Source organism: Podarcis melisellensis, assembly GCF_964234715.1.
Source record: "Podarcis melisellensis genome assembly, chromosome: W".
In the NCBI taxonomy this organism is placed as follows: domain Eukaryota; kingdom Metazoa; phylum Chordata; class Lepidosauria; order Squamata; family Lacertidae; genus Podarcis; species Podarcis melisellensis.
In genome coordinates this window covers 21,865,683-22,009,861 of record NC_138535.1, presented here as the reverse complement: position 1 = coordinate 22,009,861, position 144,179 = coordinate 21,865,683, and positions in this window count along the sequence as shown.

The window sequence follows — 144,179 nt, the reverse complement described above, 5'->3', positions numbered from 1 at the left end:
CCCCCTATGAGAAGATGTTTGGCAAGAAACCATACATCAAACACATGAAAATTTTTGGTTCTGACATGTGGGTTCACTCACCACAAAACTCCAAGTTAGACAAGCGTGGATTGCATGGTATCTTTCTAGGTTATCAGAAAGGTTCTTACAGAATAATGATGTCTGACTCTAAGACAATTAAGCTCACAAGAAGTGTTGAGTACAATGCAAAGTGGGGGAGAATGTGGGAATTTTTCAATGTTATCCTGATGACAGTAATGAGACTGAGGATAGTCAAAAGCAGCCACAACAACCCACACCCACTGATGAAGGTTCTGATTCTGAGTCTGAAACTGAATCGGGTGATTCAGAGGATTTCAAGAGTGCGAAAGCCTCTATGCGACCCTCTGAAAGCTCTGATCAAGAATTGGAAGAACCATTGTTCACAATAGGTCACTTTTCTCCTAAGAAGGAAGAGGAAAGTGTTGAGGACTTAAGGCTAATTCGTAGGTCACAGAGAGCCACAAAAGGCAGACCTCCAAAGAGATTTGCTGATGAGTTTGCTAAGATAGCAGTAACAGCTGTTAAAAGCTCCAAGAAGGTATTTGAACCTTCAAGTTTCCAAGAAATCCAGGATTTGGATTCAAAGGAAGCTGAGCCATGGTTAAATGCCATGAAGGCTGAGCTTGATTCCTTAGAAAGGAACAAGACTTGGGAACTAGTTCCAGTAGTTCCAGGAATGAAACTGCTTGGAAGCAAATGGGTCTTCAAAGCGAAGACAGATCAAAATGGCAAGATAGTCAGACACAAAGCCAGATTGGTAGCCAGAGGTTTTGCACAGGTACCAGCTGAAGACTATCACGAGACCTACTCACCCACAGTGAGGTATGAGAGCATTAGGCTTATGCTCAAGCTAGCTGCAGAGGAAAATCTACACATTAGTCACCATGATGTGAATACAGCTTTTTTGTACGGATCTCTAGGTGAATCACTTTATATGCTTCCACCTGATGGCGTACAGGTAAAACAGGGATTTGTTTGTGCTCTGAAGAAGTCCCTTTATGGTCTCAAACAAAGTGCACGGTGTTGGCACACAAAACTCACTGAAGTGTTGTTTTCTCTAGGTTTTCAGCAAGGGAAAGCTGATCCATGTGTATTTGTCAAAGAGGAGGGGCAAAAGAAACTGTATTGTTTGTTTTATGTTGATGATTTATTATTCTTTTGGAAAGATGTCACAATGTACAATAACGCCCTAGCTCAACTGAAAGAGCACTTTGACATGAAAGATCTTGGTGAGGTAAACAACTACCTATCTCTGGAAATAGAGAGAGATCAAGATGGTAACATTCTAGTACACCAGTCACGGAAAATTGCTGATGTGTTAAGCAAACTAAACCTGATGGATGCTAACCCTGTAGACACACCAATGACAACAGGTTATCAGGTAGAAGACACTGAAGAAGCATTTTCTGACACTACACTGTACAGAAGTGTGCTAGGCAAGCTAAACTTCATTGCCAGATGTTCAAGACCTGACATTGCTGTTAGCTGTAATTTGCTAAGCAGACAAGTCAACAATCCTAGTGTTAAGGATTGGAAAGCTCTGAAACGCATAGCGCGCTATTTGAAAGCCACTATGCATTACAGACTGAGATTTAACAATCAGAAGTCTGGTGGTCTTGAGATATTTGCAGATGCAAGTTTTGGAAGTGACACTACAGACAGGAAAAGTACGTCTGGAGTTTGCTATATGTACAATCAGGGTCTTTTTGATTGGTCATGCAAGAAGCAAACAACAGTTAGCTTAAGTACTTGTGAAGCTGAACTGAATGCACTGTCTTATTCACGTAAGGATTGTGAATGGTTGTTACAATTGTGCAAAGATATGAAAATTCCTGTCAAATGTCCAATCCAGGTTTACCAGGACAACAAAGCATGTTTGGCTTTGCTGAATTCTGAAGGTTGTAAGCAAAGCACGAAGCACTTGCAATTGAAGTTGCAACATGCTAGGGAATGTATTCAGAAGGGACTCGTAACGGTGTCCTATATGCCAGGTAATGAAATTCCTGCTGATGTATTGTCCAAGATTGTATCAAGGGATCAACACTGTACCTATGTGCAGAAGTTGGGTTTGTACTGATATTGTACGAACACGCTGCCCAGTGATGTTCACAGAAAGGGGGAGGATGTTGGTTTCTGCTTTCTTCTCTGTGCAGCGAAGTGCTTGTCACGAGACAGGTTGTTTACATTCCACAGTAAATGCACTGTTGGTTTCCCACGGGAAGAGGAGACTGGATGTGACGCACACTGGTTTCCTGTTTTTCACAGTTCTCTCGGAGTTCTTTGTTTTCCGAGGAGAGAGGGGTTGCCTCTCTGCTCTAGCAGAGGCAAGATGCCTGCTTGTAATCTCTCAGCATTGAAGTGTAAATAAACTAAAACTTAAGCATGTAGCATGTACTACTCATTCTTCTGCTGTGTAAAGGACTCTGCACAATCAACAAATACATGCCGTAAACTTAATACCTGTGGTCCATAACTGTTCCCAGTCAGCCATCATAATGTTATGTCCAACATCTTGAGCCCATTTAATCATAGCTGATTTCACCGTTTCATCCTGAGTATTCCATTTCAACAGCAAGTTATACATTCTTGACAAATTCTTAGTTTTAGGATCTAACAATTCTGTTTCCAATTTTGATTTCTCCACCTGAAACCCAATTTTCTTATCCAAATTATAAACCTCCGTTATTTGATAATAATGAAGCCAATCCCATACTTTGTTTTTTAATTTTTCAAAACTCTGCAGCTTTAACCTGTATCCTTCTTGTTCCAATATCTCCCAATATTTCGGCCAATTGGCCTCCATATTGAGCTTTTTCAGAGCCTTTGCTTCCATTGGTGACAACCACCTTGGAGTTTTGTTTTCAAGCAGATCCTTGTATCTTATCCAAACAATAAACAAAGCTTTCCTGACAATATGGTTTTTAAACACTTTATGTGCTTTGACCTTATCATACCACAAGTATGCATGCCAACCAAATACATTATTAAACCCTTCCAAATCCAATACATCAGTGTTTTCAAGAAATAGCCATTCCTTCAGCCAACAAAATGCGGCTGACTGATAATATAGTTTAAGGTCTGGCAGGGCAAAACCACCCCTTTCTTCAGCATCAGTTAGTATTTTAAATTTTATTCGGGGCTTCTTGCCCTGCCAGACAAATCTAGAAATATCTTTCTGCCACTTCTTGAAACATTCCATTTTGTCCAAAATTTGCAATGTTTGAAACAAAAACAACATCCTTGGCAATACATTCATTTTTATCGCTGCAATTCGGCCTAGCAATAAAACTTCAAATTTGACCATATTTCTAAGTCCTTTTTCACTTCCGTCCAACATTTTTCATAATTATCTTTAAATAGGTTCACATTCTTAGCAGTCATGTTAACCCCAAGGTATTTCACTTTCTTAACCAATGTTAATCCTGTCTCTTTCTGAAACCTCTCTCTCTCAACCGGTGTTAGATTTTTCTCTAAGACCTTAGTTTTCAAGTTATTCAACTTAAAACCTGCTACCTGACCAAATTCTTGAATCAATTCCAATACTCTTTTAGTACTAGATTCTGGCTCCTGTAATGTCAATACCAAATCATCCGCAAATGCTTTCAATTTGTACTGTTTAGCTCCGACTTGTATACCTTTAACCAATTGGTCCTTTCTAATCATATTTAGCAAAACCTCCAGGACCGATATAAAAAGCAATGGAGAGAATGGGCACCCCTGTCGTGTTCCTTTCTCAATCTTAAACTCTTCTGTAACTACGTTATTCACAATCAATTTAGCTTTTTGTTCTGAATAAATTGCACCTATACCGTTTTCAAAACCTTGGCCTACCCCCATTCCCTGTAAATTTTTCTTCATAAAACTCCAAGAAATATTGCCGAAGGCTTTCTCCGCGTCCACAAATATCAAAACTGCTTTTGTATTGATATTCACTTGTAATTTTTCTAAGATGTTAATTATATTCCTCGTATTGTCAGACAAGTGTCTCCCCGGGAGAAAGCCCGCTTGGTCTTTATGGCTTTCTTCTACCAATATCTTTCTTAACCTTTTAGCCATGATATCAGCGAAAATTTTGTAATCCACATTGAGCAATGATATAGGGCGGTAGTTCTTAAGCTGTGTCTTCTCAGACTCCGTTTTTGGTATAAGTGTAATATATGCTTCCTTCCACGACTCTGGTGCCTTTCCCCCTTCCAGTATTTCATTGCAGATATCATTTAAAGGCCGTACTAACCATTCTTTCAAGGATCTGTAATATCTTGAGGTCAAGCCGTCCGGCCCTGGGGATTTGCCCGATTGCATGTTCTGAATGGCTCCTTCAACCTCCTGGTCTGTTATTTTATAGTTCAGCATTAGCTTATTTTCTTGAGAGATTTTTTGTAATCCATTTGTTTTCAAAAATCGGTCAATGTCAATTTCTTTCTGAGTCTCTTGTGTATATAAATGTTTAAAATACTTCTGAAAGCACGTCCTAATCTCCACTGGATTCTGTATATTCTTTCCCTCCACTTCCAAATTGGTAATAGTATTAAGCTTTTGTCTTTTTTTCATTTGCCAGGCCAACAATTTCCCACATTTATTTGCTGATTCAAATGTCTTTTGTCTCATCTGTTTGATCTTCCATTTGATTTCCTGATTGATCAGTTTTGTGTATTGTACTTGATATAACCTTTTTAGTCACTTCTTCATTCCTAAACAATGTGTCATTCATCCTTCATCTAAAGGAACCAATTGGTGTTAGTTTCATTTCCATCTTCACCGCATTGTGGTCGGAGCAAGTTTTAGGGCAAATTTCCACTTTTCTAATCTTCGGGGCCAGCCCCCTAGTTAGCCAAATTTGGTCGATTCTTGTCCATGTCATTTTGGCCTCAGAATAGAAAGTTCCTTCTATTCCCATGGGGTTCTTAGTTCTCCAAATGTCAACTATGTCCATATTGTCAGTCATATCAAATTACATCTTTGGTAGTCTACCATCTTTTGTTACTACCTGTCTCTGTGCCTTATCCATATTAGTGGACACTACTCCATTCATATCTCCCATCAAAATCATATTATAGTCCAAATAGTCCATCAGAATCTCGTGTAGCTTCTTGAAAAACTCCGATTTCCCCTCATTTGGTGCATAAATACCTAATATCAAAAATTTCTCTCCCTGTGATTGAATTTCAATTGCAACAAATCTTCCTTGATCATCTTTAAATAAAAATTTCGGTGATAGGCTCTCCTTTGCATAAAGTACTCCTCCTCTTTTCTTTACTTTATATGATGAAATAAATTCATGTCCTAATCTTTTATTACTTAGAATCTTCCTGTGTAGCCTTATCACATGTGTTTCTTGTAAACAAATCAGGTCCAATTGTTCATTTTTTAAAAAATGAAAGACTCTCCGTCTCTTTTCCGGGGAGTTAAGTCCATTCACATGCCAGCTTAATACTTGCAGTGCCATGATGTAGTTACTTTGCTTCTCCTCCTTCAGCACCTAGTAGTTGCTTTAGTTCTAACAATGATGTTGGTTTCCCTCCTTTTGGTGGGCTTCTGTCCAAAACTCCTGGCTCTTTTCCAAGTTCTTTCTGCAGATCTTCTCCGTGGTCTCTCAAAAACTTGTATTTTTCCTCAACTGATCTTATTTTTATCTTCCTTCCTTTAAAGCTAAAGAATAGGCCTTGGGGGAATTCCCACCTGAAGATAATTTTGTTCCTTCTCAGAAGGGCAACCAAATCTCCAAAGTTGGACCTAAGATCCAAAAGATGTTTCGGTATATCTTTAAAGATTTCCACTCTTTACTGCAGAATTGTCAAAGGAGTCTGAAAGTGCAGACCCAAGATTTTATCTCTCTCTTCCTTAGATCAGAGAGTAATCAGACAATCTCTTATTTTAATCTTCTTTCCCCCTCTTCCCAGTCTGAAGGCCCTCACGATTTTAAAGTCTTCTTGTTTCAAATCCGACTTCCAAAACTCTGCAAATTCCTGTGTCAAAAAGTCTATCAAACTGCCCTTCTCCAATTCAGGTACTGCTCTAATCCTTAAGTTCGTCTGTTTTTCCTTGGGTTCAATCATAGAAAGCGTCAATTTCTGATCCTTAATTTGCCTCTCCAAATCTGGGACTTTCTCCGTTTCCAATTGAGTTGTCTTGAATTCCACGGCATCAGCTTTCTTCTTGGCTTCCTCTGCGGTCTGTCGGGTCAGAGTTGATTCCTGCAGCAATTTCTGAATAGATTATGTGTTGGTGTTCACCTTTTGTCCCAAACTATTTAAGCTTTCTGTATTTAAATCAATTTTAGTAGTTGCTGCATCTACCTTCGATTTTGTCTCATCCACTATCACCTTTGTCTCTTCGACCCTCTTATTTGTCTCTTCAGCCCTTTTATTAAGTCTCTCCAAAGATTCATTAATCTTAGCCAATGCAGCCGCCAGAGTATCTTCTGATGACATTCCACTAGGTTTAGGTTGTGATGGTACAGTCACTGATGAAGTGGGAAGGCCAGCAACTGATTGTCTTCGTGCCCAATTCTTCCCAGATCTTGTTGTTTTGTCTGGGAATTGTGAATCTACTTTTTCTCTCCCATCTGCCATAACACTTAAACAATAGAGAGGCTAAGGTCAATCCCAGCTACGCAGTTTGTCTTTACAAGTGGAAAATTCCCCTGGTAACAGTTTAACAGTTTCAGAATCTTCCTCTAGGGGGAAACAGTTGCAATAATCCAGGAAAAACTCTTTTTAAACTCAAGCAATAAAAGAAATAAACAGTTCAAATTTTTGTTACTTTTCAGTTACTTTCCCTCTTTTCAGTTACTTTCCCTCTTTCTTAGCAGCAGCAGAGGAAACTGGCCACAATGTATCTCTCTTGCTGAACTAACTGTCAGCAAGTCCCCTGTTCACAGTCAAAGCTCAGTTCAAAGCACGGCAGTCTTTGTCTATTGGCAGCCGTTCCCAAGGTTAGAGCGGTGAATTTTAGGTTTTCCCCCTCTCTCTTGCAGGTATATACGGTCCAAAACTTCCCCCCTCCTGCCCCTGCTTCCTTGGGGGGGGGGGGGTTACGATATTTTAGTGTTAGAAATTTAGTCCTTTCCAGTCAGTTTTCCCAGGCTTTAGCTTGTTTTCTCTTTGCTTTGATCTATTTACAAAAGAGGAAGGCGGACTTCCTGTTTAAACCTTCCCCACTTCGGTGTCAAATTAAGTCTCTCTTATACTTCCAAATTTCCCCTACTCACAGGTAGTTGCTTTTATAATTTTCACAAGAAGTAGTCAGCGCTCTCCAGTAATGGCTGTGTGGCTTCACTCCGGGGAAGAAGCAATCCATTCACAGCACCGCGCCGCTCACCCGCTTCGCTTCGGAACCCGTAGTCGAGGTTCCCCGCGAATTTGGGGGGCGCAAAGGGTGCCCGCTGAATCCCACGCTCACAGGCTTCGCCTGCCTGTGGTTTTTGAAGGGTCTCCGGTTTCGCCGTAGCTGTAAGACCCGATTCCCCCGAGGCAAATCCCCCCTAGTCAGAAGGATTCCGCCATTACCGATGGCGCTAAATCCGGAAGTCTTATTCTAGCTCTATTTCTTTTATATATATATATATATATATATATATGCAGGTTTTGGTGTCCTCGGGTGTCTTCCCGTGTAAAAGTTGGGGTGTCTAGGCGACGTTTCGACGAGGTCTCACTCGTCATCTTCATGAAGATGACGAGTGAGACCTCGTCGAAACGTCGCCTAGACACCCCAACTTTTACACGGGAAGACACCCGAGGACACCAAAACCTGCATTCCTGTACCCGTGAAAATCTACGAAAGCATATATATATATATATATATATATATATATATATATATATATATATATATATATATATATATATATATATAATTTATTGATTTTCCAAACAGTTATACAATTTTACCCAAAATACAACAAATTGTTTCTTTTTTGAACTTCCTTCAGCGTCTCTGACAATCATCCGTATTTATAACTTTGGTTACACATTCCCTTCTTTCGTATTGCCATTATACTTCCCTTCTCCCACTATTTCATATTAACAATACTTCTCCATTTTTACAGTGCCTCTTGAAATCCCACTAGCGTTGTGTTCACGCCACATATGTTTTTCAGATAATCTACAAACTTTCCCCAGTCTTCGATGAACTTTTGGTCTTTGGTGTATCTGATTTTCCCAGTTAATTTGTCCAATTCCGCATAGTCTGTCATTTTCAGTCTCCATTCTTCTATTTCCTCTTGTTTCCATTTCTGGGCCATCAAGATTCTGGCTGCCGTTACTGCATATTGGAAGAGTTTACAGTCTTTTCTTCTTATATCCTTTCCTACAATCCCTAAAAGAAAGGCCTCCGGGTTTTTTACAAAAGTATATCTTAACATTTTTTTCATTTCATTATATATCATTTCCCAAAAGCTTTTCACTTTCTTACATTCCCACCACACATGAAAAAACGTCCCTTCTTTTTCTTTACATTTCCAACATTTGTTACACGTCTTATACATCTTTGCTAACTTTACAGGTGTGATGTACCATCTGTAAAACATTTTCATAACATTTTCTTTCAATATCGTGCATGCAGTAAATTTTATATTCTCTTTCCACAAGTTTCCCCATTCATCAAATTGGATATTATACCCAAAATCTTTTGCCCACTGTATCATTACCGATTTAACCTCTTAGTCTATTCTAGCTCTATTTCAGGCTTGGCCTGTGTCTCAGCCTTTGTCTCTGTTTCACGCTGTTTCTATGTTTCAGGTTCCGACACTGTTTCAAGCCCTGTATCTGCCTCTGCCTCTGTTTCAGGCTCTGGCACTCTATCAAGCACTGTTTCTGGCTCTGGCTCTCTTTCAGGCTCTGGTTCTGAATTAGGGTTTTGTTCTGGCTCTGGCTGTGTCTCTGGATCTGGCTGTGTCTCTGCTTCAGGCTCCTACGCTGTTTCAAGCACTGTATCAGGCTCTGCCTCTCCCTCTGCCACTGGCTACGTTTAAGCGTCAGGCTCAGTTTCAGACAGTGTCTCTGTTTCAGGATCCAGCACTCTATCAAGCACTATTTCAGACTCAGGCTGTGGATCTCGGCTGTGGCTCTAGGCTCCGTCTGTGGCTCTGGCTCTCTTTCAGGGTCTGGTTCTGAATGAAGATCTGGTTCTGACTCTAATTCAGGGTCTCATGATGGCTCTTCCTCTGCCTCTGACCCAGCTATATTTCAGGGTCTGGCTCTCTTTCAGGCTCTGGTTCTGAATTAGGGTTTTGCTCTGGCTCTGGCTGTGTCTCTGGCTCCGGCTCCAGCTCCGGAACTTTATCAAGTACTGTTGCAGACTCAGGCTGTGGCTCTAGGCTGTGGCTGCAGCTATGTTTTGTGCTCCGGCCCTGTATCAAGCCCTATTTCTGGCTCTGGCTCTGGCACTCTATCAAGGACTGTTTCAGACTCAGGCTGTGGCTGTGGCTCTGCCTCTGTTTCAGGCTCAGGCTCTGTTTGAGGCTGTGTCTCTGCTTCAGGCTCCGGCACTGTATTAAGTACTGTTGTAGACTCAGGCTGTGGCTCTAGGCTGTGGCTGTGGCTGTTGCTCTGGTTCGGGCTGTGGCTCTGTTTCAGGCTCTGGTTCTGAATGAGGGCTTGGTTATGGCACTGATTCAGGGTCTTGCTCTGTCTCTGGCTGTGTCTCTGTTGCACCTCAAACGGTGGTTTGTTGTTGTTGTTATTTTCTTTCTGGGGTGGGACAAATGTTTAGTTGGGGCGGGGATTATTTTAAGTTTAGCATAACTGTTTCTTGCTTTGTTTTTCTTTTACTATTTTTTAGGTTATTGTATAGTTTGTATTTTGCTTTTTAAGGGGAAAGGGTCAGGGCTGCCTGGGAGGGGGCCTCAGCCAACAGAATGGCTGGGGCAGGTTCCCTACGGGGGGATGTATTGGAACACCCAATCTCTGTTATCGCGGGTGGGAGGAGCAGTTGCGCTAAGACCAGACCACGTCTTTACCGAAGATCTGGTTCTGACTCTGATTCTGATTCTCTGATTCTGGCTCTCTATCAAGGGCTGTTTCAGACTCAGGCTGTGGCTGTTGCTCTGGTTCTGGCTCTGGCTCTTTCTCAGGCTCTGGTTCTGAATGAGGGCTTGGTTCCGGCACTGATTCAGGGTCTCGCTCTGGCTCTGGCTCTGGCACTCTATCAAGGACTGTTTCAGACTCAGGCTGTGGCTCTGGCTCTGTTTCCATTCTTACAATGGAATGTACACAAAACAATAATCCTTTCTATATAAATAGCTGTTACAAGAATCATTTATATAGTACACCGTTATTTTGGGCTCCGCCGAGCCTCGGACTTCTCTTCACTTCATTGGTAAGTATCAGATAATTTCTAAAGTTACGTGTTTTATCTCCTTTACATAGTTGCCAAACACTGTTAGAGTTGTTCCAGCCCTGCCAGAGTCATCGAAGTTCTATACCTATCTCTTATATACGTCAGATATTTGTTCCAATTTTCATGAAACGTCTGGTCATCCTGGTCTCTTATTCTTCCTGTTATTCTAGCTAGTTCAGCATAATTTATCATCTTGATCTGCCAGTCATTTATAGTAGGTATTAATTCCATTTTCCAGCTTTGGGCTAACATAGTTCTAGCGGCCGTTGTGGCATATAGAAAAAGATTTTTGTCCTCTTTTGATTTCCTTGCCAACTATTCCTAGCAGGAAAGCTTCAGGCTTTTTGGGAAAAGTATACTTAATTTTTTTTTTTAAGTTCGTTGTAAATCAGTTCCCAAAAGCCTTTTACTTTACTGCATGTCCACCACATATGATAGAACTCACCATCCCCCTCTCCACATTTCCAGCATTTCTTAATCTTCGGTTTATAAATCTTAGCCAATTTCACTGGTGTGAGATGCCACCTATAAATCATCTTCCAGAGGTTCTCCCTTAGTGCCGTACATGCCGTGAATTTCATATTTACATTCCACAATTCTTGCCACTTTACAAAGTCAATTTTGTAACCAATATCTATGGCCCATTTTATCATGGCCTCCTTCACCTCTTTGTCTTTTGTATGTTCAGTTTCTGTTAATTGATTCTCATGGGAAACTTGCAGATTCTGGCTTCAAACAATTAACTCAAGGCAGTGTCAATTTACTCTTGGCAGAAAGCCCAGGTCAGCTTGACCTAGAAACTGCTTACTCTGATTGGTTAACGACCAGCATTCAACTCTTAACTAGGGATTGCTAGCTCAGTTTGATGTGAGGTGTGTTAGGAGTAGAAGTGCTGTGTATGGTTTTGAGAGAGAGAGAAAGAGAGGATTTATTTTGCTTTTATTTGTATGCAGAAACTCTGCTGGTTTTATTTTCTCCTTTTTAATAAATCCTGTAAATAGTTATTCTGAGTCTAGCTGACTAGTCATTACTGCCGCAACTAGCTTCTTCGCTGTGCAGGAAAACTCTGCTACGTTTGGGCTAAAGCCAATAGGGCTATGCCTGACACTTCAAAGTTTCCAAGAGGTTATGGGCATTGTGCTGCCATCCTGAGTTGCGGTGGTGTCAGCATCAACGGCGTTGGTTCCAGTAGTTCCAGAAGTTGTTGTTCCTGGCTGGTTCCTGACCGTGGTGAGCTGGTGACGCAGCGGACAGAAGGACAACAGCTGCAGCGTGTGAGTGCTGGGTGCTGTGGTTCCTGTTTTCTCTCTCGGTGGTTGTGAGTAGCTGGTTCCGGGTTCCAGGGACATCGCTCTCAAGATGGCCTCACAACCAGTTCAGATGGCTTTTGAGCGTCTGAATGACACCAATTACTTGCTGTGGTCGGAACGCATGCAGGCAGTGCTGCAGAGGGATCGTCTCTGGCAAGTGGTGAGTAAGTTTCCTGTGAAGCCTGATGATGAAGACCTCGATAAAGACCAAAGAGCAAGGGCCACAATTGTCTTGGGGCTGGAAGATTCCCAGTTGCCGTATGTGAGGGGAATCAAGACAGCTAGAGGTGTGTGGCAAGCACTTAAAGAACTCCATGTGCGTGAGACAGCAGTTTCCAAGCTGTTCATTCGCAAGGCATTGTACAAGGCAATGTTACAGCCTGGGGTTACAATGCAGGAACACCTACACAGTTTACAGTTAAAGTTTACTGCGCTACAGGAAAGAGACTGTGCGTTAGACCAGCAGGAGAAGGTGGCTATTATTTTGAGCTCTCTCCCGGAAAGCTGGGATAATTTAGTTTTGTCTCTAGAAGGCATACAGGAGAGTGATTTATCAGTCAGTTACGTTACTGGGCGTTTGATTGAAGAATGGCAGAAGAGGCAAGAAAGGTCGGTTGCTGCAGAGGCTTCTACAGGCGGGCGGTTTGGAAGGAGTTCTCATGCCGTGCCAGAGGTGAAGCAAAAGCAGCGTACCGGTGAGGAGTCAGCGTTTGCTGTTAGGCGTTGTTTCCGATGTGGGTCCTCAGCGCATCTAAAACGACAATGTCCGGAGTTGGTCAAGTCTCAGTGGCCGGTGCAGGAGCAGAGACGAGATCAGCAGCAGCGGAAAAAGAAATTCTTCAAACGAAAACAGTCGGCTCAGCTGGTGACCGGCGAGGTCAAGATTGCTGATGAGAAACAAGCGGTCTGGGTGGTCGATTCGGGAGCATCTCGCCACATCGTAAACTCAGATGAATTGTTTGTTTCTAAGAACTCAGCACAGCGCAGCCAGGTGGCTCTAGCAGACGGAAGTACTTCCGAAGTGATTTCAGGGGGTGCAGTTTTTGTTCCTTGTCTTCGTGAATGTCTGCAAAATGTACTTTGTGTGCCTTCATTAAGGAGCAATCTGATGTCTGTAGATTGTTTGCTAAAAGCTGGGTTTAAAGTGTATTTTGAAGGAGACAGTTGCATTATTAAGAAGGCTGGTGAGATTTTAGGCACTGCTAAGTCAGAGGGAGGCTTGTTTTGGCTTAAAGCAGGATCTCAAGTTGCAGCAGTAGTCAGTAAATCTCAGCCTGCAGTGAATAACAAAGCTATACATGACAACTGTGTGCACTTATTGCATAGGAAACTGGGGCATGCTGGCTGGAAAAGTGTACTAAAAATGTCTGAATTGGCTGATGGGGTTGATTTAAAGAGTTGTAACAAGTACCTTGATTGTAATGTGTGTAAAAAGGTTAAAACCCACAGAGTCTCTTACCCCAGAAGTGACAGAGTTAGTGAGTCACCGCTACAGCTGGTTCACATGGACGTAATTGGTCCATTTGCTGTAAGCAGGGGTGGATCGCGTTTTTCACTAACAATTGTGGATGACGCCACACGTTATTCTTGGGTTTTTCCCATGAAGAACAAGGGTGACGTGTTCACTAAGTTTAAAGGCTGGGTGGCATCTGTGGAAAGATTTCTGTCCACTAAACTTAAAAGGATTCAGACGGACAGAGGTGGCGAATTTATGTCAAATGCCTTTAGAGATTGGTTACAGAAGCGTGGCATTGGGCATAGAAAAACAAACGCTTTTTCCCCAGAGGAGAATGGCGTTGCAGAGCGAAAAAACAGATCTTTACAAAATATGATGTTTGCCATGCTTGATGATGCTGATTTGCCCATGTCTTATTGGGGGGAGAGCATGCTCACCGCGTGTTATCTCCAAAATAGGCTCTTTCATCAAACAATAGGTACAACTCCATACTTTAAATTGTTTCAGAAAAAACCCAAAATTGACCATTTGCATGTGTTTGGATCAAAAGTCTGGGTATTAATTCCAAAACAAATGAGAAAGAAGGGAGATCCTAAGACCAAACAGTTAGTGTTTGTGGGCTACCAGGAGCTGGGAAAAGGTTTCCGCTTTGCTGAAGGGACAAATGGCATTGTGATCTCCAGGAATGCCAGTTTTTGTGAACATAGTGGCTGGGAGAGACTACATGCCAATACTGAGGTTTGGTTTGAACCTTCCCAGGAGCTTCATGACTCTGAAGGTAGACACAGGGAGTCAGAGTCTGAGGGGGAGGAAAGTTCAGATAAGAGCTCTCAAGAAAGTGGAGTTAGCCAGAGACCAGTTGCTAAGCAACAAAAGAGAGGTCGTAGTTCTGAAGAGGAAAGTGGGTCAGAAGAAAAATTTTCTCCCAGAAGATCTAAAAGACAAAACAAAGGAGTGCCTCCAGTGCGTTTTTCTCCTGATACTGCAAATGTTTTTAGTGTGATTGCAGAACCCAAGAGTTTTCAGGAGGTGTTAAAGTTACCAAAAGAGGAGGCAGAGCGCTGGAAACAGGCAATGGAGGAAGAGATGTCCTCTCTGAATGAGCACAAGGTTTTTACACCAGTAGCAGCGCCTGAGGGGGCAAAGATTGTAGGCTGCAGGTGGGTGTACAAACTTAAACCTCTGGTGACAGGAGAGTACAAATACAAAGCTCGTTTAGTGGCACAAGGATACTCTCAGAGGCCTGGAAAAGATTATGACGAGACTTTTTCCCCTACTGCTAAGGCGGACAGTGTAAGGCTGATTCTAACGCTTGGAGCAAAGAGAAAACTCCTGTTAAACCATTTTGATATCCAGACTGCATATTTACATGCATCAATATCAGAAGACCTGTATCTAGCCGAACCGCCTGGTTATGAGACAGGTTCCAATAGAGTGTTAAAATTAAACAAAGCTCTATATGGTCTCAAACAGGCTGCAAGATCTTGGAACAAATGTTTCCATGAGGCCTTAGTGTCATTTGGTTTCAAGCAGAGTACAGCTGACAATTGTGTTTATGTACGTGGTACAGGCAGTGATCAAGAGTTTTGTCTGATCTATGTAGATGATGTATTGTATGCCTGCAAAACAGATAAACAAACTAAGAGGTTTGCCAAACAATTGTCCAGTAAGTTCAAAGTGAAAGACTTAGGCCCGGTTAGGACATATCTAGGGTTGGAAGTGTGCTGGGCCCAAGATGGCAGCTGCCTAATTAGTCAGCAGAACAAAGTTAAACAACTACTGACTACATACAGAATGCAGGATTGCAAAGGGGCAGTGGTGCCTATGGATCCAGGTTTCATAAAAACACTTCATACAGATGAGAGTCCTGAATTTGAACATCCTGATGTATATCACTCTGTAATTGGAAGTTTATTGTATCTAGCACAGTGGTCCAGACCTGATATTAGTTATGCAGTAGGCATATTAAGTAGATTGGTCTCAAAACCCACACTAAATGCCTGGAAAGGGGTAAAACAAGTTCTGAGGTATCTCAAACAGACAATTGGCTATATGTTACAATTAAATTCTTCAGAGGATGAAATGTTGAGTTGCTTCTGTGATAGTGACTGGGGAAATTTGCCGGATAGAAAATCTGTCACAGGACTGGTCATAATGGTCGGTGGAGCTTTAATCAGCTGGCGGTCACGCAAGCAAGACGTTGTAAGTGTGTCATCAACGGAATCAGAGTACGCCGCATTGAGTGAATTGTGCAACGAGGTGATTTATTTCAAGCATTTGTTAGCAGATTTAAATGTAAATTGTGGAGAACCAGTACAAGTTTACATTGATAATCAAGCTTGTATAACTTTAAGTAAAACAGAGGGTTTCAAATCACGTTCTAAACATCTCTGTAAAATACCAAAATGTGCGTTGCTGTGTACAAGACAATATAATCACCTGTACTTATGTATCAAGTGAAGAAAATGTAGCAGATGTGTTAACTAAACCATTGGCAAAGGTAAAGAACAAGCGAATGTGCAAGGGTTTAGGTTTGCTGGAAAAATGATCTTCTACATAGGTGTATTTGATGTTAATTGTCCAGCAGAATCTGTGAGGGGGTGTTCAATTTCTGTTAATTGATTCTCATGGGAAACTTGCAGATTCTGGCTTCAAACAATTAACTCAAGGCAGTGTCAATTTACTCTTGGCAGAAAGCCCAGGTCAGCTTGACCTAGAAACTGCTTACTCTGATTGGTTAACGACCAGCATTCAACTCTTAACTAGGGATTGCTAGCTCAGTTTGAGTGAGGTGTGTTAGGAGTAGAAGTGCTGTGTATGGTTTTGAGAGAGAGAGAAAGAGAGGATTTATTTTGCTTTTATTTGTATGCAGAAACTCTGCTGGTTTTATTTTCTCCTTTTTAATAAATCCTGTAAATAGTTATTCTGAGTCTAGCTGACTAGTCATTACTGCCGCAACTAGCTTCTTCGCTGTGCAGGAAAACTCTGCTACGTTTGGGCTAAAGCCAATAGGGCTATGCCTGACACTTCAAAGTTCCAAGATTGTATACCAATCCAGTAAGAGGTCATACATCCTAGATAATGTTTTGTTTTTACCTTCTATGACTTCCACATTAAATTTAGATTTTGTATCTTCAAATCCCAGGTTCTTTTTAACATCTTTTAACAGATCATTCACTTGATGGTATTGCAGCCACCCTGTGAGTACATTCTTTACCTCCTCATAGGGCTTGAGTTTTATGCCCTGATCAGTTTTATTGATAAGATCTTCATAGGTAGCTTTCCCCCCCTCCATGTTAGTTTTTTTTGACAGTTAAGGCATTTATTGGTGAGATCCACCACAGGGTTTTCTTTTCCAGCAGGTTCTTATTTCTTTCCCATACTTGAAATAATGGTCCTCTAATTATATGATTTAGAAAGCCTCTATGAACTTTCACCTTTTCGTACCACAGGTACGAGTGCCACCCGTACCTGTTATCAAAGCACTCTAAATCCAAGGAGGAGTGCTCGCCTTAAGGCCAGGAGAGGCGGGTCTCCTGGGGGCCGGGACCGCCCCTGGCCTCAGAGAAGATAAAGGCCAGTCAGCCCGGTCCCAGGTTGTGGGAGCAACGTCGTTGTTGAGTACCTGTTCCTGCCCGGACCCGACCCTCCAGTGTTCCTGTCCCCGCCCGGCTTCCTGCTTCGGACCTCGCCCCGCTCCTTGTGACCTGTTTCCAGGCTAGTGACCCAGGACCGGACTTTGACTACGCCAACGGTAACCTTCCCCCCGGGACCAGCACAATTTTCATTTTTATATGTGATCTTTTCCCCTGCCAAATGAATCTCACTAAGATCCTTTGCCAATCTTTACACTGTTTTAGTCCTTTCATTACTGGTATAGTTTGAAACAAAAATAACATTCTGGGCAGGACATTCATTTTATGTGATGGGACGATGAGCTGCTTGTGCGTAAAATGCAAGTCCCTCAGAGTTTGATCAGGTTTTCAAACCTCTGCCTGTGACGGAGCCCCTCCAGCATGGCTGCGTCAATCACTAGTAGAATCCGAAAGTGGCTGCTTTCGGAATCGTTTCCAACATAAAAGCTCTTTCACGGAAACACGTCGTCTGGCCTCTCGGCGTGACAGTTTCCGGCGAGGTGTGGGTGTCCCTATAGGAGGTCCTGAGACCTCCCCACTGTTTTCGCTGGAAGCGTCTCTGAGCCATCCCTCCGACTCACTTTCCCTTGGAGTTCTTGCTCGCCCTCTACTGGTTCCCTCTTCCGCTGCTACTCCTCTCTCAACCTCAGTGAGCCTTTGCGCCCCCGGCGCTTTAGATGGCAGTTCCCTGACATCCACCTCCCCTCCAGGGCCCCCTTCACCCCCTCCCGTCTCCTCCCCTACTGGCGGTGAGGAGGTAAAACCCCTGAAAGAACCTCCTTCGTCTTCCGACGTCGCGAACACTTCCCTCCACTTGTTGCTGTTCCTACTCTCTCGGTAATCTTCGTCATCGGAGTCCACTCCCTCTTCCAACTCCGACTCCGCGAACCCTTCCATTTCCTCTTCCTCATCGGTGGTGCCGAAATACTCCCTCCTAAACCTTGCTATCGGCTGAGGTTTCCTCGGGAACCTTTGGTGGAACGTTTCTGTTAAAACCTCGTCATTGACTTCCTCTGCATTCACCCAGGTGTTTTCTGACTCCGGTTCCCCTTCCCACGCCACCAAATACTCCACCTGATTTCCCTTCCACCTGGAATCGAGGATTTCCGCTACATGGTTGCGGCGTTCCCTCTCTTCCAAGGCTGGTCCCCTGACGTACTCCCCTTCACGTCCCCCCCTGTATGGTGACAGTAACGACCTGTGGAACACTGGGTGCAATTTCATGTGGTTGGGTAATCGGAGTTTGAAAGCTACCGGGTTGACCTGCTGAATGACCTCAAAGGGTCCCAATCTTCTGGGCCTCAATTTCTTACAACCCCCTTTGAACGGCAACCCTTGGGTTGACAACCACACTTGATCCCCCACCCTTATGGTTTCACCTTCCCTTCTGTTCTTGTCTGCCTGCTTCTTATATTGTGCCTTAGCCCTTTCTAAGTTGAGCTGGAGCTGATGATGGATCGCTTCCATCTCTTCTACAAAATGTTCAGCCGCTGGGACGCTCCATCTCTCCCCTCCTTCCCCTGGAAATGCCCTGGGGTGACACCCGTAATTAGCCAAAAAGGGACTCATCCCTGTGGACACATTCTCCGCATTATTGTAGGCAAATTCTGCCAACGCCAACTTTTCGACCCAATCGTTCTCTCTGTCATTGACATAACACCTCAGATATTGTTGAAGAATGCCATTTGCTCTTTCCGCCTGCCCGTTGGTTTCAGGGTGCCGGGCAGTTGAAAAATTGACTTCCACGTGCAGCAAGCTCATGAGCTTCCTCCAGAACCTGGAAGTAAATTGTTTGCCGCGATCTGAGATCACCCTCAAGGGAGCCCCGTGCAACCTAAAGATGTGTTCTACAAACAACTTCGCTGTTTCTTCCGCTGTGACTGCATGTGAGCATGCTACAAAGTGGCACATCTTAGTTAACAGGTCTACTACTACCATGATGGCTGTTTTCCCCTTGGACTTTGGCAGATCCGTCATAAAATCTATTGATATCGCTTCCCAAGGCCGTTCTGGTGTGGGTAATGGTTCTAATAACCCTGCCGGCGCCCTTCTTTCCCCTTTGGCTCGCTGACATTGGTCACACCCTCTTACATACTCCCTTACATCTTCCCTCACCTTAGGCCACCAAAATTCCCTGGTAACCAACCACATGGTCTTGTGTTGTCCAAAATGTCCCGCCGTGGGGCTATCATGCAACTGCTTGAGTACTCTCCCCCTCAATTCACCTTCGGGTATATACAGTGCCCCTTTGTAATACAATGCCCCATTTCTTTCCTCAAAACCTCCGGGGCTCTCGCCCTCCCCCCTGAGACCTCTGAGCTTATCCTGGGCATATTCATCATTTTCCGTTTCCTCTACCAGTTCTCGTTGCCCCACCAGCGCCGCCCCACACACCCAGCGGTCCTCAGGGATGACATGTCTCTCTTCGATCACCCCCTCCCCTTCCCAATACTCTGGTTTGCGTGAGAGCGTGTCCGCCCTGACGTTTTCTGGGCCTGGCACATAACAAATTTCAAAGTTGAATTTGGAGAATTCCTGTGCCCATCTCACTTGTCGTTGGTTGAGCACTCGAGCTGTTCTCCAATACTCTAAATTCTTGTGGTCGGTGCACACTTGCACCTTGTGTTGTGCCCCAATTAATAAATGTCTCCACCTCCGGAATGCTTCGTGAATGGCAAGTAGTTCCCTGTCATACACCGTGTAATTCCTCTCGGATTTATTCAGCTTCCGCGAGAAGAAGGCACACGGTCTCCACTCCGACGCACTCCTCCCCGGTTGAAGAAGGACCGCCCCTACCGCCCGGTTGGATGCATCGGTTTCCACTCTCATGGGTTTTCGTAAATCCACATGCAGAAGTTGTTCTTCCGAGGCGAAAGCCCTTTTCAGTTCTTCAAAGGCTCGATCCGCCTCTACCGTCCAAACAAATTTCTTCTTGCTGCTGAGGCAGTCGGTGATGGGCGCCGTCAAGTGGGCAAAGTTCTTGATGAACTTCCGATAAAAGTTCCCAAACCCCAAGAATCTTTGCACGTCCTTCTTGGTCTTCGGTGTCTTCCATTCCAGTACCGCTTGGACCTTGCCTGGATCCATGGCCAATCCCTTGTCTGACAAGCGGTACCCCAGGAATTCCACCTCCTTGGTATGAAACTGGCACTTCTCCAGTTTCACCCACAGCTGGTTGGCTTGCAGCCTGCCCAACACTTCTCGAACGTCCCTCACATGCTGTTCCTCATCTTCCGAATACACCAACACGTCGTCTAAAAAGGCCACACAATTCTTGTAGAGCAAAGGTCCCAGAACGTGGTTTATAAAAGCTTGAAAACACGCGGAGCCCCCTTGTAGACCGAAGGGCATAACGAGGTATTCAAAGGCTCCCAAAGGGGTAAACATGGTGGTCTTCCATTCATCTCCCTTCCTTATGCGTATCAGATTGTACGCCCCCCGCAGGTCCAGCTTTGTAAAAATCTTTCCCTTCCTTACTCTGGTCAAAATGTCATCAATTCGGGGCATAGGGAAAGCCAGGGGCTCCGACACTGCATTGAGGGCCCTAAAGTCACACACCAGTCTCGGTTTGTCTGTGTTCTTTTTGTCCACAAAAAACACTGGGCTGCCCCCCACCGCTCGGGACTCTCTGATGAAACCTCGCTTCAGGTTTTTGTCAATGAACTCCCTCAGCTCCTGCATCTCCCTGTCTGACATGGCGTACAGCTTGCCTACTGGGAGTTGGGCCCCAGGGAGTAGGTTGATTTGACAGTCAAAGGGTCTATGCGGTGGCAGTTTGTCTGCTTCCCTTTCGCTGAATACGTTGCTCAGATCTGCGTATTGCGGGGGCACCTTCCCTTTGTCCATTACTTCCATCCCGGCTAGGGTGACTCTGTCTCCTCCCGAAACCTTCCCCTCCTTGCAGTGTTCTAGGCAATGCGCTGACCCAAAGGAGACCACCCTCTGATGCCAGCCCACTAGCGGATCGTGTAGCGCCAGCCAGCTCATCCCCAAAATGATGGGCGCTCCTCCCAGGATGGCTACATTAAACGCTATCTGTTCGGTGTGCCTTGCCACCCTCATTATCATCGGGACAGTCTGTTGGCTAACTTCTCCTCCCAACAGCTCTCTGCCGTCAATCGTAGTCACCTGCAAGGGGTTACTTAAAGGGATGGTCTGTATCTGGTGCTCAGCTGCAAACTCCTTACTCATGAAATTACAGGAGCTGCCTGAATCCAAAAGCGCCTTGATCTTTAGTGGGTGTCCGTTTGGCAGTTCTAGTAACACCTCTATCACTAAAGCGGGTCTGGGAGGTTCCGGCATGGGCACTTTCACTGCTCTTTGGCCTGGCTGCTGTGCCCCGACGGTGGCAGCCAGGCGTTGGCTTTTACTTGCTCCTTGCCTTCCTCTTCCTTTCCCCCAGCAGCTCCTGCCATCCCTTGCCATTCCTTTCTTTGTGGGCAGACTCTGGCAAAGTGCCCTGGCTGTTGGCAGAGATAACATCTCTTGGCGCTCCTTCCCTCCTTCTTCCGCCCTTCACTGGGATTTGAAACTGCGCGCGCCCGCGCTGTTCCAACTTCCATCGGCTCTGCCGGCGGGAAAGGTGGCTCTGGAATGTCTGGAATGCGGAACTCCCTCCAACGGTCTCCTTTCCCTTCCCGCTTTTCCAAAGCCCTCGCCTCCTGGCGCGCTCCTATGCACAGCGCAGATTTGGTTAACTGATCCATAGACTCCGCCCTGGGCCCCCGGGAAAGCTCATCTTTGACGGTTGAAGAAAGCCCCTCTTCGAAAAGCATTTGGATGGGCTCCGCCGATAGGTCCCACCCCAATTTATGAATCAGCATAGTAAACTCAGTCCAGTACTCACGGACAGATCTGCTTCCTTGCTGGCAAGCCATTAACTGCCTTCGCACCACCCCCTGCTCAATATCGCTGGAAAACATCAGGTCCATGGCACGAAAAAACTTCCTCGTGTCCTTTGGGATCTCATTATTCGCTGCCATCAGGGGTCTAACCCAATCTTTCGCCCCGGATTCGAGATGGCCAATCACAAAAGCCACTCGCGATTCCTCGTCGGGGAAGTCATCAAACTGCAAGTTTAGAGCGTATTGCATCTCTGTTCTAAAGGCATGATAGTTCCTGGGATCCCCCCCGAATTTCTGCACCAATCCTGGCACCTTTCTGGCGAGCGGGGTGGTTTTCTCCTTTCCCTTTTCTGCATCCTGAGCCCTCCTCTCCTCAAGCCTCGCCGTTTGCAGCGCCAACTGGATCTCCAACGCCCTGTACCTTTCTTCCAGGCTTGGACCCCCTCCAGCTGCTCCTGCTCCTCCGGTTCCGGCTGGGTTGCTCATGATGCTTCTCCCTGCACAAGCTGGCTTTCGGAGACTTTCGGATTGCTGTGATGGGACGATGAGCTGCTTGTGCGTAAAATGCAAGTCCCTCAGAGTTTGATCAGGTTTTCAAACCTCTGCCTGTGACGGAGCCCCTCCAGCATGGCTGCGTCAATCACTAGTAGAATCCGAAAGTGGCTGCTTTCGGAATCGTTTCCAACATAAAAGCTCTTTCACGGAAACACGTCGTCTGGCCTCTCGGCGTGACAGTTTCCGGCGAGGTGTGGGTGTCCCTATAGGAGGTCCTGAGACCTCCCCACTGTTTTCGCTGGAAGCGTCTCTGAGCCATCCCTCCGACTCACTTTCCCTTGGAGTTCTTGCTCGCCCTCTACTGGTTCCCTCTTCCGCTGCTACTCCTCTCTCAACCTCAGTGAGCCTTTGCGCCCCCGGCGCTTTAGATGGCAGTTCCCTGACATTTTAATATCCGATATCCTCCCTAAGAAGGAAAGTTTCAATCTCTCCCAGATTTCTAAATCTTTTTTGACACCCTTCCAAGTAGTCTATTAATTATCTTTGTATAAGTTTATATTTTTTGCTGTGATCCACACTCCTAGATATTTTACCTTCTTAGCAACCATAATTCCCGTCCTTTGTTCTATCTCTACTATATCTTCCTTGGTTATATTTTTTGTTATCATTTTAGTCTTATTCCTGTTGAGCTTGAGACCTGCCACTTTTCCAAATTCTTCTAGTTTCTGTAGGGCTTCTTGTAAACTGTTCTTAGGATCTTCCAGTGTTAATATCAGGTTGTCTGCAAATGCTTTTATTTTGAATTCCTTGCTTCCTACCTTAATTCCTTTAACCTCCGGTGTTTCCCTTAACCTTTTATTAAACACTTCCAACACTGTTATAAATAACAAAGGGGATAAGGGACAGCCTTGCCTATTCCCTTTGGTAATATCAAAGGCCTCTGATATATTGTTGTTTATTATAAGTTTGGCTTTTTGCTCTTGATAAATAGCCTCAATACCTTTTCTAAATCCTTCACCAATTCCCATCATTTTTAAATTTTCCTTCATGAAACGCCAGGAGACGTTGTCAAATGCCTTCTCGGCATCAATGAAGATCAGCGCCGCCTGCTTGTCTATTCTACTATGCAGATATTCAATAATGTCTATCACATTTCTTACATTGTCTTTCAATTGTCTCCCCGGGAGGAAACCCGTTTGGTCTTTATGGATTCTCTTATTTAAGACCTTTTTTTAACCTTTCCGCCAATACGTCTGCGAATAGTTTATAGTCATTATTTAATAATGAGATAGGTCTATAGTTTTTTACCTCTAAGCCATCTGTATCTTTTTTAGGGATTAAGGTAATATACGCTTCTTTCCAGGTGTTTGGAATTCTCCCTTCTTTTAGTACATTGTTCATGACTTCACATAGCACTGGGGAAAGTTGATCACTTAATATTTTATAATATTTAGCCGAGATACCATCTGGCCCTGGCACTTTTCCTCTTTTCATTTTTTTTATTGCTTTCCTAATTTCTTCCTCTGTAATTGTCTGATTTAGATATTCTCTTCCTTCAGTCGTGATCTGTTGCAATTGGTATTTTTTTAAGTAATCTTCTATCTCATTATCTATCTCTTTTTCTCTTTTGTATAATTCCTTATAGTATTTCTGAAATATCTTCTTTATCTCTTTTGGGTCCTCCACTATCCTTTCTCCATCCCTTATCTTACATATCGTGTTTTGTTTTTTCCTCTCTCTTAATTGCCACGCCAGGTATTTCCCTATCTTATTTGCTGATTCAAAGTTCTTTTGTTTCATCATTTTGATCCTCCATTCAATCTCCTGGTTCACTATCATAGAAAATTGAGCTTGTAGCATCCTTATGTTTTGTTTTATTATTTCATCTCCTGGTTTAATGGTTAATGGTCTTTCATTCTCCATGAGATGCAATAAGATTTCTTCTTTCCTTTTCTCTTTTTTCTTTTTTAAGATGCTATTTTTCTGGATTAGGAAACCCCTCATGACGGCCTTCCCAGCGCCCCACACCATTTCTAGAGATGTTTCTTTATTCAAATTCCACTTAAAGTATTCCTCAATTGTCTCTTTTGCTTTATTTACTATCTTTTGATCATTGAATAGATTTTCATTCATTTTCCATCTTAATGTCCTAAAGTCTTTTCCTTTTACCTCCATATATACTGGATTGTGATCAGATAGGGTTTGTGGGAGGATTTCCGTCTTAATTACTCTTTGCGCCAATTCCTTCGAAATCCAAATATGGTCTATTCTCCCCCAGCTTTGATTTGGGTTTGAAAAGAAGGTAAATTGTTTTATCGTGGGGTTTTTAAATCTCCAAGCATCAATTAGTCCCAAATTTTCCACTAATTCGAAGAAGGCTTTCGGTAATTTGCCCTCCCTCACTTCCTGTTTTCTTATTGATCTATCCAAGTTTGGGAGAACCACTCCATTAAAGTCCCCCATCAATATCAATTGTTGGTCCATCCTTTCTAACAATTTGTTACCTAGTTCAGAATAGAATGCTGACTTTTTGTCATTGGGTGCATATATCCCAACCACATTTATCTTTTCTCCTTGATTGGGTGATCTGTACTACTATCGTTCTCCCCTCTTCGTCTTTATGTATTAGTTTTGGATCAAGTTTTTCTTTTATATATAATACCACTCCTCTTTTCTTGACATTATCCGATGCTACAAAGTCTAACCCTAATCTCTTATTACTTAAAATTCTTTTATGTTTTCTTGTTACATGAGTTTCTTGTAGACAGATTATGTCAAAGTTCTTTTTAAGCAATACATGAGCAATTTGGTTCCTTTTATTTTTATTGTTTAGCCCATTCACATTCCACAAGGTAATTTTTAAAGTCATTTTTAATGTACAATCAGTAAGTGGTCGAATCTAAGTTAAATCTACTGTTCTTTGTTATCTGTCTCTTCCTCTTCTTTTTCTTCGTCTAATTTTTCCTCCCCTTCTCCCTCTCCACTTCCTTCACCTCCACCCTCTCTTCCCCCATCTGCTCCCCTTCTGGTTCCCACCCTCCCAACCTTCCCAGTTCCTTCTCATATCTTCTTGCAAATTTATCCAATTCCAGAGAGCTGGATAGTTCGAATCTTTTCCCCTTGAAATAGAATGAAATCCCTTCCGGGAATTCCCATCTATTTTGGATCCCGTTCTTCTTCAGTTAGTTAGTTAGTTTTTTATAAACATCTCTCTTACAAAGAAATCTCGAAGGAATCTCTTTAAATATAATAATTGGCTTTCCTTCAATACATAGTTTTTGATTATAGTTTAGCTTTAGTATTTCATTTCTCATATCCAGAGAGTTAAACATGACCAGGACATCTCCTGGCAGTTTCTTCCCTCTGGCTTTGGCTGATTTTGTTTTTATCCGAAAAATATTTGCAACTGAATATCCTATGTCTTCTTCCTTCATATCTAACCAAACTGCCAATTCTCTAACCAATTTAGATCGTATATTTTCATTTGGTTCCTCAGGGATTCCCCTAAATTTCAGGTTTGATTGCTTCTGTCTCATTTGAGTCATCGCCACACTATCCAGTAACTCTTCCTGTATTTTATTTATCTCCTTCACCTCTGTATTAATCCTGTCCATATCTTTCCTATTTTCTTTGATATCTTTTTGAACCCTTTTCATTGAGTCTTCAAGTACTTTGGATCTTAGAGATAAATCTTTTACTTTTCCTGTTAGTTCTCCCACCCCCCCTCTAATCTCTTATTCAATGAGTACTTCCAATAATTTTTTCTCAATATACTGTTCATTATGTTTAAATTCTTTCCTTATTTCAGCCATCAAATTATCATAGTCCTTAATTTCCTTCCCCTCTTTCCCATTTTCTTGTCTGGATGGTCTCCTTTCAGCAGGCGTTCCCGCCCCCTTTTTCATTTTGTATTTCTATTTGTCTTAATTAACTAAAAATAAAAAATAAAAATGAAACAAAAGAGAAAAAAACGTTTTTCCCCACCCCAGGGGTCGCTCAACTGTAGTTAAAAAAATTTCTTTGTTTTCCCAATGTAGTTCCTTTCTGGCCCCACACGGTGGCGCTTTACTTGCATTCACCCTTTTAGTTCTTCAGTATGAAGTCTCTCTCCACGCACAGCTAGGGGACCAGTTAGATGGATCGTTTACAGTCACAAAAAGCAAATGAAGGAGGTGGGGAACATCTAGCTCAATACTTTCCAGGAAGTAGGGATGAAATACGGGGCAGGTTTCGAAGCCAGAACAGAAAAGGTGTGGGGGGGGGAGAGTCAAAATTACACCAACAGATTGCCACGGGAAGGCAGCAGGGTCTAGAGAGAACGTAAAGTCTTGCCAAGGTACTGTGTTTAAGTCTTCTTTTCTTTTCTTTCGACTTAGCCGTTTACTCCCCGTTTTCTGTAGCAATAGATTAAATGTTTAAGGCGCCAAGATTATCTTCTCCTAAATGATTACAGCTGTGTGCCGCTTTAAGAGAAAAACAGGAAATGGAGCACACAATGGCGGCGAGAGGTTCCGCTGTTTTCCAAAGTTCTCCTCTTACAGTTCACTTTCTCCTCCTAGACCTCTCGTCGTATCCGCTCCTCTCAATAACAAACTCAGCTTTCAGTCAATTAAGCACCCCAAATAATAAAGAGAAACAGTTTCAGCTTGAACACATTAGGCGGGGGAGGTATATAGAAAATACAGTAACTCGGAACAAAGTCTCACTTATATATCCTAGACTGGGTAAAAAATTACAGTCCCTTTCGGTCGCTGGCATAGCGCGCTCCGACCAGGACAGAGCAGAAATGTTTCTATCCGCTTTTCAAATATTCAACTGTTTTCAATCAGTCCATTGCCTCAGATTTTTACACTTTGTATCTGAGGTCTCTCCACAATGCCCACTCAGCAGTTACAGTCTTACTCCCTTCTCCTCTCCCAGTCTTCCGTCACACGCCGTTTACTCTTACCGCTGAAGCAAATTCCTTCTTCTTTCATATCATAGTATCTTTGTTCCGCTGGTTTCTTTAACTTAAATTCAATCTGTTATTGATTTAGTTATGACCCAGCTTCTTAATTGTTGTTGGAGGCTTGCCGCTTTCACTCGAAGCCTGAGGCTTCACAACACGGGGTCTGTTGCTTCCCTTTCGTGCTGCAGCTCCAATCCTGTTCTCAAACTTGATTTAAAAAGTCCGAAAAACAGGGGTGCGCCAGCAGCACCACCAGGTACCTGTCCCCCAAGATAACCCTCTTGGGGTTTCGAGGTCCTCAGAGCCTTCGTGACACCTCTAGACCCCCGCATTGTTTGAGACCCCCCCCCCGGAGGGCAGCCTCACACTCCTTTCCTGTGGCTGCGGTTCGCCGGAAGTTGTTAATTTTTTAATAATATATTGCCGGTAGGACGTCTGGCCCTGGTGGCTTTCCAATCTTTGCTTCCTTAATTGCTCTTTGAATTTTGTACGATGTGATAGGGGCATTCAACAGTTCTTTTTGTTCTTTAGCAAGTTTCGGAAGACAGTTCTGTTCTAAATGTTCTTTAACTTCTTCTGTTGTTTCATTTCCTTCCTTATATATTTCTCTAAAGAATTTGAGAAATCGTTTCTTTATTTCTTTAGGGTTCTTCATTATTTTGCCTTCACACTTAACTCTATTTATAAGCCTTTCTGCCTCTCTCTTCTTTAATTGCCATGCTAATAACCAGGCTCAGGTACTGTTTCAGGCTGTGTCTCTGTTTCAGGCTCCGGCGCTGTATCAACCACTGTTGCAGACTCAGGCTGTGGCGCTATGGCTGTCACTGTGGCTCTGGTTCTGTTTCAGGCTCTGGCACTGTATCAAGCACTGTTTCAGGCTCAGGCTCAGGCTCAGGCTTCTGCTCTTTATTAGGCTTTGTCTCAGTCTCCGACGCTGTTCCAAGCCCTGTATATGCCTCTGCCTCTGTTTCAGGCTCTGGCAGTCTATCAAGCACTGTTTCTGGCCCTGGCCCTGGCCCTGATTCTGTATCAAGCCCTATTTCTGGCTCTGGCTCTGGCTCTGGCTCTGGCTCTGGCTCTGGCTCTGGCTCTGGCTCTGGCTCTGGCTCTGGCTCTGGCTCTGGCTCTGGCTCTGAATGCGGGCTTGGTTCTGGCACTGATTCAGGGTCTCGCTCTGGCTCTGGCTCTGGCACTCTATCAAGGACTGTTTCAGACTTAGGCTGTGGCTGTGGCTGTGGCTCTGTTTCCATTCTTACAATGCAATGTACACAAAACAATAATCCTTTCTATATAAATTTTCCAATACATTCTGAAAACATAATAAATCCCTAATTGTTGTCCACCTCCTTTTAGGTCCTCTATCACTCAAATGCTAGCACGGAGTCAAAACTATTATTGTATTTTTTAACATATCTTGTATAACCATCCCATTTTTCTGCAAATTTTTGCTTTGAGATTCCTCTGAGTTTGCTAGTCAATTGAGCCGTCTCCACCAATTCCTGTAATTTGATTTGCCAATCTGTTATTTTTGGAGCCTCGTGATCTTTCCATCCCTTGGCCACAAGTATACGAGCTGCTGCGGTTGCATACAAGAATACCTCTCTTAGATTATTTGGGATCTCTTTATCTAAAATACTTCATAGAAATGCCTCCGTTTTTTTCGTAAAAGTTATCCCCATCATCTTTTTAATTTCATCGTATATCCACCCCCCCAAATCTTAATCTTTTCACAGGTCCACCACATGTGGCTCTCTGTTTCAGCCTCCAACGTTGTTTCAAGCCCTGTATCTGCCTCTGCCTCTGTTTCAGGCTCTGGCACTCTATCAAGCACTGTTTCTGGCTCTGGCTCTCTTTCAGGCTCTGGTTCTGAAGTAGGGTTTTGTTCTGGCTCTGGCTGTGTCTCTGGATCTGGCTGTGTCTCTGCTGCAGGCTCCTATGCTGTATCAAGCACTGTATCAGGCTCTGCCTCTCCCTCTGCCCCTGGCTACGTTTAAGCATCAGGCTCAGTTTCAGATAGTGTCTCTGTTTCAGGATCCAGCACTCTATCAAGCACTATTTCAGACTCAGGCTGTGGATCTCGGCTGTGGCTCTAGGCTCCGTCTGTGGTTCTGGCTGTGGCTCTGGCTCTGTTTCAGGGTCTGGTTCTGAATGAAGATCTGGTTCTGACTCTGATTCAGGGTCTCATGATGGCTCTTCCTCTGCCTCTGACCCAGCTATATTTCAGGGTCTGGCTCTCTTTCAGGCTCTGGTTCTGAATTAGGGTTTTGTTCTGGCTCTGGCTGTGTCTCTGGCTCTGGCTCCAGCTCCAGCTCTGGCACTGTATCAAGTACTGTTGCAGACTCAGGCTGTGGCTCTAGGCTGTGGCTGTTGCTCTGGTTCGGGCTGTGGCTCTTTTTCAGGCTCTGGTTCTGAATGAGGGCTTGGTTATGGCACTGATTCAGGGTCTCGCTCTGTCTCTGGTTGTGTCTCTGTTGCACCTCAAACGGTGGTTTGTTGCAAATTGAAATTATGAGAAGCTTAAAGAGAGTTATGAGAAGCTTAAAGAGTTATGAGAAGCTTAAAGAGAAGGTGCGAGACTGGTTACACTATTTTCAAATAAGAGAGGTGTACAACCAGGACAAAAAAGTGGGTTTCCAGGTGGAAAGATCAAAGTTAGAGACAGAATTGCTAGAACCCAATGCTAAGATTCTATCAAGAATGTATAATTTGCTGCTGAAATGGAACACTGAGGAAGAAACAGTAAAATCGGCAATGATAAAATGGGCACAAGATATAGGATACAATATCATGTTTGCTGACTGGGAGAAGTTGTGGACCACCGGGATTAAATTTACGGCATGTAATGCCCTAAGAGAGAATATTATGAAAATGATGTACAGGTGGTACATGACCCCAGTCAAGCTTGCAAAAATTTATCATTTGCCCGATAATAAATGCTGGAAATGTAAAGAAAATGAAGGTACATTCTTTCACCTTTGGTGGACGTGCCCAAGGATTAAGGTTTTCTGGGAGATGATCTATAATGAATTGAAAAAGGTATTTAAATACACTTTCCCTAAGAAACCAGAGGCCTTTCTCCTGGGCATAGCTGGCCAATTGGTGCCAAAGAAGGATAGAACTTTCTTTATGTACGCTACAGCAGCAGCAAGAATATTTATTGCAAAGCATTGGAAGACACAAGACCTACCCACTCTGGAAGAATGGCAGATGCAAGTAATGGACTACATGGAAATGGTGGAAATGACTGGCAGAATCCGAGACCAGGGAGAAGAGTTGGTGGAAGAAGATTGGAGGAAATTTAAAATTTATTTACAGAAATATTGCAAAATTTTTGAATGTTGATGACATTGAAATGAACTGAAGGGGTTCTAGCAACAAGGTTAAAAATAAGATTGGATTGATAATAGATAAATTAATTGGATATGAATTTGCTGAATTAATTTTCAAAAGGGATACAAAAAAGGGAGACGTGAGGAAGTCAGGAAAATAAGTGAATCGAAGATGAGAAATTAAAAAGAGGGATTTTTGTTTTTTCTTAGTGTTTTTTTCTGCTTTTCTTCTTTTTCTATAAGTTAAATGTCTGTATTTTTTGTATTTTGTAACTTTATATTTTTGCGTATGTGTTTTTTCCTTTTTCTGCTTGTTACTATTCCTTAAACTTAATAAAATATTATTATAAAACAAACAAACAAACGGTGGTTTGTTGTTGTTGTTGTTATTTGCTTTCTGGGGTGGGACAAATGTTTAGTTGGGGCGGGGATTATTTTAAGTTTAGCATAATTGTTTCTTGCTTTGTTTTTCTTTTACTATTTTTTTAGGTTATTGTATAGTTTGTATTTTGCTTTTTAAGGGGAAAGGGTCAGGGCTGCCTGGGAGGGGGCCTCAGCCAACAGAATGGCTGGGGCAGGTTCCCTACGGGGGGATGTATTGGAACACCCAATCTCTGTTATCGCGGGTGGGAGGAGCAGTTGCGCTAAGACCAGACCACGTCTTTACCGAAGATCTGGTTCTGACTCTGATTCTGATTCTCTGATTCTGGCTCTCTATCAAGGGCTGTTTCAGACTCAGGCTGTGGCTGTTGCTCTGGTTCTGGCTCTGGCTCTTTCTCAGGCTCTGGTTCTGAATGAGGGCTTGGTTCTGGCACTGATTCAGGGTCTCGCTCTGGCTCTGGCTCTGGCACTCTATCAAGGACTGTTTCAGACTGTTTCAGAGTGAGGTACCACCTATGAGCCATTTTCATTATGTTCTCTCTTATATTATAGCTGGCTGTAAATTTCAAATTTACATTCCATCAGTTTTCCCCATCTTTTAGCATAATTGGACGGCCCACATCTTGGGCCCACTTTATCATTGAAGCCTTAACCTCCTCATCCATTACTTCGTAGTCTAAAAGAAGTCTATAGATTTTTGCGATTATTTTGGTTTTACTATTCAGTAGTTCTCTATCAAATCTTGAAGGCTCCTTTTCAAAACCTATCTGCTTATCCTGTCTGAACACTTCATTCACCTGGACGTAATCTAGCCAACTAGAAAAGTGATCTTTTATTTTCTCATAACTTATCAATATTATTTGACCCTCCTCCTCCCCCCTTAATATTGTGTTATACGTTATCCAGTTCTCTTTGATGTTGTTCCTTTTTTTAACAGCAATTGCTTCTAGTGGAGAGTTCCATCTTGGGGTTTTCTTTTGTATTTTCCCCATACCTTATTGTAATGGGAATTGGGGTTGCTTGTGCGTAAGCCACAAACTGCTCCAAGCTGGTTGTATGGCTAAACCTTTCCCTGGCTTGACAACGCGGCTGTCTCAGTCACTGGCAGAATCCGTCAGTGGGCGTTTCCTGAATTTCTTCCAACATCAAAGTTCCTTGACTCCAAGTCTCCGCCTAGCTTCTCTGCGCGGAAGCTTTCTGCGCAGCGTAGGCGTGCCAAGCGGAGGTCCTGTGCTCTCCCCGCTGATCTCACTGGAAGAGTCTCGGAGCCTTCCCTCCGAAGTACTTTCAGCCTCCCCTTTCTTCCTGGTGTCACCTTGATTTCCTTCCCCAGCGGAAGCTCTCCCTCTCTCCTTGCTAGTTCCCTCTCCGGCATCATTGGGGAGCCTTACCTCTCCTCTTGGCTCCGATGGCAGTTCCCTGACATCCACCTCCCCCCCAGGGCCCTCCTCTCCCCCCGTCCGTTCCTTGGACGGTGATGCGGGGAATCCCTGGAAGGAACTATCCCCTTCCTCAGATGATTCAAACACCGCTCTCCACCTGCTGCTGTCTCTTTCCGCTGCCCAATCTCCCCAGTCGGATTCCTCTCCCTCGGATACCCCCACTTCCTCCTCTTCGAAGGCTGGAAATCCCATAAACTCTTCTTCATCATCCGTGGTGCCAAATTGCTCCTCCCAGAACCTCCCTAGTGGTTTCGGCTTCCTTGGGAACCTGCGATGAAACTCCTCCTGCAGATACTCATCCTTGATCTCTTCTGCAGGAACCCAAGTGTTTTCCGACTCGGGCTCCCCCTCCCAAGACACCAAATATTCCACCCGTCTCCCTCTCCACCTTGAATCGAGAATTTCCGCGGCTTGACCACTGAGTTCCCTTTCCTCCACCTGTGGGTGCATGGGGATTTCTCTTTCTTGCCCCAGAAATTCCCTCCCTTCCCGGTACGGTGAGAGTAATGACCTGTGGAACACCGGGTGCAGTTTCATGTTGGTGGGCAAGTTGAGTCTAAAGGCCACAGGATTCACCTGTTGTGTTACCTCGAAAGGTCCCAGTCGCCTTGGCCGTAATTTCTTACAAACCCCTTTGAACGGTAGCCCTTGGGTTGACAACCACACCCGGTCCCCAACCCTTATTGTCTCCCCTTCTCTGCAGTGCTTGTCTGCCTGCCTCTTGTACGCTTCCTTCGCCCTCTCCAGGTTAACCTTAAGTTGTTGGTGTAAAGCCTCCATTTCTTCCACAAACTGCTCGGCCGCTGGCACACTCCACCTCCCGTCCCCCTCCCCTGGGAAGGCCCTGGGGTGACACGCGTAATTGGCCATGAACGGACTCATCCCCGTGGACACATGTTCAGCGTTATTGTATGCAAATTCGGCCAGCGCTAGTTTTTCCACCCAATCGTTCTCCCTTTCGTTGACGTAGCAGCGTAGGTACTGTTGGAGTATGCTATTAGCTTTTTCTGCTTGTCCGTTGGTCTCCGGGTGTCTGGCCATCGAGAAGCTCACCTCGACGTCCAGCAGGCTCATGAGCTTCCTCCAGAATCTGGAAGTAAATTGCCTTTCTCTGTCGGACAAAACCCTCAAGGGGGCGCCATGCAACCTGAAGACGTGATCTACAAACAGCCTAGCTGTTTCCTCTGCCGTCACTGCATGCGAGCAAGCAATGAAATGGCACATTTTGGTCAACAAGTCAACTACCACCATGACTGCTGTTTTCCCCCTGGACTTGGGTAAATCGGTCATAAAATCTATGGATACCACCTCCCATGGTCTTTCTGGGGTGGGTAAGGGTTCCAGTAACCCCGCTGGTGCTGCCTTCTCCCCTTTAGCCCGCTGGCAGCGTTCGCACCCCCGTACGTATTTCCGCACATCTTCCCTCACCCTTGGCCACCAGAACTGCTTGGTGACAAGCAACATGGTTTTGTGTTGACCAAAATGCCCCGCCGTGGGGTTGTCATGTAGTTGTTTGAGTACTCTTCTCCTCAAGTCCCCTTCTGGTATGTACAATGCTCCCCTATAGTACAGTGCCCCTTCCTTTTCCTCAAAACCCCCCTGATTTTCTTCTGCGTCTCTGATCTCCCTGATTTTTGTTTGGGCGTACTCGTCATTCCTCGTCAACCCGGCTAGTTCTCGTCTCTCTACCACTACTCCCCCACACACCCCTCGGTCCTCCGGTATCAAATATGGTAGTTCCGGCGCTCCCTCTCCTTCCAAGTACTCCGGTTTCCGGGAGAGGGCGTCTGCTCTGACGTTTTCTTTCCCCGGCACGTACCGAATTTCAAAAAAGAACTTGGAAAACTCCTGTGCCCATCGCACCTGTCTCTGGTTGAGGACTCGTGCAGTCCTCCAATATTCCAGGTTCTTATGGTCCGTGCACACCTGGATCTTGTGTTGCGCGCCTATTAGAAAATGTCTCCAGCGTCGAAAAGCTTCATGAATTGTAAGCAGTTCTCTCCCATCAATGTTCGTTACTTGCAAGGGGTGTTCTAGAGGCACCACGTGGAGCTGGTGTTCTAGTGCAAAATCCCTGCTAAAGAAGTTGCAAGAGCTGCCTGAATCCAGCAATGCCTTCACCTTAATTGGGTGTCCGTTAGGGAGTTCTAGCACCACCTCTATGGCTATGGCTGCCCGGGGGGGGTCTGGCTTGGGCACTTTTACTGGTTGCTCGCCTGGCTGCTGTGCCCGCTCTTCTGCAGCCAAGCATTGGCGTTTCCCTGCTCCTTATTCCCCTCCTCCTCACCACCAGCTGCCCCCACCATTCCTTGCCACGCAAGCGCCATTTTAGTCAGCTGGTCCATCGATTGCGGGCGGGGCAAGCGGGAAAGTTCGTCTTTTACCCAAGGGGATAAGCCTTCCTCAAATAACATCTGCACTGGTTCTGAACCCAGTTCCCTACCGAGTTTGTGGATAAGCATCGCAAATCGCGACCAGTACTCTCTCACTGATTGGTTCCCTTGTTTGCACCCCATCAGTTCCTTGCGCGTCACGCTCTGCTCCACATCACTCGAAAACATATGGTCCATGGCGCTGAATTTTTTTCTCAAATCCTTTAAGGCAGCATTCTCCGATGCCATTAAGGGTCTGATCCATTCTCTGGCATCGCCTTCCAGATGCCCTATCACAAAAGCGACTCTCCCCCCATCGTCTACAAAGTCATCATACTGCAGGTCCAGCGCGTACTGCACCTCTGTCTTAAATGCATCATAATCTCTGGGATTGCCCCCAAACTTCTGCACTAGTCCCGGTACCTTCCTTGCGATGGGGGGTGGGCTTCCCCTGGGCATCCTGAGTCCGCCTTTCATCGAGCCGCGCCGCTAGTAGAGCCAGTTGCTGTTCCAAATCTCTTTTTCTCTCCTCCAGAGTTGGTCCTCCCCTGGCCCCCTCTCCGGCGCCTGCTCCTCCTGTTCGACTCATGATGCTGCCTCTTCTGCTCTGCGCACAAACAACTTAGAAGACTGACGGATTGCTGTAATGGGAATTGGGGTTGCTTGTGCGTAAGCCACAAACTGCTCCAAGCTGGTTGTATGGCTAAACCTTTCCCTGGCTTGACAGCCCTTACAACGCGGCTGTCTCAGTCACTGGCAGAATCCGTCAGTGGGCGTTTCCTGAATTTCTTCCAACATCAAAATTCCTTGACTCCAAGTCTCCGCCTAGCTTCTCTGCGCGGAAGCTTTCTGCGCAGCGTAGGCGTGCCAAGCGGAGGTCCTGTGCTCTCCCCGCTGATCTCACTGGAAGAGTCTCGGAGCCTTCCCTCCGAAGTACTCTCAGCCTCCCTTTTCTTCCTGGTGTCACCTTGATTTCCTTCCCCAGCGGAAGCTCTCCCTCTCTCCTTGCTAGTTCCCTCTGCGGCATCATTGGGGAGCCTTACCTCTCCTCTTGGCTCCGATGGCAGTTCCCTGACACTTATATATAGCATTTCTTATTATATGATTTGAAAAACTCCTATGCGTCTTTATTTTCCCATAATTAAGATAGCCATGCCACCCAAAACGGGTGTCATGACCTTCTAGATCTAAAATATCCCAATTTTTTAATAAATACCAATCTTTCAACCAGAGAAGACATGAGGCTTCGTAATATAGCTTCAAATCCGGTAACCCGTAGCCACCTCTTTCTACAGTATCTATTAATATCTTATGCTTTACTCTTGGTCTTTTACCCTTCCACAAAAATTTAGAAATTTCTTTTTGCCACTTGTTGATACTGCTGGTCTTTCCTGTAATTGGAATCGTTTGGAATAGAAAGAGTAGCTTCGGTAAAACTATCATTTTAATTACCGAAATACGGCCCAGGAATGATAAATTTAACCTTGTCCATGTCTCCAACTGTCTTTTGATATCTTTCCAACAATTGGTATAATTATCTTCATATAAGTTAATATTCTTTGGTGTTATCCATAATCCTAAATACTTGATTTGGGGGTAGATTTTAATGCGTATTATTTGTTCTAATTCTGCTTTTTCATCTGGCAACATATTTTTAACTAATAGTTTTGTCTTGTTTAAATTCATTTTGAACCCCGCAACTTTACCGTAGCCATATATTCTTTCCAACGCCTTTCTTAAACTCTGTTTTGGTTGCTCCGTAGTTATAATTAAATCGTCAGCAAATGCCCTCATTTTGTAACTTCTATTTCCTAGCATAATCCCTTTTATTTCTTTTTCTTCCCTAATTTGTTTACATAAAACTTCCAATGTTAATATGAAAATTAAGGGGGGTAGTGGGCAAACGGAGACGGAATGCCACAGGCGAGACCTGGTCCACGATAGGAAACGGGCCGGTGAAACGGGCGTCCAGCTTCCGCGAAGGTCGAGAGGGGTGGAGGTGGCGAGTGGAGAGCCATACCAGGACACTGACGTGGAGTTCCGGCCCCACCTGGCGGTGGCGGTCAACCTGGGCCTTGTACACCTCCTTGGCCTGGCGCAGTTGCTCCATCAATAGCTGTTGCTGGGACTGGAGCTCCTGAAGGCACTCCGTCACAGCAGGGACCGCGGATGCCGGCAGCACATCCGGAAACAGCTGTGGATGATAACCGTAACTGGCCTGGAATGGGGTCTGCTGGGTGGACGCATTCACCGTGTTGTTGTAGGCGAACTCCGCCAATGCTAGGTGGTCGATCCAGTCATCCTGCTGGTAGCTGCAGTAACACTGGAGGTACTGCTCCAGCACCGCGTTCGCCCGTTCCGTCTGTGGGTGGTAGGCTGATGAGAGACAGACCTCTGTCCCGAGGGTCTGGTGCAAAGCTCGCCAGAACCGGGATGTGAACTAAACGCCCCGGTCGGACACCACACGCACAGGTAGGCCATGCAGGCGGAAGACATGCTGAAGGTACAGCTGAGCGGTTTCCTGAGCTGAGGGTACGGATGGGCAGGGGGCACAGTGCACCATCTTAGTGAAATAGTCGGAAAAAACTAGAAGGCAGGTACAGCCACGAGACGGGGGTAAGTCCACTACAAAGTCCAGAGAAACCGTGTGCCAAGGACGTGGTGGAACTGGCAACGGCTGAAGAAGGCCGGGGGGTCGCCCGGTAGGGCCCTTGGCCTGCCGGCAGACATCACAACCAGCGATGTAGCGAGCCACGTCAGCCTTCAGGCGGGGCCACCAAAACTCACGGCTTACCAGATGGGTGGTCTGATACCGCCCAAAGTGTCCCGTTGCTGGGGCATCATGGGTCATCCGGAGAACCTCAGCCCGCAGTGGCCCTGGCGGGATGTACAGGCGACCGTGGTGCAGCAGAAGGCCCTGATGCAAGAACAGCCCTGGATACTGAGGGCATGACCCTTTGGACAGTTCCCGGAGTCGTTCCTGGGCCCAAGCGTCGACCCGCTGCTGTTCCAGCACCCGAGCCTGCAGTGGCTCAGCCTCCTGGGTGGCCAGGAATGCAGCCGGTGGTAGGATTGTGGTGGGTACTGCTTGCTGTACCGTGTCTGCGTTGTCTTCAGGTTTCCGGGACAGGGCATCCGCCTTCTGGTTTTGGGAGCTAGGGATGTAGCGGATCCGGAACTGGCAACGGGAAAAGAACGCCCACCAGATCTACCTTTGGTTCAGCTTGCGGGTGGTCTGGAGGTACTCCAGGTTCCGGTGGTCGGTTCTCACCTCCACCGGGTGTCGTGCCCCCTCAAGATGGTGGCACCAGACCTCAAAGGCCACCTTGATGGCCAGTAGTTCCCGCTCCCACACGGTATAGTTACGCTCCGCTGGAAGGAGCTGGCGGGAATAGAAGGCGCAGGGTAAGAGTGGCGCATCAGGTCCGTACTGCTGAGACAAGACGGCACCGAGAGCTGTACTGGAGGCGTCTGTCTCTACCACAAAGGGTCGAGAGGGATCAGGATGTTGCAAGATCGGCGCTCTCTGGAAACAGGCCTTCAACCCCTGAAACGCCTCCTCTGCCTCCTTGTCCCAGGAAAACGGCATCTTGGGGCGCAGTAGCCAGGTCAACGGGGTGGTGCGATGAGCATAATCTGCAATGAAGGTCCGGTAATAGTTGGCGAACCCCAGGAATCGCTGTAGGTCCTTGCGGTTCCGAGGTGCTGCCCAATCCTGAACCGCTGCCACCTTCCCAGGATCCATCTGCACCCCATCTGGAGAGAGTCGGTGACCAAGGAAGTCCACTGACCGCTGATGGAACTCGCACTTGCTGAGCTTCGCATACAGGCGGTGCTCCCGCAAGCGCTGCAGCACGGTCCGGACTTGACCCTCATGGCGAGCCGGGTCACGGGAGAAAACCAGAATGTCATCCAAGGACACCACCACGTACTTGTCTAGCAAGTCCTGGAACACGTGGTTGATGTACCGTTGGAACACAGCGGGCGCGTTGCACAATCCGAAGGGCATAACCAGGTATTCGAACTGCCTGTACCAGGTCCCGAATGCTGTCTTCCACTCATCCCCGGCTCGGATCCGAATTAAATTGTAGGCCCCCCCGGAGATCTAGCTTGGTGAACACCTGCGCCCCTTGCACCCGCTCCAGCAACTCCGAAATAAGGGCCAAGGGGTACCGGTCTGGGATGGTAATTTTGTTCAGGGCCCGGTAATCATGGCAAAGGCGAAGCTCCCCACATTTCTTCTTAACGAAGAGCACTGGTGCAGCGGTGGGCGAGGTAGAAGGCCTAATGAAACCACGCTCCAGGTTCTTGCGCAGGAAGTCCTGCAAAGCTTCGCGCTCTGGCTCTGTTAGAGAGTATAAGCGACTCACCAGCAGGGGCGCTCCGGGCTGGAGGTCTATGCCGCAGTCAAAAGACCGATGCGGCGGCAGCTGGTCTGCCCCCCGTTCCTCGAACACGTCGTGATAGTCTCGGTACTCGGCGGGGAGCGTTGATGCAGCCTCCTCAGTGGGCGCAGCTGCTAGCATCTCGGACTGAGCATGGGAACATGGGTCTGGGAAGTGCACAGTCCGTTTGACCCAGTCAATCTGAACATTGTGAGCCTCCAGCCAGTCCATCCCGAGCACCAGGGGGAACCGGGGCATGGAGGCAATGTCCAAAGTTCGCATCTCCCGGTGCTGCTGGAGACACAGGACCAAGGGCTGGGTCTCCTGAGTAATGGCACCTGAACGCAGGAGCCGTCCGTCAATTGCCTCCACCTGTACCGGTTCTGGCTTGTTCTGAAGTGGCACCTGATGTTACGATAATGAAGCAATGCTGCTGCAAAGTCCTAGCTTGAAGAGTAAACGTGATGGGACTGTCTGTGGGAACAGAGGGGCAGTCATTTCACAGTGCGAAGCACCGGAATTACCTCAGAGTGTAATATGAGCTGTACAGGAAGTACAGGAAGTGTTTTGTCTCAACACTGCTGGAGTATGGAGAGAGCAGTCATGTTTTTTGTAACGCTGCAAAGACAGAAATAAAAGCATGTAAATACGTTTCTGTCTATCTCTTTCCCCTGCCAGGGGAAGAGGGGGTGTGTTCTTCTCACATTTGAGAAGAATCGCCGATCGAGACCTTGGCTGCGCTTGCTGGGGAATGCAGCCAGGGAGGTCAACTGGGAATCAAGCCGGGTGCCTGGGACTGCTGCCAGCTTCTCCTGAGAAGGGCTTGAATTTCCCGACAGCTGGTGATGGGCAGCAAAAGCAGCGTCCATATAGGAGCGGGTTGCCCTCGAATCCACCAGAGCATGGGTAAGAATCCAGGGCCCACCTGGAGGGTATAGACATACCGGGACCATAATGTTGGGATACTGCCAGGGAGATAAAGTCCATCTGAGCCCCCAAGCCGGCTGCCGGACGATCCATCGACCTCCCGTAGGTATCAGCAATTAGCGACACGAAGCCTAAGAAATAGCTTGCCACATTCTTGGGCTGGTGCACACTCTGTCAGCAGAATTCACACAGCAAAAGTTGCACTCAGGAGGGTATCATTTAGAATGTTTATTCAGCGTTGGTCAGAACAAAGAAAAGCATGACCGCCTGCTAGCGTGTTCTGGCGCAGAGAGAGAAAAAACGAAAGCAATAGCAAACATAAACATCCTGTAAAAGGAAATGCGCAGACTCTGTGTCTCACAAGCCTGCTCTCTCTTAAGGTGGAACGGAAATATCCTAACATCCTCCCCCTTTCCGTGTAACCTGTAGTACCTGTGGTTCAACCCAATTGCAACCTCTGTACGTAAACCTTAAGTTGTTCTCTGTTAACAACCTTAGACAACAGATCAGCAGAAATTTCATTTCCTGCCATGTAGGACACTTGAATGAGTCCTTTCTGAATACACTCTCTTGCACGATGTAGCTTAATCTGCAAGTACTTGGTTCTTTGCTTGCAACTCTCTGAGTTCAGCAAAGCCAAACAGGATCTATTGTCTTGATACACTTGTATAGGACATTTCACAGAAACCCCAATGTCCTTAAACAGTTGCATCAACCATTCACAATCCATGAGTGAAAATGACAGAGCATTGAGTTCTGCTTCACAGGAACTTAGGCTCACTGTCGTCTGCTTCTTGCACAGCCAGTCAAACAGACAGTGGTTGTACATGTAGCACACTCCAGAAGCGCTTGTACCATCCGTGGTGTCACTTCCAAAACTTGCATCTGCAAAGATTTCAAGACCTCCAGTCTTCTGACTGGTGAACCTCAGCCTGTAGTGCATTGTCCCTTTCAGATAGCGGGCTATGCGCTTCAGAGCTTTCCAATCCTGAACAGTAGGATTGTTAGCATGTCTGCTAAGCAGGTTAGTGCTTACAGCAATGTCAGGTCTTGAGCATCTAGCAATGAAATTCAACTTGCCTAGAATACATCTGTACAGCGTAGTGTCAGAAAACGCTTCATTTTTTTTTAATATAAATTTTTATTAAGGTTTTTTAATACAAATGCATATTTAACAAACCACATTATTTTTATAACATCTTTTCATTACTACTGTGGACTCCCTCACGCCTCCCGCTTCCACTTGTATCGTTATAAAATTGTTTCCAAGCAAATTATCATTTTGTTTACAATCTTAAATCCAAAAATTTAGGTTTAACTCAAATATTGTTTGATGGTAGACAGTTATTTCTACTCTGACATCCTTGTTAACATTCAGCCAAATTACAATACTTTTGTAAGTAAATCTTAAATTTCTTCCAATCTTCTTCAACCTTCTCCTCTCCCAGGTCTCGAATTCTGCCAGGCATCTCAGCTAGTTGCATATAGTCCATCAGCTGCATCTGCCATTCTTCCAGTGTGGGTAGATCTTGAGTTTTCCAGTTCTTAGCGATCAGTATCCTTGCTGCCGTTGTTGCATACATAAAAAATGTTCTGTCCTTCTTTAACACATTCTGGCCGACAATGCCCAGAAGGAAGGCCTCTGGTTTCTTGGTAAAGGTATACTTAAACACCTTTTTCAGCTCATTATATATCATTTCCCAGAAGGCCTTCACTCTAGGTCTTGAGCATCTAGCAATGAAATTCAGCTTGCCTAGAATGCATCTGTACAGCGTAGTGTCAGAAAACGCTTCAGCAGTACTATCTACCTGGTAACCTGTCACCATCGGTGTGTCTGCTGGGTTTGCATCAACCAAATTCAACCTGGTTAATACATCAGCAATTTTCTGTGTTTGGTGTACCAGAAAATTACCTGCTTGGTCCCTCTCCACCTGCAGAGAAAGATAGTTGGATACCTCACCAAGATCCTTCATGTCAAAGTGCTCCTTCAGTTGAGCTAGGGTGCTTTGGTAAAAAGCCTGATTCTTCCAAAACATCAGAAGATCATCAACAAAACATAAACAATACAGTTTGTTTTGCCCCTCCTCCTTGACAAACACACATGGATCAGCTTTGCCCTGGTGAAAACCTAGAGAAAGCAATGTTTCAGTGAGCTTTGTGTTCCAACACCTGGCACTCTGCTTGAGACCATATAAGGATTTCCGCAGTTTACAGACCATTCCCTTCTGTATCTGCATTCCATCAGGTGGAAGCATATACAGCTCCTCCCCCAAAATCCCGTATAAAAAAGCTGTATTAATGTCATGATGGGAAACATGCAGTTTCTCCTCTGCAGCGATCTTGAGCATCAGTCGAATGCTCTCATATTTGACAGTGGGCGAGTAGGTCTCGTGGTAATCCTGTCCTGGTACCTGTGAAAAACCTCTGGCAACCAATCTGGCTTTGTGTCTGACAACCTTGCCATTCTGGTCTGTCTTGGCCTTGAAGACCCATTTGCTGCCAACCAGTCTCATTCCTGGGACTACCGGTACCAATTCCCAAGTTTGGTTCCTATTCAAGGAATCAACTTCAGCCTTCATGGCATTAAGCCAAGGCTCAGCATCTTTAGAGGTTAACTCCTGAACCTCTTTGAAGCTTGAAGGTTCCCACACCTTCTCTGAGCTACTAAGAACAGCAGTTGCTGTCTTAGCAAACTCATCAGCAAATCTCTTTGGAGGTCTGCCTTTGGTCGCCCTTTCAGACCTGCAAACTAGACGTAAGTCTTCTGGACTCATCTTCTCCTTCTTAGGAGAAAAGTGACCAATGGTGAACAGTGGTTCTTCCAGTTCATTGTCAGACGCATCAGATGGTCTGACTGAGGCTTTTGCGCTCTTGTAGTCTGCTGTGTCATCACTGTCACTGACACCAGCAGCAGCGCCACCAACTGAACTGGAATCCGAACTCTGATGATGATGATGATCATCATCATCATCCTCAGCTTCCTCAACATCATCTGCCTTTTTCACATCACCTTCATCCTGCTCTGGGTAACTCTGGAAAATTCCCACATTTCCCCCCCACTTAGGATTGTACTCAACACTCTTGGTGAACTTAATGGACTTAGAGTTAGTCATCCATACCCTGTATGCACCCTTTTCGTACCCCATGAACAAACCATGTGCCCCACACTTCCCAAGCTTGTTGCTTTGTGGGGTGTGTACCCACATGTCAGAACCAAAGATTTTCATGTGCTTGACGTTCGGTTTTTTACCAAACATCTTCTCGTACGGAGTGCAACCTATGGGCGATGACAGTCTCCGATTAACGGTATAAACAACCGTTGACAGAGCTTCCCCCCAAAACTTCTCAGGGAGGTTGGCATCATGCAACAAGGTTTTCAGGCCTTGAAGCAAAGTCTGATTTGCTCGCTCCGCAAGTCCATTCATCCATGGCGATCTAGGCGTTGACAAGTCATGCTGGATTCCCTTCTCAGTCAGGAAAGCTTCAAACTGCTGAGAAGTGAACTCCCCGCCCCGATCGGTAAAAAGACAGCCGATACGTTTACCACGAACATTCTCCAACCAAGCACAGAATGCCTTGAACTTAGGGAATGCTTGCAATTTCTGCTCAAGCATAAACACATGAATGTACCTAGAAAAAGAAACAGCTCTCACGGTTTTTGGAATTTAATCAACAAAAGATCGAGGAAATACCCATTGACGGTTATCCCAGCCCCGACATGGGAACAATTTCTAAGAAAATATTTCTCCCAGACAGATATCTCTAACACTCAATCTGATACTCTTTCAAGTCACTTGCCCATATGGCCAGATACTGACCCGGAGGAAATAGTAGATTTAATTGCTAAACTGAAAACTGATAAAGCCCCAGGGCCCGATCTGATCCCGGCGGAAGCTATTAAACAACACCCAACATGGTGGGCTAAAATTCTTGCAAAAATCTTTGATGCAATCAATGCCACGGGCCAGATACCTAGATCATGGAAGGAGTCCATCATAATTCCTATATATAAAAAAGGACCATCAGAGGACCCAGGAAACTATCGTAACATCAGTTTATTATCAATCATCGGGAAAATCTATACTCGCTTCCTGCTAACCAGACTAACCCAATGGGCCGAAGATTCCAATCTGATAGGTCATGAACAGGTCGGGTTTAGACCAAATCGCGCTTCTATTGACCATGCTATAATTCTATATCATTTGGCGCGGAAGTATTCTTCCCCTACTCATGGTCTTCTATGTGCCGCTTTTATAGACCTGAAGGGTCTATAAAAGGTGAGGAGCAGGCACCCGCTAGGGTGAGGTTAACACCTGAGGGCGATCTCACAAACCCTGTACCAATAAATAAGGGGGTACGACAAGGGTGCATCCTTGCCCCCTATCTTTTTAACCTCTATATTAGTGACATGAGAACGCCCCTAGCTGAGGCCCAAACCTCCATTCATGCACCCAGGCTTGCAGACTATCGCTGCCCCTTATTATTGTACGCTGACGATGCGGTGATCCTCTCTTATTCTCGAATCGGTTTGAGGAGGGCCCTTAAGATTTTTGCGTTATACTGCCAAACAAATTTACTTACTATTAACCATTCCAAATCTAAAGTCCTAATTTTTTCCAGGAGTCGTAAACTGTATAGATGGGAACTCGAGGGGAAGCCAATTGAACAAGTTTACAAATTTCAATATCTAGGAATTTACTTCCAGTATAATATGGGATGGAAAGCGCATATCACATATTTACAAAATAAGGTTAAAGCCCTTATCTATGCTCTATTACGCTTCTTCTTTACGGAGGGGGCTATGCATGTTCCATCTGCCTTAAAAGTTTATAGTGCGAAAGTGGTTGCAACTATGGCCTATGCGGTCCCTTTATAAACCCTTTGTAAACCTCTTGCCTCTGGTGACATTGCAAAATCTTTTTCTAAGACGCCTTTTGAAACTACCCTCCTGTGTAAGCAACTCTGCCATTCGCCTAGAACTTAAGATCCCCTCCCTAGAGATTCTGATGTGGAGACATGACTTTAATTATTGGCTGTCCCTTTGGCATAAATTGCCAAACTACCATCTTATTCAGTGCCTTTGGAGAGATGAATTCACCAGCCCATGGGCAACAAAAATCCATTCCAAACTGTTGTCTTATGGAATCTCTCCTTCCGATATACTTAATTTAGATCTAATTACTGCTAAAAAGGTCATCAAACAAAGATTGGAGGAGGTAGATTTGCAACAAAATCTTACTACAGGTGGAGGTACATGTTCCCCGATAAATCAGGGCATTACATCTATGTCCCAGATACCTCGATATCTGTGTACTTTATCGGCTGCGTCGCATAGACTCGCATTTGTTAGAGCCAGATTTAATGTGTTCCCCTCAAATGTGCTGAGCAATAGATTTTCTAACGGTAAAACCTCTGTTTTATGCGCATGTGACAACAAATCAATAGAATCCCTCTATCATATCTTGTTTAATTGCCCCTTATACATTGTTCCCCGATCAAGGATCCTGAGTTCAATCATTCTGGAAATTGCTGCTAAACCACCTGAATTACATCTAGCCTATCTACTCCAGGACATTGACTCTTATAGAACATTACAGGTTGCTAGATTCCTGATTTCAGTTCTTTCATATAAAAGACTTCATGGAATGCTGCATGACTATTAAAAATCCAGTAAACTCTATGCACCATCTTTATCTTCAAGGCCATAACACGGTACATCTAGAGATTGTAAGTAATGTGAAGGAGATTATGCGTTGAAATATTTTAGTTGATATTTTAGATTGTAAAATGCTATTTTATCTATTGATTTGTTTTACCTTGTGGGCTTATAGCCGAATAAAGTATTATCTATCTGAACATATCTTGTATAACCATCCCATTTTCCTGCAAATTTTTGCTTTGAGATTCCTCTGAGTTTGCTAGTCAATTGAGCCGTCTCCACCAATTCCTGTACGGTAATCTTTTCTTGATCATCTGGAAGGAGTGAGGTACCACCTATGAGCCATTTTCATCATGTTCTCTCTTATATTATAGCTGGCTGTAAATTTCAAATGTACATTCCATCAGTTTTCCCCATCTTTTAGCATAATTGGACGGCCCACATCTTGGGCCCACTTTATCATTGAAGCCTTAACCTCCTCATCCATTACTTCGTAGTCTAAAAGAAGTCTATAGATTTTTGCGGTTATTTTATATATTATATATGTTATATTATATAAATTATATATTATTATATAGATTATATAGATTATATATCTGGAAGACTTTTTTTAATCTTTCGGCTAAAATATTTGCATATAATTTATAATCGTTATTTAGAAGTGTGATAGGCCTATAGTTGTTAATAAGTAGATTGTCCGTTCCCTGTTTTGGAATTAATGCAATAAGGCTGTCTTTCCAAGAATCCGGCATGGTTCCATCTTTTAAGATACTTCTTAATGGGTTAGACAGTAAGTCCTCAATTTTTTAATAATATATTACCGGTAGGCCGTCTGGCCCTGGTGGCTTTCCTATCTTTCCTATCTTTCCTATCTTTGCTTCCTTAATTGCTCTTTGAATTTCGTACGATGTAATAGGGGCAGTGGCGTAGCGTGGGTTGTCAGCACCCGGGGCAAGGCAAGTAATTTGCGCCCCCTAACCCGTGGATTTGCGCCCCCTAACCCTAACCCCCAGATGTTGTGCCCGGTGCGGCCGGCCCCCCCTGCACCCCCACGCTACGCCACTGAATAGGGGCATTCAACAGTTCTTTTTGTTCTTTAGTAAGTTTCGGAAGACAGTTCTGTTCTAAATGTTCTTTAACTTCTTCTGTTGTTTCATTTCTTTTTTTATATATAAATTTTTTTATTGGTTTTTCATTTTAAAACAAGCAAGACAAACAAACACATACAAACATGTATATTTTCATATCCTCCTTTTCATAAGCCTTCTTTCATGAACTTCCCCATACCTCCCCCTCTCTGCATCCTTATTTTACAATTTTTCAGCAACCCCTTGGTCCCATTATATTAATAACTTATTTTTTGAGTTTCATCATAATTTATCAGACAGTTTCAGCTGCAATTCTGCATCTTCCTTCCCCTTGACATTTTAGCACTCAACAATTTTACAACTGTTCTTAAGATAAACTTTAAATTTCTTCCAATCTTCCTCCACCGTCTCTTTCTCTTGGTCCCGGATTCTGCTGGTCATTTCTGCCAATCCCATAAAGTCGATCACTTTCATCTGCCATTCTTCCAGTGTGGGTAATTCTTGCGTCTTCCAATACTTTGCTAGAAGTATCCTTGCTGCTGTGGTAGCGTACATAAAAAAAATCCTATCCTTTCTTGACACCAATTGGTCAACCATGCCCAAGAGAAATGCCTCTGGTTTCTTATGAAAAGTACATTTAAGTATCTTCTTGATTTCATTATAGATCATTTCCCAGAAGGCTTTAATCTTTGGGCAGGTCCACCAAAGGTGGAAGAAAGTACCTTCAATTTCATTACATTTCCAGCATTTATTATTGGGCAAATGATAGATCTTTGCAAGCTTGACTGGAGTCATGTACCACCTATAAATCATTTTCATAATATTTTCTCTTAAGGCATTACATGCCGTAAATTTAATACCGGTGGTCCATAACCGTTCCCAGTCCGCAAACATAATGTCATGACCGATGTCCTGTGCCCATTTAATCATAGCTGATTTGACTGTTTCATCTATTGTATTCCACTTCAGCAACAGATTATACATTCTTGATAAATTCTTAGTATTGGGTTCTAACAGTTCTGTTTCTAATTTAGATTTCTCCACCTGGAAGCCAATTTTCCTGTCTTGTTTAAAGGTCTCCATTATTTGATAATAATGGAGCCAATCTCTTACCTTAGACTTTATTTCTTCAAATCTCTTTAGTTTGAATTTACCACTTTCTTGTTCTAAAATTTCAAAATATTTTGGCCAATTAGATTCCATATTAAGTTTCTTCACTTCTTTAGCCTCCATTGGTGATAACCACCTAGGAGTTTTATTTTCCAACAAATCCTTATATCGAATCCAGACATTATATAATGCTTTCCTAACCACATGATTTTTAAAACCTTTATGAGCTTTAACCTTGTCATACCATATGTAAGCATGCCAACCAAACCTATTGTCAAACCCTTCCAGATCCAAAATATCAGTATTCTCAAGAAGTAGCCAATCCTTCAACCAGCAGAAAGCTGCTGCTTCATAATAAAGTCTTAAGTCCGGCAGGGCAAACCCCCCTCTATCTTTTGCATCAGTTAATATCTTAAATTTTATTCTGGGCTTTTTGCCCTGCCAGACAAATCTAGATATATCTTTCTGCCACTTCTTGAAACAATCTAGTTTATCCACAATCTGTAATGTCTGAAACAAAAATAGCATTCTTGGCAAAACATTCATTTTGATCACCGCAATTCGGCCTAACAAGGAAAGCTTCAATTTCGACCATATTTCTAGATCTTTCTTTACCTCCGTCCAACATTTGTCATAATTGTCCTTAAATAAATTCACATTTTTAGATGTCATGTCAATCCCCAAATATTTCACTTTCTTGGCCACCATCAGCCCAGTTTCACTTTGAAACTTCTCCCTTTCGCCATTTGTTAATTTTTTCCCCAAGACTTTAGTTTTTTGTTTATTCAGTTTAAATCCTGCAACCTGGCCAAAGAATTGAATTAGTTCCAAAACTCTTTTAGTGCTAATGTCTGGCTCTTGTAAAGTCAATACCAGGTCATCTGCAAATGCCTTTAATTTGTACTGTCTGGCTCCGACCCGAATTCCTTTTACCAACTGGTCCCCCCTGATCATATTTAATAAAACCTCCAGGACTGATATAAAGAGTAATGGGGATATTGGGCACCCCTGCCGTGTCCCTTTTTCTATCGGAAGTTCATCAGTCACCACATTATTTACAATTAACTTTGCCTTTTGTTCCAAATATATTGCACCTATACCATTTTCAAACCTTTGGCCTACCCCCCATCCCATGGAGATTCTTCTTCATAAAGTTCCAAGAAATATTATCAAAGGCTTTCTCCGCGTCCACAAATATTAAAACTGCCTTCGTATTGATATTTACTGTCAACATTTCCATAATATCAATTATATTCCTTACATTGTTCGACAAGTATCTTCCCGGGAGAAAGCCTGCCTGGTCTTTATGAATCTCCTCCACCAGCACCTTCTTAAGTCTTTTTGCTAAAATGTCAGCAAATATTTTGTAATCCACATTAAGTAATGATATAGGGCGGTAGTTCTTAATCTGATTTTTTTCAGTTTCAGACTTTGGTATAAGTGTAATAAAAGCTTCTTTCCACGATTCAGGAGCCTTTTCCCCCTCTAATATTTCATTACAAACCTCCTTCAACGGCTGTATTATCCATTCTTTCAAAGCTTTGTAGTATCTGGAGGTTAATCCATCTGGTCCTGGAGATTTACCTAGTTGCATATTCTGAATGGCACCCTCTATTTCTTTATCTGTTATTTTCTCATTTAAAACCAACATACTTTGTTGAGAAATTTTTTGTAGTCCATATTTCTTAAGAAAGTCTTCTATATCTCGTTCATTCTCCGGCCCTTGTGCATATAATCTTCTGAAATAACTCTGAAAACAGTTGCTAATCTCATTTGGTTTGATGATGTTCTTTCCATCCACCTCCAAATTTGTGACTGTATTCAGTTTTTGTCTCTTCTTCAATTGCCATGCGAGTAGTTTCCCACATTTATCTGCTGATTCAAATGTCCTTTGTCTCATTTGCTTAACTTTCCATTCTATCTCTTGATTCATCAGTTCCATATACTGCATCTGGTAAAATTTAATTTCTCTCAGAATCTCATGAGACTTTGGTTTAGACCTCAATCTCTTTTCTCCCTCTTTTATTTTTTCCAGAATCTTATCTTTCTTCTCATTTTGCTTTTTCCTCTTTAAAGTGTTCTGTTGTATTAAAAAACCTCGCATCACGGCTTTACTTGCATCCCAAATCACTCTTTTTTCAACATCCGTCCTCAAATTTATCTCGAAATAATCCTTCAAAGTTTTTTGGGCCTTTTTGTAGATCTCATCGTCTCTAAATAGGGTGTCATTCATTCTCCATCTGAAGGAGCCAGCTGTTGTTAGTTTCATTTCCATCTTCACCGCGTTATGGTCGGAGCATGTCTTTGGGCAGATTTCTACTTTTTTATCCTTGGAGCCATGCCACTCGTAATCCAAATTTGATCAATTCTTGTCCATGTCATTTGTGCCTCGGAAAAGAACGTTCCCTCTCTCTCGAGAGGGTTTCTAGTTCTCCAAATATCTATCAAGTCCAAATTCTCTGTCATTTCAAAAAAAAGTCTTGGGTAATCTCCCATCCTTAGAGACCACCTGTCTTTGTGCTTTGTCCATGTTAGTGGGAACCACACCATTCATGTCTCCTAATAAAATTACCTTATAATCCAGATAGTCCATTAATGTCTCATGCAGTTTCTTAAAGAATTCTGCCTTCCCTTCACTAGGTGCATAAATGCCAACTGTCAAAAAAATTTCTCCCTGGATTTGTATTTCAATTGCCAAAAATCTTCCTTGTTCATCTTTAAAGATCAATTTAGGGGCCAATTTCTCCTTTACATAGATCACCACTCCTCTTTTCTTAACTTTATCCGACGAAATGAATTCCTGTCCTAACCTTTTGTTTATAAGCAATTTTCTATGTGTCCTTGTTATGTGGGTCTCTTGTAAACAAATCCAATCCAATTGTTCTCTTTTCAGAATATGGAAAACTTCGCGCCTTTTTCTGGGAAGGTTCAGTCCATTACAGTTCCAAGTCAAAAATTGCAGAGACATCATTAATTAGTTACCTCCAGCCGCTCCCTGCGGCTGTTCTTCTTCCGTTGGTGATTTAAGTCCAAATGTCAGGTTTCCAAGATCTGTCTCAGAGGTCAATTCTACCACTCCTTTCTGTAGGTCCTCTTCGTTTCTGTCCAGAAATTGTTCTTTATCTTGTACTGTTCTTATCTTGACTTCCTTTCCTTTGTAACTAAAGGACAAACCCTGTGGAAACTCCCACCTGAAAGGAATGTTATTCTGTTTCAGCAGGTAAACCAGGTTCTTATAATGAGATCTAGCCTCCAGAATATATTTCGGGATGTCCTTGTAAATTTGCACAAAAACCTTCTCAATCTCAAGGGTTCTTTGATAGTGTAGATCTAATATTTTATCTCTTTCCTCCTTTGATCTCAAAGTTATCAGGCAATCCCTCGGAATCTTTCTATTCTGCCTTCTCCCCAATCTGAAGGCTGCCGTTATCTTAAAATCTTCCTCCTCTGTGTTTACCTGCCAGAATTCTGAAAGTTCTTTGGTGAGAAAGTCCACTAAGTTGTCCCCCTAACTTTCTGGGACCAATCTAAGTCTTAAATTCCTCTCTTTCCTCTGCATCTCCCATAAAGACAAAGCGGCCTCATGTTCGTCCAACCTCTTACAAACTGGTGCTAATTTTTCCTGTGTATTGTCTGCAGTGGATTTCGCTTCTTCCGCTATTTTTCGGGTTGTTGCATTTTCCTCAATTAATTTATTTATAGTTGCTGTGTTGGATGTTATACTTTTGGTGTTCAAGTCCAATTTTGTAGTAAGTTCTGTCAGCTGTTTGGTATTTTCCGTACTCTGCTTTGTCAGATTTTCTAAAGATTCATTTATCTTAAGCAAAGCTTGTGTCACTGAATCCATCAATATATCTGTCCCTCTTTCCTGTCCTGCTGCGCCTGTTGACAATGTACCTGATGTAGAGCCCCTTTTCTTTTGTGCGGCTTTAGCTTTAGACCTTGTTGCTATCTCCTCTGCTGGGCCGCTCATGTCCCAAGGTCGTTCCCACAGGAGCAGCTTTGAATGGAAAAATCCAGTGACTTGTTTTATTTTATTTTTTTTACAGTCTATGTTGCAACTATTGTCCTTAGGTCCTCTAGAGCAGTGTTTCCCAACCTTGTGCCTCCAGATGTTTTTGGCCTACAACTCCCATCATCCCTGACTAGCAAGACCAGTGGCAAGGGATGATGGGAATTGTAGGCCAAAAACAGCTGGAGGCACAAGGTTGGGAAACACTGCTCTAGAGGGAGCAATTCAATGTATCCACAAGGCAGAGAAAAGACAAAGAAGCCAAAAGTCCCCAAAGAGGAAAATTTTTAACCAGAGTCTTCTAGTTGCAACAAGCTATCAAATTGATCTTTCAGCAAAATCCCAAAGTCACGAAAACCAAGATTGTATCAAATAAAGTCACAGTCTATCCTTTCTGACAGTCCCTGTCAAGTGTTTCACCCAGGCAGCTCGCTCCCAGAGTCAGAGACAGCGGAAAGTTTTTCCCTTTGCTTCCTTTCATGCAGGTTAAATCAAGTTCCCTTTTCTTTCCCCCCTTGCTCCTGCTTGCTGGGGGGGAGGTTCAAACTCAATGCCAGGGTTAAACCACTTTAAAAAGTTCAAAATTACTTCTCCTTCAATTGCAGCTTTAAATTCCGTTGCTTTAAAGATCATGCAGCCGGGGGGGGGGGGAGGCAGACTTCCTTTATTTACCGTCCCCGTTTTCAGCCGAATTTCAAAGAAATTTTATAGTCCCAATAGGTTTCTCAATCCTACTTACGGATGTTGAATTTCAGTCCAAATTTCAGGAAGAAGTCAGCGCTCTCCGCTTGTGGCGACGCGGCTTCACTCCACGGGCTGGGTAGCGACTCTCAGCACCGCGCGATCCCCCAATGCTCCTCCGGAGCCTTTAAAAAGGCTCTTTTGCAGTAAGGGGGGGGGCACAAATGGTGCCCACCAAGTCTCCTTGTTCACAGGCTTCTGCGCCTGTGATTTTAGGGGTCCCCGCTTTGCCGTAGCGGTCAGACCCGAACTCGTGGAGCAGCCCTCTCTCCGGAGATCAGAGAGAGAGCCGCCATTAAGCGCTGGCGCCGAAATGAAATGTTGTTTCATTTCTTTCCTTCTTCTCTAAAGAATTCGAGAAATCGTTTCTCTATTTCTTTAGGGTTGTTTATTATTTTGCCTTCGCACTTAACTCTATTTATAAGCCTTTCTGCCTCTCTCTTCTTTAATTGCCATGCTAATAACCAGGCTCAGGTTCTGTTTCAGGCTGTGTCTCTGTTTCAGGCTCCGGCGCTGTATCAACCACTGTTGCAGACTCAGGCTGTGGCGCTATGGCTGTAGCTGTGGCTCTGGTTCTGTTTCAGGCTCTGGCACTGTATCAAGCACTGTTTCAGGCTCAGGCTCAGGCTTCTGCTCTTTATTAGGCTTTGTCTCAGTCTCCGACGCTGTTTCAAGCCCTGTATCTGCCTCTGCCTCTGTTTCAGGCTCTGGCACTCTATCAAGCACTGTTTCTGGCTCTGGCTCTCTTTCAGGCTCTGGTTCTGAATTAGGGTTTTGTTCTGGCTCTGGCTGTGTCTCTGGCTCTGGCTCCAGCTCCAGCTCCGGCACTGTATCAAGTACTGTTGCAGACTCAGGCTGTGGCTCTAGGCTGTGGCTGCAGCTATGTTTTGCGCTCCGGCTTTGTATCAAGCCCTTTTTCTGGCTCTGGCTCAGGCTCAGGCTCATGGTCTCACTCTGACTCTGCTCTTAGATTACTTCGTAGTCTAAAAGAAGTCTATACATTTTTGCGATTATTTTGGTTTTGTGATAAGGAGACGCTGGAGTCGCTCCAGCACATCATGTTCACTTGCCCCCTGTTCAATGTGCCACGGGCAAATTTGTTGGGATCAATCATACAGAAACTAGAGGGTACCCCACCAAAATTCCACCTTGCCCAAATCTTGCAGGATAAGGATACTCATACGACCCTGAAAGTGGCAAGGTTCCTGGTCGCTGTCCTTACCCAAAAGCGACGCCAAGGAGCACTACAAGCTAACTAAGGCGTAGTATGCCATTCTATTTTATAGTATTTTATTGTTATTGTGGTGTTCTAGCGGCTGTTTTTTTTGTTTGTTTGTTTGTTTGTTTTTTTGTTTTTTTCTTCCCACGTACACAAGCTGTTATTTATGTGTTGTTTTTACTTGTATGGGCCTATGGCCGTAATAAATATTGTTGTTGTTGTTGTATTTTGGTTTTACTATTCAGTAATTCTCTTTCAAATCTTGAAGGCTCCTTTTCAAAACCTATCTGCTTATCCTGTCTGAACACTTCATTCACCTGGAAGTAATCTAGTCAACTAGAAAAGTGACCCGCTCCGATATCTTCCCGCGGGGTGGCCCTCCCAGTCCGATTCCTCTTCCTCTGACGCCTCTCCTCCCTCCTCTTCGGAGGCAGGAAAACCCACAAAATCCTCTTCAAGATTGTCCTTTCAGGGCTCTACCATCGCCATCGATCCCCGGCATTGAATGTGTTGGCCTAGTGTGGGGCTCCGAGGAGAGCTTGGCTGTTTGGCTGGTGAACCGGCCACCTAGCGCACCAGCAGCCACCCTGTCAGGCCTATTGGAGGCGGTGGCTGGCTGGGCCTTGGAGTTCCCTAACCTATTGGTATTGGGGGACTTCAACATCCATGCTGATGCCACTCCCTCCTCACATGCTCTTGACCTGGTGTCTTCCATGGCGACACTAGGGTTCTCCCAGTTTGTTTCGGGCCCCACACATCAAGCAGGCCACACGCTGGATTTGATCTTTGGCGTAGGTATAGATGTGATCATGTCTCCTTCGATGAAACTGCCATGGCCTGATCACTACGCTCTGAAAGCCAGGATTGACTTTCCACCCCCACCCTGCTTAGGTGGCGAGCCAATTTGGGCTCGCCCGCAGAGGCTGATGGACCCTGATAGATTCTGTCAAGCCTTGCAGGACCTTGCTCCCCCTGGCGACTCATTGACTGAGCTTGTTGAGGGCTGGAATATCCAGCTCCTGGCAGCCATTGATGAGATCGCATCTAAGCGCCCTCTGCGACCCCGCAGAAACCGGGCTCCCTGGTTTACCGAAGAGCTCCGGAAAATGAAGCGGGACCTCAGACGGCTAGAGCGAGTATGCCGGGGTGCCCGTGACGGAGCCTCAAGAACATCTTATTGGGCTTTTATGAAAACCTATGAGATGGTGGTGAAGGCTGCTAAGAAGTCTTATTTCTCGGCCTCCATTGCATCCGCTAGCTCTCGCCCGGCACAATTATTTAGTATAATCAGGTCTTTAACGTCCCTTGAGGGACAGCCAAATTTAAATAATAATTTGGCACATAGCTGTGAGGCATTTGCGAGCTTTTTTGCGGAGAAGGTCTTGGTGCTCCGCCATGACCTCCCTGCCAATTTGGATACAATAAAGGAGCTGGAGGCCCCTCGACTGTCCTCGGGTCCAGTATTGGACCACTTCGACCGGATATCCCCAGCCGATGTGGACAGACTCCTCCGAGCTGGAAAGGCCACCACCTGTCCTCTCGACTCGTGCCCGTCTTGGCCGATTAGAGCGTGTCCAGACGAGGTGCGGGCCCTCCTGGGGGATATCATCAATTTGTCCCTTGGCACGGGGACATTCCCTGCAGAACTGAAGGAGGCAGTGGTGCGCCTGCTCTTAAAGAAAACATCATTAGATCCTTTAGATCTATCCAATTACCGCCCGGTTTCAAATCTTCCGTTCCTGGGTAAGGTGATTGAGAGAGCGGTTGCCGAACAGCTTGGTAGGTTTCTGGATGAAACATCGGCTCTGGATCCATTCCAGTCCGGCTTCCGCGCGGGTCATGGGACCGAGATGGCTCTGGTTGCCCTAACAGATGATCTTCGTAGACAGCTGGATTGAGGCGGGTCAGGGCTGCTGATTCTTCTAGATCTGTCAGCAGCTTTCGATATGGGCGATCACGAACTCCTGGACCACCGCCTTGCCGACGTGGGGATTCAGGGCACAGTCCTTCAATGGCTGCGCTCGTTTCTCTCTGGTCGGGGACAGAGGGTGGCGCTTGGGGGGGGAATTGTCATCGCGCCACTCCTTGGTGTGTGGAGTACCTCAGGGTGCAATACTCTCCCCGATGCTTTTCAACATCTTTATGCGCCCCCTCGCCCAGCTTGTCCGGAGTTTTGGGCTGGGTTGCCATCAGTATGCTGATGACACCCAACTCTATCTGTTGATGGATGGCCATCCTGACTCGGCCCCAGACACACTGACCAGATGTTTGGAAGCTGTGGCTGGATGGTTACGAGGGAGCCGGTTGAAGCTAAATCCTTCGAAGACAGAGGTCCTGTGGCTGGGACGGGACGATATGGGATTGGGGGGGGGCAACTCCCATCTCTTGCGGGGGTGCACTTAGTGCCAGCATCATCCGTTAAGAGTTTGGGTGTAATCTTTGACACCTCCCTTTCCATGGAGGTGCAGACTGCAGCTATAACAAAGGCAGCATTTTTTCATCTCTGCCAAGCTAAGCAGTTGGCTCCTTACCTCTCTCGCCCTGACCTAGCCACTGTGATCCATGCGACGGTCACCTCCAGCCTGGATTACTGTAACTCGCTCTACGTGGGGCTGCCCTTGAGACTGACCCAGAAACTCCAGCAGGTGCAGAATGCTGCAGCGAGACTCCTTACGGGGTCTTCGCTGCGAGACCACATTCCCCGGTGCTATACCAGCTGCACTGGCTCCCGGTGGAGTACAGGATCAGGTTTAAGGTGCTGGTTTTAACCTTTAAAGCCCTATACGGCCTAGGACCCTCGTACCTACGGGACCGCCTCTCCTGGTATGCCCCACAGAGAAACTTACGGTCTTCAAATAAAAACATCTTGAAGGTCCCAGGCCACAGAGAAGTTAGGCTGGCCTCAACTAGAGCCAGGGCTTTTTCGGCTGTGGCTCCGATCTTGTGGAACGCTCTGTCACTAGAGACTAGGGCCCTGCGGGACTTGTCATCTTTCCGCAGGGCCTGCAAGACAGAGCTGTTCCACCAGGCCTTTGGCCAGGGCACAGCCTGACTCCTTCCCTCGGCAATCTTCATGGAGCTCTGGCACAATGGTTGCCAGTGGCTTGATTTGAACCAATTTTATAATGAATGATTTTAGAGTGTTGTTCGTGCTGTACTTTTGTACTGTTTTATTGTTGTTAGCCGCCCTGAGCCCGGCTTCGGCTGGGGAGGGCGGGATATAAATAAAATTTATTATTATTATTATTATTATTATTATTATTATTATTATTATTATTCATCTGTGGTTCCAAATTGCTCCTCCCAGAATCTCGCTAGTGGTTTAGGTTTATCTGGGAACAGGCTGTGGAACTCCTCCGCAAGATACCCATCATTGATAGCCTCCGCTGGAACCCACGTGTTTTCTGACTCGGGTTCTCCCTCCCAAGCTACCAAGTACTCCACCTGGCGCCCTCACCATCTTGAATCGAGTATTTCCGTGGCTTGGTTGTGGTGTTCCCAAGTTCATCTTAAGTTCCTGGTGCAAGGCCTCCATTTATTCCACAAACTGCTCTGCCGCAGGTACGCTCCCCCCTTCCTCCCCCCTCCCCGGGAAGGCCCTGGGGTAACACCCATAATTGGCCATGAACGGGCTCATTCCCGTGGAAGCCCGCCTCAACCTGTAGCAAGCCCATGAGCTTCCTCCAGAACCGGGAAGTAAATTGTTTCCCACGATCCGAGATGACCCTCAAGGGAGCCCCATGCAGCCTGAAGATGTGATCTACAAACAACCTGGCTGTTTCCTCTGCCGTTACCGCATGCGAGCAAGCTATGAAATGGCACATTTTTGTTAGCAGATCGACTACTACCATGACTGCTGTCTTCCCCCTTGATTTGGGCAAATCTGTCATAAAATCTATGGATACCACCTCCCAGGGTCTTCCCGGCGTGGGTAAGGGTTCCAGTAACCCTGCGGGTGCAGCCCTCTCCCCCTTTGCCCTCTGGCAGCGGTCGCACCCCCGTACATATTCCCGTACATCTTCCCTTACCCTTGGCCACCAGAACTGCCTGGTGACAAGCAACATGGTTTTGTGTTGACCAAAATGTCCCGCTGTTGGATTGTCGTGGAGTTGTTTGAATACCCTTCCCCTCAAGGTCTCCCCGGTACGTACAGCGCTCCCTTGTAGTACAGTACCCCTTCCTTTTCCTCAAACCCTCCCTGGTTTTCCCTTCCGTTCCGGAGTTCCCTGATTTTTGTTTGAGCGAATTCGTCGTTTCTAGTAAGCCCGGCTAGTTCTCGTTTCCCAACCAACACTCCCCCCCCCCCACACCCATCGGTTCTCGGGGAACACGTGTCTGACTTGCGGCGGTCCCTCTCCTTCCATGTACTCCGGCTTCCGGGAGAGAGCATCTGCTATTACGTTCTCCTCCCCCGGCACGTACCGGATCTCGAAGAAAAACATGGAGAACTCCTGTGCCCATCGAATCTGTCTCTGGTTGAGTACTCGCGCAGTCCTCCAGTATTCCAAGTTCTTGTGATCCGTACACACCTGGATCTCGTGCTGCGCCCCTATTAGCAGATGTCTCCATCGTCAAAATGCTGCATAAATTGCAAGCAGTTTGCGGTCATACACCGTGTAGTTTTGCTCCGACTTGCTCAGCTTCCTCGAGAAAAAGGCGCACGGCCTCCAGCTCTGCTGGGGCCCCGGCTGCAACAGTACCGCTCCGATGGCCCGGTCTGACGCGTCGGTCTCCAGCCTCATTGGCTTCTGCAGATCCACGTGCAGGAGCTGCTCTTCCGAAGCGAACGCCTTCTTCAGCCTTTCGAAGGTTGCTGGCACTTTCTGTCCAGACGAACTTCTTTTTGCTACTGAGACAATCTGTGATAGGCACTGTCAAGTGGGCGAAGTTCCTGATGAACTTCCGGTAGAAGTTGCTGAACCTCTGCCCCTGGCTACGTTTAAGCGTCAGGCTCAGTTTCAGACAGTGTCTCTGTTTCAGGATCCAGCACTCTATCAAGCACTATTTCAGACTCAGGCTGTGGATCTCGGCTGTGGCTCTAGGCTCCGTCTGTGGCTCTGGCTGTGGCTCTGGCTCTCTTTCAGGGTCTGGTTCTGAATGAAGATCTGGTTCTGACTCTGATTCAGGGTCTCATGATGGCTCTTCCTCTGCCTCTGACCCAGCTATATTTCAGGGTCTGGCTCTTTTTCAGGCTCTGGTTCTGAATTAGGGTTTTGCTCTGGCTCTGGCTGTGTCTCTGGCTCTGGCTCCAGCTCCGGCACTGTATCAAGTACTGTTGTAGACTCAGGCTGTGGCTCTAGGCTGTGGCTGTGGCTGTTGCTCTGGTTCGGGCTGTGGCTCTTTTTCAGGCTCTGGTTCTGAATGAGGGCTTGGTTATGGCACTGATTCAGGGTCTCGCTCTGTCTCTGGCTGTGTCTCTGTTGCACCACAAACGGTGGTTTGTTGTTGTTGTTATTTTCTTTCTGGGGTGGGACAAATGTTTAGTTGGGGCGGGGATTATTTTAAGTTTAGCATAATTGTTTCTTGCTTTGTTTTACTTTTACTATTTTTTTAGGTTATTGTATAGTTTGTATTTTGCTTTTTAAGGGGAAAGGGTCAGGGCTGCCTGGGAGGGGGCCTCAGCCAACAGAATGGCTGGGGCAGGTTCCCTACGGGGGGATGTATTGGAACACCCAATCTCTGTTATCGCGGGAGGGAGGAGCAGTTGCGCTAAGACCAGACCACATCTTTACCGAAGATCTGGTTCTGACTCTGATTCTGATTCTCTGATTCTGGCTCTCTATCTGGAAGGAGCCATTTTCATCATGTTCTCTCTTATATTATAGCTGGCTGTAAATTTGAAATTTACATTCCATCAGTTTTCCCCATCTTTTAGCATAATTGGACGGCCCACATCTTGGGCCCACTTTATCATTGAAGCCTTAACCTCCTCATCCATTACTTCGTAGTCTAAAAGAAGTCTATAGATTTTTGCGATTATTTTGGTTTTACTATTCAGTAGTTCTCTATCAAATCTTGAAGGCTGCTTTTCAAAACCTATCTGCTTATCCTGTCTGAACACTTCTGTCAGAGCTGCCTCCAGGTCCCAGCTCACAGAGGACCAACGCTAGCCGGTAGTAATGTACAAAAGTCTTTATTGAGATTCAGTTTCCATTTACAAGCCGCAGCGTGCAGCCCTACGTCTAGACGCTAGATCGGCGAAGCCCCGTCTGAGTCTCCACCCCCTGTACACCAGTTTAAGACTCTCGCTTTACTCCACCTTTTCCGTCTCTCCTTTCTCCTCTGGGTCCTTCTGCCCCCCTGTGTCTCCTCCTTCCTGGACTCTTCTGACGCTGATCCCCCGGACTCCTGTCCCTCCTTTTGGCGGGCTTTAGGACCTGGCTCCCTACCCGGGCTACCCACTGTGCCGCTCGCCTGTACATTTGAACTTGGTGCGCGCGCCCAGTTTCCAACCTTCCTCTCAACCGTTTCCTCTCTCTCGGATGAAGGCGTGTCCAATCCTGACTCATCTCCTCCCGCTGGCGGTGAGCAGCCTGATCCCGATACCTGGGACTCCTCCCCCCTACTGCTCTCTGGTGGGGAAGCTGGTCCTGATTTCCAACTGCTGCTCTCTGAGTCCCCTCTGGTCCCTTCTTCCTGGGGTGTTCCCCTAGGCAACCCCCTTGCTCTGACCATGGGAGCCCCTTTCTGTGAGTCTTCCGATTCGCTGGAAAGACTCAGAGACCTCGGACCACTGTCATCGCTTACGTTCCCTTCGGATTCCTCCCCTTCGCTCTCCATTTCCTCCCTCTCCTATGCCTCTGCTCCTGAGCCCCTGACAACTTCATTCACCTGGACGTAATCTAGCCAACTAGAAAAGTGATCTTTTATTTTCTCATAACTTATCAATATTAGTTGACCCTCCTCCTCCCCCCTTAATATTGTGTTATACGTTATCCAGTTCTCTTTGATGTTGTTCCTTTTTTTAACAGCGATTGCTTCTAGTGGAGAGTTCCATCTTGGGGTTTTCTGTTCCAAATATCTTTTGTATTTTCCCCATACCTTATTGTAATGGGAATCGGGGTTGCTTGTGCGTAAGCCACAAACTGCTCCAAGCTGGTTGTATGGCTAAACCTTTCCCTGGCTTGACAGCCCTTACAACGCGACTGTCTCAGTCACTGGCAGAATCCGTCAGTGGGCGTTTCCTGAATTTCTTCCAACATAAAAATTCCTTGACTCCAAGTCCGCCTAGTCTCTGCGCGGAAGCTTTCTGCGCAGCGTAGGCGTGCCAAGCGGAGGTCCTCTGTGTTACCATAAAGCACCAAAGCTGCAGCAAGCAAAGGCTCTAGCAGCTCAGTCAGCTGCTTGTGGCTGGAAAGCCAAACAGGATGTTTGTGACTGTTGCCATGGGAACAAAGGGGCAGTCCATTCTGTACTGAGCACCGGATGTTAGCTCAGTGTGTGTGTCAGATGACCCGTACTGGAAGTGCATGGGTGGAGTTTATTCTTACTGCTGTGGAGTGCAGACATGTTTCTCTGTACTGATGTAAAGAGACAGAAATAAAGGATGTAAATAGATTTCTGTCTGAATCTTTCCCCTCCCTGGGGGACACCAAAGGGGAGAGAGGAAGAACGGTGTGTTCCTCTCACACATCTGAGATGAATCGCCGAGACCTCGCCTGCTTATCAGCAGAGTGGCGCAGCGGGGAGGTCGACAAGGAATATCTGCCGGTGCCTACGTTGTGGCACATTCCTCTGACCCAGGCAGAATTCCAACAGTGGTAGCAGATGCCGGTTGCTGGTTTCCTCGATCCATGGAAGTCTGCAAAAAGAGTAGCAGAGCTGCTGTTTTCATCCCTCCATGGAAGCCTGAGGTGAGAAAGCTGATCCTCTGCAGCCAGAAGCTGACCAGAAGAAGCTGACAGCCAAAGCCACGGAGCCCAAGGTATGAGATTTTCGGGCTTAAAAGAGTGAACGCAGATTGAGTTATTCTCTGCTTCACGGGGAGCAGCGTTTGGGAAAAACAGCTCCGAGTGGGAAGAGGCTTGCATTCCAGAGATTCTTGTGGTTTCCTGTACAAGGGAAGGAATGCACTGTTGCTAAGCAACGCCCGCCAGTCAAGTGGAAAGTTACTCGAGAGGGCTGGACAGTCAGGCTATGCCTCAGAGAGGCAAAAACAAAGTTTGTTGTGACTAGGCTCTCATGAAGTCCCTTTGGAAAGGGACTTTCCAAAGCAGCTAGCGTTAAGAGCTGCCAGGTGCACAAGAGTGCAAACAAACAAGCTTTTGGATTTTAGAGGCTTGTGTTTGAGAGTTAATGCAAGGACTCAAAAATGGATGCTAAGAAGGGCGGAGGCTTGCCTTCTCCACCCCTCCTGACCAATGACAATTATGCATCTTGGTCTATTAAGATGAAGGCCCTGTTGCAGAATCAGAGACTGTTGATTCTCCAGCTCCGGCACTGTATCAAGTACAGTTGCAGACTCAGGCTGTGGCTCTAGGCTGTGGCTGTTGCTCTGGTTCGGGCTGTGGCTCTTTTTCAGGCTCTGGTTCTGAATGAGGGCTTGGTTATGGCACTGATTCAGGGTCTCGCTCTGTCTCTGGCTGTGTCTCTGTTGCACCTCAAACGGTGGTTTGTTGTTGTTGTTATTTTCTTTCTGGGGTGGGACTGTTCGTGTGAATATAAATCCTGCATCCAGCCAGGCTTCCCTGCGCAGCCTCTGTGTCTCCGAAGCTGGCCTAGCAGGATAGCAGAGTAGCAGCGGTCCTGCGTCCGTGTGAGAAAAAGGGATAAATCAAGTCCAGAGACAGTTCGGTTCTTATCTCTAGTAGCGTTTATTTACAAGCCATAAATCAGTCTCTTTCCATCAGAGCTTTCCGGCATTTCTCTGTGCCAAAAGCACACACAGCCTGCAGCCTTGGAGCTGAGCTGTGTCTCTCAGGCAGAAGCGAAAACAAGTCTGCTCACAGACTGTGACGCACTTCTCTGCGTCAAGCTCCTCCCAGATACAGGACACCACGGAGTTTTAACCCTGTCTGTTCCAAACTCCACACCCCCTCTTGTATTGCATCTGGGGACAATAGCCAACAATGCTTTCCCCATACACAGACCCTCACAGAACTCCTCGTGCTTCTGGAAGGTTAATGGTTTTGTGAAACCATCAGCGAGGTTCTTTGTTGAGGGACAGTATTTCAGAGCAACTAGCCCCTCACGAACGCTCTGACACACATTTTGAAAACGTATGTCCAAATGTTTGGTCCTCACCTTTAATTGCCCCGTCTCAGCCAATTTAAGGCACGGTTGATTGTCTTCATGCACCACAACGGGCAGACAATTCTCTCCACAGATTTCCTCGACCAAACACACATAGAACTCCAGCTCTCTGCAAGCATCTGATAGCGCACTGAACTCAGCTTCAGTAGACGAAAGCGCTATGAGATTTTGCTTCCGGGACCTCCACCCAATCACTGAGTCCCCAAACTTCACCACTAGGCCTGACACTGATCTGCAGTCCTCAGAGTTACCCTAATCTGCGTCCACAAAGCAAGTCAGTTTGACTTCTCCTTGGGCTGGCAACCTAAGACAAAAATCTTTGGTATCTTGCAGGTAATGCAGCACCCGCTTTATACCGTTCCAGACCTGCACACTAGGACTTGAAGCCTCTCTACTGAGCAGATTGACAGCAAATGCAATGTCTGGCCTGCTCCACTGTGACAGATACAACAGACTACCCAGAGCTGACTGAAAGAGTTCAGTATTTTCGAACACCACGCGTTCTACTTGCTGACACTCCTTCACGTATCCAGTCTCCATGGGTGATCTGGCACCTGCACAATCAGACATTCTGAACTTCTCAAGCAACTGTTCAATCTTACCTTTCTGGCAAAGCAAGAAGCTTCCATCACTTGCTTTTGTGATCTGCACGCCTAAATAGGACTTGACATCTCCAAGCTGCTTTAGCTTGAACCGCTTTCCAAGCTCTTTAGCAAACTTCTCCACCTGTTCACCTGTCTGTGTCATGACTAAGATATCATCAACAAACACCTGCACCACTTGCTGTTTTACGCCTGAACCTCTAATGTAAAGACAACTGTCTGCAAGAGATCTCTTAAAACCTAGCTCTTCTAAGGCTTCATGTAGGCACATATTCCAATTCCTGGCAGATTGGCGTAATCCATAGATGGATTTGTGCAACCGCCACACGATGCCTGGCTCACTGACTTCAAACCCTGGAGGAGGAAGCATGTACAACTCCTCCTTGAGATCTGAGTTCAGGTAGGCGACATCTACATCAAAATGGTTCACCTTCCAACCTCTCTGTGCTGCTATCGCCAAAAGCGTTCTTAGAGTCTCCGCTCGTGACGTTGGCGAATACACCTCCGTGAAGTGGACACCCTTTTTCTGTGTGAATCCTCGGGCCACTAATCTCACTTTATACTGTGGTTCTCCCGCTTCTGTGGGTTTCAAACGGTAAACCCACCTGCAACTAACAGCTCTCTGGTTAGCCGGCAGCTGAGTGAGTGAGAACACACCAAGAGACTCCATTGAGTTCATCTCCTTCTGCATCGCCTCACGCCATTTGCTGGCTTCTTCCTGAGGCAACTTTTGAACATCCTCAAAGGATTCAGGTTCACATCTAGCCACACCAACCCAGACACTAGTGGCTTCATACCTTTCAGGTGGCTTTCCCTTGGTTGATCTTGCTGACCTCCTCAGCGTGAATTCTGGAACTGCGCCTGATTCACCTGGATCAGCCCTACTATCCTCTGTGTCTGAAACATCCCCCTCTGACTTGCTGCGCCGTTTTGGGCATACAGCTGGTTCTGCTGGCGAGGATGGTTCACTCCTTAGCTCAGACTTGACAGAAACCTGTGGAGGGGTCCTGGGACTCCCTTTTGGAGCGATACGGAGCCTCCCCCTTGGAGATCCCTGCTCTGGACTCTGTGGCTGTGGACCGTGCATCTCAGCAACAGGTTCAGCCTTGTCCTCCTCCTCTTCCTCACCTGAGTCTAACAGAACATCCGGGTTCCCATGAAGACGTTTCCACCCACTCTGCTCACAAAACTCAGCACTGCCACTAATAAGCAGCTTAGACTGGTTGCCAGTAGGGTATGCAAAATGCCACGCCTTTGAACCCGGCTCATAGCCTACAAAGATCATCTTCCTGGACCTTGGCTCACCCTTTCTGCGCATGGCCTTTGGAATGAGAACCCAAGCCTGAGAACCAAAGACATGAAAGTTGTGTACTTTCGGCTTCTTCTGATGCAACAAGAAATACGGTGTGTTGCCTACACTGGAATTGAACACCCCGTTTTGCAAAAAACATGCTGTCTTATAACTCTCAGCCCAAAAGCGCTGTGGTAAACCCGAGTCTGCCAGCATAGCGTTTGCAGATTCCTGTAGTGTGAGAAACTTTCTCTCTGCAACCCCATTCTGTTGCGGAGAGTGGGGGGTCGTCAGTCGATGACTGATGCCCTTCTGCCTGAAAAACGATTGCAGCGCAGAACCTGTGAACTCCCCCCCCCCCCCGATCAGATTGAAAGGAAATCACCCTGGTAGTGAACTGCAGCTCTATCGCTGTGATCCAATCCCTGATCAGCGCAGCTGCTTCTGACTTACATTTAAGCGCAAAAACCCAAGAAAATTTTGAAAAATCGTCAATCAGAACCAGAATCCATTTTGACCCAGCTAAAGAAGGTGTTGGCATGGGACCTGACAAATCTGCACGCACAAGTTTAAAGTGTTTGCTGGTTCTCCTCTCTGACCTGGGATATGTGCATGTTGTGACCTTCGACTGCTTACAGGCTTGACAATCTAGGTATTTGTCACAAGCCTTGAACCTACAACCAATGGTGTTTTCTGCAGCTTTTCGCACAAGCGACCACCCAGCGTGCCCAAAATTTCGGTACCACATGTGTATACAATAATTGTGTGGTGGGACGTTTGCACACTGCACATGGGCATCTTCAATGGACTCTCCACTAGCCCCATTTTCCACCAGCCCCATTTTTCCACCAGTCCCATTTTCAACAGGCATTTGCACCGGAAAGAGCCTGTCTTTTCGCTCAACACTGTAGACCTTCTTCCCATCCCTGTAAAAGGAGCACAAATTGTTAGAGAACAGAACATCGAACCCATCATCATTTAGTGCTGGCACACTTAAAAGAGAGTGTGCAAGCTCTGGGACCACAAAAGCCTGCACCCAATGATCCAAGAAAGAACAATATAAAAACCCAGATTCAGTCAATGGTCTCTGAGACCCATCTGCTAATTTGACATAGCGTTCAGTTTTAACTGTCTTGCAGTTCCTCAGGAACTCTCTAGATGGCACTAGACTGTGAGAAGCTCCAGAGTCGATAATAAGAGATAAAGTGTCTCTCTGGCTGTTTTCCAAAGCTGCCATGGCGTTGCTCGCACCCCCACCGGTTGCCATGGACACAGCCTCCCCCCGACCAAGGCTTTTGCCTTTTCCCAGAGACGCCGTCGCAGCTGTGAGGTGATAAGACGCCTTGTCTTTGTTTTTCTCCTGGCCTGCCGCTTTCCCACGTCGCTGCTGAGAACCGGCCTTGGGAAACTGCTTTGTTGACATTCCACTCCAGCTGGTGTCCTTGGCAGCCTGGGCTTCAAGTGGATGCTTCCCAGCGCTGTTGGAGGTCGCAGCAAAGCACAAACAACTTTCGGAGACTTTCGCTTTCTCAGAGCTCTTGGATCGGCCTGCACCCCCACTCTTGGGTGCACTGTTGCCTGAGGAACAGCTTGCCACTGCTTTCCTCTTTTCAGCTCTCAGCCTTTCTCCTGTACACAGTCCATCACACAGACGTGTTGAAGCATTGCAACAGCTTCCCAACATAGTGCCAGCCCCCACTGGGCTTTCTGGGCATCCTTCAGCCCCTCCTGGGCTTCCATCCCCTTCTGGTCTGGCTCCCGCTGAGCTTTCACACAGACTCCTCAGCGCCTGCCAGGCGGCCTGGGCCAATTTAATGCCCTCCAGATGAGGCAACAGCAAAGCGTCCAGAGATGCTTGCAACATGCAAAGCTGCCTCTGCTCTCTCTCCTTCAGCAGAGCAGTAGCTAGCGTGGGTGGGGCCGGCTCCTTCTGGACTGGACTCCAGAGCCCTGTGGCCACAAACCACCCCCTGGCTCTTCTTGACCAGGCCTCCCAATTGGCCCCATTTAATCTTTCGAGGGGGATATTGAAACTCTCATGGCCCTGCTGTGCCTGAGCAGCCATCTTCCACCCACCAGGGCTTAAAGCGTACTAACTCTGCCAGCAAGCTGGACCTCCGAAGCAGCCGTCTCTCTTGGCTCTTGGCTCCGATCACCAGCATCTCCCACTGCCCTTCCTGGCAGGAGATCACAGCAACTCAAAGCTGGCAGTCTTCCTCCCTTCTCACACTTGTCAGGAAACACGGAACTTCCATAACCTGTTCGTGTGAATATAAATCCTGCGTCCAGCCAGGCTTCCCTGCGCAGCCTCTGTGTCTCCGAAGCTGGCCTAGCAGGATAGCAGAGTAGCATCGGTCCTGCGTCCGTGTGAGAAAAAGGGATAAATCAAGTCCAGAGACAGTTCGGTTCTTATCTCTAGTAGCGTTTATTTACAAGCCATAAATCAGTCTCTTTCCATCAGAGCTTTCCGGCATTTCTCTGTGCCAAAAGCACACACAGCCTGCAGCCTCGGAGCTGAGCTGTGTCTCTCAGGCAGAAGCGAAAGCAAGTCTGCTCACAGACTGTGACGCACTTCTCTTCGTCAAGCTCCTCCCAGATACAGGACACCACGGAGTTTTAACCCTGTCTGTTCCAAACTCCACAGGGAGAAATGTTTAGTTGGGGCGGGGATTATTTTAAGTTTAGCATAATTGTTTCTTGCTTTCTTTTTCTTTTACTATTTTTTTTTAGGTTATTGTATAATTTGTATTTTGCTTTTTAAGGGGAAAGGGTCAGGGCTGCCTGGGAGGGGGCCTCAGCCAACAGAATGGCTGGGGCAGGTTCCCTACGGGGGATGTATTGGAACACCCAATCTCTGTTATCGCGGGTGGGAGGAGCAGTTGCGCTAAGACCAGACCATGTCTTTACCGAAGACCTGGTTCTGACTCTGATTCTGATTCTCTGATTCTGGCTCTCTATCAAGGGCTGTTTCAGACTCAGGCTGTGGCTATGGCTGTTGCTCTGGTTCTGAATGAGGGCTTGGTTATGGCACTGATTCAGGGTCTCGCTCTGGCTCTGGCTCTGGCACTCTATCAAGGACTGTTTCAGACTTAAGCTGTGGCTGTGGCTCTGGCTCTGTTTCCATTCTTACAATGGAATGTACACAAAACAATAATCCTCTCTTAGATTTTTTGGGATCTCTTTATCTAAAATACTTTATAGAAATGCCTCCTTTTTTTCGTAAAAGTTATCCCCATCATCTTTTTTAATTCATCGTATATCCCCCCCCCACAAATCTTAATCTTTTCACATGTCCACAACATGTGGCTCATGTCACCGTCATTTCCTCCACATCTCCAACAAGCATTCGCCAAATTTTTATACATTCTTGATCATCTGGAAGGAGTGAGGTACCACCTACGAGCCATTTTCATCATGTTCTCTCTTATATTATAACTGGCTGTAAATTTCAAATTTCCATTCCATCAGTTTTCCCCATCTTTTAGCATAATTGGACGGCCCACATCTTGGGCCCACTTTATCATTGAAGCCTTAACCTCCTCATCCATTACTTCGTAGTCTAAAAGAAGTCTATAGATTTTTGCGATTATTTTGGTTTTAGTATTCAGCAGTTCTCTATCAAATCTTGAAGGCTCCTTTTCAAAACCTATCTGCTTATCCTGTCTGAACACTTCATTCACCTGGAAGCAACCTGGAAGTAATTCACCTCCTCCTCCCCCCTTAATATTGTGTTATCTGTAATTGGAATCGTTTGGAATAGAAAGAGTAGCTTCGGTAAAACTATCATTTTAATTACCGAAATACGACCCAGGAATGATAAATTTAACCTTGTCCATGTCTCCAACTGTCTTTTGATATCTTTCCAACAATTGGTATAATTATCTTCATATAAGTTAATATTCTTTGGTGTTATCCATAATCCTAAATACTTGATTTGGGGGTAGATTTTAATCTTAATATTATTTGTTCTAATTCTGCTTTTTCATCTGGCGACATATTTTTAACTAATAGTTTTGTCTTGTTTAAATTCATTTTGAACCCCGCAACTTTACCGTAGCCATATATTCTTTCCAACGCCTTTCTTAAACTCTGTTTTGGTTGCTCCGTAGTTATAATTAAATCGTCAGCAAATGCCCTCATTTTGTAACTTCTATTTCCCAGCATAATCCCTTTTATTTCTTTTTCTTCCCTAATTTGTTTACCTAAAACTTCCAATGTTAATATGAAAATTAAGGGGGATAGTGGGCAACCTTGTCTGACCCCTTTACTGATTTCACACTCCTGTGATAAATTATCATTATGATTTTAGCTTTTTGTTTTGATTATATTGCTTCAGTCCCTTTTATATACTGTACACCAAAATCCATATGGTGTAATAGACCTTTCATAAATTTCCAGGATACCCTGTCGAAAGCTTTTCTGCATCTATAGCCATTAAGACTGCCTTCTTTTCTATTCTTTAGTCTAAATACGCTAATAGGTTTATAATGTTTCTAGTGTTGCTATTGTGCTGGTCCCGGGGGGAAGGTTTTCTTATTCTTTAACCCTGTAAAGCATCATTCATTACATACCAATATACTAACTCCAGAACAATGTTTTTTCATATACTCTTTAGCACAACCCTATTCTTTTAATAATTTCTGGTCCAATTGTCCCCTTATGTAAGCTGTGAGTCTTGTCAGATTTATGTATTCACAAAATTTAATTTGCGGATCTTTCACTGATGGAATTTTTCTGCCTTTCCAGTTTTTAGCTATAAGCATCCTGGCAGCTGTTGTTGCATAACGGAATACTTTCCTTTGATTTTCGGGGATATCATTTGTAATTAAACCTAAAAGGAATGCCTCCGGTTTTTTACTAAAAGATATTTTAAACATCTTTTTGAGTTCTTCATAGATTTCATTCCAGAATTGTTTAATAGGTAGGCATTCCCACCACATGTGAAACATTGTTCCTATTTCTTTTTTACATCTCCAACAGGTATTCGATTTTAATTTGTGAATTTTAGCCAATTTTACTGGAGTTAAGTACCATTGGTACACCATTTTCATAAAATTTTCTCTTATTGTATAACATGCCGTGAATTTAATGTCATATTTCCATAATTTCTCCCATTGGTCCAGCCGAATTACATATCCTATATCACATGCCCATTTGATCATAACTTCTTTTACTTCTTCATCCTTTAATTCCCATTCTAATAATAAATTATACATTTTGGATATATATTTTTTTGAGTTTTGTAATAATACTTTTTGTAATTTTGATTCTTCTTTTTCAAATCCTATTACTTTATCCTGGTTGAATATTTGTGCAATTTGGTGATATTGTAACCATGTGGTACAGTATTGGGTCACCTCATCGTATGGTCTTAGTTTTAATTGGCCCTGTTCTTCCTTTAGGAGCTGCTGGTAAGTTGCCATTCTTCCTATAGTATTTTTCTTTTTAACCGATATTACTTCTAGCGGTGAGACCCACCATGGGGTTTTTGGTTCTAACAACCTTCTATGTCTCACCCAGACCTTGTATAATGCATTTCTAATTACGTGGCTTAGAAATTCTTTATGGACTGCCACTTTGTTATAAATTAGATAGGCATGCCAACCATATCTGTTGTTCCTGTTACCAAAAAGGAGCAATGCAGCAGCGAACAGCAGCTTCAGCAGCTGGCTGGAAAGCCAAACAGGATGTTGATGTTTGTGACTGTTACCATGGGAAGACAGGGGCAGTCCATTCACTGTACTGAGCACCGGATGTTAGCTCAGTGTGTCATCTGACCTGTACTGGAAGTACATGGGTGGAGTCTAATCTCTCTCTGCTGTTGATGTTAAGAGAGTGCAGACATGTTTCTCTGTACTGCTGCAAAAGACAGAAATAAAGGCATGTAAATACATTTCTGTCTGTCTCTTTCCCCTCCCTGGGGATAGCAGGGAGGAGAGTGAAGGAGTGGTGTGTTCTTCTCACGTTTGAGAAGGATCGCCGATTAGAGACCTCGCCTGTTTCCTGCCGGGAGTCGCAGACGGGGAGGTCAACAAGGAAATCAGCCGGGTGCCTGAAGAGTGGCACATTCCTCTGACAAGGCTTGATTCCAACAAATGGTAGCAGGGCCGATGGTTTCGCTCCATGGAAGTCTGCAAAAGGAGGTTGATGGATCGTTTGTCATCCTCTGCACCTAAGGCAAGAAGATAACGTCTGCGTGCAGCCAGAAGCTGAACAGACAGGTGACGGAGCCCCAAGGTATGAGAATTTCGGGCTAAATGTGTGAACGCAGATTGATTTATTCTCTGGTTCACGGGAGCTGCGTTTGGAAAAAAACAGCTCCGAGAGAGAAGGCTTGCATTCCAGGAATTCTTGTGGTTGATAAGGTTTCCTGTTCAAAGAAAGGAATGCACTGTTGCTAAGCAACGGCCGTTAGTAGTGGAAAACTACTGAAAAGGGGCTGGACTGTGAGGACTGTGAGGCTGGGCCTGAGAGAGGCGGAAAAACAATGGAATGTTTTGGCTAGAATCTCACGAGCTCTTGGAAGGGACTTTCCAAAGCAGTCAGCGTTAGAGCTGCCAGGTGCCAAGAGTGTAAACAGCCAGCTATTGGATATTAGCAGGCTTAAGAGCTGCTTGAGAGTGAGAGATGAGTCTTGGATTCAAAATGGATGCCAAGAAGGGGGGAGGCTTGCCTTATCAATCTCCCCTGCCTAGTTATTCATCATGGTCTGGATGGATGACTACCCCAAAAGGGGTGAGCCAAGATGATGCTGGTCAAGTTCCTAAGAGCTCATCGAAAGCTGAGGAGAGCTTTGACCCCAGATGGGGGAGTGAAGGAACTGTTGCTGTTGCTGTTCCTGTACAAGCTGCAATGGATGTTGCTGACAGGGGGAGGGAAGAACGGAGTTCTAATTCCCCCACTGATGTAGCTACTGGAGAGCATGCTGTAGCTTTGAGCGTTGTCCGATGTTACAATTGTGGACAGACTGGGCATCTTCAGCGGAACTGTAAGAAGCCACGTCAGCACAGAGGAGCCAAGGGGGGCTCTGCGAAGTCTGACGCGACAGGCAAAAGTCATACCAAGTCTCAGGCGAAGCCTGCAAAGGCTTTGATGTCGCTAAAAGCCATACCAGAAGTGGGGAACTCTTTTGTTCTGGACACTGGAGCCACCGTCCATATGTGTCCACACAGAGAACTGTTTTCAACGTTTAAGAAGCAAAGCTTCGCTGTGCAACAGGCCAACGGTCAGGAGCTGGAAGCGACCGGGATTGGGACTGTGTATCTTGAGAGTCTGAACTTAACTATAAACAATGTGTACTTGGTTCCAGAGTTGAAGTTCAATCTGCTGAGTGTTTCGCAGATCGCTAAGAACGGACTAAAACTGTCCTATGATGCTGAGAGCTGCAAGATCTACAAAGATGGAGAGTTGTATCTTTCTGCCAGAGAGAAAGATGGACTGTATTTGTTGACTTTTGATCAAAGTGATTACATGAAATGTAATTCTTCTGATTCTAACATGATCTCTCTTGCAGGTGTGACCAAGAAGGACGCCAAGCAGGTGACCACAAGGGTCGATAAGGCATTTCAGCGGGTGTATGCTGATGTGATTGGTCCTCTAGCACCTTCTAGAGGCAATGCAAGATTTTACCTTGTGTGTGTGGATTGTTTCTCAAATTTTGTCTGGATTTATGTGTTAGAGAAACCACAAGAAGCCTTAGAAAGGTTTAGAGAGTTTTGTGACAAGGTTAAAAATATGCATGATGCTAACATTGATTGTCTTTTCACAGATGAGAAGCCAATTTTTCTTTTACAGGATTTTCAGGAGTTCCTGCAGAAGAAAGGGATAAGACACAAGATTGCTGCTTCAGCGGAAGCGTGGAACAGGGGTGTCTGTGTACGGGTGAACAGAGAATTGCAAAACGGGATGCGAGCGCAATTACTTAGTTCACATCTGCCAAATGAGTTCTGGGCGGAGTCGCTAATGTCATATACTTATACGTGGTTGAGAAAGGTTTCAAAAGAGTTGGGAAGTTCTCCTTTTGAGAAACTGTTCCATAGAAAACCTTCTGTTGCCCATTTCAAGGTTTTTGGGTCTCATGTGAGAACAGAAGCTCCAGGTGGGGTAAAGAATGCCAGAGGCATTTTTGTGGGATATGAAAAGGGTCTCTACAGAGTAATTTTGTCTGAATCTGGTCAGGTGATTCTCACAAAATTTCTAGGGAGTGCTCCTGAACAGGAAAGAGTAATTGTTCACACATTTCCCACAGGGGATGATTCGGATGATGATGATGATTTTATTGATTACAGTGGTACTGATGATGACAGTAGTAGCTCAAAGAGCTCAGTTGACACAGTCATTGAGAGGAAATCTCACATAATGGCTAGACCCTCACAGGTGGAGGACGAACCACTGTTTACAATTGGTACTGGTTCTCCAAAGAGTCCGGAGACTGAACCAGTGAGCAGAGAAGATCAGCACCTCATACGTAGGTCTGAGAGAGTCACGAAGGGTGTACCACCCAAGAGGTATTCAAAAGAGTTTGCCAACTTAGCTGTTGCATGTGTTGCTGTTGTAAACAACCGAGGACAGGTTGAAGCTGTGTCTAAGTCAGAGACAAAGACACAACAGAGAGTTGCTAGCCAAGGTAATGCAGATGCACTCATTCCTTGGAAGTCACACAACCAGAGAAGTACACTGGGGAAACCAGTGGCGGGTAGTTCCAAGGGTGGAACTGAAACAACAGAGGAATGTTATATGTATAACAACTGTTTGTTTTCTTCTCTGGATCACGCTTTGCTCGCAGCACGCATTGATTCTTTTGGGGGAGTATGTTACCAAAAAGGAGCAATGCAGCAGCGAGCAGCAGCTTCAGCAGCTGGCTGGAAAGCCAAACAGGATGTTGATGTTTGTGACTGTTACCATGGGAAGAAAGGGGCAGTCCATTCACTGTACTGAGCAACGGATGTTAGCTCGGTGTGTCATCTGACCTGTACTGGAAGTACATGGGTGGAGTCTAATCTCTCTCTGCTGTTGATGTTAAGAGAGTGCAGACATGTTTCTCTGTACTGCTGCAAAAGACTGAAATAATGGCATGTAAATACATTTCTGTCTGTCTCTTTCCCCTCCCTGGGGATAGCAGGGAGGAGAGTGAAGGAGTGGTGTGTTCTTCTCACGTTTGAGAAGGATCGCCGATTAGAGACCTCGCCTGTTTCCTGCCGGGAGTCGCAGACGGGGAGGTCAACAAGGAAATCAGCCGGGTGCCTGAAGAGTGGCACATTCCTCTGACAAGGCTTGATTCCAACAGTTCCATCCTCCAAATCCAAAATGTCACTGTTATCCAATTTGATCCAATCCTTGATCCAAGTAAAGCATGCTGCATCGTAATATAGTTTCAGGTCTGTGTTATAGTTTGTTATAGTTCAGAACTTAACTGGTTAAATTCCCTGGTGTGTGTCACCTGCTGACGTCAGCTTACAGCTGGGCGGAGACAGAAGCTTTTAGAAGCTCAGGAGGAGGAGTTTTTCCCTGTACTTTCACTTCTCTCTGTGTATCTGTGAGAGAGACATGGCTGAAAGAAGCCCTGGTCTTTGTTAGCTGAAATGTTTTAATAAAGAGCTGTAAATAGACGGAGCTGTCTATGTGTGCTTACAAGAAGCAAGACTGCTTTACACGCTGTGTTCTACTCTGCTAAAAGCCGTGACCTGAAGAGACAGCAGGAGTTATTGCGCAGCTTGGGAGGAAGCGTGCCGGACCGCTGGAAGTGATTGATTGGGATTGTAAAGCTGTCTGAAGTCGCGGCTCTATCGATCAAGGGCCAGATCGATATCTATCCGAACAGGTTATGGAAGGTCAGCCAACGCTCGTAAAGCAGTCGGTGTGAGCTCCAGGAATGTCTTTGAAGTCAGCGGTCTGCGGCTGAGGAGCAGAACGGGAGCTGACTGGGTGCCGGAGAGCAAGAATGATTAATTGCCTGCTTCCGAGAGGCAGTGAGAGCTTCTGATACAGAGAGCTGGAGCTAAAAAGCAGCTAAAAGCTGGAAGCTGAGACGCAGCTCAAGACGTTTCTCCACGTAAAGGAAGGCCGGAGTCAGCTGGTACTGAGTAAGTACAGCTTGAGGGGCACCTTGGGAGAACGGGAGAAGATGGCCAAAAGCCAGAATATACCGCTGGAAAAGCTCACTCTAAAGAGTTGGGCAACGTGGTCCAGAAGAATAAGGGGATGGTTCTTGGTTGAAGGCGTCTGGGAAGCAAACCAATGGGAGCCAAAATCACCCCTTAGCCGGCCAGCAGCTGGAGCAGGCGATGCAAGCTGTGGGGCTGTGTTGGCTGAAGATAGCCAGAGGCTGCATCAAGAGCTAGAGATGCTCAAAGCATGCGTTGATGTATCACTGAGGCCTCATTTGGAGGGCGTAACGACAGCGTGGGCTGCCTGGAATTTGCTGAAGGGCTTGTGTGAGGCGTCAGCGAAAGGCCAGAGCCCTGGAGGAAGCCCAGGAGAGGCAGAAGGATGCCCAGAAAGCCCAATGGGGGCTGAGACAGTGTTGTGGAGCTGTTGCAATGCTTCTACACGGCTGTGTGATGGACTGAGTCCTGGAGAGGCTGGACTGGCAGGCCCTGTTCCCGATGTCTTGGCCTCTAGGAGCGCTAGTGAGCAGATCGGGGGGGCGAAGAGTTCCAAAGGCGAGTTTAAAGAACTTTCCCTTTGTGCTGAAGCAGAGAGGAGCTTCAGGGTGGGCCAGGCTGGTGGGAGGCGCCGTTCCAGAAGGAGGAAGGCCAGGCCAGCTGGCAGGAGCCCCGGGCAGTGTTTTTCCACTGGAGTTCAACGTCTGCGTGGCAGTTGCCCCCACCGGAGCAGAGAGCCGATGCAGGATGTTTGCAAAGACTTTTCCCATGGGAATCAGGCGGGTTTCCATGGCAACAGGCCTGGGAAGACAGGCAGGCGTGGAACTGAGCCAGGTGGCCGTGGTAAACAGCAGGGAGAAGAGTCTTATCAGGTTTCTGCGAGTATGGCAGTGTTCGAAGACGGCCGAGTGGAAAATTCCGAGATGGCCTTTGTAATAGACTCTGCAGCTAACCGCAACATGGTTCCAGAGACCCCTGCAGTCGAGAGGTGGAATTGCACGGCAGTTCCGAAGGGACAGACTATTAAGTTCGCAAATGGACAGAAAACTAGAGTTTCCAAGTGCACTAATGCCTTTCTTTCTGTTTTACAGGAGTCGATGGATTTTTGTATTGTTCCAGAGATTCATCACTGTTTGTTATCTGTGCCTTATTTGTTAAGTAAGGGGTTCAAGGTTTGTTTTGAAAATGATGTCTGCACAATCTCCAAAGGGGGGAGGTTACTGGCCAAAGTGCGGAAGGGACAGAATGATCTTTTCATTCTTAAAACGTCTCTTGGAGGTGAGGGGAAGGTTGAGAAAGCACAAGCGTTGCGTGCTACAGTTCCCAACCAGCGTGCTACAATTCCCGCTCATAATGTTACATGTGCATGCGTATGGCATCAGAGAACGATTCACAATCCTTTAGAGGATTTGCAGGCGTTGCCTGAGGTTGTTTCAGGTTGTAAGATTAGAAATTGTCAAAGTGCCATTAATTGTGACACTTGCAAGCAAGCAAAGGTGAGAGGGTGCAGTTACCCAAAGGTGGAACGTGTAGCCACCAAACCTTTTGAGCTGGTACACATAGATTTGTCCAGTCCTGTCAAGGCACAGAGTCTAGGGGGGGCCAGGTTTCTGCTAACCTTTCTGGATGATTTCTCGCAGAATTCCTGGACTCACGGTCTCAAATCCAGGGAGGATGCAGCACAGCTGATCAAGAGCTGGATTGAGGGGGTGGAACAGAGGTTCTCCACCAGGGTTCAAGCGATCATCAGTGACAGAAATGCTGAGTACACTGGTTCTGCTTTGCAGAAGTTCTTTCAGAAGAGAGGGTTACGACACACAGTTATTTCACCCCAGCAAGGGGGGGTGGCAGAGCTGAGGAGTGGAGCTCTGGTTAAGGCTGCACAGGTGATGCTGAAAGAAGCCAGGTTACCTCCTAAGTTTTGGTTGGAGGCTACTAGGGCTGTGTCATTCACCTGGAATAGGACCTACAATTCGCTGGTAGGTGACACACCGTTTTCTCTGTTAAATGGCCGAAAACCCCAGGTTCACTTTCTGCGGACGTTTGGGTCTCCTGTGGTTATCTCTGTGCCTGAGGCTTTGCGAGGGCCAGATGGAGCCAAATTCCAGAAAATGATCTTCTGTGGGTATGAGCCAGAAGCCCGTGCATGGCGGTTTGCCTACCCGTCAGGTGATCAGAGTAAGGTGCTGATCAGTAAACATGCTGAGTTCTTAGAGGAGGATATAAAGTCAAAGACTCCTGTCAGGCGTGATGTTCTCTCAGAATGTCTCTCTGATCCAGAAGACAGTTCTGATGAGGCAGAGGAAGAAGGGGCTGAGGCTGCTGATGACGACCAGGTCACTGACCAGGGTCAAGAGCAGGATGTGGCATCTCCACAAGTTGTTAAGAGAGTGCCCAAAAGTCAGCCTAGTTCTCCTGTGAGTGTGATGGAGAGGATTCGAAGACGCTTTAAGTCAGAAGGAGAGTCCCATGATGCAGAGGACACACCTGCTGATCAAAGTGAGTCAGAGGGAACACCTGAGTTTGTGCCTAGGAGGTCCAGTCGCACAACAAAGGGTATTCCACCAGAGAGGTATCAGGCCACAGGTGCGTGGGTAAGTTTCGCACAGTGCGATTCTGAGAGTTGTGAGGTGGTTCCACAAATGCCAAACAGGTTTGTCAAGGGAAGGCGCAAGGCATTGGGGAAGGGATTGATCTCACAAGGTGTTACTGAAGATGTTGCACAGGTATCACGCAGGGACACAAGGGGGGGTGTTATAGTTCAGAACTTAACTAGTTAAATTCCCTGGTGTGTGTCACCTGCTGACGTCAGCTTACAGCTGGGCGGAGACAGAAGCTTTTAGAAGCTCAGGAGGAGGAGTTTTTCCCTGTACTTTCACTTCTCTCTGTGTATCTGTGAGAGAGACATGGCTGAAAGAAGCCCTGGTCTTTGTTAGCTGAAATGTTTTAATAAAGAGCTGTAAATAGACGGAGCTGTCTATGTGTGCTTACAAGAAGCAAGACTGCTTTACACGCTGTGTTCTACTCTGCTAAAAGCCGTGACCTGAAGAGACAGCAGGAGTTATTGCGCAGCTTGGGAGGAAGCGTGCCGGACTGCTGTAAGTGATTGATTGGGATCGTAAAGCTGTCTGAAGTCGCGGCTCTATCGATCAAGGGCCAGATCGATATCTATCCGAACAGTCTGGGAGTCCAAAACCTCCCCGCTCTTTTATGTCAGTTAATAATTTATGTTTGATCCGTGGCTTTTTGCCTTGCCATATAAACTTTGTTAGGTCCATTTTCCATTTTTTAAAACAATCATCTTTACCTATTATGGGAATCATTTGAAAAAGGAACAGAAGTTTTGGTAAGATATTCATTTTAATAGCCGAAATTCTACCCCAGAGTGTTAATTTCAATATTGTCCAAGTTTCCATTTCTCTTTTTGTTACTTCCCAAATTTTTTTATAATTATCTTCAAACAAATTTATATTTTTCATTGTTATTTGTATACCTGAATATTTCACTTTTTTTACAATTTGTAATCCAAATTTTTCTACCAGTTCCTTTTTCTCTTGATCTCCCATGTTTTTTACCATTAGTTTCGTTTTTTCTTTATTCAAGGCAAAACCTGATACCCATCCAAAGTTTTCCATTTTTTCTAGAGCCTTTGCTATGCTTTCCTGTGGATTTTCCACCATTAAAACTAAATCATCTGCAAATGCCCTTATTTTGTATATTTTCTCTCCTAGGGATATTCCATTTATTTCTTGATCCAATCTGATTTCTTGATTTAATATTTCCAAAACCAAAATGAATAACAAAGGTGAAAGTGGGCACCCTTGCCTGGTGCCCTTCTGTATTTTAAAATAATCAGTCGTGTCATTATTTATTATTATATTTGCTTCTTGTTGTTCATAAATTGCTTTTAACCCTCTTGTGATTTGGTCTCCCATGTCCATCTGGTCTAATAATATTTTTAGAAATTTCCATGATACTTTGTCAAACGCCTTTTCCGCGTCCACAAAAACAAAGGCTACCTTCTTACTTGGTTTCATGTCTAAATACTTGATCATATCAATCACTGTTCTTATATTGTCACTCATTTTCCTGCCCGGCAAGAACCCTGCCTGCTCTTTATTTATACAATCCTGCAAAACTGTCTTTAATCTTGTTGCCAATATTTGTGCATAGATCTTGTAATCATTATTTAGTAATGATATTGGTCTATAATTGGTTATAAACTCTTTATTTCGTCCTTGTTTTGGGATTACTACTATGTGCGCCTGTTTCCAGGTGTTGGGAATCTTCCCGTCTTCTAATATTTTATTTAAGAGTGTCTTCATAGGTGATAATAATGGTTCCTCTAATTTTTTGTAATGTATTGCGGTAAGACCATCTGGGCCTGGGGATTTTCCCAGTTTCATCTTAATTATCGCTTGATGAAGCTCTGTCGTGGTTATTGGGGAGTTTAGCTCTTGAATCTTTTCTTTCTTAATTTTAGGTATATCCTTTCCACATAAATACTCTCTTATTTCAACCTCTGTCTCATTTCCTGCTTCATATAGCTTGTTATAATATTTTGTAAAACACTTTTTAATTTCCTCAGGGTTATCTAAAGTTCTCCCCTCTTCCACTATTTTATCAATCAGTTTTTCCTTTTGTCTCTTTTTCAGTTGCCAGGCTAGCCTCTTTCCGGGTTTATTTGCAAATTCGAACGACCTTTGTTTCATCCATTTAATATTGTCCTCAATTTCACTATTTAATATTGCTGAAGCCTGAGTTTGTAATATTTTTAGTTTTTGGTTTATTAATTCATTTTTTGGTTGTTTTGCTAATAATTTTTCATTTATTCCTATTTCCTTCCTTATTTGTTCCAGTTTTTGCTCTCTGTTTCTTTTCCTTATTGCACTTTGTTGTATGTAAAAGCCTCTTATGAAAGCTTTACTTGCATCCCATATTGTCCTGAAGTCTGTATCCTGTTCTTTATTTAATTCAAAAAATTCTTTCAATAGTTCTTGCGCTTTTTTCACAATCTTTTCGTCATTTAATAATCTTTCATCAAGTCTCCATCTTGTATTAGTTTTCTTGTGTTCCTTTAATTCTAATGTGACTGGGTTGTGATCTGTAATAATTTTGGTCTGTATTTCTGCTTTTTTAATTTTAGTTGTTAAGTTATTTGATACCCATATGCTGTCAATTCTGCCGGCTGATTTTTTAACTTCCGAGAAATGTGTATACTGTCTTTCTCCTGGGTTTTTATATCTCCATGTATCAATCAAATTTAAGTTTTCTACCATCTGAAAGAAGGTGTCTGGGAGTCTGCCTTTTTTGGATTTTCTTTCTCTCTCTGTCTATTGATGTGACAATTCTATTGATGTGACACCATTTAGGTCTCCCGTCAAAATCATTCCCTCTTCTATAAATTCCAGTAAATTAGCTTCTACTTTTCTGAAAAATTCTGTTTTGTTACCATTCGGTGCATAAACTCCTACTATAATTAAATGTTCTTTACCTTTTGTTATTTTTACCCCTAGTATTCTACCCTCATCATCCTTGAAGATTTTTTTTGCGTCTAGTTTAGGGTTCACATAGATCACAATTCCCCTTTTCGTTTTTACATCTGAGGATATAAATTCTTGACCCAATCTCTTATTTTCTAAAACCCTTCTATGGTTTCTAGTCACATGGGTCTCCTGCAAGCATATAATATCCCATTGTTCTTTCCTCAATACATGTTCTATTTTATTTCTCTTCCTCTTATCATTTAGACCGTTAACATTCCAAGATATAATTTTTAGATTCATTAATTTTTATTTATTATCTACAGTAGTTTCGTTGGGTAAGTAAAAAAAAGAAAAGAGAAAAAAGAGAAAAAACTCAGAAATTTTAGGATTTTGATAATCTGCTTCTTCCACTCTCCCCCCCCCCCTTAATACGCGCTTGTCTCTCTATGCTTCTTGTGGTGTCTGCGTTGTTTCCTCTCGCTCCAATGTTGGCTCTCCAGTTAATTCTTTTTTGTACTTCCTCCAGAATTTTCCCAGCTCATCTACTGATTTAAAAGTTTTTCTTCTGTCCTTATATGTGAAGGTGATACCCTCGGGAAATTCCCACCGGAATCTAATCGAATTCTTCTTGAGTGCTTCTGTTACTGTCTTATAATTCTGCCTTTTCTTCAGAATTCTTTTTGGAATTTCCTTAAATATTTTGATAGGCCTATCATCTATTACTAACTTCACTTGTCCTTTTTGATGTAATATTTTGTCCTTTAAAAGTCTTGAGTTGAAAAAAATTAAGCAATCTCCTGGCCCTTTATAAGTGTCCGATCTTTCTGATTTGATCCTGAAAATTTTATCAATATCCAATAGCATCTCTTCTACCTCTACTCCCAACCAGTTTGCAATCTCCTGTGATAGTTTCTCTTGAATTTGTTCATCATGAGTTTGTGGGACGCCTCGGAAGCGAAGGACCATCTCCTTCTGACGCATCTCCATCAATGATATATCATCTAGCAGCTCTTCATGGGCTCTCTTTAGGTCGTTTATTTCTTCCTTCGTTGAGTCTTGTGATTTTTTAATGTCCTTATTTTCCATCTGCAATTTCTTCGTCATTTCCTCTTGTTTGGTAGATTTACTCTTAAGTTCTTGTACAGATTTATCCAGTTCTTTGTTTTTAAGTGAGAGGTCACTTATTTGTGTTGTTAGGTCTATTATTAGCTTTGAGTTTTGTTGGATGTTGCCAGTTAGTATGTCCAACTTATCATTTAGGCTCTTTTCCACCCCCATTATAGGGTCTTTTATGTCAGCATTGGGGTCTGTTTCAGCTGGTGATTGTCTTCTCACTTGTAGACCTGACCCAGATGTCAGTGTAGTTTGGTATTTTTTAGAACCCATATTTGTCATTCTTCCTTTTGGTTCTGATCTAGATGTCTTTATTTCAAACCAAGAATATATATATTCCTAAACTTTGAAAATGCTCTGTTTATAGTCTATAATTTGGTCCTTTTGCCTGATGGGATTGAAAGTCAGTTAAGATTCCGGTGGTTTTACCCTATGTTGTTATCAGTTCATCTCAAATATTTAATTTAAAAAAAAAAAGTCCAAGTTTTTTTAAAAAAATAGTTAAGTCTTTTTAATTACTTTGGCAATTTTAAATTACTTTGGCAATGATCAGAGAAAAAATCCTTCGAAGTACTTAACATCCGTCTTAAGAACTTATTTTCCAGAAGCTGAACTTGGTATTTCAAATGTCCTTTCGTGTATAGCTAGTTTTCTTTATGGTTGTACTTCAAGCCTGTGTCTTAGCAGCGTTTTTTAAATTATGGGAGTAATTTTATTTTCCGCCACTAGGTGGCGCAATTTTCCAATTTACTTGTGAGGTGGTCCTTCTTGTTTTGTTTCTCTAGCCTCTCTTTGTTGCAGTGACGGTTTCCGCCACTATTCTTCTTCCGGCTTTTTCCCTTCTGAGGGCGATGACTCACTCTTCCCCTCCCAGCGCCATTTTCGCCAGCTGCTTTCTTCCCTATTCCAGTCTTTTCCTCCTTCTTTCTCTCCCTTTGTATATCTCTTCCTCTTCCCCTTCCCTTTCACTTCTTTATCTTAATCTTTATCTTCCCACCGCTGCCTGGTCTTCAAATCTTTTCTATTCCTTCTCTTTTTCCACTGTATCCTCCACGTTTCTCCCCCTCCTTTTTCTTTTCCACTCACCCCTTTGTTTTACGCTGATCTCCTTCTTAATGGCCGCTGCTTTGTTGTCACCGCTGCTGCTGCTGCTGCTGCTGCTTGCTATTTCAGCTCCTTGTCTCTCTCAACAGAGCGTCCCCCTGTAGAAGCAGGTACTCAGTATGTCTCAGTTTTTATTTTCTGCCTCTTTACAAGGCTTATTTTCCACAACTTGATAAGTCTCAGAACGCTGAAGCTCCTCTCTCCATTAGCTTTACTGTCCTTTATAATATTAAGTTAGTCCGTACTCCTTTTATTTTAATTTAAGCCAGCATTATTACCTTGTTCCTTCAGGAGTACTCTTGATTTTGCAGTTTTAGTTTGGAGCAGCCTGGTGCTTTCTCATTCGGGTCTCAGGGGCGTCTCACGGTCGGGTGTGCGATCTTTTCTGCGCTGAAGTTCTTCCACCTCCCTGCACTTTTTGTGCTGGGACGGCAGAAAACCCCTTTATGCGCTGCTTGGATCTGTTTTCTGTTATTCTAAAGCACCAATGCTGCAGCAAGCAAAGGCTATAGCAGCCAAGTCTGCTGCTTGTGGCTGGAAAGCCAAACAGGAAGTTTGTGACTGTTGCCATGGGAACAAAGGGGCAGTCCATTCTGTACTGAGCACCGGATGTTAGCTCAGTGGGTTTGTCATATGACCTGTACAGGATGTACATGGGTGGAGTTTTGAGGTTTGAGTTTCTCTCTGTTTGTTGAAGAGAGCAGACATCTTTACTGTATGACTGCTAAAAGACACAAATAAAGACATGTAGATACGTTTCTGTCTGTGTCTGATTCCCCTCCCTGGGGATATGCAGGGAGGAGGAGAAGGAGGAGAAGCAGTTGGTGTGTTTTCCTCACAGCCTGAGGAAAATCGCCGGAACGGACCTCGTATGTTTTATCCAGCCGGGAGTCGCCGGAGGGAGGTCTAAGGAATTCAGCCGGTGCCTGAACATATAGGCACATACCTCTGACTGGGCTTGAATTCTAACTGAATTCTGAATTCAGTCTGGGACCTCCTCTCAGACCTCTTCAGGGTTTGCGTCGCCCTCGCTTCCCCGCCTTTTCATCCCGTAGCCGTGATTGGGAGTGTTCTTACTGCAGCAGAGCGCTTTCCCTGACCCGACGCTGAGCGCACCACGCCAGGAAGTCCTTTTAAGATAGTTCTTAATGGGCCAGACAGTAAGTCCTCAATTTTTTATAATATATTGCCGGTAGGCCGTCTGGCCCTGGTGGCTTTCCTATCTTTGCTTCGTTAACTGCTCTTTGAATTTCGTACGATGTGACAGGGGCATTCAACAGTTCTTTTTGTTCTTTAGTAAGTTTCGGAAGACAGTTCTGTTCTAAATGTTAACTTCTTCTGTTGTTTCATTTCCTTCCTTCTTCCCTAAAGAATTCGAGAAATCGTTTCTCTATTTCTTTAGGGTTGTTTATTATTTTGCCTTCGCACTTAACTCGATTAATAAGCCATTCTGCCTCTCTCTTCTTTAATTGCCATGCTAATAACCAGGCTCAGGTTCTGTTTCAGGCTGTGTCACTGTTTCAGGCTCCGCCGCTGTATCAACCACTGTTGCAGACTCGGGCTGTGGCGCTATGGCTGTAGCTGTGGCTCTGGTTCTGTTTCAGGCTCTGGCACTGTATCAAGCACTGTTTCAGGCTCAGGCTCAGCCTCAAGCTTCTGCTCTTTATTAGGCTTTGTCTCAGTCTTTGACTCTAGCACTTATTCTAGCTCTATTTCAGGCTCGGCCTGTGTCTCAGCCTTTGTCTCTGTTTCACGCTGTTTCTCTGTTTCAGGCTCTGACGCTGTGTCAAGCCCTGTATCTGCCTCTGCCTCTGTTTCAGGCTCTGGTTCTGAATTAGGGTTTTGTTCTGGCTCTGGCTGTGTCTCTGGCTCTGGCTCCAGCTCCAGCTCCAGCTCTGGCACTGTATCAAGTACTGTTGCAGACTCAGGCTGTGGCTCTAGGCTGTGGCTGTGGCTGTTGCTCTGGTTCGGGCTGTGGCTCTTTTTCAGGCTCTGGTTGTGAATGAGGGCTTGGTTATGGCACTGATTCAGGGTCTCGCTCTGTCTTTGGCTGTGTCTCAGTTGCACCTCAAACGGTGGTTTGTTGTTGTTGTTGTTGTTGTTGTTGTTGTTGTTGTTGTTGTTGCTATTTTCTTTCTGGGGTGGGACAAATGTTTAGTTGGGGCGGGGATTATTTTAAGTTTAGCATAATTGTTTCTTGGTTTGTTTTTCTTTTACTATTTCTTTAGGTTATTGTATAGTTTGTATTTTGCTTTTTAAGGGGAAAGGGTCAGGGCTGCCTGGGAGGGGTCCGCAGCCAACAGAATGGCTGGGGCAGGTTCCCTACGGGGGGATGTACTTATCAATATTAGTTGACCCTCCTCCTCCCCCCTTAATATTGTGTGTAATGGTTATATGGGGTTGCTCGTGCGTAAGATGCCACCACTCCTGGCTAGGTAGCCTGGTTAAACCTTTCCTGGCTGTACAGCCCTTCACTTCGTGGCTGTTCAGTCGCTAGCAGAATCCGTCAGTGGGCGTTTCTTGAACTTCTTCCAGCAAAGAAGTTCTTTGACGCCAAGTCTCCACCTACTTTCCCTGCGCGGAAGTCTTCTGCGATTTTCTCCCGTGATTTTCATTCCTACATCTGGTGACCCCGACGTGCCAGATCCCTTACGCAGCCTAGCACCTGTACTTCACTCGACTGGAAAAGTCTCAGCGCGCTACTTCGTGAGTATGGGGGGGGAATTGACTAAATTCCAGAAAATGCATGCTAGAGAATTGCTTTCTTTAGTTAGACAGCGGGTGGTGGGTGTTCAAATTTCTTTAAAAGAAATTGAACAATTGCTTTTGGAGATTGCTTGCCAATGCCCCTCCTACCCTGAAAGTGGGTCCTTGGAGGTAGAGACTTGGCAAAAGATCGGGAAGACCCTCTTTGCAGAACCGAGGGCTCCAATTCATTGTTTGCTCACCTGGCAGAAATGTGCAGCTGCCGTTGCTAAATTAGGACCCCAGGCGTCTCCTTCGGCTCCTGCCCTTCTGGCTGTTGCAGACAATCCCCCCCTCCTTATCCTAAGCTTTTGCCTCCATTGCAGCCTTGCCAACCCCTCCCTACACCTCAGCCCACAAACCCATCCACCCCTGCCCTTCCTCCTTTGCCTGCTTTGCCTGCCACAACCCCTTCGTGCTCTCCTACAGGAGCTGTGCGCACCTCACTTTCCCTGGCTAGGCAGAAAGGAATTCTGTCCTTAGAGGAGGAATCTGTGTGGGCTGGGGAATTGCCTTCTGCTTTCCCTATTAGCTCTTTTGTTAATATTAAACAACAACATTCAGAGCTCTACCATCAATTTATAGATAGATTGAAAGAAGCAGTCACCAGGCAGGTTGATAATACTACAGCCCAGAATGAACTGATGAAAAAATTGGCTTTTGAAAATGCAAACACTGACTGTAAGAAGGCTTTGCAGTCAATCATTAACCGTCCTAAGTACGATCTGAGCCATGCCATGTCCTTGCTTGCCGGAGCCAATCCAAATTTGGCAGCCAACCAAAGTGAATTTAAGCATAGCGCAGTAGCTCTGTCCCGTTGGATGCCCTTACTGTGTTTACTAATGGAGCCCCCTCCAGGGGGGTCATTGCATGGCTACAAAATGATAAATGGCACAGCCTCTACATTCTTCCACAGAAGTTTGCCCAGCATTCTGAGCTGGCAGCTGCTGTTAAAGTTTTGCATCATTTCTCCACGCAGCCAATTCCATGACCCCATACGTGGCTTCCTTTAATGTTATTTGTGCCCGTATGGTGAACTGCACAAAAACCAACAGTGTAAAAATGGGTGAGGCTAATTTCAATTGCTCTGATTATGTAAATATTTCATATATATATAAATACACAGAGCTGCCTGACGGCTGGTTTTGGTCGTGTCCAGGCTTCACGTTTAATTACATTCCTGCAAACATCAGTCATGGCACGCCCTGCTGCTTAAGCCGTATGTCTATTATTTTACCCAAGAAGCATCATTTATCCCGCTCTCGATATCGACGCGCTATAGAATTGAATAATAATTGCGATGATTCTGTCTCTCTCCCTAGCAGATCTGAATATATTTCTCTAGCTGTATCTCTTCTAGGAGTCCCTGGACTGGCTGTCCGGAATAGCAGGAACATTAACTCTTTAGCTTGCTCCGCAGCAAAGGCTCTGAACTTTACATCACAAGCCCTTCATCTTTTGAATAAAGAGCAGAGTGAACTCCAGCATGGCGTCCTGCAGAACCGCGCTGCTATCGATTATCTATTGATGCTCCATCATTACGGATGCGAACAAGTGGAAAACATGTGCTGCTTTAATATCACTGACAATTCTAAGGCTATTCAAAAACAAATCTCTCATTTGCAAAATCTCACACATCACATCAAACAGGATGTTGGTTTTCCTGCTTTCTGGGATTCTTTCACCCAGTGGCTTACTGCTTGGCTGCCAAACCTTACTTGGCTTCGTAATCTCTTTCAATATGCTATTGTCATAATTTGTATATTGATTCTACTATGCTGCTTCCTCCAATGCATTCCTGGCCTCATAAGTCTTTTCTCTCGATTTCTCTCTCCCCCTCAGCCACCCAATAAAATCCTTGCTGCTTATTTTGCAAAATGGCAACACCAACAGTAAACCAAAGGGGAGATATGGGCAGATTTATTTCGAGCATACGTTGGCAAACCACGTATCTTGTAGTATTTTTTGTCCCATCCTCCCTGGCGAATTTATTTTGGGCATTCGCTGGCACACCACTAATCCCGAAATATTTTTGCCTTATTTACCCAGAACGCCTCGCATATAAGAAAAAGAAAGGGGGAGATAAAGGGAAGTTTTCCTTCTGCACATAAGATCATTCCCTCTGCACATAACTGTTGCATTATAGGGATACATAACTGTGGCCTTATGGGAAGTCTTGCTATGGGAAGCATTGCTTCTTTTCTCTTGCATTCTGGGAAGTCTCACTCATAAGCTTTTCTCTGTTTCTGCACACACTGTACGAACCTGTTCCAAACACCAAGACATTCCCTCCTTGCCCAGTTCATCTTAAGATCATGATGACCTGTTCTCAGTGCATAGCTGACCACATCTACGGAACTCGATTGTTATATGTTATGATCAATCATTAGTAATTGTTTTATGCTATATTAATCTTTAGTTATAATTAATTAGGAGGTTTCATGCTTGTCTAGTCCCAACCTTGTTTCCCAGCCTTTAATCTACCAGTGATTAATGTTCACATGTAATTCCCACCCCCACATGTAATTCCCGCCTTGCATTTGCATTAACCAATAGGCAATGAGTTTCTTTGTGTTTGTATCAACCAATCAACCACAAGTACACCTGTGGCAATGTTTTGTGATATTCAATAAAAGAGAGTTCCCGGGACTTCCCGGCAGACGCCTCTCACATGACACCTGCTACTCGTCTCCCGTGATTTTCATTCCTACACCTGTGCTCTCCCCGCTGGTCTCCAGCGAAGAGTCCTGGAGCCCTCTCTCCGATTCCCCCATCCGCCCCCCTTTATCCCTGGTGTTACACTGATTTCCTTCCCCAGCTGCTGAGTCCCCTCTCTCCCTGCTTGTCCCTTCTCCGGCATCGCTTGGGAGCCCTGCCTCCACTTCTGGCTCCGATGTCAGTTCACTGACATCCACCCCCCCAGAACCCCCTCCACCCCCGGCCCGACCTTTTGACCCAACTACGTCCTTTTCCTCAGCCGACGATGCGGGGAATCCCCGGAAGGAGCTGTCGCCGTCCCCTGAGGAATCAAACTCCGCTTCCCACCCGCTCTGATCTCTTCCCACGGGGTGGCCCTCCCAGTCCGATTCCTCTGACGCCTCTCCTCCCTCCTCTTCGGAGGCAGGAAAACCCACAAAATCCTCTTCATCATCTGTGGTTTCAAATTTCGTACGATGTAATAGGGGCAGTGGCGTAGCGTGAGTTGTCAGCACCCGGGGCAAGGCAAGTAATTTGCGCCCCCTAACCCGTGGATTTGCGCCCCCTGACCCTAACCCCCAGGTGTTGTGCCCGGTGCGGCCGGCCCCCCCTGCACCCCCACGCTACGCCACTGAATAGGGGCATTCAACAGTTCTTTTTGTTCTTTAGTAAGTTTCGGAAGACAGTTCTGTTCTAAATGTTGTTTAACTTCTTCTGTTGTTTCATTTCTTTCCTTCTTCTCTAAAGAATTTGAGAAATCGTTTCTCTATTTCTTTAGGGTTGTTTATTATTTTGCCTTCGCACTTAACTCTATTTATAAGCCTTTCTGCCTCTCTCTTCTTTAATTGCCATGCTAATAACCAGGCTCAGGTTCTGTTTCAGGCTGTGTCTCTGTTTCAGGCTCTGGCGCTGTATCAACCACTGTTGCAGACTCAGGCTGTGGCGCTATGGCTGTAGCTGTGGCTCTGGTTCTGTTTCAGGCTCTGGCACTGTATCAAGCACTGTTTCAGGCTCAGGCTCAGGCTTCTGCTCTTTATTAGGCTTTGTCTCAGTCTCCGACGCTGTTTCAAGCCCTGTATCTGCTTCTGCCTCTGTTTCAGGCTCTGGCACTCTATCAAGCACTGTTTCAGGGTCTGGCTCTCTTTCAGGCTCTGGTTCTGAATTAGGGTTTTGTTCTGGCTCTGGCTGTGTCTCTGGCTCTGGCTCCAGCTCCAGCTCCGGCACTGTATCAAGTACTGTTGCAGACTCAGGCTGTGGCTCTAGGCTGTGGCTGCAGCTATGTTTTGCGCTCCGGCCCTGTATCAAGCCCTGTATCTGGCCCTGGCCCTGATTCTGATTCTGTATCAAGCCCTATTTCTGGCTCTGGCTCTGGCTCTGGCTCTGGCTCTGGCTCTGGCTCTGGCTCATGGTCTCACTCTGACTCTGCTCTTAGATTACTTCGTAGTCTAAAAGAAGTCTATACATTCTTGCGATTATTTTGGTTTTACTATTCAGTAGTTCTCTTTCAAATCTTGAAGGCTCCTTTTCAAAACCTATCTGCTTATCCTGTCTGAACACTTCATTCACCTGGAAGTAATCTAGCCTACTAGAAAAGTTATCTTTTATTTTCTCATAACTTATCAATATTAGTTGACCCTCCTCCTCCCCCCTTAATATTGTGTTTAATGGTTATATGGGGTTGCGCTTGGGAGCCCTGCCTCCACTTCTGGCTCCGATGTCAGTTCACTGACATCCACCCTCCCCAGGACCCCCTCCACCCCCGGCAGGACCTTTTGACCCAACTACGTCCTTTTCCTCAGCCGACGTTGCGGGGAATCCCTGGAAGGAGCTGTCGCCATCCCCTGATGATTCAAACTCCGCTTCCCACCCGCTCCGATCTCTTCCCGCCGGGTGGCCCTCCCAGTCCGATTCCTCTGACGCCTCTCCTCCCTCCTCTTCGGAGGCAGGAAAACCCACAAAATCCTCTTCATCATCTGTGGTTCCAAATTGCTCCTCCCAGAATCTCGCTAGTGGTTTAGGTTTATCTGGGAACAGGCTGTGGAACTCCTCCGCAAGATACCCATCATTGATAGCCTCCGCTGGAACCCACGTGTTTTCTGACTCGGGTTCTCCCTCCCAAGCTACCAAGTACTCCACCTGGCGCCCTCACCATCTTGAATCGAGTATTTCCGTGGCTTGGTTGTGGTGTTCCCTCTCCTCTACCTGCGGGTGTGTGGTGACTTCTCCCTCTCGCCCCGGGAATTCCCACCCGTCCCTGTACGGTGAGAGTAGGGACCTATGGAACACCAGGTGTATTTTCATGCTGTCAGGCAACTTGAGCTTGAATGCCACGGGGTTCACCTGCTGTGTTACCTCAAAACGTCCCAGCCGCCTTGGCTGCAACTTCTTACACCCCCCCTACAAGGGTAACCCTTGGGTTGACAACCACACCCGGTCTCCCACCCTTATGGTCTCCCCTTCCCGACGGTGCTTGTCTGCCTGCCTCTTGTAAATTTCCTTGGCCCGTTCCAAGTTCATCTTAAGTTGCTGGTGCAAGGCCTCCATTTCTTCCACAAACTGCTCTGCCGCAGGTACGCTCCCCCCTTCCTCCCCCCTCCCCGGGAAGGCCCTGGGGTGACACCCATAATTGGCCATGAACAGGCTCATTCCCGTGGAAGCCCACCTCGACCTGTAGCAAGCCCATGAGCTTCCTCCAGAACCGGGAAGTAAATTGTTTCCCGCGATCCGAGATGACCCTCAAGGGAGCCCCATGCAGCCTGAAGATGTGATCTACAAACAACCTGGCTGTTTCCTCTGCCGTTACCGCATGCGAGCAAGCTATGAAATGGCACATTTTTGTTAGCAGATCGACTACTACCATGACTGCTGTCTTCCCCCTTGATTTGGGCAAATCTGTCATAAAATCTATGGATACCACCTCCCAGGGTCTTCCCGGCGTGGGTAAGGGTTCCAGTAACCCTGCGGGTGCAGCCCTCTCCCCCTTTGCCCTCTGGCAGCGGTCGCACCCCCGTACATATTCCCGTACATCTTCCCTTACCCTTGGCCACCAGAACTGCCTGGTGACAAGCAACATGGTTTTGTGTTGACCAAAATGTCCCGCTGTTGGGTTGTCGTGGAGTTGTTTGAGTACCCTTCCCCTCAAGGTCTCCCCTGGTACGTACAGCGCTCCCTTGTAGTACAGTACCCCTTCCTTTTCCTCAAACCCTCCCTGGTTTTCCCTTCCGTTCCGGAGTTCCCTGATTTTTGTTTGAGCGAATTCGTCGTTTCTAGTAAGCCCGGCTAGTTCTCGTTTCCCAACCAACACTCCCCCCCCCCACACCCATCGGTTCTCGGGGAACACGTGTCTGACTTCCGGCGGTCTCTCTCCTTCCATGTACTCCGGCTTCCGGGAGAGAGCATCTGCTCTTACGTTCTCCTCCCCCGGCACGTACCGGATCTCGAAGAAAAACTTGGAGAACTCCTGTGCCCATCGAATCTGTCTCTGGTTGAGTACTCGCGCAGTCCTCCAGTATTCCAAGTTCTTGTGATCCGTACACACCTGGATCTCGTGCTGCGCCCCTATTAGCAGATGTCTCCATCGTCGAAATGCTGCATAAATTGCAAGCAGTTCGCGGTCATACACCGTGTAGTTTTGCTCCGACTTGCTCAGCTTCCTCGAGAAAAAGGCGCACGGCCTCCAGCTCTGCTGGGGCCCCGGCTGCAACAGTACCGCTCCGATGGCCCGGTCTGACGCGTCGGTCTCCAGCCTCATTGGCTTCTGCAGATCCACGTGCAGGAGCTGCTCTTCCAAAGCGAACGCCTTCTTCAGCCTTTCGAAGGATTGCTGGGCACTTTCTGTCCAGACGAACTTCTTTTTGCTACTGAGACAATCTGTGATAGGCGCTGTCAAGTGGGCGAAGTTCCTGATGAACTTCCGGTAGAAGTTGCTGAACCTCTGCCCCTGGCTACGTTTAAGCGTCAGGCTCAGTTTCAGACAGTGTCTCTGTTTCAGGATCCAGCACTCTATCAAGCACTATTTCAGACTCAGGCTGTGGCTCTGGCTGTGGCTCTGGCTCTCTTTCAGGGTCTGGTTCTGAATGAAGATCTGGTTCTGACTCTGATTCAGGGTCTCATGATGGCTCTTCCTCTGCCTCTGACCCAGCTATATTTCAGGGTCTGGCTCTTTTTCAGGCTCTGGTTCTGAATTAGGGTTTTGCTCTGGCTCTGGCTGTGTCTCTGGCTCTGGCTCCAGCTCCGGCACTGTATCAAGTACTGTTGTAGACTCAGGCTGTGGCTCTAGGCTGTGGCTGTGGCTGTTGCTCTGGTTCGGGCTGTGGCTCTTTTTCAGGCTCTGGTTCTTAATGAGGGCTTGGTTATGGCACTGATTCAGGGTCTCGCTCTGTCTCTGGCTGTGTCTCTGTTGCACCACAAACGGTGGTTTGTTGTTGTTGTTGTTATTTTCTTTCTGGGGTGGGACAAATGTTTAGTTGGGGCGGGGATTATTTTAAGTTTAGCATAATTGTTTCTTGCTTTGTTTTTCTTTTACTATTTTTTTAGGATATTGTATAGTTTGTATTTTGCTTTTTAAGGGGAAAGGGTCAGGGCTGCCTGGGAGGGGGCCTCAGCCAACAGAATGGCTGGGGCAGGTTCCCTACGGGGGGATGTATTGGAACACCCAATCTCTGTTATCGCGGGTGGGAGGAGCAGTTGCGCTAAGACCAGACCACATCTTTACCGAAGATCTGGTTCTAACTCTGATTCTGATTCTCTGATTCTGGCTCTCTATCTGGAAGGAGCCATTTTCATCATGTTCTCTCTTATATTATAGCTGGCTGTAAATTTGAAATTTACATTCCATCCGTTTTCCCCATCTTTTAGCATAATTGGACGGCCCACATCTTGGGCCCACTTTATCATTGAAGCCTTAATCTCCTCATCCATTACTTTGTAGTCTAAAAGAAGTCTATAGATTTTTGCGATTATTTTGGTTTTACTATTCAGTAGTTCTCTATCAAATCTTGAAGGCTCCTTTTCAAAACCTATCTGCTTATCCTGTCTGAACACTTCATTCACCTGGACGTAATCTAGCCAACTAGAAAAGTGATCTTTTATTTTCTCATAACTTATCAATATTATTTGACCCTCTTCCTCCCCCCTTAATATTGTGTTATACGTTATCCAGTTCTCTTTGATGTTCCTTTTTTTAACAGCGATTGCTTCTAGTGGAGAGTTCCATCTTGGGGTTTTCTGTTCCAAATATCTTTTGTATTTTCCCCATACCTTATTGTAATGGGAATCGGGGTTGCTTGTGCGTAAGCCACAAACTGCTCCAAGCTGGTTGTATGGCTAAACCTTTCCCTGGCTTGACAGCCCTTACAACGCGACTGTCTCAGTCACTGGCAGAATCAGTCAGTGGGCGTTTCCTGAATTTCTTCCAACATAAAAATTCCTTGACTCCAAGTCCGCCTAGTCTCTGCGCGGAAGCTTTCTGCGCAGCGTAGGCGTGCCAAGCGGAGGTCCTCTGTGTTACCATAAAGCACCAAAGCTGCAGCAAGCAAAGGCTCTAGCAGCTCAGTCAGCTGCTTGTGGCTGGAAAGCCAAACAGGATGTTTGTGACTGTTGCCATGAGAACAAAGGGGCAGTCCATTCTGTACTGAGCACCGGATGTTAGCTCAGTGTGTGTGTCAGATGACCCGTACTGGAAGTACATGGGTGGAGTTTATTCTTACTGCTGTGGAGTGCAGACATGTTTCTCTGTACTGATGTAAAGAGACAGAAATAAAGGATGTAAATAGATTTCTGTCTGAATCTTTCCCCTCCCTGGGGGACACCAAAGGGGAGAGAGGAAGAACGGTGTGTTCCTCTCACACATCTGAGATGAATCGCCGAGACCTCGCCTGCTTATCAGCAGAGTGGCGCAGCGGGGAGGTCGACAAGGAATATCTGCCGGTGGCTACGTTGCGGCACATTCCTCTGACCCAGGCAGAATTCCAACAGTGGTAGCAGATGCCGGTTGCTGGTTTCCTCGATCCATGGAAGTCTGCAAAAAGAGTAGCAGAGCTGCTGTTTTCATCACTCCATGGAAGCCTGAGGTGAGAAAGCTGATCCTCTGCAGCCAGAAGCTGACCAGAAGAAGCTGACAGCCAAAGCCACGGAGCCCAAGGTATGAGATTTTCGGGCTTAAAAGAGTGAACGCAGATTGAGTTATTCTCTGCTTCACGGGGAGCAGCGTTTAGGAAAAACAGCTCCGAGTGGGAAGAGGCTTGCATTCCAGAGATTCTTGTGGTTTCCTGTACAAGGGAAGAAATGCACTGTTGCTAAGCAACGCCCGCCAGTCAAGTGGAAAGTTACTCGAGAGGGCTGGACAGTCAGGCTATGCCTCAGAGAGGCAAAAACAAAGTTTGTTGTGACTAGGCTCTCATGAAGTCCCTTTGGAAAGGGACTTTCCAAAGCAGCTAGCGTTAAGAGCTGCCAGGTGCACAAGAGTGCAAACAAACAAGCTTTTGGATTTTAGAGGCTTGTGTTTGAGAGTTAATGCAAGGACTCAAAAATGGATGCTAAGAAGGGCGGAGGCTTGCCTTCTCCACCCCTCCTGACCAATGACAATTATGCATCTTGGTCTATTAAGATGAAGGCCCTGTTGCAGAATCAGAGACTGTTTCAGGTGATTGAGAACCCCATCCCTGTATTGGAGGGGGATGCCAGCCGGTGACAGAGGACAGAGTGACTCCAGGAGACATAGGTGTAAAAACACCAAACGGAAAAACGAAGACTTTATTACTAAACAAATAAACACAAGCTCTGGTGGATGTTATTCCTGCAGGCAAGGCAACAAAACTCAGCTTTTTTCCTTTATAGCAACGGTCACCTGCAGCCAATTAATCCCAGAAACTTCTTAAAGGTATACACACATGTTTCTGTGCCGAATGTCCTCTAACACCCCCTCTCATTCAAACAGAAACAATAGTATTTTAAACAGAAAAGAACATATTTACATATCACACACTGCAACTCCCAACTTTGTTACCAGTCGTGTATGTTTTTCAAGGGTTAACGCTTTTGTAAATACATCCGCCACATTTTGTGTACTTTCACAATACTTCAGCATTATCTGGTTCTGTTTTACATTTTCAGCTACATTTTGGTATTTAATTTCTAAATGCTTTGATTTGTTTCTAAACAGGTCAGATCCAGACAAGGTTATTACGGCTTGATTATCTTCCATAACTTGAATAGGATAATTACACTCTACGTCTATATCCTTGAGGATCTGAACATAAAATTTTACTTCATTACATAATTCCGACAATGCACAGTATTCGGCTTCAGTTGATGATGTGGCCACTATAGTTTGTTTTTTGGATTTCCATCCTACTAAAGAATCTCCAAATTGAAATACCATTCCAGAAATTGATTTTTTATCAGGCAGGTTGGCCCAATCGCTGTCCACGTAACACTGCAATTTTGTGGACCCTGAAGATGGTAATTTTAAACAATAATCAAGTGTTTGCTTTAGATACCGGAAAATACGTTTTAAACCTTTCCAGGCATTTTCTGTAGGACAGCTTACTAGTCTGCTTAGTATTCCAATTGCATAACTCAAATCTGGTCTGCTCCACAATGAAATGTATAATAAACTTCCAATTATTGAATGGTACATTTCAGGATTTACAGGTTCTGTGCATTTTTCTTCATTTTTGAAAAAACCTATTTCCATTGGGGTTTTTATTCCCTTGCAGTTTTGCATATTGTTTCTTTCAAGTAACTCCACTATTTTGTCTTTTTGACTCAACAAAAAACTTCCATCGTTTGTTCTTTGAATTTCTAAACCGAGATAATTTTTTACTGGCCCCAAATCTCTTACTTTAAATTCCTTTCTTAGTTGTTCTGCAAATTTTTTCACTTGCTTGTCACCTTTTGTAGAGTAAAGCAAATCATCAACATAACACAAACACAATTCTTGTTTATCACCCTTTCCTTTAGTGTATAAGCAGTTATCAGCTAAGCTTCTTTTAAAACCAAGATTTTTTAAAGCATTATCAAGACATTCGTTCCAATTTCTAGCTGACTGTTTGAGCCCATAAATTGCTTTGTTCAGCCTATATACAGAATTCTGTTCTCCTGCCTCAAAACCTGGCGCTTGATTCATAAAAATTTCTTCTTGCAGATTTGCGTTAAGATAAGCTGTTTCAATATCAAAATGGTTTACCTTAAACCCACGTTGTGCTGCAAGAGCTAACAATAAGCGTACACTTTCACTCCTTGCAGTAGGAGAAAAGGTTTCATCAAAGCTTTCACCTTTTCTTTGAGTAAAGCCTTGTGCTACCAGTCTGGCTTTGTACTTAACATCACCACCTGCCAAGTGTTTTATTTTATACACCCATCTACAGCCCACTGCCTTTTTTCCTTCTGGCAATGGCTCAATGGTAAAGACATCGTGTTCTGCTAAAGATTTCATTTCTGCTTTCATTGCATTTTTCCACCTTACTATTTCCTGGTGTGGTAACTTTAAAACTTCCTCATAATCACGAGGTTCCTTTTTCACATCAACAGTTTTAGCTTCTTGTATAGTAAACCTTTCTGGAGGTACCCCCTTATTGCTTCTTTGTGACCTTCTAACTTGAACACTCTCCCCCTCTGAACTATCTTGCCCTTCTGATTCATCCTGCTCAGGAGAAATTGGTTCAGCTTTAGGAGATTGTGTACTGGGATCCTCATCCCCTGAATCCTCATCACTGTCACTTTCAGAACTTTCTTTAATTTGTGGCTTATCTTCCTCAGATTTCACAAATTTATCTGTATTATCAGAATATAACATAACTTCTGAATTTCCATGTAAACGAACCCAACCATCTTGCTCACAAAACTCTGCATGTCTTGATATTACAACTCTGCCACGCCCTAGTGCAAAACGATACCCCTTTGACCAAGTTTGATAGCCAACAAACCTAAGTTTCTTTGCCTTGGGCTCACCTTTCCTTCTCTGTCCTTTTGGGATGTGAACCCAAGCCCAGCAACCAAAAGTTTTAACATGGTCCAAAAAGGGTTTTTTTCCATAAAGCAAAAAATGAGGGGTGTTGTTTATGGTAGAATGAAACAATCTGTTCTGTATGTAGTTAGCACACAGAATTCCTTCTCCCCAATACTTCCTGGATAGGCCAGAATCACATAGCATTGAATCTAACATTGTTTGTAAAGATCTTATCTTGCGTTCTGCAACTGAATTTTCTTCAGGTGAAAAAGGACACGATTTACGGTGACAAATACCACGCTTTTTCAACCAAACTTGGAGGGCTTCAGACATGAACTCGCCTCCACGGTCACTTTGTAACTGGGTAACTTTGTAAGGAAACTGCCTTTCTATATAGTTGATCCAATTCTTAATCAGTTGACCAGTTTCACTTTTGTGTTTTAACAAATATACCCAAGTATACCGGCTATAATCATCCACAAGAACCAAAAAAAACTTTGCTCCTCCTTCAGACTCTGCAAATGGCCCACAAAGGTCTGAATGTACTAAAGCAAATGGCCTCTTGCTAATTCTAGTACTTTCAGGGTAAGACCCTCGCTTACTTTTAGACTCCTTGCAGGTATTGCAGTCTAGAAAAACTGAACATTTTTTCATTTTAATTCCCTTGCTTAATTCTGGCATTTTTGCAATACTGCGGAAATTGGCATGCCCCAAACGACGATGCCACAGATGCTGGCACTCATCATGCAAGGCTCTATTACAGGCTTTAACACATGCCCCAGACTCACTTACTAGCTGGTCTTTCAAAACAAACAAACCATTTTGTAGCGACGCTGTAACCACTTTTCCAGCTTTCTCTATTCTACAGCCTGAACCAGAAAAGGTTACTTTAAATCCCTGCTTAACAAGACTTGTAACTGAAAGCAAATTATTTTCTAAGCTTGGTACACATAAAACATTGGTAAACTTGGTACTTAAACAGTTGATATTCACACTACCCTTTCCAGCTGACTCATGCGCTGTTCCATCAGCTAGTACTACATTTACAGATTTACAAGGCTGCTTTTCTACAAGGGTTTGTACAGACTTGACAAAAATGTTTGTTGCTGCTGAGTCTAAAATCCAGTCTTGTCCAACGTCGTGACTGGTGCCTCGAACTGCTGCAGAAACATACTGGATTCGATTCTTCCTGTTTCCTCGCTTCCCAGCAAACGCAGGCCGCCCTTGTCTTGTATTTTCTCCCACAGACACAGTGCACTGTCGTACTAAATGCTTGGTTGACCCACAACGATAGCATCTTCTAACTGTGAACGCTGCTTCCTCTCTGTGGTCTACAACCTCTTTAGGATGCCGCTCCTCATCAGTTGCATATCTTTTACTGGACTGCCTCCCATTTCTGGAGTTACGGTGAGGGGTTGTGGCCTTCCTCTCATGGCGTCTTTCCTCCTCATCAAGCAAACGGCCAGTTAAGAAATGCATTGTTAATTGGCTTTCTGGGATTGCTTCCAGAGTCATCACTAAATTGTCCCATGACTCAGGAAGTGAAGACAGCACAATATAAACTTTTCTCTGTTCAGAAAAATGTTCCCCAAGTTCATTTAACTGTGAAAATAAATCACTCATTCTTTGAAGATGTGTTGAAACACATTCACCCTCACTTAGTCTGGCTCGGTACAGAGCTCTCATTAGAGTAATTTTGCTGCCAGCAGTGTCTCTAATATGTATTGCTCTCAGTGCTTGCCAAATCTCACTTGCTGTTTCAAGGTCTCGCACATGAGATAACTGAGACTTCTCTAAACTCAGAATTAAATTGGCATAGGCTTTGTCCTCCAGCCTTTGGTCTGCTTCATCTACTTCTTCATCCTCCTCTTTTACAGGAGGGTTAACAATTGCAGTCCAACATTGTTCTTTCTTTAAAAACGCCTGCATCTGTAAACTCCATGACATATAATTGGACTCTCCCAGTTTCTCTACTGGAAAATAGGAAGCTCCCCCTTGAGCTCCAGCTCCAAGTCCAGCCATGGCACCACCCAGCCTTCAGCTTTCCACTCAGTTCTTACTCACACGTGGCTTGAAGAAACGTTCGGCTCCTGGTCCCAAACAGACACTCCCTGCTGATGCCTTCACACAGCCAGCTGCTTGAGAAACGCAGAGTTGCTTCCAGTCTCTGGGTTCTTTTCACGCTCTGTCTCTGCCCACTCAAGACTGGGGACTGGGCCCATAACCTATTGGAGGGGGATGCCAGCCGGTGGCAGAGGACAGAGTGACTCCAGGAGACATAGGTGTAAAAACACCAAACGGAAAAACGAAGACTTTATTACTAAACAAATAAACACAAGCTCTGGTGGATGTTATTCCTGCAGGCAAGGCAACAAAACTCAGCTTTTTTCCTTTATAGCAACGGTCACCTGCAGCCAATTAATCCCAGAAACTTCTTAAAGGTATACACACATGTTTCTGTGCCGAATGTCCTCTAACACCCTGCAGCACCAACACGTGCTTGGGAGTCACAGAATGTGAAGGCCAGAACGGCTATAATTCTGTGTGTGTCAGACTCGCAGCTTGTGCATATTCAGGATTTAGAGCACGCGAAAGAGGTTTGGGACACGCTGAGAAGGACACATCAGAGAGATGCAGGTTCTTCAGCGTTGCTGTATTTTGAGAAGCTGACCAATCTGAGGCTTGCGCCTGATGGAGATGTTCAAGCGCACCTGACGGAAATGAAATATCTGCGTCAACAGATGGTGGAACGTAATTTCCGTCTGCAGGAGGAAGTGTTTTGCTTCATGGTGATAAACAGCCTGAATCGGACTTACAAATCCGTTGCCAGTCAGCTTGGTTCGCTACCGGCGGCGCAGTTAACTTCGGAGAGGGTCTTTGCTGTGGTTCTGAATGAACATTACAGACTTGCTGCCCTGGAGGTCAAGGACAGGGGGAGGGAAGAACGGAGTTCTAACGCCCCCACTGCTGTTGCTACTGGAGAAAATGCTGTAGCTTTAAACGTTGTCCGATGTTACAATTGTGGCCAGACTGGGCATCTTCAGCGGTACTGCAAGAAGCCACGTCAGCACAAAGGAGCCAAGGCGAGCTCTACAAAGTCTGAGGCGTCAGGCAAAGGTCATACCATCCCAAAGGCAAAGACTGCAAAGGCTTTGATGTCGAAAGGAACCACGCCAAAAGTGGAGAACGCTTTTGTCATAGACACGGGCGCCACGGTTCATATGTCCCCGAACAGACAGCTATTTTCGACGTTTAAGAAGCAAAGCTTCGCTGTGCAACAAGCCAACGGTCAGAAGTTGGAAGCGACCGGGATTGGAACTGTGTACCTTGAAAGTCTGAACTTGACTATAAGCGATGTTTACTTGGTTCCAGAGTTGAAGTTCAATCTGCTCAGCGTTTCGCAGATTGCCAAGAAGGGACTAAAACTGTCCTATGATGATGAGAACTGCGAGATCTACAAAGATGGAGAGTTGTATCTTTCTGCCAAAGAGAAAGATGGACTATATTTGTTGACTTTTGATCAAAGTGATTACATGGAATGTAATTCTTGTGATTCTAACATGATCTCTTTTGCAGGTCTGACCAAGAAGAACACCAAGAAGGTGACCTCGAGGGTCGACAGAGAATTTCAGCGGGTGTATGCTGATGTGATTGGTCCTCTAGCACCATCTAGAGGCAATGCAAAATATTACCTTGTGTGTGTGGATTCTTTCACAAATTATGTCTGGATTTATGTTTTGAAGAGACCTAAAGAAGCCTTAGAAAGGTTTAAAGAGTTTTGTGACAAAGTTAAAAATATGCATGATGCTGACATAGATTGTCTTTGCACAGATAAGATGCCAATTTTTCTTTCACAGGATTTCCAGAGGTTCCTGAAGAAGAAAGGGATAAGACACAAAATTGCTAGTTCCGAAGAATCTTGGAAAAGATGTGTCTGTGTTAGGGTGAACAAAGAATTGCAAAAGGGAATGCATGCGCAATTGCTTAGTTCGCATCTGCCAAATGAATTCTGGGCGGAGTCGCTAATGTCATTTTGTTATAATAATAATAATAATAATAATAATAATAATAATAATAATAATAATAATAAATTTTATTTATATCCCGCCCTCCCCAGCCGAAGCCGGGCTCAGGGCGGCTAACAACACCAAAATAGTGCGACATTATAAAAACATTATAAAAATTAATTAAAATCAAGATTGATGGCAGCCATAAAGTTTTGTAAAGGTTGCCAAAGGAGGGCGTCAGGCTGCGCCCTAACCAAAGGCCTGGTGGAACAGCTCTGTCTTGCAGGCCCTACGGAAAGATGTCAAGTCCTGCAGGGCCCTTGTCTCTTGTGACAGAGCATTCCACCAGGTTGGAGCCGCAGCCGAAAAGGCCCTGGCTCTAGTTGAGGCCAGCCTAACCTCTCTGTGGCCTGGGCCCTAGGCCGTATAGGGCTTTGAAGGTTAAAACCAGCACCTTAAACCTGATCCTGTACTCCACCGGGAGCCAGTGCAGCTGGTATAGCACCGGATGAATGTGATCTCTAACCGAAGACCCCGTAAGGAGTCTCGCTGCGGCATTCTGCACCCGTGGTTGAGAAAGGTTTCAAAAGAGTTGGGATGTTCTCCGTTTGAGAAACTGTTCCATAGAAAACCTTCAGTTGCCCATTTCAAGGTTTTTGGGTCTCATGTGAGAACAGAAACTCCAGGTGGGGTAAAGAATGCCAGAGGCATTTTTGTGGGTTATGAAAAGGGTCTCTACAGAGTAATTTTGTCTGAATCTGGTCAGGTGATTCTCACAAAATTTCTAGAGAGTGCTCCTGAACAGGAGAGAGTGATTGATCACACATTTCTCACTGCAGATGATTCTGATGATGATGATGATGATGAGTTTGATCTTATTGAGTTCAGTAGTACTGATGATGACAGCGATAGCTCAGGGAGCTCAGTTGACACAGTCATTGAGAGGAAATCTCACATAATGGCAAGACCCTCAGAAGAGGAGGATGAACCACTGATTAAGCTTAGTACTGGTTCTCCAGAGAGTTCAAAGGTTGAACCAGAAAGCAAAGAAGAGCAGCAACTCTTACGTAGGTCTGAGAGAGCAACGAAGGGTGTACCACCCAAGAGGTATTCAAAGGAATTTGCCAACCTAGCTATTGCATGTGTTGCTGTTGTAAACGACCAAGGACAAATTGAAGCTGTGTCTGAGTCAGAGACAAAGGCACAACAGAAAGTTGTTAACCAAGGTAATGCAGAAGCACTCATTCCTTGGAAGTCACACAACCAGAGAGGTACATTGGTAAAACCAGTGGTGGGTAGTTCCAAGGGTGGAACTGAAACAACAGGGGAATGTTATAAGTATAACAACTGTTTGTTTTCTTCTCTGGATGACGCTTTGCTCGCAGCACGCATTGATACTTTAGGGGGAGTATGTTACCATAAAGCACCAAAGCTGCAGCAAGCAAAGGCTCTAGCAGCTCAGTCAGCTGCTTGTGGCTGGAAAGCCAAACAGGATGTTTGTGACTGTTGCCATGGGAACAAAGGGGCAGTCCATTCTGTACTGAGCACCGGATGTTAGCTCAGTGTGTGTGTCAGATGACCCGTACTGGAAGTGCATGGGTGGAGTTTATTCTTACTGCTGTGGAGTGCAGACATGTTTCTCTGTACTGATGTAAAGAGACAGAAATAAAGGATGTAAATAGATTTCTGTCTGAATCTTTCCCCTCCCTGGGGGACACCAAAGGGGAGAGAGGAAGAATGGTGTGTTCCTCTCACACATCTGAGATGAATCGCCGAGACCTCGCCTGCTTATCAGCAGAGTGGCGCAGCAGGGAGGTCGACAAGGAATATCTGCCGGTGCCTACGCTGTGGCACATTCCTCTGACCCAGGCAGAATTCCAACACCGTGCTCTCCCCGCTGATCTCACTGGAAGAGTCTCGGAGCCTTCCCTCCGAAGTACTCTCAGCCTCCCCTTTCTTCCTGGTGTCACCTTGATTTCCTTCCCCAGCGGAAGCTCTCCCTCTCTCCTTGCTAGTTCCCTCTCCGGCATCATTGGGGAGCCTTACCTCTCCTCTTGGCTCCGATGGCAGTTCCCTGACATCCACCTCCCCCCCAGGGCCCTCCTCTCCCCCCGTCCGTTCCTTGGACGGTGATGCGGGGAATCCCTGGAAGGAACTATCCCCTTCCTCAGATGATTCAAACACCGCTCTCCACCTGCTGCTGTCTCTTTCCGCTGCCCAATCTCCCCAGTCGGATTCCTCTCCCTCGGATACCCCCCCTTCCTCATCTTCGGAGGCTGGAAATCCCATAAACTCTTCTTCATCATCCGTGGTGCCAAATTGCTCCTCCCAGAACCTCCCTAGTGGTTTCGGCTTCCTTGGGAACCTGCGATGAAACTCCTCCTGCAGATACTCCTCCTTGATCTCTTCTGCAGGAACCCAAGTGTTTTCCGACTCGGGCTCCCCCTCCCAAGACACCAAATATTCCACCCGTCTCCCTCTCCACCTTGAATCGAGAATTTCCGCGGCTTGACCACTGAGTTCCCTTTCCTCCACCTGTGGGTGCATGGGGATTTCTCTTTCTCGCCCCAGAAATTCCCTCCCTTCCCGGTACGGTGAGAGTAATGACCTGTGGAACACCAGGTGCAGTTTCATGTTGGTGGGCAAGTTGAGTCTAAAGGCCACAGGATTCACCTGTTGTGTTACCTCGAAAGGTTCCAGTCGCCTTGGCCGTAATTTCTTACAACCCCCTTTGAACAGTAGCCCTTGGGTTGACAACCACACCCGGTCCCCAACCCTTATTCTCTCCCCTTCTCTGTGGTGCTTGTCTGCCTGCCTCTTGTACGCTTCCTTCGCCCTCTCCAGGTTAACCTTAAGTTGTTGGTGTAAAGCCTCCATTTCTTCCACAAACTGCTCGGCCGCCGGCACACTCCCCCTCCCCTCCCCCTCCCCTGGGAAGGCCCTGGGGTGACACGCGTAATTGGCCATGAACGGACTCATCCCTGTGGACACATGTTCAGCGTTATTGTATGCAAATTCGGCCAGCGCTAGTTTTTCCACCCAATCGTTCTCCCTTTCGTTGACGTAGCAGCGTAGGTACTATTGGAGTATGCTATTAGCTCTTTCTGCTTGTCCGTTGGTCTCCGGGTGTCTGGCCGTCGAGCAGCTCACCTCGACGTCCAGCAGGCTCACGAGCTTCCTCCAGAATCTGGAAGTAAATTGCCTTCCTCTGTCGGACAAAACCCTCAAGGGGGCGCCATGCAACCTGAAGACGTGATCTACAAACAGCCTAGCTGTTTCCTCTGCCGTCACTGCATGCGAGCAAGCAATGAAATGCCACATTTTGGTCAACAAGTCAACTACCACCATGACTGCTGTTTTCCCCCTGGACTTGGGTAAATCGGTCATAAAATCTATGGATACCACCTCCCATGGTCTTTCCGGGGTGGGTAAGGGTTCCAGTAACCCTGCGGGTGCTGCCTTCTCCCCTTTTGCCCGCTGGCAGCGTTCGCATCCCCGTACGTATTCCCGCACATCTTCCCTCACCCTTGGCCACCAGAACTGCCTGGTGACAAGCAACATGGTTTTGTGTTGACCAAAATGCCCCGCCGTGGGGTTGTCATGTAGTTGTTTGAGTACTCTTCTCCTCAAGTCCCCTTCTGGTATGTACAATGCTCCCCTATAGTACAGTGCCCCTTCCTTTTCCTCAAAACCCCCCTGATTTTCTTCTGCGTCTCTGATCTCCCTGATTTTTGTTTGGGCGTACTCGTCATTCCTTTTCAACCCGGCTAGTTCTCGTCACTCTACCACTACTCATCGGTCCTCCGGTATCACATGTGGTAGTTCCGGCACTCCCTCTCCTTCCAAGTACTCCGGTTTCCGGGAGAGGGCGTCTGCTCTGACGTTTTCCTTCCCCGGCACGTAGCGAATTTCAAAAAAAGAACTTGGAAAACTCCTGTGCCCATCGCACCTGTCTTTGGTTGAGGACTCGTGCAGTCCTCCAATATTCCAGGTTCTTATGGTCCGTGCACACCTGGATCTTGTGTTGTGCGCCTATTAGAAAATGTATCCAGCGTCGACAGGAAGTTTTTTTTCTTTCCGCCCGACTGTGTGAGTTACTAAGTAACTGTCTTGGACTTCTAATGTAACGAACGTAAAAATTTGAAACATTCCTCAACCCTGGACAGCCAGCCTCTTTGGAGAGGAGCGGCTTAAATCTAAAATCTAAAAAGAGAGTGTAAAATCGGAAGGCTGCAGAGCAGTTTGAAATGGAGCTTTGCAGATCAGGAGAGAAGAGCTGCCTATGGAACTCTATGTAGAAGGGCACAGAAAAAACGGCTCGAGAAAACCGTCGGAAATATTAATAAAAAGAACTCTCCCTAACTTGTTGGCTCTCGTGGACACGCTGGAGGTTTGCTCAAGGCCTCTACGACTGAAACTAAAAACCATACGAAGCTAAAATATATTCCTCCAGCCTACCTCTGTCAAAACTGTACATATACCATGCTCATAAGTTCGTGATTATCATTCTTTTCCCCTCCCCTGGTCCCCCCCCCCTTCTATCCCACGTTCTGTTATACCATTTATGACATTTACATTTTTGCGTTAAGTCAAAAAATAAATTGGTTACTCTATATTTTTTTCCTTCCCCTCTCCTGTCCCCTCTCTCCCTCCTCCCTCCCCTCCAACTCTGTTTTACTGTCTGTTTCTCTTTCCTCTTTATTTTAATAACATAACTAACAACTTATCCAACCTATTTTCTACTCACCAATTTTTGGAGGAACTCTAAATCATCGGAATCATAACATTTAATTTAGGATGATCCCTTATCTCCTGAAAACACAACCAATGGGATAACAGCTAACATCTGAGGCACCCAGTGTGGTTTCCTGGATATAACTACACCTCACCAAGACCGAACAAAGAGACGCATTGGAATTTGGAACTGGAAATTCCAGAGTGCAATAAAACTTCGCACAGCCCCCAGAGTGCAATAAAACTTTGCACAGCCCCCGCGAACTGGACTAAATAAATAAGTGGCTGAAAATTACAGGATTATACAAGTGGCTGAAACTACTGAATATATAGAGACTATACAACTTCTTCTTTCCCCCCCCTGGAATATAACAGAAAGACACCGATTTTTGTTTACGCTTTCTTATTTTTTGCTCATCCCCCCTCTGTCTCTGAAACAATTATACTAATATACTAATACAAAGCAAATATTTAACAACAAAAAGTTTCTGGAAATATAAGTGGGACTGGTTAATATTGTGTGAATAATTGATGTAAGTAAACTGAAATAAGGTATTGGAAGCCCCCTTGATATTAAGAAAACAAAAGAGGATAGGAGGTCAGGAGGGCAAGAGTTTTAAACTAATACAGTTTAAGGTGTTTATGGTTTGGAAAACATAAAAAAGGGGGAAAAACAGATTGTGAGCCCTCTAGGGGAGAGAAATATAAACCACAGGATGTCGGGGAAAAATGGTAAAAAAGCTGGAGGGACCCCGGGAGAAAGAAAAACATCTCGACAAGAGGAAATTAAAGACTTAGACTTTTTGTGGTTTAAGATTAAAGAGGAATTTAAGCAAAGGGAAACACACATGGAAAACAAACTAGGAGAAATACAGGAGCAAATTGATAGGAAAATAGAAAGTGCTGTAGGCGAACTCTCGAAAAAGATACAAGATTTGACAGTTAAATCAAAAATAATTGAAAACTCCAATAAAAAAAACACAAAAAGATTTGAGGGACCAAAAGAAGGAAACAGAAAAGCTGAAGGAAGAAATAAAAAAATTAAATAAAACACAAGACCAATTATTGGACAATTTAGCTATGACAGAAATGCGTCAAAAAAATCTTAATTTAAAATTTAAAGGGATCGCCGAAGAAGCAAATGAAAACATAAGAGGAAAAATAGTTCAGGAACTTGCAAAATGGTTGGAGATGAAAGAAGAACAAATAGCATATACAATAGAGAACGCGTTTAGAATAAGAGGAAAACCACAACAATTTAAGTCCAAAAGAATCCCCGGAGACTGTTTAGTAATATTCAACTCCATTGAAATGAAAAATATAATATTAAGAAATAGTTTTAAAAGAAAGTTGATGATTGGAGACCGTCCAATCACCATCTTTAAAGAAATTCCAATTAGGATCCTGCGCAAAAGGGAAGGATACAGACAGTTAACAAGTGTTTGGAAGAGGAACGCAATACAATACAAATGGGAATTCCCAGAGGGGGTTTCCTTCTATCATAAAAATAAAAAATTCAAGCTGACAGATATTCATGAAGCAGAAAAGTTCGTGAGAAGATACGAGAAAGACCTGGGTAAAGAAGAAGTAGGACAGCGAGGAGGCGACTTGGTCACAGGGGGGAGTGGAGGGGGTGGAGTCGAGGAGGGGGGGAGTCAGAGGAGGAAACGGAGGATTTTAGATCGGAGGAAGAGGAGGAGGGAGAAGACAGAGAGTTCAACAGAAAGGGAAGCACCAGACTTTAAATCAGAAAGTAGGATAAAGTGTACTTAGTCATAACTTGAAATGACCATTAAGTTTATATTGTGGAATGTGAATGGCTTTAACAATAAGTCCAAGAGGAATAAATTTGAAAAAATTATAAAGAAAAAAAATATTGATGTCATTTGTTGCCAAGAAACTCATGTTGCCAAAAAACACAAGCATATTTTAATAAATAAGAAGCTTGGAATAGAATTTATCAACTCAGACTCAAAAAAGAAAAGAGGGGTAGCAATTTATGTGAAAGAAAAATTAGAACCCAAGCAAATATGTAAGGATGAGGAAGGAAGAATCCTAGGAGTACAAATTAAATACCAGGGAGAAAAAATAAATGTGGTTACAGTTTATGCCCCAAACTCAAATAGACTGGAGTTTTTTAAAAAATTGGAGCAAATCTTATTAGACTTAGATAACAACAAATTGGTCTTACTTGGAGATTTAAATGGAGTACCGACACCAGAACTAGATAGAAGTGTAAGAAAAAAGAAGTTAAACCAAGGGAAATTACCAAAATCCTTCAATGACCTTGAGGAAAATTTAGATCTAATAGATATATGGAGATACAAAAACCCTACGACAAAACAATTCACCCACTTCTCTGAACCACACCAGAGCTGGAGTAGGTTGGATCAGATCTGGATCTCAAGAGAATTAACAACAAGAGTGGTGAATTGTGAGATCCAACCCAGAACTCTGTCGGACCATAACCCAATAACACTACAACTAAAGTGGAACACCCAGGGGCTATACAGATGGAGAATGAATGACTACTTATTTGAAACAGAAGAAGTGATTGAAAAAGCAAAAACTACTATAAAAGACTATTTTGACCTAAATATGAATAAAGGGACAGACATAGATGTAGTGTGGGACGCTAGCAAGGCAGTGTTAAGAGGCCTCCTGATACAGCAAAATATTCAAAGAAAAAAGGCCAAAGAACAGAAAAAAGAAGAAGTAATTAATAAAATGAGAATATGTGAGAAAAACATGATAAAAAATTCGAACAACAATGGTTATAAACAAGAATATAAGATGCTCCAAACACAATACTCAATATTAATAAATCAAGAAGTGGAATGGGGAATCAAGTTAATGAAACAAAAGTTTTTTGAATCTGCAAACAAAACTGGAAGGTTCCTGGCGTGGCAATTGAGAAAAAGGAGAAAACTCAGTCTTATCAACAAAATAAAAGTGGAAGAGCAAGTGCTAGAGGACCCCAACAAAATAAAAAAGAACTTCCTTAAATTCTATGAAAAGTTATATAAAATAGAGGAAGAAGACTTAACAAGTATAGAAAAATATTTAGAAGAAAACAGCCCAAATAACATATCAGAAGAGGAAAGAAACGATTTAAATAAACCTATAAAAGTAGAGGAAATTAGAGAGGCAATTAAGAGGATGAAACTGGGGAAAGCCCCAGGCCCAGACGGGTTATCTGCTAAGTATTACAAGACCCTAGAAGAATATATAACACCGGTATTATGTGATGTAATGAATGAGATTTTAAGAGGAGGAAAAACACCAATATCTTGGAAAGAAGCATACATCACGTTGATTCCGAAACCAGATTCAGACAAACTTAACATCAAGAACTACAGACCGATCTCATTATTGAATAATGATTATAAGATCTTTGCCGATATAATGGCACACCGACTTAAAAAGTGTCTGAGTAATCTCATCCATACTGACCAGGCCGGTTTTCTACCCAATAGACAAATTAAAGACAACATAAGACATACAATAGACATCATTGAATATCTAGAATGTCATAATGAAATTCCAGCAGTTTTAATGTTCGTTGACGCCGAAAAGGCATTTGATAATGTGTCTTGGGTTTTCATGATAAAATGTTTGGAAAGGTCGGGGATAGAGGGCACATTCCTGGAAGGAATTAAAGCGATTTATACACAACAAAGTGCTAGACTAATCATAAATAACAATTTGACAGATCCGTTAAAGATAGCGAAAGGTACCCGACAGGGGTGCCCTCTGTCCCCGTTACTGTTCATTATGGTGCTAGAGATAATTACAAATAAGATAAGGAAAACTCAAGATATTCGGGGTATAAAAATAGGAGTGAAAGAACACAAATTGAAATCATATGCTGATGATCTTATGTTGTCGCTGGAAGACCCAAAAAAGAGTGTTGGTAAAGTAGTGGGACTACTAGAGGAATTTGGAAAACTATCCGGTTTTAAATTGAACAGAGCAAAAACCAAAATAATGACCAAAAATCTGGAAGAAAAGACAAAAAATGATCTTGAAACTCAAACAGGGATTAAAATTGCCAAAAAAGTAAAATATCTCGGAATCTGGTTGTCAGGGGCTCAGGAGCAGAGGCACAGGAGAGGGAGGAAATGGAGAGCGAGGGGGAGGAATCCGAGGGCAGTGTAGGGGGTGACAGTGGCCCGAGGGATTCCTGGAGTCTGTCCAGCGAATCGGAAGACTCGCAGAAGGGAGCGCCGATGGCCAGGGCAAGGGGGGTGCCAAGGGGGACACCCCAGAAGGAAGGGGCCAGCGGGGATTCCCAGAGCAGCAGTTGGAAATCAGGACCAGCTTCCCCACCAGAGCGCAGTGGGGGGGAGGAATCCCAGGCATCGGGACCAGTGTTCCCACCACCAGCGAGAGGAGATGAGTCAAGATTGACCACGCCCCCATCGGAGAGCGGGGAAACGGTCTAGAGGAAGGTTGCCGGCTGGGCGCGCGCGCCAAGTTCAAATGTACAGGCGAGCGGCACAGCAGATAGCCCGGATAGGGAGCCAGGTCCTAAAGCCCGCCGAAAGGAGGGGCAAGAATCAGGGGGGTCAGCGTCAGAAGAGTCCAGAAAGGAGGAAACCCCAGGGGGCAGAAGGACCCAGAGGAGGAAAGAGCAACGGAAGAGGTGGAGTAAGGCTAGAGTCTTAAACTGGTGTACAGGGGGCGGAGACTCAGATGGAGCTTCGCCGGTCTAGCTTCTAGACGTAGAGCTGCACGCTGCGGTTTGGAAGTGGAAACTAATCGTCAATAAAGACTTTTGTAGGTTATTACTGACTAGCGTTGGTCCTCTGTGAGCTGGGACCTAGAGGCAGCCCTCTGTGAGCTGGGACCTAGAGGCAGAACATAAATCTGATTGAAAATAACTACAAGAACACATGAGACTTCCGGAGGCGGCGCAAAACGGCAATGGCGGTCCTCTTTACCGTGTGAAGAGGGGCTCCGCGAAAAAGGGTCGTCCGCTGCGGCAAAGCGGAGACCCATTAAGACAAACCGTAGGCAGAGCGAGCCTGCGGCCGTGGGACTCGGCGGGTGCCAGAAGCCCCCCCAGAAACGAGGAAGGGACCTCGTAAGAGGCTCCGGAACATGAAAGGGGGAGCGGCGCTGTGAGTTCATCGCTCTTTTCGCGGAAGTGAAGCCGCGCTGCTGTTGCTGATGAGCGTCGACCTTTCTTCTTGAAAATCATCGGAATTGGCTGCAATTTACCCGTGAGTAAGGGGTACTAAAGATTGACTCAAATTTATTTAATTCGGCTGAAAACGGGAGGCGAGTAACAGGAAGTCCGTCTCCCGGTCCTGCTAATCAGAGCAAAGCAAAGAACCCGATGTGGGCTGAAGCGCTCAAAAGAGACTTTGAAATTAGTATGAAGGGGCATTAACAGACTGTGTTCTTTTAGAAATCAAAAAGATTGAAGGATTAAATCTTTTGGTTTACTGCGCTAAGGAATCTTCCTCCTATTGTGAAGTGACGTGGAATTGAAGGGATAACCGAGCTATCGGACTGCCAGTGTTGCAAAGGAGTACTGTCAGGCTGCTGAAACTTTTTCTTAAGTACAAATTGTTGCATTGATGGATACACTATCGCTTTAATACTGATATTGGAACCTTTCTGCTACCTTGTGGCACTATTTTGAAACAGAACTATCTGAAAGCCTCCTTTTCGAACTTGGGGACTATAAAAGTTGAAATAGGAACTTTGATGGTGGAAAAGAAACTTTCTTTCTTTTGAAAACCCCCCCTAGTGGATTTGCGGAGGCATAGAGGTCTGGGAACTGTACCTTATTGGGATTTTTTGTGGTTTAATTGTTTACATTCTGGACTTGCCTTTCTCATGGATTGAAAGACTATTTGACCTTGAACAGAGGCAGCTGGGGAATGAGTGGCCCAGGGAAAACAAGAGCATCTAAAGCTAAGGAAGCCTTGGCTGAGGAAGCTAAAGAAAAGAAAAAAGATAAGAGAGCTGGGCAGCTTGTTCAAACAACGTTGACTCATCAACGCAGATCCTCGGTACCAACTGTGCTGACGGCGCAGGAGGAAGAAGTTGAAACGCTTGCAACAGAAGATATGGCAACTGGAGGAACTGATCCAGTCTTGAAACAAATTTTGGAACAACTGGCACTTTTGAATAAGAAGGTGGACGATCAGTCATCTAAAATTGACAGAGCTACATCTACTATCAGTAAGTTAACAGATCAGGTTTCCCAGCATACTCAAGCTATTGAGAAATTGCAAGGAGCTACGGCGGAGAACTACAAATTAGCTGCGGAAGCCAATCAAAAAGCTGAGCAAGCGTGCAAAAAGGTGGAGGAGATCAAAGGGGAAGTAAGACCTCTGAAAAGACAGGTAGGAGAACAGCAAGCCTACCTGTCAATGGTGGAACTGAAAAGTAAGGAATGTAATCTTAGGCTGAGGGCCGTCCCAGAGCTGGAGCAGGGCAACCTAGAGGAATTTTTGACACAGTTGTTTTCTAAATTTTGGGGGGTTGAGGAAGATAAAGACTTCAAAATTGTGACGGCCTTCAGGTTGGGAAGATCGGTTAAGAAAGACAAGTCCAGAGACTGTTTGGTTTGTTTGAGAACAAGAGAGGAAAGAGACAAGATACTAGGCCAACATTTTAAAAAATCTCTGGAAGTTGAAGGCAAAAGGGCAGAAATTTATAGAGACATTCCTAAATATCTGTTGGACCTTAGAGCTTCATATACAGACTTGGCTAAATTGTTAAGGTACAACGCAATCCCTTACAGGTGGGAATTTCCTCAAGGTTTATCATTCACCTATAAAGGAAAGAAGGTAAGAATTAAAACACCAGAGGACCACCAGAAGTTCCTACACGACAACGAGGAGGACCTCCAAAAGAGAGCTGTAGATTCTTGGCCTCCACCACCGGGATCACCACCAAGACCCGTACCATTTGGAGGCGGACCGGCACCACAGCCTTCGGGAACGGAGGACAAATTAGATACCCAACTGTGATACTTAAGAAGTAGACCAGGATGTCTCTACAGCTTCTTAGTTGGAACATAAATGGCGGGAATTCTCCAGAAAAACGGAGAAAAGTATTTCATATTTTGAAAAAAGAACAATTGGACATTATTTGCCTGCAAGAAACACATGTGACAAGACTCCACAGAAAAGTGTTAATTAACAAAAGGCTAGGCCAAGAATTTATCTCATCGGACAAAGTTAAGAAAAGAGGAGTGGTGATATATGCAAAGGAGAACTTGTCACCAAAATTCGTATTTAAAGATGAACAGGGTAGAATTTTGGCAATTGAAATTCAGACACAAGGAGAAAAGTTTTTAATTCTAGGAATATACGCCCCAAATGATGGAAAATCGGAATTTTTCAAGAAGCTGCATGAGACTATGCTGGACTATTTGGATTACAACAACATTATCATGTTGGGAGATATGAACGGAGTCGCCTCAGTGAATATGGATAAGTCGCAAAGTGCTAATATAACGAAAGACGGCAGACTACCAAAAACCTTTTTCGAAATGACTGACAATTTGGATTTGATTGACATATGGAGGATCAAGAACCCTCTAGGGAAGGAAGGAACTTTCTTTTCTGAGGCCCACATGACATGGACGCGAATCGACCAAATATGGATAACTAGAGGACTGGCACCTAAGACCAGAAAAGTGGAAATCTGCCCAAAAACCTGCTCCGACCACAACGCTTTGAGAATGGAATTGAGATTAAATACAACCGGATCTTTCAGATGGAGAATGAATGACGCTTTGTTAAGAGATCAGGAGATTGTTAAGAAGGCCCAAAAAGTTTTAAAGGACTATTTTGAAATAAACTTAAAGACAAATGTGGAAAAAAGAACAATCTGGGACGCAAGTAAAGCAGTTATGAGAGGGTTTCTAATACAGCAGAACACGATTAAAAAAAGGCTCTGGAATGAAAAGAAGGAGAAGATTTTGGAGAAAATAAGAGAAGGAGAGAAAAAACTGAGATCCAGGCCTAAATCAAAGGAAGTATTGAGAGAAGTGAAGTTTTTCCAGGCACAATATTCGAAACTGATAAATCAAGAGGTGGAATGGAAAATTAAACAAATGAAACAAAGATCCTTTGAATCTGCTAATAAGTGCGGGAAGTTGTTGGCTTGGCAGTTGAAAAAGAGACAAAAGCTTAATACAGTTACAAATCTAGAGATTGAAGGGAGAATGGTTCAGAAACCCGAGGAAATTAGAAAGTGTTTCCAGAGATATTTCAAAGAACTTTATTCACAAAGGCCACAAAAAGGCTCGGAGGTGGACCAATTTGTCACAACTAATGGATTACAAAAAATACCCCAGGAAATGAGAGCAACCCTGAACTGTAATATTACAATCCAAGAAATTGAATGCGCCATTCAGAACCTCCAACTGGGCAAGTCTCCGGGACCTGATGGACTTACTTCCAAATATTATAAGGCATTGAAGGATTCATTGATACAACCATTGTTGGAAGTTTGTAACCAGATTATGGAGGGGAGGAAGGCACCGGAAACGTGGAAAGAAGCTTTCATCACGTTGATACCAAAATCAGAAACTGAAAAAACTCAACTTAAAAACTACCGTCCTATCTCACTCCTAAATGTGGATTACAAAATCTTTGCAGACATTCTGGCAAGCAGGTTTAAGAAAGTATTAAATGAAGTGATTCATAAGGACCAAGCAGGCTTTCTCCCTGGCAGACATTTATTTGACAACACAAGAAACATCATTGACATTTTGGAATTTTTACAGATTAACTCAAATACAAGAGCGGTGTTGATCTTTATTGATGCGGAGAAAGCCTTTGACAACATTTCTTGGATGTTTATGAAGAAAAACTTGGAAAGGATGGGAGTAGGGCGGGGGTTTGAAAATGGAATAGAAGCAATTTATTCAGAACAAAAAGCTAAATTGATAGTAAACAACGTGGTGACAGAGGAGTTCAAAATTGAAAAAGGGACACGACAGGGGTGCCCTCTATCTCCTCTGTTGTTTATTTCAGTCCTGGAGGTGCTATTGAACATGATTAGAAATGACCGGTTGACACAGGGAATTGTGGTCGGAGAGAAACAATATAAACTGAAAGCTTTTGCAGATGACTTGGTATTAACATTACAGGAGCCAGCCTCTAGTACTAAAAGAGCGTTAGAATTAATTTCTGACTTTGGTCGGGTGGCGGGATTCAAGCTGAATAAACAAAAAACTAAAGTTTTAGCAAAAAATTTGACAACTACTGAAATAGAGGAGTTCAGAAAAGAAACAGAACTAAATGTGGTTAAAAAAGTAAAGTACTTAGGGGTGCACCTGACCTCCAAAAATTTGAATTTGTTTAAGGACAATTATGAGAAATGTTGGTCAGAGATCAAAAGAGACTTGGAAACATGGTCAAGACTGAAACTTTCCTTGTTGGGCAGAATAGCTGCTATAAAGATGAATGTTTTGCCGAAAATGCTATTTTTGTTTCAGGCCCTCCAGATCGTGGATAAGGTGGAATGTTTTGGAAAATGGCAGAGGGATATGTCTAAATTTGTCTGGCAGGGCAAAAAGCCCCGAATAAAGTTTAAAATACTAACAGATGCGAAAGAAAGAGGGGGGTTTGCCCTGCCGGACTTGAAGTTATATTATGAATCTGCAGCCCTCTGCTGGTTGAAGGATTGGATTTTGTTGGAGAACACCGATGTCCTCGACCTGGAGGGATTTGATAATGCTTTTGGGTGGCATGCATATTTGTGGTACGACAAGGTTAAAGTTCATAAATCGTTCAAAAACCATATTGTCAGAAGGGCAATTTTTATGGTCTGGTCAAAATATAAAGACTTATTGGAGAGTAAAACTCCGAGGTGGCTCTCACCGATGGAGGCCAAAGCACGTAAAAGACTCAATATGGAGGCCCATTGGCCTAAATATTGGGAAATAATTGAAAAAATTGGAGATAAATGGAGGTTGCAGAGTATGGAAAAGTTAAAAAACAAGGTGCGAGATTGGTTGCATTATGCTCAAATCCAGGAAGTTTTTAAAGCGGACAAAAAAGTGGGTTTCCAGGAGGAAAAATCGAAACTAGAGACAGAGTTGCTTGAGCCAAAATCTAAGTTAATTTCGAGAATGTACAACTTGCTGCTTAAATGGAATACACAGGATGAGATTGTTAAATCCTCCATGATAAAGTGGGCGCAGGACTTGGGGCACAACATTATGTTTGAAGACTGGGAAAGGTTATGGAACACCGGAATGAAATTCACGGCATGTAGTGCCTTGAAGGAAAATATTATGAAAATGACATACCGGTGGTACATGATCCCAGTCAAGCTTGCAAAGATATATCACCTGTCTGATAATAAATGTTGGAAATGTAAAGAGGAGGAAGGGACATTTCTACACCTCTGGTGGACCTGCCAGAAGGTGAAGGCCTTCTGGGAGATGATACATAATGAACTAAAAAAGGTGCTTAGACTCACCTTACCCAAGAAACCGGAGGCCTTCCTCCTGGGCATGGTAGACCAGAGGGTGGCTAAGAAAGATAGAACTTTCTTTATGTACGCTACTACAGCAGCAAGGATCTTGATGGCAAAGCACTGGAAGACACAAAATCTACCCACACTGGAAGAATGGCAGACGCAGCTGATGGACTATATGGAACTGGCTGAAATGACTGGCAGAATTCGAGACTCGGGAGAAGAAGAAACGGAGGAAGTTTGGGAAAAATTTAAGGACTATTTGAAAAAGCATTATAAGTTGTATGAATGTTAAAAAATGCTTCTCTCTAGGAAATTATAGCTTCAGTATCGGTAAATCTTTGAATTGGTAAATAAGGCACAACAAGACAGAAGTGGTGTAATGAAATAATTTTATTGTGTTGAAACTAAAAATTAATGGATTCGGATTGAAATGTTTAGAGACCAGATATCACGATAAAATGGAAGATATATTATTATGTTTAAAATAAGTCAACAAATTGCTGAGGTTTTGGTTTTACAGAGAATGCAGTGTCCGGAAGATGGGGGGAGTCCACTAGATTTAGGGAAACATGTATTTGGAATTTGAATTTTGTATATTATACACCTAATAAAAATTATATATAAAAAAAAAGAGAATGGCTGCGATCAAAATGAATCTATTACCAAAATTACTCTTTTTATTCCAAAATTTACCGATAATTAGGGGAGTTTCACTATTTAAAGATTGGCAGAGACTACTTTCTAAATTTATTTGGCAAGGAAAAAGACCAAGGATTAAATTCAAATTGCTCACAGACCAAAAAGACAGGGGGGGATTTGCTGTCCCAAATTTACAGTTATATTATGAAGCAGCATGCCTTTGTTGGGTAAAAGAATGGATTGTCATTAAAAATAAAGATTTGTTAGATCTAGAGGGTTTTAACTTAAGATTTGGATGGCATGACTATCTGTGGCAGGATAATGGAAAGAAACATAAAGATTTTTCTAACCATATTATTAGAGCAGTGTTTCCCAACCGGTGTTCCGCGGCACACTGGTGTGCCGTGAGACCTTGCCTGGTGTGCCGTGGGAGGGAGGCGGGAGAGGCGGGGCGGCGGCGGCATCTCCTGCTGGATGCAAATCCAAACATGGCGGGCGCCTCCCTCGCTCCTTTGTAGGCGGACCATCGAGAGAGGCGAAAGAGCGAGAGAAGGCGAAAGAGCGAGAGAAGGCGCCTGCGCGGAAAGAGGAGCGAGCAGTGAGCCTGCACGCTGCGGCGCCCGAGATCGCTTCTCCCCACCGCCCCTTGCTTCAAAAGAGGTCCGGGGACAGCGGGAAGCGCAGCACTTCTTCCCCGCTGCCCCTGGACCTCTTTTAAAGCAAAAGGCTGCGGGGAGATCGCTTCTCCTGGTGCTCCGAAGCAGGGCGGTGGGGCGGGAACCTCTCCCCCCGCCGCCGGGCATCGGAACGATGCCCCGATGCCGGGCGGTGGGGCGGGAACCTCTCCCCCCGCCGCCGGGCATCGGAACGATGCCCCGATGCCGGGCGGTGGGGCGGGAACCTCGCACCCCGCCGCCGGGCATCGGAACGATGCCCCGATGCCGGGCGGTGGGGCGGGAACCTCTCCCCCCGCCGCCGGGCATCGGAACGATGCCCCGATGCCGGGCGGTGGGGCGGGAACCTCTCCCCCCGCCGCCGGGCATCGGAACGATGCCCCGATGCCGGGCGGTGGGGCGGGAACCTCGCACCCGGCCGCCGGGCATCGGAACGATGCCCCGATGCCGGGCGGTGGGGCGGGAACCTCGCACCCCGCCGCCAGGCATCGGAACGATGCCCCGATGCCGGGCGGTGGGGCGGGAACCTCTCCCCCCGCCGCCAGGCATCAGAACGAGGTCCTGGACCTCTTCTGAAGGCAGGCGGGGGCAAAAGTCTTTGCTCCCCCCGCCTGCCTTCCCGGGACAGCGGAGACTTCTCCGCTGCCCCGGGCGATCTTAAAATGCTGGCGGGCGGGAGCGAAGCGTTCGCTGCCGACCCCCAGCATTTTAAAATCTCCTCGGGGCAGCGGAGACTTCGCTCCCGCCCGCCAGCATTTTAAAATCGCCCCGGGACAGCAGGGGCTTTTAAAATGCTGGCGGTCGGCAGCACAGCCCTCCTGTCCCCGGAGCTTGCGGGGCGGGAGGTGGGAAGAAGGGCTTTTCTTCCCACTGCCAGCCTTCAGAACAGCCTTCTGAAGGCTGGCAGTGGGAAGAAAAGCCCTTGTCCCCGTCCCCCCCAGCCTTCAGAAGAGGTCCGGGGACAGACTGTCCCCGGACCTGGTCTGAAGGCGGTTTCCCTAGGAACGCATTAATTGATTTTCAATGCATTCCTATGGGAAACCGTGCATTGCAAGACGAAAAACTCGCAAGACGAAGAGACTTGCGGAACGAATTAATTTCGTCTTGCGAGGCACCACTGTACTTTTTATATAGTCAATATAGGCACAGAGTTAAATTTTTTAACATTTTCTAATGGTGGTGTGCCTCGAGATTTTTTTCATGAAAGAAGTGTGCCTTTGCCCAAAAAAGGTTGGGAAACACTGTATTAGAGGGCCACTGTTAGAAGTGTGGGAAAGGAATAAAAAATTATTGGAACAGAAAACCCCCTGGTGGTTATCACCAATCGATATACTGACAAAAAAGAAAATAAACACTGAAGGGGAAAGATGGACATATGAATATCTATTAGTTAGAAATGAATCCGGGTGGAGAATCAGACCATATGAAGAAATAAAAAACAAGTTGACTGGCTGGATTCAATATCACCAAATTAACTCCATGTGGACGGAAGATAAAAAGATTGGGATAAATGAGAAGAAATCTAGATTTCAGATTGAAATAATAGAAGGAAGAACAAAATTATTATCAAAAATGTATAACCAGTTACTTGAGTGGGACACCAAAGATGAGGAAGTGAAGGAGGTGATGGTGAAGTGGGCAGTGGACTTGGGTTATAATATAGAATTTGACAAATGGAAGGCTTTATGGTGTAAAGGTATGAACTTCACGGCATGTACAACACTCAAGGAGAACATGTATAAGATGATGTACAGATGGTACATGACGCCGGTAAAATTGGATAAAATTTATAAAACAGGTGATAAAATGTGTTGGAAATGCAAGAGTAAGGAGGGCGACTTTATACATATGTGGTGGTCATGTGAGACACTTTAAAAATTTTGGGAATCTATCTATAATGAATTTTAAAAAGTCCTCAAATACACCTTTAGCAAAAAACCTGAAGCTTTCCTCCTGGGGATAATTGGCGAAGAAATTAAAAAGGAAGATAAAACATTTTTTCAATACGCAACAGTGGCTGCCAGAACCCTCATAGCACAGTATTGGAAGACGTCTAAAATCCCAACGATAATAGAGTGGCAATCTAAACTATTTGACTATTTAGAACTGGCAAAATTGACACAGAAAATAAGAAATAAAAAAAGTACAAAATTTAATAATGAATGGGATAAATTTAATTTATATATGGAAACAGAAATAAAAGGAAAATAAAAGGACTTCCGGAGGCGGCGCAAAACGGCAATGGCGGTCCTCTTTACTGTGTGAAGAGGGGCTCCGCGAAAAAGGGCCGTCCGCTGCGGCAAAGTGGAGACCCATTAAGAAAAACCGCAGGCAGAGCGAGCCTGCGGCCGTGGGACTCGGCGGGCGCCAGAAGCCCCCCCAGAAACGAAGAAGGGACCTCGTAAGAGGCTCTGGAACGTGAAAGGGGGAGCGGCGCTGTGAGTTCATCGCTCTTTTCGCGGAAGTGAAGCCGCGCTGCTGCTGCCGATGAGCGCTGACCTTTCTTCTTGAAAATATCGGAATTGGCTGCAATTTACCCGTGAGTAAGAGGTACCAAAGGCTGGCTTTAATCTGATTGATTGGGCTGAAAACGGGAGGCGAGTAACAGGAAGTCCGTCTCCCGATCCTGCTAGCTAGATCAAAGCAAAGAATTTGAAGTGGGCTGAAGCGCTTAAAAGAGACTGTAAAAGCAGGACAAAGGGGCATTAACAGACTGTGTATTTAGAAGACAAAAGGATATATTGGCTAAACTTTCTGGTTTTTTTATTACGGAACTTTCTTCCTACTTTTGAGCTATGCGGAGTTAAAGGTGATAACCAAGTTGCCGGGCTGCCAGTGTGCAAAAGGAGAACTGTCAAACTGCTGAAACTTTTCTTGGAGTATAAACTGTGGTTGATACACTAGCGCTTTAACATCTTTGCTGGGACCTTTCTGTCATCTTGTGGCATTATTTTGAAACAGAAACCTCTGGAAGCCTCCCTTTTGAACTTGAGGATTACAAAGGTTTAATAGGAGCTTCAATGGCGGAAAAGAGCTTTTCCTTCTTATGAAACTTTGAAACACTCCCCCTAGAGGATTTGCAGAGATATAGAGGTCTGGGAACTGTACCATATGGAGTTTTTTTGTGGTTAAATTGTTTACATTCTGGACCTGCCTTTCTCATGGATTGAAAGACTATCTGACCTTGAACAGAGGCAGCTGTGGAATGAGTGGCTCAGGGAAAACAAGAGCAGCTAAAGCCAAAGAAAAAGAAAAGAAATCTGCGCAACTTGTTCAAACAACGTTAACCCACCAACGCAGATCATCTGTCCCAGCTGTGCTGACAGCACAGGAGGTGGAAGTTGAACCGCCTGTCACAGAAGACATGGCAACTGGAGGATCTGACCCAGTCCTGAGACAAATTTTGGAACAATTGGCACTTTTGAACAAGAAGGTGGACGATCAGTCATCTAAAATTGACCGAGCTACATCCACTATCAGTAAGTTATCGGACCAGGTTTCCCAGCATACTCAGGCCATTGAGAAACTGCAAGGAGCTACGGCAGAGAATTATAAATTAGCTGCGGAAGCCAACCAAAAAGCTGAGCAGGCGTGTAAAAAGGTTGAAGAGATCAAGGGGGAAGTAAGACCTCTGAAAAGACAGGTAGGAGAACAGCAAGCCTACCTGTCACTGGTGGAACTGAAAAGTAAGGAAAGTAATCTCAGGCTGAGGGCCGTTCCAGAACTGGAACAGGGCAACCTAGAGGGATTTCTGACGCTTCTATTCTCTAAATTTTGGGGGGTTGAGGAAGACAAAGACTTTAAAATTGTGACGGCCTTCAGACTGGGAAGATCGGTTAAGAAAGACAAGGCCAGAGACTGTTTGGTTGTCTTGAGAACAAGAGAGGAAAGAGATAAGATATTAGGCCTACATTTTAAAAAATCTTTGGAAATAGAAGGCAAAAAGGCAGAAATCTATAGAGACATCCCTAAATATCTGTTGGACCTTAGGGCCTCATATATAGACTTGACCAAATTGCTGAGGTACAACGCAATTCCTTATAGGTGGGAATTTCCTCAAGGACTATCATTTACCTACAAAGGAAGGAAGGTAAGAATTAAAGCACCTGAGGACCAGCAGAAGTTCCTACACGACAACGAGGAGGACCTCCAAAAGGGAGCTGCAGCTTCTTGGCCACCACCACCGGGACTACCACCAGGACGTGTACCACCTGGATCTGGACCAGCACCACTACCTCTGGGAACGGAGGGAAACTTAGACACCCAATTGTAATATCTAAGAACTAGACCAGGATGTCTCTGCAGCTTCTTTTTTTTTTTTTTTATAAAATTTTTTATTAAGATTTTTTACAGATACATATTTAACAAACAGAATAGGTTTCATAACATCCTTTCATTCTATTGTGGACTCCCTCACGTCTCCCGCTTCCACTTTCATCATTAAAAACGAATTTTTCCAAGCAAATTATCATCTTGTTTATGCTCTTAAGTGCAGTATTTAGGTTAAACTCAAATAAAAAATTATAATTTAATGGTAGACAGTTATTTCTGCTCTGGCTTCCTTGTTAGGATTCAACCAAATTACAGTACTTTTGTAAATAGATCTTAAATTTCTTCCAGTCTTCTTCAACCCTCTCCTCTCCCAGGTCGCGGATTCTGCCAGTCATCTCTAGGATGTCTCTGCAGCTTCTTAGCTGGAATATACACGGCGGGAATTCTCCAGAAAAAAGGAAAAAAGTATTCCATATTTTGAAAAAAGAACAATTGGACATTATCTGCTTACAAGAAACACATGTGACAAGGCTTCATAGAAAAGTGTTAATTAATAAAAGATTAGGCCAAGAATTTATCTCATCGGACAAAGTCAAGAAAAGAGGAGTGGTGATATATGCAAAGGAGAGCTTGTCACCAACATTTTTATTTAAAGATGAACAGGGCAGAATTTTGGCGATTGAAATTCAGACACAAGGAGAAAAGTTTTTAATTTTAGGAATATACGCCCCAAATGAAGGAAAATCGGAATTTTTCAGGAAGCTGCATGAGATTATGCTGGACTATTTGGATTACAACAACATCATTATGTTGGGAGACATGAATGGGGTTGTCTCTGTGAATATGGACAAGTCGCAAAGTGCTAACATAACGAAAGATGGCAGACTACCAAAAACCTTTTTTGAAATGACTGACAATATGGATTTGATTGATATATGGAGGGTCAAGAACCCTCTAGGGAAAGAAGGAACTTTCTTTTCTGAAGCTCACATGACATGGACGTGAATCGACCAAATATGGATAACTAGAGGACTGGCACCTAAGACTAGAAAAGTGGAAATCTGCCCAAAAACTTGCTCCGACCACAACGCTTTGAGAATGGAATTGAGATTAAATACAACCGGATCTTTCAGATGGAAAATGAATGACACTTTACTAAGAGATCAGGAGATTGTCAAGAAGGCCCAAAAAGCCTTAAAGGACTATTTTGAAATAAATTTAAAGACGGCTGTGGAAAAAAGAATAATCTGGGACGCAAGTAAAGCAGTTATGAGAGGGTTTCTAATACAGCAGAACACGATTAAAAAAAGGCTCTGGAATGAAAAGAAGGAGAAGATCTTGGAGAAAATAAGAGAAGGAGAGAAAAAATTGAGATCTAGGCCTAAGTCGAAGGAAGTGTTGAGAGAAGTGAAGTTTTTCCAGGCACAATATTCGAAACTGATAAATCAAGAGGTGGAATGGAAAATTAAACAAATGAAACAAAGATCTTTTGAATCAGCTAGTAAGTGTGGGAAACTGCTAGCATGGCAGTTGAAAAAGAGACAAAAACTTAATACAGTTACAAATCTAGAGATCAAAGGGAGAATGGTTCAGAAACCCGAGGAAATTAGAAAATGTTTCCAGAGATATTTCAAAGAACTTTATTCTCAAGGGCCGCAAAAAGATTCCGAGGTGGATCAATTTCTTACAACTAACGGATTACAAAAAATACCCCCGGAAATGAGAACAACCTTGAATTGTAACATTACGCATCAAGAAATTGAATGTGCCATTCAGAACCTTCAACTAGGCAAGTCTCCAGGCCCTGATGGACTTACTTCCAAATATTATAAGGTGTTGAAGGACTCTTTGATACAACCACTGTTGGAGGTCTGCAACCAGATTATGGAGGGGAGGAAGGCACCGGAAACGTGGAAAGAAGCTTTCATCACGTTGATACCAAAATTAGAAACTGAAAAAACCCAACTTAAGAACTACCGTCCCATCTCACTCCTAAATGTGGATTACAAAATTTTTGCAGACATTTTGGCAAGTAGGTTTAAAAAAGTATTAAATGAAGTGATTCATAAGGACCAAGCAGGCTTTCTCCCTGGCAGGCATTTGTTTGACAATACAAGAAACATCATTGACATTTTGGAATTTTTACAAACAAACTCAAATACAAGAGCAGTGTTGATCTTTATTGATGCGGAGAAAGCCTTTGACAATATCTCTTGGATGTTTATGAAGAAAAATTTGGAAAGGATGGGAGTGGGGCGGGGGTTTGAAAATGGAATAGAAGCAATTTATTTAGAACAAAAAGCTAAATTGATAGTAAACAACGTGGTGACAGAGGAGTTTAAAATTGAAAAAGGGACACGACAGGGGTGCCCTCTGTCTCCTCTGTTGTTTATCTCAGTCCTGGAGGTGCTATTGAACATGATTAGAAATGACCGGTTGGCACAGGGAATTGTGGTCGGAGAGAAACAATATAAATTGAAAGCATTTGCAGATGACTTGGTATTAACACTACAGGAGCCAGTCCCTAGTACTAAAAGAGTGTTAGAATTAATTTCTGACTTTGGTCGGGTAGCGGGATTTAAGTTGAACAAACAAAAAACTAAGGTTTTAGCAAAAAACTTGACAACTACAGAAATAGAGGAGTTTATGAAAGAAACAGAATTAAATGTGGTTAAAAAAGTAAAGTACCTAGGGGTGTACCTGACCTCCAAAAACTTGAACTTGTTTAAAGATAATTACGAGAAATGTTGGTCAGAGATTAAAAGAGATTTGGAAACATGGTCAAGATTGAAACTTTCCTTGTTGGGTAGAATAGCAGCTATAAAGATGAATGTATTGCCGAAAATGTTATTTTTGTTTCAGGCCCTTCAGATCGTGGACAAGGTGGAATGTTTTGGAAGATGGCAGAGGGACATCTCTAAATTTGTTTGGCAGGGCAAAAAGCCCCGAATAAAGTTTAAAATACTAACTGATGCGAAAGAAAGAGGGGGGTTTGCCCTGCCAGACTTGAGGTTATATTATGAATCTGCAGCCTTCTGCTGGTTGAAAGATTGGATTTTATTGGAGAACACCAATGTCCTTGATCTGGAAGGGTTTGGTAACGCTTTTGGGTGGCATGCATATTTGTGGTACGACAAGGTTAAAGCTCACAAATCGTTCAAAAACCATATTGTCAGAAGAGCAATTTTTATGGTCTGGACAAAATACAAAGACTTATTGGAGAGTAAGACTCTGAGGTGGCTCTCGCCGATGGAGGCCAAAGCACGTAAAAGACTTAATATGGAGGCCTACTGGCCTAAATATTGGGAAATAATTGAAAAAATCGGAGATAATTGGAGGTTGCAGAGTATGGAAAAGTTAAAAAACAAGGTGCGAGATTGGTTGCACTATGCTCAAATTCAGGAAGTTTTTAAAGCGGATAAAAAAGTGGGTTTCCAGGTGGAAAAATCGAAATTAGAGACAGAGTTGCTAGAGCCAAAATCTAAGTTACTTTCGAGAATGTACAACTTGCTGCTTAAATGGAATACACAGGATGAGACAGTTAAATCTTCCATGATAAAGTGGGCGCAGGATCTGGGGCATAACATTATGTTTGAAGACTGGGAAAGATATACCACCTGTCGGACAACAAATGTTGGAAATGTAAGGAGGAGGAAGGGACATTCTTACACCTCTGGTGGACCTGCCCGAAAGTGAAGGCCTTCTGGGAGATGATACATAATGAATTAAAAAAGGTACTCAGATTTACCTTACCTAAGAAACCGGAGGCCTTCCTCCTGGGCATGGTAGACCAGAGAGTGGTCAAGAAAGATAGAATTTTCTTTATGTACGCTACCACAGCAGCAAGGATCCTGATTGCAAAGTATTGGAAGACACAAGATCTACCCACGCTGGAAGAATGGCAGACGCAGTTGATGGACTATATGGAATTGGCCGAAATGACTGGCAGAATCCGAGACTTGGGAGAAGAAACAACGGAGGAAGTCTGGGAAAAATTTAAGGACTATCTGAAAAAGCGCTATAAGCTGTATGAATGTTAAAAAAATGCTCTTTTTTGGAAATTATAGCTTCAGCATTTGTAAATTATTGAAATGGAAAATAAGGTACAAGAAACTAGAGGTGGTGCAATGAAATAACTTTATTGTGTTGAAACTAAAAGCTTAAGGACTTGGGTTACAACGTTTTAGAGATTAGACATCACGATAAAATGAAAGATACATTATTGTGTTTGAAATAAGTTAACAAATTGCTGATGTTTTGAATTTACAGCGAATGCAGGGTTCGGAAGATGGGGGAAGTCCACTAGATCTATTGAAATTTGTAATTTGAAGTTGGATTTTGCATTTTATAAACTTAATTAAAAATTATATTAAAAAAATAAAATAAAATAAAATCCCAACGATAATAGAGTGGCAATCTAAACTATTTGACTATTTAGAACTGGCAAAATTGACACAGAAAATAAGAAATAAAAAAAGTACAAAATTTAATAATGAATGGGATAAATTTAAGTTATATATGGAATCAGAAATAAAAGGAAAATAAAAATGTTGATAAAAAACAAATATATATTTGAAAAATTCACAGTAGGTATGAGATAACGCTTACTACGTAAAAATTGCTTGAAAAATGAGACACTGCAGATAAAAAATATGATAACTTTATTCCGAAATCGAGATAAAGGGAAGTCGATGAGTGTTTGTCAATGTAAGTTGAGTTGCCTATGTTTTTATGTATTACATGTTTCGTTTTTCTTTTTTTTCTTTTTTTCTTTTTTCTTGGCTGTGTAAGTATGTTTGTGATATGTATGATATGTATGTTAAAAAGCAATAAAAAATAATTTTTTTAAAAAAATGTCTCCAGCGTCGAAAAGCTTCATGAATTGCAAGCAGTTCCCGGTCATACACCATGTAGTTCTGTTCTGACTTGTTCAGCTTCCTTGAAAAAAAAGCGCACGGCCTCCACTCGGACTGATTTCCCGTCTGAAGCAGTACGGCCCCCACCACTCTGTCTGACGCGTCGGTCTCCAGCCTCATAGGCTTCTGCAGATCCACGTGTAAGAGCTGCTCTTCCGAAGCGAACGCCCTCTTTAGCCTTTCAAAGGACTGCTGTGCCTCTTCTGTCCATTCAAACTTCTTTTTGCTGCTGAGACAATTGGTGATGGGTGCAGTTAAGTGGGCGAAGTTCTTGATAAACTTCCTATAGAAGTTCCCAAACCCCAGGAACCTCTGCACGTCCTTCCGGTTCTTGGGAGTCTTCCATTCTAGCACCGCCTGCACCTTGCCTGGGTCCATGGCTAAGCCTTTGTCCGACAACCTGTAGCCCAGGAACTCAACCTCTCGGGCGTGGAATTGGCATTTCTCCAGTTTGACCCACAGCTGGTGCTCCTGCAGCCTTTTCAGCACTTCCCTGACGTCCTTAACATGCTGCTCCTCGTTCTCCGAGTAGATTAACACGTCATCTAGGAAAGCCACGCAATTCTTGTACAGCAGGGACCCCAACACGTGGTGCATGAAAGCTTGAAAGCAGGCCGAGCCTGATTGTAATCCGAAGGGCATAACTAAGTACTCAAAGGCCCCCAGAGGGGTGAACATGGTGGTTTTCCATTCATCCCCCTCCCTCATCCTTATCAAATTGTACTCCCCCCGAAGGTCCAGCTTGGTAAAAACCTTCCCCTTCCTTACCCTGCTCAAAATGTCATCAATTCTGGGCATTGGGAAGGTCACTGGTTCCGACACAAGGTTGACCCCCCTCTGGCTCTGGCTCTGGCTCTGGCTCTGGCTCTGGCTCTGGCTCTGGCTCTGGCTCTGATTCAGGGTCTCGCTCTGATTCAGGGTCTCTCTCTGGCTCTGGCTCTGGCACTCTATCAAGGACTGTTTCAGACTCAGGCTGTGGCTGTGGCTTTGCCTCTGTTTCAGGCTCAGGCTCTGTTTGAGGCTGTGTCTCTGTTTCAGGCTCCGGCACTGTATCAAGTACTGTTGCAGACTCAGGCTGTGGCTCTAGGCTGTGGCTGTTGCTCTGGTTCGGGCTGTGGCTCTTTTTCAGGCTCTGTTTCTGAATGAGGGCTTGGTTATGGCACTGATTCAGGGTCTCACTCTGTCTCTGGCTGTGTCTCTGTTGCGCCAAAAACGGTGGTTTGTTGTTGTTGTTGTTAGTTTCTTTCTGGGGTGGGACAAATGTTTAGTTGGGGCGGTTTAGCATAATTGTTTCTTGGTTTGTTTTTCTTTTACTATTTTTTTAGGTTATTGTATAGTTTGTATTTTGCTTTTCAAGGGGAAAGGGTCAGGGCTGCCTGGGAGGGGTCCTCAGCCAACAGAATGGCTGGGGCAGGTTCCCTACGGGGGTATGTACTGGAACACCCAATCTCTGTTATCGCGGGTGGGAGGAGCAGTTGCGCTAAGACCAGACCACGTCTTTACCGAAGATCTGGTTCTGACTCTGATTCTGATTCTTTGATTCTGGCTCTCTATCAAGGGCTGTTTCAGACTGCTCTCTATCAAGGGCTGTTTCAGGCTGTGGCTGTTGCTCTGGTTCTGGCTCTGGCTCTTTCTCAGGCTCTGGTTCTGAATGAGGGCTTGGCTCTGGCCCTGATTCAGGGTCTCGCTCTGGCTCTGGCTCTGGCTCTGGCACTTTATCAAGGACTGTTTCAGACTTAGGCTGTGGCTGTGGCTCTGGCTCTGTTTCCATTCTTACAATGCAATGTACACAAAACAATAATCCTCTCTTAGATTTTTTTGGGATCTCTTTATCTAAAATACTCATGTCACCGTTACTTCCTCCACATCTCCAACAAGCATTCGCCAAATTTTTATACATTCTTGATCATCTGGAAGGAGTGAGGTACCACCTACGAGCCATTTTCATCATGTTCTCTCTTATATTATAGCTGGCTGTAAATTTCAAATTTCCATTCCATCAGTTTTCCCCATCTTTTAGCATAATTGGACGGCCCACATCTTGGGCCCACTTTATCATTGAAGCCTTAACCTCCTCATCCATTACTTCGTAGTCTAAAAGAAGTCTATAGATTTTTGCGATTATTTTGGTTTTACTATTCAGTAGTTCTCTATCAAATCTTGAAGGCTCCTTTTCAAAACCTATCTGCTTATCCTGTCTGAACACTTCATTCACCTGGAAGCAACCTGGAAGTAATTCACCTCCTCCTCCCCCCTTAATATTGTGTTATAGATTATCCAGTTCTCTTTGATGTTGTTCCTTTTTTTAACAGCGATTGCTTCTAGTGGAGAGTTCCATCTTGGGGTTTTCTGTTCCAAATATCTTTTGTATTTTCCCCATACCTTATATATAGCATTTCTTATTATATGATTTGAAAAACTCCTATGCGTCTTTATTTTCCCATAATTAAGATAGCCATGCCACCCAAAACGGGTGTCATGACCTTCTAGATCTAAAATATCCCAATTTTTTAATAAATACCAATCTTTCAACCAGAGAAGACATGAGGCTTCGTAATATAGCTTCAAATCCGGTAACCCGTAGCCACCTCTTTCTACAGTATCTATTAATATCTTATGCTTTACTCTTGGTCTTTTACCCTTCCACAAAAATTTAGAAATTTCTTTTTGCCACTTGTTGATACTGCTGGTCTTTCCTGTAATTGGAATCGTTTGGAATAGAAAGAGTAGCTTCGGTAAAACTATCATTTTAATTACCGAAATACGGCCCAGGAATGATAAATTTAACCTTGTCCATGTCTCCAACTGTCTTTTGATATCTTTCCAACAATTGGTATAATTATCTTCATATAAGTTAATATTCTTTGGTGTTATCCATAATCCTAAATACTTGATTTGGGGGTAGATTTTAATGCGTATTATTTGTTCTAATTCTGCTTTTTCATCTGGCAACATATTTTTAACTAATAGTTTTGTCTTGTTTAAATTCATTTTGAACCCCGCAACTTTACCGTAGCCATATATTATTTCCAACGCCTTTCTTAAACTCTGTTTTGGTTGCTCCGTAGTTATAATTAAATCGTCAGCAAATGCCCTCATTTTGTAACTTCTATTTCCTAGCATAATCCCTTTTATTTCTTTTTCTTCCCTAATTTGTTTACATAAAACTTCCAATGTTAATATGAAAATTAAGGGGGATAGTGGGCAACCTTGTCTGACCCCTTTACTGATTTCACACTCCTGTGATAAATTTCCATTGATTATGATTTTAGCTTTTTGTTTTGATTATATTGCTTCAATCCCTTTTATATACTGTACTGTATACCAAAATCCATATGGTGTAATAGACCTTTCATAAATTTCCAGAATACCCTATCAAAAGCCTTTTCTGCATCTATAGCCATTAAGACTGCCTTCTTTTCTATTCTTAAGTCTAAATACGCTAATAAGTTTATAATGTTTCTAGTGTTGCTATAAATGTGCCTCCCGGGCAAAAAGCCAGCTTGGTCATTGTGTATCATCATCTGGAAGACTTTTGTTGATCTTTCGGCTAAAATATTTGCCTATAATTTATAATCGTTATTTAGAAGTGCGATAGGCCTATAGTTGTTAATAAGTAGATTGTCCATTCCCTGTTTTGGAATTAATGCAATAAGGCTGTCTTTCCAAGAATCCGGCATGGTTCCGTCTTTTAAGATACTTCTTAATGGGTCAGACAGTAATTCCTCAATTTTTTTATAATATATTGCCGGTAGGCCGTCTGGCCCTGGTGGCTTTCCTATCTTTGCTTCCTTAATTGCTCTTTGAATTTCGTACGATGTGATAGGGGCATTCAACAGTTCTTTTTGTTCTTTAGCAAGTTTCGGAAGACAGTTCTGTTCTAAATGTTCTTTAACTTCTTCTGTTGTTTCATTTCCTTCCTTATAGATTTATCCTTATCGTTTCTCTATTTCTTTAGGGTTGTTTATTATTTTGCCTTTGCACTTAACTCTATTTATAAGCCTTTCTGCCTCTCTCTTCTTTAATTGCCATGCTAATAACCAGGCTCAGGTTCTGTTTCAGGCTGTGTCTCTGTTTCAGGCTCTGGCGCTGTATCAACCACTGTTGCAGACTCAGGCTGTGGCGCTATGGCTGTAGCTGTGGCTCTGGTTCTGTTTCAGGCTCTGGCACTGTATCAAGCACTGTTTCAGGCTCAGGCTCAGGCTTCTGCTCTTTATTAGGCTTTGTCTCAGTCTTTGGCTCTAGCACTTATTCTAGCTCTATTTCATTTTTAAAAAAATATTTATTAAAGTTTCAAAAAAGTTACAAAAATGAGAAAGAAAAAAAGAAAAATGAAAAAAGGATACAAAATACAGAAAAATAAAAGCAGTTTAAAACATTTCCATGTCTTATCTTTCATTGACTTATTTCCCTGACCTTCTCACACCTCCCTTTTTTGTACTCTAGTTCACTTAAGTATTCCAGCAAATCCTTTCCAACTTGGTTTTTATCCTAATAGTTTATCCTAATGTAGTATAATATTACATTCTGATCTTTCAACAGTTAAAAAATCAATTTTTACCTAATCTTTTGTATCATTTCTGCTAATACCACATTACTTCATTCCAACATCCTTCTAACATTCCTGAATTTTACAATGTTTCTGTAGATAAACTTTAATTTTTTTCCAATCTTCTTCCACCAACTCTTCACCTTGGTCTCGGATTCTGCCAGTCATCTCCGCCAGTTCCATATAGTCCATCACTTTCATCTGCCATTCTTCCCGGGTGGGTAAATCTTGTGTCTTCCAATACTTTGCGATGAGTATTCTTGCTGCTGTTGTTGCATACATAAAAAAGGTTCTATCCTTCTTTGGCACCATTTTCATTATATTCTCTCTTAAGGCAATACTGTTGGTTTCTGCTTTCTTCTCTGTGCAGCGAAGTGCTTGTCACGAGACAGGTTGTTTACATTCCACAGTAAATGCACTGTTGGTTTCCCACGGGAAGAGGAGACTGGATGTGACGTACACTGGTTTCCTGTTTTTCACAGTTCTCTCGGAGTTCTTTGTTTTCCGAGGAGAGAGGGGTTGCCTCTCTGCTCTAGCAGAGGCAAGATGCCTGCTTGTAATCTCTCAGCATTGAAGTGTAAATAAACTAAAACTTAAGCATGTAGCATGTACTACTCATTCTTCTGCTGTGTAAAGGACTCTGCACAATCAACATTTTTGGTCCTGGGCCCAGAAAAACGCGATCAATCTGACGGATGGACTCCGTGGGTCGAGTGGGAGTTCCGGCAAAGGAACAGAGAAACGGACCGGTCTTATCTTCTCTGCGTCAAGTTGATTGATTGAGAGGTATGTGCTCATGCTCCGGGCAGCCTGCCAGCTCCTAATTAATGGCTTTATGGCTGGACTTTGAACTTTTTAAGGCCGTTTGCCACGGCACAAGCGTAGAGGCTTGGGGGAAAGCGAAAGTAACGTTTAAAAGTGCCTTTGGAATGAGGTTTGAAGCAGCAGAGAAGCAGCTTGTATAAAGCAGCTTGATTTAAAGCAGCAGAGATGATGCAGAAGGCTAATGCCAGAGTCATGATGGCTAGCTGCAGAAGGCTGGCTGATGCAAGTGGGGAATCTGATGCCAATCAGCCACATGCTCAGCTCAGAGTAGCCTGTGATACTGCCGTGATTCTGAATGAAGCAGACCGCCAGGGTGATAGCTGCATGGGTAAGGGGAAGTCTTCACAGACGTCATCCCAGAGTGCAGTGGAACCACCAGATGGCGCCAAAGCTTTGAAGGCAGTGAAATGCTACTCATGTGGACGTCTAGGCCATATGAAGAGGGAATGCAGATATCTCAGGGCCAAGACAGAGCAGCGCAGCGGAAGCTCATCGCGTGGAAAAGGCCAGAGCAAAGGCAAAGGTCCGGTGTCCAGGACAACGCAGCACAAGGCAATGGTCTCACGCTTCACACCAAAGGTTGCAAAGGTCCAGAAGACGTCTAGATCTTTCTTCGTGGTGGATTCGGCTGCAACGCATCACATGTGCAACGATAAGCGACTGTTTGTGTCTTTTACACCGCAGGAAGGTGCGATTCACCAGGCGGATGGCAACACGATCCCCAGTAAAGGCTACGGAACTGTTGTTCTTCACAGTTTGGACTTATCGATACGAGATGTGCTTTATGTACCGGATGCCAAACATAATCTACTCAGCGTTCCGCAGCTGAATGAACAGAACATTGACGTTTCCTTCAAGAACAAGAGGTGCACCATCACAAAGAAAAACAATTATGTATTGCATGCTGAATATGTTGATCGTTTGTTTGTTTTGTATTATGATGATGTTGTGCAGGATGAAACTTGTTGCATTGCAGGTTCTAACAAAAGTTTGCATGCAGAATGTATTCACGATTTTCACCGAAAATTTGGTCATTTGCATTTTGAGGCAGTATCTAAAATGCCTGCCTTGGTTGAAGGTATGACTATTAAACCCTGCAGGTACCACATGAAGTGCAAAGCATGCGCAGCAAACAAGGTGAAAATGGCTGCGAAAGGTAAGGTGTCTAGTAGGCAAGCTACAGAACCATACCAGGTTGTTCATGCTGATTTGGTTGGACCACTAGCGCCCTCTTTGGGTGGAAATAGGTACTTCATGGTTCTCATTGATGCATTTTCCAGGTATATTTATGTGTACAATCTCAAGCAGAAATCAGAGGCTTTTCCTAGGTTCAAGGAATTCTGTGCTTGGTTGGAAAATGTGCATGGTAAGAAGATAAAGATTCTTTTCACTGATCGCGGGGGGGGGGGGGAATTCACTTCTCAGCAGTTTGAAGCTTTTCTGACTGAGAAAGGAATTCAACACGATTTGTCTAGTCCTCGCTCGCCATGGCAGAATGGACTTTGCGAGAGGGCAATTCAACCATTGCTTCAAGGGTTAAAAACCTTGCTGCATGATGCCAATCTTCCAGAGAGTTATTGGGCCGAATCTCTCTCGTGTTTTGTTTACAGTTACAATCGCAGGTTATCTTCAGCGATTGGTTGTACCCCCTATGAGAAGATGTTTGGCAAGAAACCATACATCAAACACATGAAAATTTTTGGTTCTGGCATGTGGGTTCACTCACCACAAAACTCCAAGTTAGACAAGCGTGGATTGCATGGTATCTTTCTAGGTTATCAGAAAGGTTCTTACAGAATAATGATGTCTGACTCTAAGACAATTAAGCTCACAAGAAGTGTTGAGTACAATGCAAAGTGGGGGAGAATGTGGGAATTTTTCAATGTTATCCTGATGACAGTAATGAGACTGAGGATAGTCAAAAGCAGCCACAACAACCCACACCCACTGATGAAGGTTCTGATTCTGAGTCTGAAACTGAATCGGGTGATTCAGAGGATTTCAAGAGTGCGAAAGCCTCTATGCGACCCTCTGAAAGCTCTGATCAAGAATTGGAAGAACCATTGTTCACAATAGGTCACTTTTCTCCTAAGAAGGAAGAGGAAAGTGTTGAGGACTTAAGGCTAATTCGTAGGTCACAGAGAGCCACAAAAGGCAGACCTCCAAAGAGATTTGCTGATGAGTTTGCTAAGATAGCAGTAACAGCTGTTAAAAGCTCCAAGAAGGTATTTGAACCTTCAAGTTTCCAAGAAATCCAGGATTTGGATTCAAAGGAAGCTGAGCCATGGTTAAATGCCATGAAGGCTGAGCTTGATTCCTTAGAAAGGAACAAGACTTGGGAACTAGTTCCAGTAGTTCCAGGAATGAAACTGCTTGGAAGCAAATGGGTCTTCAAAGCGAAGACAGATCAAAATGGCAAGATAGTCAGACACAAAGCCAGATTGGTAGCCAGAGGTTTTGCACAGGTACCAGCTGAAGACTATCACGAGACCTACTCACCCACAGTGAGGTATGAGAGCATTAGGCTTATGCTCAAGCTAGCTGCAGAGGAAAATCTACACATTAGTCACCATGATGTGAATACAGCTTTTTTGTACGGATCTCTAGGTGAATCACTTTATATGCTTCCACCTGATGGCGTACAGGTAAAACAGGGATTTGTTTGTGCTCTGAAGAAGTCCCTTTATGGTCTCAAACAAAGTGCACGGTGTTGGCACACAAAACTCACTGAAGTGTTGTTTTCTCTAGGTTTTCAGCAAGGGAAAGCTGATCCATGTGTATTTGTCAAAGAGGAGGGGCAAAAGAAACTGTATTGTTTGTTTTATGTTGATGATTTATTATTCTTTTGGAAAGATGTCACAATGTACAATAACGCCCTAGCTCAACTGAAAGAGCACTTTGACATGAAAGATCTTGGTGAGGTAAACAACTACCTATCTCTGGAAATAGAGAGAGATCAAGATGGTAACATTCTAGTACACCAGTCACGGAAAATTGCTGATGTGTTAAGCAAACTAAACCTGATGGATGCTAACCCTGTAGACACACCAATGACAACAGGTTATCAGGTAGAAGACACTGAAGAAGCATTTTCTGACACTACACTGTACAGAAGTGTGCTAGGCAAGCTAAACTTCATTGCCAGATGTTCAAGACCTGACATTGCTGTTAGCTGTAATTTGCTAAGCAGACAAGTCAACAATCCTAGTGTTAAGGATTGGAAAGCTCTGAAACGCATAGCGCGCTATTTGAAAGCCACTATGCATTACAGACTGAGATTTAACAATCAGAAGTCTGGTGGTCTTGAGATATTTGCAGATGCAAGTTTTGGAAGTGACACTACAGACAGGAAAAGTACGTCTGGAGTTTGCTATATGTACAATCAGGGTCTTTTTGATTGGTCATGCAAGAAGCAAACAACAGTTAGCTTAAGTACTTGTGAAGCTGAACTGAATGCACTGTCTTATTCACGTAAGGATTGTGAATGGTTGTTACAATTGTGCAAAGATATGAAAATTCCTGTCAAATGTCCAATCCAGGTTTACCAGGACAACAAAGCATGTTTGGCTTTGCTGAATTCTGAAGGTTGTAAGCAAAGCACGAAGCACTTGCAATTGAAGTTGCAACATGCTAGGGAATGTATTCAGAAGGGACTCGTAACGGTGTCCTATATGCCAGGTAATGAAATTCCTGCTGATGTATTGTCCAAGATTGTATCAAGGGATCAACACTGTACCTATGTGCAGAAGTTGGGTTTGTACTGATATTGTACGAACACGCTGCCCAGTGATGTTCACAGAAAGGGGGAGGATGTTGGTTTCTGCTTTCTTCTCTGTGCAGCGAAGTGCTTGTCACGAGACAGGTTGTTTACATTCCACAGTAAATGCACTGTTGGTTTCCCACGGGAAGAGGAGACTGGATGTGACGTACACTGGTTTCCTGTTTTTCACAGTTCTCTCGGAGTTCTTTGTTTTCCGAGGAGAGAGGGGTTGCCTCTCTGCTCTAGCAGAGGCAAGATGCCTGCTTGTAATCTCTCAGCATTGAAGTGTAAATAAACTAAAACTTAAGCATGTAGCATGTACTACTCATTCTTCTGCTGTGTAAAGGACTCTGCACAATCAACAAATACATGCCGTAAACTTAATACCTGTGGTCCATAACTGTTCCCAGTCAGCCATCATAATGTTATGTCCAACATCTTGAGCCCGTTTAATCATAGCTGATTTCACCGTTTCATCCTGAGTATTCCATTTCAACAGCAAGTTATACATTCTTGACAAATTCTTAGTTTTAGGATCTAACAATTCTGTTTCCAATTTTGATTTCTCCACCTGAAACCCAATTTTCTTATCCAAATTATAAACCTCCGTTATTTGATAATAATGAAGCCAATCCCATACTTTGTTTTTTAATTTTTCAAAACTCTGCAGCTTTAACCTGTATCCTTCTTGTTCCAATATCTCCCAATATTTCGGCCAATTGGCCTCCATATTGAGCTTTTTCAGAGCCTTTGCTTCCATTGGTGACAACCAATCTTATCCAAACAATAAACAAAGCTTTCCTGACAATATGGTTTTTAAACACTTTATGTGCTTTGACCTTATCATACCACAAGTATGCATGCCAACCAAATACATTATTAAACCCTTCCAAATCCAATACATCAGTGTTTTCAAGAAATAGCCCTTCCTTCAGCCAACAAAATGCGGCTGACTGATAATATAGTTTAAGGTCTGGCAGGGCAAAACCACCCCTTTCTTCAGCATCAGTTAGTATTTTAAATTTTATTCGGGGCTTCTTGCCCTGCCAGACAAATCTAGAAATATCTTTCTGCCACTTCTTGAAACATTCCATTTTGTCCAAAATTTGCAATGTTTGAAACAAAAACAACATCCTTGGCAATACATTCATTTTTATCGCTGCAATTCGGCCTAGCAATAAAACTTCAAATTTGACCATATTTCTAAGTCCTTTTTCACTTCCGTCCAACATTTTTCATAATTATCTTTAAATAGGTTCACATTCTTAGCAGTCATGTTAACCCCAAGGTATTTCACTTTCTTAACCAATGTTAATCCTGTCTCTTTCTGAAACCTCTCTCTCTCAACCGGTGTTAGATTTTTCTCTAAGACCTTAGTTTTCAAGTTATTCAACTTAAAACCTGCTACCTGACCAAATTCTTGAATCAATTCCAATACTCTTTTAGTACTAGATTCTGGCTCCTGTAATGTCAATACCAAATCATCCGCAAATGCTTTCAATTTGTACTGTTTAGCTCCGACTTGTATACCTTTAACCAATTGGTCCTTTCTAATCATATTTAGCAAAACCTCCAGGACCGATATAAAAAGCAATGGAGAGAATGGGCACCCCTGTCGTGTTCCTTTCTCAATCTTAAACTCTTCTGTAACTACGTTATTCACAATCAATTTAGCTTTTTGTTCTGAATAAATTGCACCTATACCGTTTTCAAAACCTTGGCCTACCCCCATTCCCTGTAAATTTTTCTTCATAAAACTCCAAGAAATATTGCCGAAGGCTTTCTCCGCGTCCACAAATATCAAAACTGCTTTTGTATTGATATTCACTTGTAATTTTTCTAAGATGTTAATTATATTCCTCGTATTGTCAGACAAGTGTCTCCCCGGGAGAAAGCCCGCTTGGTCTTTATGGCTTTCTTCTACCAATATCTTTCTTAACCTTTTAGCCATGATATCAGCGAAAATTTTGTAATCCACATTGAGCAATGATATAGGGCGGTAGTTCTTAAGCTGTGTCTTCTCAGACTCCGTTTTCGGTATAAGTGTAATATATGCTTCCTTCCACGACTCTGGTGCCTTTCCCCCTTCCAGTATTTCATTGCAGATATCATTTAAAGGCCGTACTAACCATTCTTTCAAGGATCTGTAATATCTTGAGGTCAAGCCGTCCGGCCCTGGGGATTTGCCCAATTGCATGTTCTGAATGGCTCCTTCAACCTCCTGGTCTGTTATTTTATAGTTCAGCATTAGCTTATTTTCTTGAGAGATTTTTTGTAATCCATTTGTTTTCAAAAATCGGTCAATGTCAATTTCTTTCTGAGTCTCTTGTGTCTATAAATGTTTAAAATACTTCTGAAAGCACGTCCTAATCTCCACTGGATTCTGTATATTCTTTCCCTCCACTTCCAAATTGGTAATAGTATTAAGCTTTTGTCTTTTTTTCATTTGCCAGGCCAACAATTTCCCACATTTATTTGCCGATTCAAATGTCTTTTGTCTCATCTGTTTGATCTTCCATTTGATTTCCTGATTGATCAGTTTCGTGTATTGTACTTGATATAACTTTATCTCTTTCAGGATTTCCTGTGATTTTGGTTTTGCTCTCAGTCTCTTTTCTCCTTCCTTTATTTTCTCCAGAATTTTATCCTTTTTTTTCATTTTGGGTTTTCTTCTTAATTGCGTTCTGCTGTATCAAAAACCCTCTCATGACTGCTTTACTTGGCGTCCCAGATTACTCTTTTTTCAACTGTGGTGTTCAAATTTATCCCAAAATAGTCTCTCAAGTTCTTTTGAGCCTTTTTAGTCACTTCTTCATTCCTAAACAATGTGTCATTCATCCTTCATCTAAAGGAACCAATTGGTGTTAGTTTCATTTCCATCTTCACCGCATTGTGGTCGGAGCAAGTTTTAGGGCAAATTTCCACTTTTCTAATCTTCGGGGCCAGCCCCCTAGTTAGCCAAATTTGGTCGATTCTTGTCCATGTCATTTTGGCCTCAGAATAGAAAGTTCCTTCTATTCCCATGGGGTTCTTAGTTCTCCAAATGTCAACTATGTCCATATTGTCAGTCATATCAAATTACATCTTTGGTAGTCTACCATCTTTTGTTACTACCTGTCTCTGTGCCTTATCCATATTAGTGGACACTACTCCATTCATATCTCCCATCAAAATCATATTATAGTCCAAATAGTCCATCAGAATCTCGTGTAGCTTCTTGAAAAACTCCGATTTCCCCTCATTTGGTGCATAAATACCTAATATCAAAAATTTCTCTCCCTGTGATTGAATTTCAATTGCAACAAATCTTCCTTGATCATCTTTAAATAAAAATTTCGGTGATAGGCTCTCCTTTGCATAAAGTACTCCTCCTCTTTTCTTTACTTTATATGATGAAATAAATTCATGTCCTAATCTTTTATTACTTAGAATCTTCCTGTGTAGCCTTATCACATGTGTTTCTTGTAAACAAATCAGGTCCAATTGTTCATTTTTTAAAAAATGAAAGACTCTCCGTCTCTTTTCCGGGGAGTTAAGTCCATTCACATGCCAGCTTAATACTTGCAGTGCCATGATGTAGTTACTTTGCTTCTCCTCCTTCAGCACCTAGTAGTTGCTTTAGTTCTAACAATGATGTTGGTTTCCCTCCTTTTGGTGGGCTAAGAGGCCTGAGAGAGGCCTCCGGGACACGGCTGCTGCTGCTGCTGCTTGCGTGAGTGTTGGGAAGACCGCTCCCTCTCCTGCCAACTCCATCCGGCCTAGGGGGCGGGGCCTGCACTCACTGCCACAGCATAAGAGGCCTGAGAGAGGCCTCCGGGACACGGCTGCTGCTGCTGCTTGCGTGAGTGTTGGGAAGACCGCTCCCTCTCCTGCCAACTCCATCCGGCCTAGGGGGTGGGGCCTGCACTCACTGCCACAGCATAAGAGGCCTGAGAGAGGCCTCCGGGACACGGCTGCTGCTGCTGCTGCTTGCGTGAGTGTTGGGAGGACCGCTCCCTCTCTTGCCAACTCCATCCGGCCTAGGGGGCGGGGCCTGCACTCACTGCCACAGCATAAGAGGCCTGAGAGAGGCCTCCGGGACACGGCTGCTGCTGCTGCTGCTTGCGTGAGTGTTGGGAGGACCGCTCCCTCTCTTGCCAACTCCATCCGGCCTAGGGGGCGGGGCCTGCACTCACTGCCACAGCATAAGAGGCCTGAGAGAGGCCTCCGGGACATGGCTGCTGCTGCTGCTGCTTGCGTGAGTGTTGGGAAGACCGCTCCCTCTCCTGCCAACTCCATCCGGCCTAGGGGGCGGGGCCTGCACTACCACTACAGTTTAGAGGCCTGAGCAGCTACCGGCAGCAATGGACAAAATGGTTTTAAATGTTTTAATCGCTTTTAATTTACAGCACTTTAAATGGTGGTTGTTGTTTTTTATAATATTATATTATTTCATTATTTTATTTTTGCTTGGGGTGGGATAAGCACTGAGTCAGCACTATTGTTCCTTGCTTTGTTTTGTTTTGTTCTGTTCTGTTTTGTTTTATTATTATTATTATTCTGTTAAATTATTATATAGTTTGTATTTTGCCTTTTAAGGGGAAGGGTCATGGCTGCCTGGGAGTGGGCCTCAGCCAATAGATTGGGTGGGGCAGGTTCCACAGGGGGAGATGTATTGGGACACCCGATCTCAGTGATTACAGGCAGGAGGAGGAGTTATGCTAAGACCAGACCATGTCATTACCGAGGAGGCAGGTTTAGCCGTTGTTTGAGGACTATCCCTGCCTCCAGGTCTGGTCCTGACCGGAAGGATACAGTAATCAGCAAGGGAAACCCACATGACCTGAAAGTGTTGCTGTGCAATGCCAGGTCAATGATGAATAAAACCACTGCCATCCACGACCAGATTGTGGATGGAGGATGTGACCTGGCATGTGTGACAGAGACCTGGTTGGATGAAGCAGATGGGCCTGTCCTTGCCGCTGCTTGCTCACCAGGTTTCTCTTACACACAGCAACCCAGGTCATGTGGGCGGGGAGGGGGGGTTGCAGTGATTTTTAGGAAGTCATTAGTCTGCACCAGGCGTCCTATTGGGAAGACCCAGTTTTCTGAGTGCATGTTCTGGAAGTTGGGCAATAGGGGCAGTACAGGATTCCTACTGGTGTACCGACCTCCCCGCTGCACCAAGGATTCCCTGCCCGAGCTGCTTCAGGTCGTGGCGGATATGCTCCTGGAGACACCTAGCATGGTTGTCCTGGGGGATTTTAACATCCATGCCGACACGACCTTACAAGGGGCCGCTCGGGACTTCGTGGAAAGCATGGCCTCCATGGGGCTGTCCCTGAATAAGTCTGGCCCAACTCATAGCCACGGACATGCCTTAGACTTGGTGTTTACCTCTACGGATGTTGGTGATCTGACATTAACTAAAAGCGAAACAAAAGAAGTGCCATGGTCAGATCACTTCCTGGTGCAACTGGACTTCTCCGCAACCCTTCCCCTCCGCAGGGAGGTGGGACCGATTCGGATGGTCCGCCCCCGCCACTTAATGGATCCAATTGGCTTCCAGAGAGTGGTAGGGGATGCTTTATCCCAAGTTGATGGCCTTTCAGCTGATTCCCTGGTGGCACGCTGGAATGCGGAGCTAACCAGGGCAATTGACTGTCTGGCTCCGAAGCGCCCTCTCCGATTGCATGGAGCCCGGACAGCCCCGTGGTTTTCCCCGGAGCTGAGGGTGATGAAACAATCGTTGAGACGGCTAGAGCGCCGGTGGCGGAAAACTCATTCTGAATCAGACCGGACACGGGTTAGAGCTCAACGTCGAGCCTACCAAGTGGCAATGGCGACGGCGAAGAGGGCCTTCTACGCCGCCTCCATTGCATCTGCAGAAAACAGCAGCAGGAGACTTTTTCAGGTGGTTCGCAGTTTATCGGAACCACCTGTACCACCGGGGCCTGGTAGGGACCCCAAGATCTCCTGCAATGCTTTTGCAAAGTTTTTTGCAGATAAAATCGCTCAGATTCAGAAGGAGGTAGACTCCACCGTGGGAGCAGGGCCAGGGCGGGAGAGTGCTAGAGTTCTGTCTGGTCCTGTTATATGGGATCAATTCCAATCTGTTACCTCCGAGGATGTGGACAGGCTGCTTGGACGAGTGAAACCGACCACCTGTCTCCTTGATCCTTGCCCATCCTGGCTGATAAAAGCGAGCCGGGAAGCGCTGGGCGATGGGCTCTGCGGGGTGGTGAATGCTTCCCTCTGTGAGGGAGCCTTCCCAGACCCGCTGAAAGAGGCGGTCATTAAACCGCTTCTAAAAAAAACATCTTTAGACCCGGCCAATTTGGCCAACTATCGCCCAGTCTCAAATCTGCCATTCTTGGGCAAGGCGATTGAGCGGGTGGTTGCTGAACAACTCCAAGCACGCCTGGAGGAAACGGACCATTTGGATCCCTTCCAATCGGGATTCAGGCCTCACCATGGGACTGAAACTGCCTTGGTCGCGCTGGTTGATGATCTCCGGCGGGCTAGGGACAAAGGTGAGAGCTGTTTCCTAGTTCTGCTGGATCTCTCAGCGGCCTTTGACACCATCGACCATAACATCCTTCTGGACCGTCTAGAGGGGCTGGGAGCTGGGGGCACTGTCATACAGTGGTTCCGCTCCGTCCTCCTGGGCCGTGTCCAGAAAGTGGTGGTGGGGGGTGAGTGTTCAGACCCCTGGGCTCTCACTTGTGGGGTGCCTCAGGGTTCTGTCCTCTCCCCCATGCTTTTTAATATCTATATGAAGCCGCTGGGAGAGATCATCAGGGGGTTTGGACTGGGTGTTCATCAGTATGCAGATGACACCCAGCTCTACCTCTCCTTTAAATCAGAACCAGTGAAGGCGGTGAAGGTCCTGTGTGAGTGCCTGGAGGCGGTTGGAGGTTGGATGGCGGCTAACAGATTGAGGTTGAATCCTGACAAGACAGAAGTACTGTTTTTGGGGGACAGGAGACGGGCAGGTGTGGAGGATTCCCTGGTCCTGAATGGGGTAACTGTGCCCCTGAAGGACCAGGTGCGCAGCCTGGGAGTCATTTTGGACTCACAGCTGTCCATGGAGGCGCAGGTTAACTCTGTGTCCAGGGCAGCTGTCTACCAGCTCCACCTGGTACGCAGGCTAAGACCCTACCTCCCCGCGGACTGTCTCGCCAGAGTGGTGCATGCTCTAGTTATCTCACGCTTGGACTACTGCAACGCGCTCTACGTGGGGCTACCTTTGAAGGTGACCCGGAAACTGCAATTAATCCAGAATGCGGCAGCTAGACTGGTGACTGGGAGTGGCCGCCGGGACCACATAACACCGGTTCTGAGAGATCTGCACTGGCTCCCAGTACGTTTCTGAGCACGATTCAAAGTGTTGGTGCTGACCTTTAAAGCCCTAAACGGCCTCGGTCCTGTATACCTGAAGGAGCGTCTCCACCCCCATCGTTCAGCCCGGACACTGAGATCCAGCGCCGAGGGTCTTCTGGCGGTTCCCTCATTGCGAGAAGTGAGGCTACAGGGAACCAGACAGAGGGCCTTCTCGGTAGTGGCGCCCGCCCTGTGGAACGCCCTCCCATCAGATGTCAAAGAGATAAAGAATTACCTGACATTCAGAAAACATCTTAAGGCAGCTCTGTTCAGGGAAGTTTTTAATATGTAATGCTGTACTGTTTTTAACACTGATTGGGAGCCGCCCAGAGTGGCTGGGGAAACTCAGCCAGATGGGCGGGGTATAAATAATAAATTATTATTATTATTATTATTATTATTATTATTATTATTATTATTATTATTATTATTATTATTCTGTCCAAAACTCCTGGCTCTTTTCCAAGTTCTTTCTGCAGATCTTCTCCGTGGTCTCTCAAAAACTTGTATTTTTCCTCAACTGATCTTATTTTTATCTTCCTTCCTTTAAAGCTAAAGAATAGGCCTTGGGGGAATTCCCACCTGAAGATAATTTTGTTCCTTCTCAGAAGGGCAACCAAATCTCCAAAGTTGGACCTAAGATCCAAAAGATGTTTCGGTATATCTTTAAAGATTTCCACTCTTTACTGCAGAATTGTCAAAGGAGTCTGAAAGTGCAGACCCAAGATTTTATCTCTCTCTTCCTTAGATCGGAGAGTAATCAGACAATCTCTTATTTTAATCTTCTTTCCTCCTCTTCCCAGTCTGAAGGCCCTCACGATTTTAAAGTCTTCTTGTTTCAAATCCGACTTCCAAAACTCTGCAAATTCCTGTGTCAAAAAGTCTATCAAACTGCCCTTCTCCAATT